At 45.4% G+C, this 124,466-nt stretch overlaps 1 protein-coding gene across 1 annotated transcript; it reads right to left on the reverse strand.

Moving 5' to 3' along the window:
* Positions 1 to 2,614: 2,614 nt before the first annotated feature.
* UBE2R2 (ubiquitin conjugating enzyme E2 R2) lies at positions 2,615 to 97,687 on the reverse strand. Its single transcript, XM_061613342.1, has 5 exons — positions 97,307 to 97,687; positions 20,023 to 20,109; positions 15,085 to 15,182; positions 8,933 to 9,067; positions 2,615 to 5,959 (listed from the first exon to the last, which is right to left on the reverse strand). The coding sequence occupies exons 1-5, from the start codon at positions 97,481 to 97,483 to the stop codon at positions 5,734 to 5,736; spliced, it is 723 nt and encodes a 240-aa protein (XP_061469326.1). The 5' UTR covers positions 97,484 to 97,687; the 3' UTR covers positions 2,615 to 5,733.
* Positions 97,688 to 124,466: the final 26,779 nt, after the last annotated feature.

Consider the following 124,466-nt stretch of genomic DNA (forward strand, 5'->3'; position numbering starts at 1 on the left):
AACTTTTGTTTAGAATTTTAACCCATTAGTGCATATGACCCCTGTAGTTAATTCCCTAAGGTGCAGCCATTCATCCTTGCAACCTATCTCAATTTTACCCTACAAGTATCTTCATACCATATGAACGTTTGGATGCATTTGATATCCTTATCCCCATCTCTGCCTCACTTCTTCAAAATGTAGGGTGGCAATGTTTTATTTCTATTATGTTTTCAATTCAAGTAATAATTTATGGACTGATCAGCTTGAATTTAACATAACCAAAATGAGCATTCTAAATGTCATCCTACTGGGCCCTGCATTGGAACTCCCCTTGGAGAGGTACTTTACCTAATGCAATGCCAACCTGCAACTAAATCCCTCTTATGGAAGATGATCATCTTATGCTCAGTCATCTTCCAGCTACATTTTATTCCATAATTCCAGTTTACAAAAGGATTGCTGTGGAGATATTCTCTAGCAAAACTCATGAGGATCTCCATAAGATGAGATTTAATACATCTCATGATGCAAGCTTGGCTTTACAAAAGTTTATGCCATAATACATTAGTCTTCACAGGTGCCATGTTAAGATTCATGCAGTTTATCCTGCATAATTTTCCACTATCTTTAATCAACTGTAAGTTTAAGTGATTAAGTAAAACATTTGTTTCAAAGTGAACAAAAAAACCTGTTAAGACCAATATCCCTCTCTGACACCACAGAGAAAGCAAGTTTCTTGGGCAAAATCAGAACGTCATCTCAGGCATTGAGAAAGGTAGTGGGACCAGAATGTTCAGTAATGATGTATTCTCAGCAACGGGTGTTGGAGTATTATATTATGAACCATGGTTTCAACAGCATGATGTGTGCATTATTGGCCCAATATTGAGGTTACAAAATCATAAGATTATCCGAGCAGCTAAATGCTGCATTTCTTTTAAGCATGCTATGCATATGGGGAAGCTCCAACTGATCCTTAGTCTCCTTCACTACTCAAGGGACCACAACAGAGGCCTACAGCCAGCCACGTGACCATAAGAATTTGCAAGGGGTTTACTATATGAAAAAGGAAGTTCTATTCTATGAGTCTTGGTCCATTTGCTCTTTCATAGAGGGCATTTCAATGCTGGTAAGTATGGGTTGGCACTGTAGGATTCAGCAAAAGCTACACTGCAGCTACTTGAAATGTTACCCTGCTTGTAGTAAAGGCCAGTTTAGGATCGTGTGGGCACAAGACACTGAAGCTTGAAGACATTTTTAAGAGACCATTGAAGAAACCTGAGAAACACCCAGATCTATTGCCAGAGACCAATTTAATTTTAGAAAAATACCTGAAGTAGGTAATGCTTCCTACTTTTTGTGTGTGTGGCAAAGGCATTTTCCTTTTTGCAACTCTTATCAAAACAAGGTGTTAGCAAAGAGACTGCTCCATCTGAAATGGAGACATTTAAGAGTTACTTTGGTGTGAATTCTCTCCCAGGATACCACTACAGCCTTCATGGCACTGCAGTGCTCCTTCCTATGGAGGAACTGGCACTAGACGGCCACCTCTGCCTGTTTTCCCTGTTGTGGTTTGGTGCGGATTTATGTTTTCTGGTTTTTGTAGAGAGGAGTCACTCTGTTGTGGCGGTAGTTTTAATACTTTAATTTCCACACCAGTTTCACTAGGTGGCAAAGCCTTGCCCACTACCCATGTAACCCCTTTTACATTTACAGAGGGTTTTTATGTATGATGTACATTAGGGGGCTGGCTGTCCAGCACAGATTGGGTGCATATACCCTTGTAAAAACTAATACCGCTCTATGGCTATCCAGTGCAGGATAAGTGGACTGTTTTCTCAGGGAGACACTCCCCTCCCCCCCCCAAAAAAAACCTTTGAAGAGTAATGTATTATGGCATGAGCTACACCCACACAGCTACCACCTCACTTAGCATCACCTACATCAACATGCACACTTTAGTTGTGCAGGGGAAGTTTAAAGAATGTGACATCCATGGGAGGGGGACAAGCAGGAAAGGGATTAAAGGAGAGGGGTTTGGTGCATATACCGCAGTGTGGGCAGGAGCAGAGGGACACTTCAGAGACACTTATATTTTAGAAAAGGATGCAGGGAAACCAACCAGCACATGGCTGAACATGCAAGAGAAACAAGTGTGTGGTGACAACAGGAACATAAGAACATAAGAAGAGCCTGCTGGATCAGGCCAGTGGCCCATCTAGTCCAGCATCCTGTTCTCACAGTGGCCAACCAGGGGCCTGGGGGAAGCCCGCAAGCAGGACCCGAGTGCAAGAACACTCTCCCCTCCTGAGGCTTCCGGCAACTGGTTTTCAGAAGCATGCTGCCTCTGACTAGGGTGGCAGAGCACAGCCATCACGGCTAGTAGCCATTGGCTACTAACAGGAGGACCATCAGTGTTTGTGTTACAGGAAAGGCCACTCTCTGAGTGGGTCCAGGTGATCACTTTTGCAATACACTTAGAGAAGCAAAGACAGGCAGGGTGGAAAGATCCTACCAAGTGGTTGCATCAGCAGTTACCTCACAGGGCATTAAGAGAGCCAATCTTCTACAACGTTTAAACCTCTGATAACTAATAAAAGGTGGATTTTGAACAGGGAACTAACAAGAGAGGTATACTTTATTTCACATTTTATTAGTAGACAGATGTGCAGAAAAACCGAAACTAAATTGCCAAAGGAGAGGGAGACAACACAAAAGAAAATATGCATTAGTTAATCTGGTCTGATAAGTTGCATCAACCAAAGGGGGAGGGGTAGGAGGAAGAGAAACATCCAGGATTTTAGCACTGAAAAAGAAAATACCGATAGGATGCTAGTGCTCCCTGCTGGTTTCAGAATGATTCAAGAACTGCATCTGAATTAGTTTCTGAGTTGGAAATGTAAACGCAGACATGGGTGGGATAAGAGAGAACCAGGCGATAGCTGGCTCAAGTAAACATTTGTCCACAATCTCTTTAAGTAGCTTGATAGTTGCATTTCAGGAGGTTGGTTGGATCTCGAGGAGAAGGAAACCAGCAAGGCAACCGGCAGTGGCATTGTGGTGGGTAAGAAGAGCCCGCCTGGCCAAGTGGAGAGAGAACAACTTCTCTGAATAAGTGTTTCCCACTTACCCCCCAAAAAATGTTATGGCGAGGGGAGGACAGAGGTGTTACAATGCATCTCACATCACCAAGCTTGAGAATAAACGTCACTGGAGCCTATATAGTGGAAACGGTCAAAGAACAAGAGGCAAACAGCTGAAAGACACAGTATCCTCATTTCAGGTTGCGCCAAGAGCATCGACCCACTCCTCACTTCAATTGCCCAGTTCAGCACATGCAGCCTCCCCTCCACCCACAAGCTTGAATTAAGAAAAGGGTAGCCTTCGTTTGTTGCCCTCTTGCGAGAACTGATGGTTGTACTTACAGTGGCCCTCTTGACACCCCCCACACATAATAACACAAGTCCTTCTACAAAATTTGCTGCCTCACACATGTTGGATTGTAAACAGGCATGGCAAGTTGGAAGGGCTGTGAATTTCAGTTAGATTTTATACTCCAGTCTCACATCATCTCCCACATTTGCTATCTCCCTGAAGTTGCCACGTACAAATTCTCTAGCAGCACTAGTTGCTGAAGTAGCCTACCAGACAGCCATTCTACTAAGGGGCACCACAGTTGAAATTGAAAGTATAGATGCTTATTTTAGATGGCACAAGACAACGTATAGAGGAACTAACAAGTAGCTCCCCACAAAAAGCACACAAGTGGGGCTCTACTTGGTCTATAGGCCTTCAGCATGCACAGCTATAGACCAGACTCATTCCCTTAGGGTTGGGACATGGTTAACATCCAGGCCAACTGTTAAAGACAGGATAGGCTTGCACACTTTCTGAATGACACAGCTTCACTACCTGAACATTCACGGCTCTGATCTGGAGAAAAAAGGTAGCTGAGCTGGCATGGAGGCAGAGCAAACTGTCCTGAGTGACCACATGACTTCTGCTTCACCTCTTGCTGCCATCCACCACAGCCTTTCCTTGGTAAATTCAACATGCAGATATCTGTCACAGGAGCCCTGTGTAAACTACCACATAGTTGACGCTCATCTATTGAACCCATCACTGTTGCAGGAAGTGGTAATGAAGCTGTCCTCACCCCTGAGGGTGCAAGTAGTTCACTTTTTCCACAGGAACTTTGTCTGTGTTTACACTGCTCACAAAAGCAGACTATGATGATGGCTGTTCTTTGGGGTAAGCATCAAAATGTGGTAGGTGGGGGTTGACTGCTCCTAAAATACAGGAATCTGAGAAGGTGGGCATAGATCCCACAGTATTCTCCATGGTAATATTATCTGTCCACTGCAAATAGACATGCAGCAAAGGCCATGCTATTCAAAGACCAGTTCTGTGTGCCTAACTCATACAGGCTCATCCAAACATTTAAGACAATGTGTGTCCATGGCCTTCTGTCTCCGATCAAGGAAAAGCAATCTGAATATGCCCCGAGGATCTGATCCCAGAGCCTCAACAAGTCCTCTACCAGCACTGGCACGATCCAAGCCACCCCCCTTGCCAAGGTCCAGTATCCATTGCCTGGCAAGAAGGCTTTCCACTAGACAAGACTGCAGGGCAACCAGCTGCCTGCACGGCCTTGAGAATGCTACCTTCTGTCCATGGGTCCTCTGGCGTTCAGTCCCCGGGAACGATGTGCCACAGCTGGGGTGCAGACAGCAGTCGCCAGAGCAGCAACTCCTGCAGGAAAGCAGCATGCTGGAGAATCTCAACCACCCTTGCCAAGAACTGTTGGGGTTTGCTACGCGTTCAGAGGCATCAAGGAATTCACGAGCAGTTGCTGTGTTTAGATCAGCAACTAGAAGGGTTCAGTGGGACAAGAATACGCAGAGAGTTTTGAAGTGTTTATTGGAAGGTCATATCACAAGACAACCACCCTCTCCCAGCCCCAAATCTCTGGGGGGCTAGAGCCCTCAGGCCCAGAATCATTCCCACCCTCTCCCTGCACGCACTTAGCAGAACTGAAATGGAATACTGGACCTTTCAGCACCATCATATCTTCTCAAGTTCAGTACAATGGAGCTGATGCTCTCTGCCCAACGCCTTAGGAAGGGGGGAAAGCGAGAGAGAGAAAGAAAACCACCACCACAAGGCTAAACAAGTGCGCACACAGTCATTGTCAACGGAGCAGCAAAACCTCAGGCTCTGCGGCAGATTTGCTTTTGTACTTGTCCCTGTATAAGTGCAGCTCGTGGGGAGCTCCCCGCCCCAGTCTCCAGCGTTAAATACATTAAACATCTTGATGAAAGACTGTGTTTAATTCAAGAATCTAAACACAGAGCAAACCGGTTGGGTTGGGTTATGAATGCTCCCGAAAAGGGGGAGGGAGGGGGGGGCAGAAAGGGAAGGCGAGTGAAGGGGGGGAACAGCATCTTTCCTTTTTTAAAAAAAAAGAAAAAAAATCAGAACACCGTGATGGGACAGGGAAGAATGCAAAAGTTCATGTGGCCTTCTGCAGAGGACTTTCTTCCTAAGAGGCCCAAAGATGAGGACAGGGTGGTGGGAAAGATCGAGATCCATACAACAGGAGAAAGCAGGAGACGCAGGTTCGGTTGGTATTCCCCTCCCCCACGCGCGTGTGTGTACATATATATATTTTTTGCTGAACTGTCACTAGGTTACCACTGCTCCGCCCCTCTGGCAAAACAGGTGGAGCCACGCGGAGCTGGAGGGGGCACGTCACGACTCCTCGTTGCCAGAATCATCATCGTCATAGCAATCGGCGTCCTCCTCTTCCTCCTCCTCCTCCTCATCCTCAATGTCATCGTCGTACAAGTCGTCATAAAGCAAATCTGAGCTGTTGTCACTGGAAGGCACTTTAGTTTTGATGCAATACTCCGCCAGCGTGGTGGGAACCTTCACGCCGTCCTTTTCTGCTTCTGCCTTGGTTGCCTGGACTTGTTTCCTGGGAGGCAGAGGAAGAGGAGGGTGTGAGGAGGGAGTGGGCCTGGCCACCCAAGCCAGCCCCGCCAAACGGCAACACCCCACCCGCCTTTGTCTCCCAGAGGCCCACTGAGCCTCTGCCTTCCCCTCCTCCATGTCTTGGGTGGGTTGTCTTTTGTTGTTCTGAGGCCTGGGCAGGCAAATGGGGAAAGATCCAGCCATACGGATGAAAGCAGAGCGAGGTTGTTAACGGTTAACTTTCGTCCTATTATAGCTGCCTTTAATTGCACGTGCTGGCTTAAGGTCAGGCGTGGGGAACCACAGGACCGAGGACCGAACGTGCCCTCTCCAGTCCCCCCAGGCCACGCCCTCCCTGGTCAACAACATCTTTATTTGCGGTCAAAGACCCGGAACAGAACATAAAATACAAGAATAGTAAAAATAGTAAAATAAATATTAAAAAACAAATAAGTATAAAAGACTAAACAGTCTATAGCTGTCAGATAGGACATCAGGGCACAAAGTTAGCGCGTTTGAGTTGAGCTACATGGATAAATTTGGCCACCGATAGAGTGAGATACCTATTTGAGCCATTCAGGAGTTGTTCCAACAGCCATTCAAGGGGACTGTTAGGAAACCGTTTAGTAAAGGGATGAAGGAATTTGGTTCTCTCCATAAGATATATTGGGCAAGCAAATAAAACGTGGGACAATGTTTCTATCTCCCCCAGTTTACAAGGGCAAATCCGTTGGGCTTGTGGGATGCCTCAGTATCTTCCATCCAGGACTGCTGAGTTGAGACAGTTAAATCTTGCCTTAGTAAAGGCGTGTCGAAATTTGGGAATAATTAAAAATTCCAAGTAACGAGCGTGAGAATCTGTAACAAAGCTCAGATTGTGGTAAAGCGGAGAGCAGACTTTGGTGGCTGCTGCATTTGCGGTTTGCCTATCTATATCCCTGAGTCTGGTTCCAATTATATGTTTTGCCATTGCTGGTTCTATTTGGGATATGTATGCCAACGAGTACCCTAATTTTGGCAGTTTGGAATGAAATGCATTCGTCCAGCTAGATATAAATGAATCATTCCAGATTACATTTAAAAAACCACTTACTGGGCCATAAGACAGCTTACACCAAAAGTTGAATGCGTAGGACCACGCCAGACATTCAATTGAGGCTACGCCGGTTTCGAGTCTGAGGGCTGCATTTGGCACACACCTTGGTAAGCCTAAGAGCTGTCTTACAAAAACAGATAGTACCGCCTCTACGGAAGCATTGAAATCAACAATCCATATTGGGACACCATATAACAGTTGTGAGATTATCTTTGATCTAAAAACCTGTATGGCAGCTGGAATAAACTTCCCTCCTTTGACACCCTCCCTGGTCTTGCTCCGTGGATCCTTGAGTGCTTTTTGCCTGACTGGAGCACGTCCTTGAACAGTGATCATACCTGCTGGTTGACTGGATGGAGAGGCAGTTAGACAGGCCTATGTATGTCTGTGCGCAGATTAGGTACCTCTGACTTGTGTGTGGCTGGAGTGTAGCCTATCACACACAAGTTAAAAGTTGCTCCACCCACTTTTTAGCCTCTGGCCCCACCCACCGTCATATGTAGCCCCCAGAAGGTTGTCCACAAGGAACGTGGCCCTCTGACTGGAAACAAATTTTGACCCCTACCTCAGATGGACCTTTTCCATAGTTCCAAAACTTTGAATTAAATTATGGTGGAATCAGTTTTGAAATTGGGAAGAGTAAGGCAATGTTTGGAAGAGTCTTTCTACCCATATGCCCCGTAAGAGCCCACAGGTAGGCATGGAGAATCCCAAGCTCAAGGGCTGACCCCACACTTCCTCCTCTTGCTAGCTGCAACTCCCTCTCCTCAGTTAGTTCAGCTTGGGCCCAAATCTCATTTCCACAAACAGCATCGTTTGGAAGCAGTCACCGAGGTGAAACTGGTTCAAGGAGTTGGGGACCCAACAGGCTGGAGTTTATTATCTTCCTATTGCTGTGGCTAAGAGACAGTGGCTTAGCCAAGGCCAGTTGTGGCTGAGGAGAGTTTTGAAATCTGAGCTTGCATGCTCAGGGGAGGCGAGTGAGGGGGCTGGCAACGACTGGCCACCGAATAAAGCAATGGCATGGGGGCAAGCAAAGGCAGACGGGAGATGGACTAGGTAACTGTCTAGAGTGCCAAAATTCCATGGGCCATGTAAATGTCCTGGAGACATAAAAAGACCACGGCTACACTCTGGGGCTGGATGAAATTCCCCGCTCCCTTGTAGTCCAGGGAGCAAGATCAGGAATACTGGTTGCCTAGGGCATAAACAAAATTGGCAAAGGGGCAGGACACAAGTAAGAATTGACTGTTATTCTATATATTATGGTCCACTTTTGATCATTTATTGGGCGACTGTTATGCTACCCAGCATCCCATGAGACACAAAAGGGGGAAGAGTGCAAGATTCTCATGTGCCTACGGCAGCAAAACCCCACCGGCTTGCCTGGACGTACAAGCAAGACAACGAGGTGCCCTGCAACTCACCCAAGCCCCACTGTCTACCATGCACCTCCATTTTGGCAAACAGGCAGAGGTGTCATGAGGCTTCTAAAGGTTTCTGTGAAGGGCCAGATAGCAGGAGGGCCACACTGGGAGCTGTCTCAGAGGGGGGTGCAAGGCAACAAACACCCCACAGGAATGTCAGGCTCCCAGCCCAGGCAGTGCATGCTGGAAGAGGGAGCACGGCTTGGGGGGCAGAGGAACAGGCCAAGCCTTCCAGTTCAGGCTCTGCAGCAGTAGAGCTGGGAAAGATCTCTGAGCTCTCGGGAGACCCACTGGGAGTGGGCAGGCAGAGTGTTCCAAGATGTGTCTTTGTTCCTCACACACACTTTCCATGTTTGGCCCGCAGGCAACTGTGAAGAGGGCCCCAGAAAGCAGAGCCACCAGCCCACGCAGGTTTACCCCATATGAAGGAAGAGATGAGCCCTCCTTGGCTTACCGAATTATTTCAGCATATTCTTTGTCTTTCCCTTTGCTGTCCCTCCATTTCCTGAACATGACCGAAGCATCTACGTTCGCCGGAGAGAAGGTGTTGGGTTCATTAAGTAAAGAGATTACGCTCAGTAGGATAGTCCTGGAGGAAAGCAAGAGCAGGAGGGGAGGAGAGATTTAGGACCATAGAAACAGCAACGTTTGTACCTACGTGATAAACAGCTGCTCATGGCTTTGATGTGGGCCAAGCTACGTTTGAGGGGAATCGCTCAGTGGCTGGGATCAAATGATTTAGTCTACCATTTAAAGCAGGGGTGGGGAACCTTTGCCCCTCCAAATGCTGCTGAATGACAACTCCCATCATCATCATCCTTCATCATTAAAAATGTTTATATACTGCTTAAAATGCAAATTCCCTAAGTGGTTTACGTAAAATACCATAATGTCATAAAAAAGAATATACATACAACATTACACAAAGAAATATGTCAGTAAAAACAGAGAATCCATCAACAAAACATTGTTAAATATCAATAAATAATAAAACAGCAGTGTGCCCTAGCAAGTATGGGCAATGCCCAAGGATGATGGGAGTGGCGGCGACATCTGGAGAGCTAAAGGCCTGATTTCAAGGGTGGGGAACCTGTGGCCCTTCAGGTGTTGCTGGACCAGAGTTCCGATTGCCCCTGGCCATGTTAGCTGGGCTTGATGGGGGTTGAGGGCTCAATCCTGATTTAAAGCTGGCAGCCCTACCACGCTTTCACAAGTTCAGGACAGGCAAAGAAGTCTTCCATGAACATTAATCCCAAACGTCGAGGGGAGGGGAAGGGAGTATAAGGCAAGGAGGCTGAGATGCACCAGGGTCACAGATGCCCAAGGATCTGCTGTTTTATTTTTCTGCTGGTGCAGTGTCCCACCACCTCTCTCAAAAGCCTCACAATAGCATGATTAAAAAACCCAAGACACACTGAGCCCTCCTGCTGGGAAGACGTTCTTTCTGCACCATTTGTGGGCCATGCAGCGTTTGTTAAAAATGCTGGATGGACCAAAGTGGCAAACTAGTTTCAACTAATGTTTTAGTGCCAAATCAGACAGACACAGCAGCCTGCCTGCATGCATGCAAGGGAGGGGGACACAAGGAAACCTTGATCACAACGCCCTTTGAATCTAGAGATGTGAAGACCCAGGAAAAAACTGGAAAATTTCAGGGGGAAACAGGGAAAAAAGTCATCATCCCCCACCTTCATATCTCTATTTGCACCCCTGGCAGGAATCCTTTCTGGGACAGCGAACATTATCACTTGGGAGGCATGGCAGAAACCCAGCACTCTCGCTTAAAAGGCTTCATGTGTAGGACAAACGTCATCTAGGGCCAGCTAGCCAACCTGCCCACCTCAGACTGCAGTTGCCATGTCTCATAAAAATCCTGTTAAGCTATTTGTTTTGTTTTTGCCATTCATGTTTGTGGGATGTCATGTTTGCATGAGCAGAGCACATCCAAAGACACACAACACTCATGGCTTTTCCCACAAACAAGGCAGAGGAGAAAGATTTCCCAACCACCCCCATTTGCAAGTATTTGGAATAAATACTTTGATGGAACTAGTTGAGGTCAGATGTTCCCACTCACTGTTGAATGTCCAGTGCCTACTTAAAAGACTTTTTATACAGCCAACCGAGTGGCTGTATACTATAGCCAGCGTGGATTTTTCACATTCTGCCATGTTAAATTGAAAATACCACCCATGCCATTCTGATGCTTCCCATAAGCTCATTTCAAAACAACATTTTACAAAACATATAGTCCTGAACTCAGAACCACTTGCTTAACAACCCTCTTAAGTTTTCATGGCGATACACAAAACAGTCAGAGAAAATCAAGAGTTCAAAGTGTAAAACAAGAGAAAAATCCTGTTGGACTTTTTTCTGTCAGTGGTCTCATAATCTGTTGAAATTAATTAAAAATCAGCCATGTGCACAGAATACCTGTAATCCTATTACTGACCTTGCCCCATAATCTGATCTTCATCTTCTACAGTTTAAACGTTTTTAAAATTGCCTGGCTGATATTTAATTAATTAAGAAATTTAACATTGGACTCTATGATAGCATAGGCATGCCCAGTAAGAACCAACTGTCAGTGTTCTAAAAGCCAGACTAACAGCAGTTTGGCTTGGCTAATCAGGGGACCACACCCAGGCCAGTCATGTATTCCACTTTAAACAGTCCTGGCTTCCCCCAAAGAATCCTGGGAAGTGTAGTTTGTGAAGGGTGCTGAGAATTGTTAAGGGACTCCTATTCCTCTGACAGAGCTCCAGTGGCCAGAGTGGATGAACAATCAGCCCCTCTTCTGCTGATTGTACACTACACTTCCCAGGATTCTTTGGGGGCAACCATGACTAAAGTGGAATAAATGTCTGGTGTGGATGAGACCGGTGACAGCTTTGGTTTAAATTTGGGTGGGAGACTACATGTGTCTGCTGTAGAATAAAAAGGTGGGGGAAACCGCCAAAAATGATACCGTTCACTGTGTTTTCCTTTTGGAAAGGAAAGGGCCAGTGCCCTTCTGCCCAGTGCCCACCCACCCAATCTCCCCCAACTCAAACTCAAACTCCTCCCCTCCCTCCCCCAGGTCAGTTTCACCGATCCTAAAAGCATGACTGCACAGGAGTAAATCCCACTGAACTCAATAATCATTCAGCTGATCAAACCTACCCTACCCTCCTCCCTCCTGCCCCTTCCTTCCCCCCTCCTGCCCCTCCCTTCCTCTTCACCTCTCCCCCACGGTTAGTTTCACCTATGCTAAGCATGATTGCATGGGAGTAAATTCCACTGAACTCAATAAGTATGAAATGATCAGACCTGCCTTTCTCCTCTCTTCTCCCTCTCTCCTGCCCCTCTTCCTTCTTCCTCCTTCCCTGCCCATTCTAGCCCACCCTCCCCTTTTTGTTCCTCTTCCATGGTCAGTTTCACCTATCCTAAGCATGATTGCACTGGAGTGAATCCCACTGAACTCAATAAACATGGAAATGATCAAACCTGTCCTCCCCTCACCCTCTCTCCTGCTCCCATCCCCCTACTCCACCGTGGTCAGTTTTACCTACCCTAAGCATGACTGCAGGGGACTAAATCCCATTAAACTCAGTAAGTATGAAATGATCAATCCATTCTCAATAAGCTTGCACAGGATCCCATTTCTTACCTCCCAGATTAAAAAGCAGAGAAATTAACCAATAGGCAAAAATTCTTGTGGTTTAAGAAGGTACCTTTAGCCAACAGATATTTCTATCAAACTTTAAAAAGCAGGAAAATTGGGCAGCTATAGTGAATGCACCAAGGGAGCAGAAGACCTGACCTCCTCTCTGAGATATTGTACTGCCCTACAAATTTGTAAAAATGAACACACAATTTGGGTTGGTCTTTCACAGTCCAATCCACCTCCTGAGTAGTTTGGAAGAATGTGGTAACATGTGCCTCTGAGCATATGGTGAGTGGTGAAACAAGACGTGCTGTGCTGATCTTGTTTTAGCTGGGATGAAGCAACAATATTAAGACAGTTGATACAGTTCAGATAATCACTTTAAATATGTTTGATTTACTTTGCAATTTTAGTGACGTTTCCTATAGTAAATTATTTTCTTTTGCTTTTGTTTCTGTAAATATGTGAAGTACAGCAACACTAAAAAAACTCAAACAATTGTGGAATAATGGCACTGACTGTTCTGCAGAATAGTTTATTTGATCATGTTTAGTTTGAGGTCTCTCAATATTCTTGGTATTTTTCTTATGAATTTCACATTATTTTACGTAAACTGCTTGGACGGTTTATTTAAATTAATCCAGTCTCCACCAAACTGGTGCCCTCCAGAGTTTTGGATTACAACTCCCATCAGTGCTGGCTGAGATTGATGAGGAGTTACAATCCAAGAATCTGGCAGGCACCAGGTTGGCAAAGGCTGGTATAGAAATCTTGAGATACTTTTTAAAAAATTAAAATTTATATCCCGCCCTTCCTCCCATATTCACATGCAATGCCACTGGTATCGAGAACAATTAGAAACCCCAAGAAAGGGTTGAGTTGCAAGTGTACGTGCACATCAGCATAGGGCAGATGTTGAAGGGATACAGGCACTGTGGTGTTTCCTGCAGACGAGGCTCATAGTCGACACTCCACAGGGTAGAAAAGGATAGTGGGAATGCAGTGTGAGTGTGAGAGAGATAGAGATTGTTGCATAGACAAAGGGATGCTAAGGGACTCCAAGATGGTCTTTTTGAAGGAGGGAGGAGGCCAGCAAGAAACAGAAAGGGCCCTTAGGAGAAGGCAAAGAGCTTTGAATGTGAAGACTTGAAGCTAGGCTGCACAGGGAGCCAGAAAAGGGGAAAAAAGCAGGCAGACTCGTGAAGGAAGGGAAAATGCCATGGGACTTAGGAAAAACAAACTGTTGGACACAGCACTCGCTAGGGAAGGAAGAAGAGGCAGGCTTGATGAAGGCAAGTGTCTAGGCAGGGTAACATCCCTGGGGACACTGTGTGGGCAGATCCCACCCTGGAGGGGGTGCAAGCCCTCCTGGTGCTAGATAGCGCCATCTTGCTTCTGCTCGGACTCTGCCTCTTCCACTAAGCAGTTCAGGAAAGAATTCTCAGCCTCCCCTAGAAAAAGAGTAGGCACGTGACCCTAAAACCAGGCTGAACTGCAAACCTCTCCTAAAAGGTAAGGGCAATGAACATGTATAACAACTCTGCTACCACTTTTGCAAAATAGTATTTTGCCCTTCTAGCTTAGAATTCTGTTCTGGCTTCATCCACCACCACAGGGTGGTATTCACCTAACCCATCCTGTCAGCGCAAGGATTACTGCTAGTGCAGTGGGACTCCCCCCCTCTTTTCCCCATGACCATGGCCCGCACCTTCCCCCCATTTACTCTGGAGGACTGGGGGGACCCCTAGAACAGGCCGAGTTGTGCGGAAAGGGAGAAGTTCTAGTGCGCAAGCAGAAGTCCTTGTGCCAAAGAATGAACGCCTTAGGCCTACACTGAATGCAACCCACCACTGCTATCTGCTTAGACCTGTGCCGTTCACTGTTATTCTCTCTTCCTTGTTCAACAAGCCTTCTAATTTGAGACCTTCTCCCAGTCTGCATGTGTTGGAATTGCTTTTTAAGATGTTTTTAAACCTTTTTTTAAAAAGTTTTTAACCTTTTTAAAAAATATATTTTGAAGCTTTTTAAAGAAATATTTTTAAAGATGTTTTGTTTCAATTTATTTATTTATTTTATTGCATTTATTTACCGCCCCATAGCCAAAGCTCTCTGGGTGGTTTACAACCATTAAAAACATTAAAAACAAATATGCAAATTTAAAAACACATTTTTAAAAAGCAATTTAAAAACACATGCTAAAATGCCTGGGAGAAGAGGAAGATCTTGACCTGGTGCCGAAAAGATAACTGTGTTGGCACCAGGCGCACCTCATCACAGGCATCATTCCATAATTTGGGGGCCACCACTGAGAAGTCCCTCTCCCTTGTTGCCATCCTCCAAGCTTCCCCCGGAGGAGGCACCTGGAGGAAGGCCTTTGGTGTTGAGCGTAGTGTACGGGTGGCTTCGTGTTGGGAGTCTGTTTTTATGACTTTTTAAGTGTTTTTAGTGCTTTTGTTTGCCGTCCTGGGCTCCTGCTGGGAGAAAGGGTGGGATATAAATCAAATAATAAAAATAAATTTAAAAATTTTAATGACCCTTTTTGAAATTTTATGAAGCCTGTATGGACCACTATGAGATTTTCTTTCTTCATCCTGGCCTTCATGTCAACAGTCCTCATGGAGGAATTTGAACTTCTGCTATCACCCTGAGCTTAAAAAGTGTCTACTGCAGAGCTGGGATTGAAGCAGGGCAGCCAGCATGGTGCCTTCCAGGTGCTCCTGATCTCCAGCTCCCATCAGCCCCAGCAAGCACAGCCAATGGTAAGGGATGATGGGAGTTGAAGTCCAAACGTCTGAAGGGCACCACATTGACTATCCCAGTTTTAAAGCATACAAAATTTGCTGACACTTGTCACTTCTTACTTGCAGGTCGGAAAACACAGAAAATACAAGGAGAGGAAAGGCTCCTTCTGATTCCATACACCCCCGCACAGCAAGCTTCCTACCTCTGCAGGGCCTTACCTGACGTTCTGTGTTGGGTTCCACCTTTCAGATGGCAGCTCTCCACTTTGAGGGTCATCTACAGGTGGGTGAAGGATTGAAATACATACATCTCCGTTCTGCCAAGAGAGGAGAGACACACAGACACAAGGGTCAAGCTGTGCAGCAAGCAAGCACCCCTTCAGGCACTGGCCTCCCTCTCGGAGAACAAATAGTGGTCCACGAGAATACAGAATTCCCCACCACCACCACCCTTATTTGATTGCAGTCTGAACTGAACTTTCATCCGAAGGGAAGGATGCATTTACAAACAGGAGCCACCAAGAAAATACACACTTCCAACCTTGCAAACCTCAAGTACACAAACTATTGTCTACCACGTAGGCATCTTAAGGGAGAATAAAGCAATAAATGGCTACTGGCCACCAGAGCTATGGAGTCTGTACGTCAAACCTTTGACTCTGACTCCTCTATTTTTCTACGGTCCAACTCCGACTCCACCCAAAATTGCTTCTGACTCCACGACTCCAACTCCACAGCCCTGGAAAGTGCTGTAAATGTCTTCTTAATCTTTGACATTGTGAATTTATATTTTAAAAAATTTGTCAATCAAAATTTATTCTGAAGCCGGAGTCGGAACATTTCTTCCGACTCCACCCAAAATTGCTTCTGACTCCGACTCCACGATTCCGACTCCACAGCCCTGCTGGCCACAATGACTAAGCTCTGCCTCCACAGATGGAGGCAGGATGCTTCCGAATACCAGTTTCTGAAAACCAGGCAGAGTTCTTTTGCATGCATGTCCTTTTGAAGGCAGGACCAAGGAAGAGGGCACTTGGGGAGGAGGCTCAGCAGAAGGTGGGTCTGTGCAAAGGAAAAGAAAACAAGGCCTAAGGCACTGAGCTCAAGGGGTAACAAAGAGCTGGAATGAGCCGTAAATGCATGGACTAAAACCTTCAAATGAGACTCCAAAGGAGTAACCAGGAGTCACAGAACCACAGACTTGGAAGGCGCCGCAGAACGTCATCTCGTTCAACTACAAGGGCTATGTTCTGCCTCCACTGTCAAAGGCAACATATGTCTCAGGATTCCCAGCAAGTGGTATTCAACGTAGAGAGAGTGCTCTTGCACTCATGACCTGCTGGCAGGCTTCCCATTATGGACCACTGAGAGAACAGAGTGCTAGACATGCTGGGCAGCCTTTGGCCTGATCCAGCACAGTTCCTCTTATGTTTTTCACTCTCCTTAAAGTGCTTCCTTGTAAAATACACCTTTATTTTGTTGGGTGGCATGCCAAACCCACAGTGGTCCAGCAGGGGGTGCCAGAGGTCTCAGAAAAAGGAATAAAACTGCCCTGGCACTTACTTGCTTATGCGTTTTCCATCGTAACATGGAAAAAACCCACCTTTTGCTCAGATGCAAGATTCAAGGGGGACAATTTACACTGGAGACTGCTCTGGCATAAAAGTAAGATTTAGTTATGCCAGATCAGGGGAAGAGAAGCGGATGACCAAGGCCAAAAGGTTTGCTAACAGGCCTTGCCCAGCTTGTAGCTGGAGGCTGATGGATGTCCACTGGGGAAGCGAGAGCTATGACAGGCCCCATCCTGCTCCTCCCCTTCAAGCCTGTTGCTATCTAGGACATGTTCTTCTCTCCCCCTGGAAGCGCACTTAAAAACACAGGGAAGCTGCCATATACCGAGAGTCAGCCACGCTTGTCCTACTGGAGCTCAGTATTCGCACCGACTGGCAGATGCTCTCCAGGATTTCAGGTGGGACTTTTCCCCTGCCCTAGCAGGAAATGTGTGGGGGAATGAACCTGGGACCTTTTGCATGCAAGCAGCTACTCTGCCACTACAGCCCTGCCCCACACATTTTTCTGGGGGGCTCCTAAAGGCGGAACAGTCATCCTTCTAGCAACGACAGGGTAGTCTGGGTAACACTGGCCCCTGGCACTCGAGGCTCCCCTGTGCCCATGCAGTCCAATCTCTGGGACAGCAGTGTGCTTCCTGAGAAACTGGGGTGCAGTCTCTATGAAGGAATCCAGCACACACTCGCTCTCCTCTCTCTATGAAGGAATCCAGCACACACTCGCTCTCCTCTCTCTATGAAGGAATCCAGCACACACTCGCTCTCCTCTCTCTATGAAGGAATCCAGCACACACTCGCTCTCCTCTCTCTATGAAGGAATCCAGCACACACTCGCTCTCCTCTCTCTATGAAGGAATCCAGCACACACTCGCTCTCCTCTCTCTATGAAGGAATCCAGCACACACTCGCTCTCCTCTCTCTATGAAGGAATCCAGCACACACTCGCTCTCCTCTCTCTATGAAGGAATCCAGCACACACTCGCTCTCCTCTCTCTATGAAGGAATCCAGCACACACTCTCCTCTCTCTATGAAGGAATCCAGCACACACTCGCTCTCCTCTCTCTATGAAGGAATCCAGCACACACTCGCTCTCCTCTCTCTATGAAGGAATCCAGCACACACTCGCTCTCCTCTCTCTATGAAGGAATCCAGCACACACTCGCTCTCCTCTCTCTATGAAGGAATCCAGCACACACTCGCTCTCCTCTCTCTATGAAGGAATCCAGCACACACTCACTCTCCTCTCTCTATGAAGGAATCCAGCACACACTCGCTGTCCTCCCCTGGGACCAGGTCACTGCCCGCCCCATTTTCAGCTAAAACTGGAAGTAAGTAAGTAAGTAAGTAAGTGCTGCAGGAGCCTCCAACACAAAGGCTGAAGTGCAAACCTTCGTGCAGGGGTCCCCACACTGTGGTCTGCGCTTTGCCTGAAGAACACTTACAGTTGGATTCTACGGAATTCACGTTGTAATGCAATAAAATATAGAAGAAATAAAAAGCAATGAAGATAAAATTAAAAACCACACAGCATCGAGCACAACACGTTACAACTGCCACAACAGGCAGAGAAATCATTAAGTGGTCCGTCAAGACCCTCAGCAATTGTCGTGGGGAGGAAACAGTTTGGGACCCCTGTCCGAGTGCACCCCAAACACTCCGTTTGGGAAATCCTGGTTCTACAGAATCCATGACGTGCGCTAGAGGATAAACTGGGCTCGCCATGCGGGAACCAATGATCCGGATTACTGGAGCACCCAGCATACGTGAACTTATGGCAGAGCAGGGTTTCCTTCCTCTGAGCCACTGGGAGGCCTTCTGTTCAGGAGTCTTCACTCTGGTTCTGCAGGTTCTCCAAAGCAGCTCTTTTTCTCAGCTGCTCTGCAAATCTACACCTCATCTCAGGAGTGGCCGTTATCCTGGCCAGCAAACACAAATGACTACCTGTTGCCCGCTGCTGGGGCTACAATATCACGGTGCTCTGCCAAATCTTGTCAGCTGGTGGGAACAGCAACAGGAAACCTGGAGACTGGAGAGATGCAGAGCAAATAGGCGGCTGCCCTCCCTCCAGAGGTGGGAGACTGGGTTAAATATGCAAGCCCACTAGTAGAGAGCGTTTGACCTCTCTGACCTTAAGGCCAAGTCCACACTTTCAACACATAATGCAGGTCCTTCTTATGGACACCCCAGGATAGCAGTACGGCTAAAAGGGGGAGGGAACCTGATCCTGCTTTTACAGGAAGGAAAAGAGGAAGCTTCTACAACAGTATCAAGAGTTGCAGCTATGTTTGTTATCAAGGAGCACCACACCAGGCAAGGCTCCCATTTGATCTTCAGTCTCTTTCTTCTTAGATATTAAGTGCTCTAGACATTCTGATTTACCTAAAAACTTGGTGATGCTGATGACACGCAGCTCTACTTCTCCTTTACATCTTCTTCAGGTGAGGCAGTCGACGTGCTGAACCGTTCCCTGGCTGCGACAATGGACTGGATGAGAACTAACAAACTGAGACTCAATCCTGACAAGACTGAGATGCTGTTGGTGGGTGGTTTCTCTGATCGGATGGTGGATATATACCCTGTCCTGGATGGGGTTACACTCCCCCTAAAGGAACAGGTTCGTAGTCTGGGAGTCATCTTAGACTCTTCCCTCACGCTTGAGGCTCATGTAGCCTCGGTGGCCCGGAATGCGTTCTACCAACTTCGGTTGGTAGCCCAGCTACGTCCCTATCTGAGTAAGGAGGACCTTTCATCAGTGGTACATGCTATGGTAACCTCGCGTCTGGACTACTGCAATGCGCTTTACGTAGGGCTACCTTTGAAGACGATTCGGAAGCCACAGCTAGTGCAAAATGCGGTGGCCAGACTGCTAACAAGAACTAAGCGGTCTGAGCATATAACACCTGTGCTAGCCCGTTTGCACTGGCTTCCAATATGCTTCCGGGCCAGATTCAAAGTGTTGGTACTTACCTATAAAGCCTTATACGGCGCGGGACCACGATATCTGTCGGAACGCCTCTCCCGATACGAACCGGCCCGTACACTACGGTCTACTACGAAGGCCCTCCTCCGGGTTCCGACTCATAGGGAAGCCCGGAGAGTGGTGACAAGATCTAGGGCCTTCTCAGTGGTGGCCCCCGAACTATGGAATGGTCTCCCTGAGGAGGTGCGCCTGGCGCTGACACTATCATCTTTTCGGCGCCAGGTTAAAACCTTTCTTTTCTCTGAGGCATTTTAATTCCTGTTAATTCTAAATTATTATATTTTGATTTTAGACTGTACAGTTTTGTGTACAGTTTTGTGTTATTTTTATTGTATTTTTAATGTTCACCGCCCAGAGAGCTGTTGCTAGTCGGGCGGTATATAAGCTTAAATAAATAAATAAATAAATAAATAAATTGGAATCACATTCCAGGCTTCATGATGGTGAAGAAAGATGAAATTGGGGGGGGAGGGGGGAGTGTGGAGAGAAAACAACAGGGGGAGAGAGAATATAATGAGATTATGCTATACAGGTCACATTAGGGCACACAGTGGTCAGTATTCTGACAAAATAAAAGATGTGTCATGGACAGACAGGCACACACCTACCTCATAAATGTTGGGATGCCACATTTTGGTCAGGAATCTGAAGGTAGGTGGTGAATATGGGTAGTCCATAGGAAATTTAATGTGAGCCTGAAACAGAGGAGGGAAAAACACATTTAAACACTTGTTTAGCCCAACAAAGTAGCAGCAAAAACTCACCCTCCCATGCTGTCCTGCTACCTCAGGGATAGGGAATGTTCTGGCCCATGGGCTAATTTTAGCCCGCAAGACCACCTCCCCAAACCACACCCCCATGTGAATCAGCGATGTCACTCCGCAGGCGGGTAGGGCCCGATTTTGCCCCCCCCAGCCATCAACTCGTGAGTAGCGAGGGGGGTTCAAATCCTGCTCAGTTTGGCTGTGCACGCCTCTGCCCTGCTGTGAACAGGCAACGTACAGCCAAAGCAAGCAGTCCCATTTTTCACAGGCACCAGCTGCAAGAGGGATTTCTCCCATGCCCACCTCGTGCTTGCGGGAGGCAGACATCTTCCTCCCTTCCCCATCACCTGGTGAGAGCGGGGAAAGGACCGCTCTGCCAGCCCCATGGCTCTGGCCAAGCACAGGACACGCAGTGCCCCTCCCGCCCTGCAAGGGATTCTGACAGGTGGGCAGGACAACCCACCTGCCACTCATGAGATGCCATTAATGATGTCATGCAGCTGACAGGTGGGTGTCCTGCTCCCTGTCAAGGTGGCCAGTGGGAGCCACAAAAGGTTCCTCACTCCTGTACTAGTTCCACATTTTGCACCCCTGAGCTTGAAGATGGGCAGACCAAGTGTAAGGGGACGGCAATCTATGTTGGAATATGGAGCTTCACAAAAAAGAAAAAAGCGGCAACTGAAGACCTGACAGAACTGGAATTTGGGAAGTAAGAGTCAAGTGTACATGTATTAGCAGCATTATTAGGAAAAGGTCTGAAGTTAGGAGCAAAAAAAAAGCCACTGGAGGGAAGAGCTCAGTGGAAGGTGGGTCTGTGCAAAGGAAAAGAAAACAAGGCCTAAGGCACTGAGCTCAAGGGGTAACAAAGAGCTGGAATGAGCCGTAAATGCATGGACTAAAACCTTCAAATGAGACTCCAAAGGAGTAACCAGGAGTCACAGAACCACAGGCTTGGAAGGCGCCGCAGAAGGTCACCTCTATGTTCTGCCTCCACTGTCAAAGGCAACGTACGTCTCAGGATTCCCAGAAAGTGGTATTCAACGTAGGGAGAGTGCTCTTGCACCCATGACCTGCTGGCAGGCTTCCCATAATGGGCACTGAGTTGGCTACTGAGAACAGAATGCCGGACTAGATGGGCCCCCTTGGCCTAGTCCTGCAGGCTCTCCTAAACCTTCTGTCAATACAGGAAACACTCTTACAGCATCTTTTAAAAAGGTGGAAAACCAGCTCCCATAGAAAAATCTTTAACAAAGAAGAGAACAGAGTCTCAAGCAGAGGGCAACCAAATCCTAACAGAATTTTACCAGTTAAATGGTGGAAACCTGGGTACAGCCCCTACTCAGCCATAAAGCTCACTGGTTGGGCTTAGGCTGAAATGACTGTGGCCCACCTCACAGGGTTGTTCAAGGATAAAATGAGGAAGAACCATGTATGCCGTCATGAGCTCCTTGGAGGAAATGTGGAATACAAAAGTGTGATAAACTGTAAACTGCCCAGAGAGCTTCGGCTATGGGGCGGTATATAAGTACAGTAAAATAAACCAACAGCAATTTTCTGGACAAGGCCTGGGAAACTGTATGCTTTGTGGGAGTCTAGATGTATATGTGGCAAATGACATTCTGTAACTTTTAAAACTTGTAATATTTAAAGGCTACTGTGGACCGATGCAGACAGTTTTGGAGATGCCAGAAGTATATTGGTAATCTGGGAACCTAGTGTGACTTCTTATGTGGATGCCAGCTTTGTGCACCCCCTAACGTGAAAAAGATACCTGTAGGCTTCCGTATGTGCCTCTGATGCTCTCCTAAAACACTAAGGCAAGGGGTTGCTCTAACACATGTGTGTGTGGTAACAGAGCCACTGTCATGTTCTGCATCTCAGGTGCTGGCTCTCACATAGAGAGGCATGTGCACATGGAGCAAGAGATAAAGCTATGCGAGGCACATGGAAGAGCCATCGCTATATGCAAAAAGACATGATTCCTGTCAGAGGAGCCAGAGGTTAGGACTAGGAATGCCAAGAAGTTACTAAGGACAGACAGCAAAGCCTTCTGAACAAAGTGTGGTAACTGCTCCAGAGCTACAGCCACCACATCATGCTTTTATAGAACACTTTTTTCCCAAGCCAGAAAGGGCACACGCTTCATGCAACACTGCCCCAATGAAGAATAAACAAAACTATGCAGGTAAGAAGCCAGCAGGGGTGTGGGGGCTTTCCAGTGTTTTGCACCGCCTGCAGCATGTACGACTATCCGCCTGTTGGACAGAAGTCGTGGGTGTGATCTCGGTGCAATGAGCTCCTGGCTCTCCGGGAACGACTTCATTTCCTTGAGGCCAAGGTGGCGGACCTGGAAAAGTGGAGAGAGGCAGAGAGGTGTGTGGAGGAGGCCTTCAGGGACGTTATAGCTGTGTCCCACTCCAACGATGATAGCTCTCCTGCTATCATGGAGAACGATGGTCTCGGGGAAGGACAGCATCGAGCTGAGGAAGAGGGAAACGATCCCTTAGAAGGGACCCATTCCTTGGGGGATGAGCAGCTATCCTCTCGTGCCGAGGATATATCTCCAGGGGGTGGAGGGATCCTTGTAGTGGGTGATTCGATCATTAGGAACATAGACAGTGGGGTGTGTGATGGGCGTGTAGACCGCAAGGTGTTTTGCCTGCCTGGTGTGAAGGTTGCGGATATCGCCCGTCGTTTAGATAGTTTGGTAGACAGTGCTGGGGAGGAGTCAGTGGTCGTGGTGCACGTTGGCACCAACGACATGGGGAAATGCAGCCGTGAGGTCCTGGAAGCAAAATTTAGGTTGCTAGGTAGGATGCTGAAAGCCAGGACCTCCAAGGTGGCTTTCTCTGAAATGCTACTGGTTCCACGCACAGGACCAGCCAGACAGGCCCAGCTTTGCAGTCTCAATGCGTGGATGAGACGATGGTGTCGGGTGGAAGGGTTCGGATTTGTTAGGCACTGGGGAACATTTTGGGACAAGCCGGGCCTGTACAAAAGGGACGGGCTCCACTTGAACCAGAATGGAACCAGACTGCTGGCACTTAAAATTAAAAAGGTGGCAGAGCAGCTTTTAAACTGACTGAGGGGGGAAACCCGACAGGAGCTGAGAAAGGTCCGGTTCGGAATAAACCTCCCCCCTGGGATAAAAACCAAAGAAATGATGACATTTTAAAAGGGGTAGGCCTAGAAGTAGGCATTGTGAGAGCAGGGGCACAGCATATAAATTCAGAAGAGCAAAATTACCACAGGCCAAACCACAAGTGCCAAAGACACTTGAAGAGAGACACTGCTTACAAGTGCCTGTACGCTAATGCTAGGAGCCTGCGAACCAAGATGGGAGAACTGGAGTGCTTGGTCTTAGAGGAGAGCATTGATATAGTGAGCATAACGGAGACCTGGTGGAATGGAGAAAACCAGTGGGATACGGTTATCCCTGGATATAAACTATATCGGAAGGACAGGGAAGGACGTATTGGTGGCGGAGTCGCTCTATACGTGAAAGAAGGCATTAAATCCAACAAGCTCGAAACCCCAAAAGAGGCGGACTCCTCCACAGAATCGTTGTGGGTGGTGATACCATGCCCCAGGAGGGACTTAATACTGGGAACGATCTATCGTCCTCCTGATCAAAATGTTCAGGGAGACCTTGAAATGAGATATGAAATTGAGGAAGCATCCAAACTAGGAAATGTGGTAGTAATGGGTGACTTCAACTTCCTGGACATAGACTGGCCGCATATGTGTTCCAGTCATGACAAAGAAGCAAAGTTTCTAGATATTCTAAATGACTATTCCCTAGACCAGTTGGTCATGGAACCGACCAGAGGGACGGCAACCCTGGACTTAATCCTCAGTGGGGACCGGGACCTGGTGCGAGATTTAAGTGTTGTTGAACCGATTGGGAGCAGTGACCACAGTGCTATTAAATTAAACATACATGTAACTGGCCAATTGCCAAGAAAATCCAACACGGTCACATTTGACTTCAAAAGAGGAAACTTCACAAAAATGAGGGGATTGGTAAAAAGAAAGCTGAAAAACAAAGTCCAGAGGGTCACATCACTCGAAAATGCTTGGAAGTTGTTTAAAAAAACCATATTAGAAGTTCAACTGGAGTGCATACCGCAGATCAGAAAAGGTACCGCCAGGGCCAAGAAGATGCCAGCATGGTTAACGAGCAAAGTCAAGGAAGCTCTTAGAGGAAAAAAGTCTTCCTTCAGAAAATGGAAGTCTTGTCCAAATGAAGAAAATAAAAAAGAACACAAACTCTGGCAAAAGAAATGCAAGAAGACAATAAGAGATGCTAAAAAAGAATTTGAGGAGCACATTGCTAAGAACATAAAAACCAACAACAAAAAATGCTATAAATACATTCAAAGCAGGAGACCATCTACGGAGGCGATTGGACCCTTGGATGATAAGGGAGTCAAAGGTGTACTAAAGAACGATCAGGAGATTGCAGAGAAGCTAAATGAATTCTTTGCATCTGTCTTCACAGTGGAAGATATAGGGCAGATCCCTGAACCTGAGCTAACATTTGCAGGAAGGGATTCTGAGGAACTGAGACAAATAGTGGTAACGAGAGAGGAAGTTCTAGGCTTAATGGACAATATAAAAACTGACAAATCACCGGGCCCGGATGGCATCCACCCGAGAGTTCTCAAAGAACTCAAATGTGAAACTGCTGATCTGCTAACTAAAATATGTAACTTGTCCCTTGGGTCCTCCTCCGTGCCTGAGGACTGGAAAGTGGCAAATGTAACGCCAATCTTCAAAAAGAGATCCAGAGGGGATCCCGGAAATTACAGGCCAGTTAGCTTAACTTCTGTCCCTGGAAAACTGGTAGAAAGTATTATTAAAGCTGGAAGAACAAGCCTTGGTGAAGCAGAGCCAGCATGGCTTCTGCAAGGGAAAGTCCTGTCTCAGTAACCTATTAGAATTCTTTAAGAGTGTCAACAAGCATATAGATAGAGGTGATCCAGTGGACATAGTGTACTTAGACTTTCAAAAAGTGTTTGACAAGGTACCTCACCAAAGGCTTCTGAGGAAGCTTAGCAGTCATGGAATAAGAGGAGAGGTCCTCTTGTGGATAAGAAATTGGTTAAGAAGCAGAAAGCAGAGAGTAGGAATAAACGGACAGTTCTCCCAATGGAGGGCTGTAGAAAACGGAGTCCCTCAAGGATCGGTATTGGGACCTGTACTTTTCAACTTGTTCATTAATGACCTAGAATTAGGAGTGAGCAGTGAAGTGGCCAAGTTTGCTGACGACACTAAATTGTTCAGGGCTGTTAAAACAAAAAGGGATTGCGAAGAGCTCCAAAAAGACCTCTCCAAACTGAGTGAATGGGCAGAAAAATGGCAAATGCAATTCAATATAAACAAGTGTAAAATTATGCATATTGGAGCAAAAAATCTGAATTTCACATATACGCTCATGGGGTCTGAACTGGCGGTGACCGACCAGGAGAGAGACCTCGGGGTTGTAGTGGACAGCACAATGAAAATGTCGACCCAGTGTGCGGCAGCTGTGAAAAAGGCAAATTCCATGCTAGCGATAATTAGGAAAGGTATTGAAAATAAAACAGCCGATATCATAATGCCGTTGTATAAATCTATGGTGCGGCCGCATTTGGAATACTGTGTACAGTTCTGGTCGCCTCATCTCAAAAAGGATATTATAGAGCTGGAAAAGGTTCAGAAGAGGGCAAGTTTTTCTTTCGCAGACACAGCATAGGGCCTTCTCAGTGGCTGCCCCTAGATTATGGAACTCTCTCCCCAATGAGGTTCGTACGGCTCCCTCGTTATGGTCTTTTCGTACCCAGTTGAAGACTGTTTTGTTTAGACGGGCTTTTAATTAATAATGTTTATCTATTTTTAATCTATTTTGGATTTAATGTACTTTTAACTGTTTAATTGTATTCTTATTTGATTTTAATTGTGTTTTTTTTAATCTAATTATGTTTTAATTGTAAGCCGCCCTGAGTCTTTGGAGAAAGGGCGGGGTATAAATATTTTAAATAAATAAAATAAATAAATAAACAAAAACCAGAATGATCAAGGGGATGGAGCGACTCCCTTACGAGGAAAGGTTGCAGCATTTGGGGCTTTTTAGTTTAGAGAAAAGGCGGGTCAGAGGAGACATGATAGAAGTGTATAAAATTATGCATGGCACTGAGAAAGTGGATAGAGAAAAGTTCTTCTCCCTCTCTCATAATACTAGAACTCGTGGACATTCAAAGAAGCTGAATGTTGGAAGATTCAGGACAGACAAAAGGAAGTACTTCTTTACTCAGCGCATAGTTAAACTACGGAATTTGCTCCCACAAGATGCAGTAATGGCCGCCAGCTTGGATGGCTTTAAAAGAAGATTAGACAAATTCATGGAGAACAGGGCTATCAATGGCTACTAGCCGTGATGGCTGTGCTGTGCCACCCTAGTCAGAGGCAGCATGCTTCTGAAAACCAGTTGCCGGAAGCCTCAGGAGGGGAGAGTGTTCTTGCACTCGGGTCCTGCTTGCGGGCTTCCCCCAGGCACCTCGTTGGCCACTGTGAGAACAGGATGCTGGACTAGATGGACCACTGGCCTGATCCAGCAGGCTCTTCTTATGTTCTTAATACTCAACGGCTGCCGTTTCAAAGTGGCACCGCGTACTACAACCAAATCCAGTGAGATCAATTCCAGTATTTTATTTATTTAGTTTAATTTATATACCGCCCTAAGCCCGAAGGCTCTCTGGGCGGTGTACAAAAGATAAAAACAAGCACAATATATAAATACAATAAATACAATAAATTAAAAAAACAAAACAAACAAACAATAACGAACCAAACAACATCCAAAATACGGAAATGCTGTTTAAAATACACTTTAAAATGCCTGGGAGTATAAAAAGGTTTTCACCTGGCGCCGAAAAGATAGTAGCATCGGCGCCAGGCGCACCTCATCAGGCAGACTGTTCCACAGTTCGGGGGCCACTACTGAAAAGGCCCTGGTTCTAGTCATCACCCTCCGAGCCTCTCGATGGGATGGTACTCGGAGGAGGGCCTTAGATGTTGAGCGTAGTGTACGGGCAGGTTCATATTGGGAGAGGCGTTCCACCAGGTATATAGTACTGACCTCTCTGCCATATCCAGGTTAGGCAAATCTAAAATAGTATTAATGACTTCTGGAAATTCCATCCACTACACAAACTCATCCTTCAGCAACTGCCCCAGCTGAATTACTGCACTTCCTATGCAGTAGCTTTTAACAAAACACTATGGACACAAAAGGGCTATATTCAACTAAGTTCTACTCAGAGTAGACCTGCTGAAATTCATGAACCTAACTTAGCTGTGTCTTATTAAATTCAGTGGGTCTACTCTGAGTACGACTAGCATGGAAAACCACCTTACTGGGAAAACGTCTAAACAAGGAGGCAGAATCCACTGGAAAAGCCCAATACAAAAATGTTTAAAAGGGGTAGCGGAGAAGCAATGCAACCGATTCTTTGAGACTCAGACTGCCTGGCTCTAGGGCTTTTGCCTCAAGTGGGTTTGCAAGAGAGGAGAGCAGCTCATCTCCCAGGAACATGCCAGGGGTTCCAGCAGGCAAGAAATATCCTCTAGCAGATTTCAATAACAGCAAGAAAGTATGAGGTTGCCTGAAGTTCATGGATTTAAAGGGGGGGGGAAGAGTACACATGAACATGACATTACTGTTTATAACTGGACACCTTTGCAAACCAAAAAGCAAATTCTCATATTCAAGGGAGAACTGAAGATTTCATTCCCGTACATGTATTTGGGAACAGGCATGACAAGTGGACCCTTTCGGAGCAGGACAGTTTAAGAACACAGGGCACTGCCTTATGCAGTCAGATAACCGCTCACTCTGTTGCAGCATCACCTACACTAGCCAGCAGCGCCTGGCTCCCAAGTCCCCCCCCCATGTGACATCTTTTTAACAGACGATGCCAGGGAATTAAGCTCTGGAAATTGGCCATGCACTCTATACCTGATCTATGGGCCCCTCTGAAGCTCCAGAAACACACAGGCACTCAGCCAGCAGCTTGCATATGTGAAAAACTCAAAGAATCACCAGCAAAACTTTTTAGTGGAGGCAGGTCAGAGCGACTTGCAAGTAAATGAGCAACAGAAGGGTGATGTACTGGATGGGGTGGGTGAAGTCATCAGACCCTATATAGCTAAAGGCTATTTGGAAGAGAAGAATCCCAAGCAAGCATCTCTCTGTGCAAGCAAGGGTTTCTTCATCCACTTCACTGTCTGGGACATCCGTGCCTACCTTTCCCACCCATGGTGCTCTCAGGGGGCTGCTGCTCACACATTGGAGGAACATGCTTGCACATCAGAGTTCCCACTAAGCTTTGGACCAAGGTGTGGGCTGTTGCAGAAATCCTCAGATTCCTAGAACACCACAACAGCAGCCAAAAGCCAATGGTGCATTTGCAGTCTCTTAAACCAACCTTGAGAGTGCTGAACAGAGCACCACCTTGGGAACGCAACTTCAATCACATCAGCTGTGGGATTCCCCCTGAACTTGAAGCAGCTGGACCCACTGGCTGAGAGCTGCTTGGCTTTAACAAGCATCTGAATTTGAGAGTTTCATTTCCTTTACCAGGGAAAATTCCCCATTAATAATAATAATAATAATAATAATAATAAAAGAGGACATTCCTAGATTGTTTCCATGGCAACAGCTAAAAGCAATAAGTTTCTATTCTGGTTCTAAGAGATGTACAGGAATGTCTCACAATGAACAAATTCCTCCTCTTTTCCACCTAAGGCAATAGTTGATGCAAGTTTCTGAAACCAGGGATTTGTCTCGGAGGAAGGAAAAAGGGAAACTACTCCAGGGAGAAATGTTAAGAGGATTGGTGAAGCAACTCCTAGGTTCCTGTGCAGCCTGATGGTGTCTTGTTTTTATCACAAATAAGGCCTGAGCCTACAAATGCACTTGACCTACGGAGGGAACTCACAGGTCTCCTGCCATTCACATTGGCTGTTTCTGGACACGTACCTTCTCCTGGCACATTCATGCAGCGGCTTTAGAGCAGCCAGGCAGTTCTCACTCTCTGTCAAATCAAGTCTCTCAAGTGAAATATGGCTTAATAAGCCTCCGCAAGTTGGAAGCCAGACAAATTGAAATAACCAGCAAACCAAATGAAAAAAACCCCACTATGGAGCTTTGGTGCAAACCCACCCTGGACAGCTCCAAGCATCGTCCCGCTACAGCAAGCTGCAAATCTCTGATTAAGGGGACTCTCTCCTGACCCATGCTGGAGATATTTGTACCTCTCATCACACAGTCCTCCTCACAACTGCTTAAGTCTCTAGTGTGAGAGGCTGGATCCAATTTTGATAATTTTTTAAGATGTTTTTAACGCCGTTTTGTTTTAATGTATTTTAAGATCTGTTTTTATGATGTTTAAAAGTGTTTTTAGCGCTTTGTTTGCCACCCTGGGCTCCTGCTGGGAGGAAGGGTGGGATACAAATTAAATAATAAAATAAAATAAACAACAGCCAAGTTGTGGCCCCCAACGAGGAGGGCAAGGTGTAGATGATGGGCAAATCTAAACTAGCTTGGCACACTTGCCCTACCAGCTATTCAGGAGTGCCAGCTCCCTCATGTCTCAAGGCCCAACGTGGACACTGTTTGAACTTTGTCAGTACTACTTCCACACGAACAACGCTGGCAGTGCTTCATAAAGCATCTATTAGGATTTTTCACATAAAGGCCATGCTAGGAGATCAGACTTCGGTATGGCCACCCTACAACTAAGGACCCCATTTGCTCTTCTGTTCCATACCATATCCAAGTCTACATGACACTGGAGAAGGAGGGCCACATCTTTTCTGAAAGCCTCCCTGGATGCTCTGATCTCTGCCTCCAGGATGAATTTCAGCTGTCAAGTGATCCTGACCAGTAAAAGCTGCTTTGCAGCACGCACGCCCACTCCATCCCCACCCACAAGCGTCAAGGATCTCATTTTAAAAACTAGGTTCCTTATCAAATCAGAGCTCAGTTGCAATTCAGCCACCTAACAGCAACAAGAAGCCAACAGCACCTCTCTAGTGAAAGGGTAAAAGCCAGACTTGGAATGAATGGTGCCCAGTGCCACAGACGGCAAATGCCCCGGCTCATGCACAGCTATCATTCCCTGTCTCTGATTGGGCAGGACTTGGCAGCCAGAAGCATAGCCTTGTAGCTCAGCTTGTGATGGGGCCGTTTTTTAAAATGGCAGATACGTGATGAAGCAGAGTACAGCTCCCCCCTTGGCAACAGGCAGAGGCTGCGTGTTCTGAAGCAACCCTTTCCCTCACCAGGCAGGTTTTGCTTTCCACTGCTTTGTCAGCACAGGCTGCCAGCGTGTCTGCAGCGCCTGAGCACCACAGGACAGGGTGGGGAGGGGAAAGAATGACTGCCCCGGCAATGTGCAACACAACGCTGCTGAAATTCATCTGGCTCAGTCCGGAGCTGGACTTGGGGATGCCTTCATGAGCTGCACCACACTCAGAAGCGAAGCAGTGCTGGGATTTTCAGAAGGAAAGAGCAAAAGAAATAGAGATAGACAGTGAGGAAATGATAGGACAGTTAAAGGAAGAATCTGCAGCTCAGGATCTGACTTGGCAGTAAACCTGGACAGCCTACCTAGGACAGAGCTAGGGAGATTCTCAGCTTGAGGGCCACATTACTTTGTGGGAAACCTTCCAGGGGCCAAATACCAATGGTGGGCGGGGCCAGAGGCAAAAGAGGGTGGAGCAATGGATGTGAATCTTTACACACCCGAAGTCAGAGGTTTCTACACACAAACATCCCTCCATCCATGCAAGGAAGATGCATTATCCAAGTCCAAGGATGCATCCTGGCCAGGCAAAAGTACTCAAGGAGGGGAGGTCTGGGGAGAGTTCCGAGGGCTGCATTCACCCCGTGGGCCTGGGAGGTTCACCACCCCTGCTTTGGAAAATCCTGCCCACATAATTCTTTGCCAAATGCTGTACTTAGGTTTGCAAAAGCAGGTAGGGGAAGATGGGTGGAGAAAGCAACTGATGGAGATCACAGAGGCAGGAAGAATGAAGAGTCCCCCACTTCTCTCTCTCATGCACACACGGAATCGTAGCAACTCTCCGAAATTCTCAATAGATGTAGAGCTCTCACCCTGCCCACCTTGAAGGGAAAAAAACCTTACATACTTTACACTGGGAGAGAGATAGAAAGAATGGAGAAGAAGCTCAATTTTAGACCGGAAGCATCAATAAAGACTGTGCTGCAAGATTGTTCTCCTTTGATAACAGTGATCTCTCCAGCTCTGTAGCCAGAGCGGGGCTGCGCTTTGTCACCACCACAACCGGCCATTTTTGGGGGGAAATTTGTCTTTTTAATTTGTGACATGACAGACAGTGATAGACTCCATTTAAAGAACGACAGTTTGTTTTAAGAGCAGGGGTAATTTAAGAATAGGACCCTCTGAAAAACTCAGTGAATAGGGTGACTGCACCACAAAAGCCTCATCTGGAAGAGCAGTCAAAGTCTACACGCTCAAGACTTTCCCTGACTGAGGGTGGATTTTTCATGATTACAATCACTCTATAATTACTTAGGCGATCCTGGAAAAAAAACCAGCCTGTATAGTAATATGACCCTTGTTGCTATGTGCCTTCAAGTCGATTACGACTTATGGCGACCCTATGAATTAGTGACCTCCAATAGCATCTGTCATGAACTACCCTGTTCAGATCTTATAAGTTCAGGTCTGTGCTTCCTTGATGGAATCAATCCATCTCTTGTTTGGCCTTCCTCTTTTTCTACTCCCTTCTGTTTTTCCCAGCATTGTCTTTTCTAGTAAATCATGTCTTCTCATGATGTGTCCATGATAACATCAGTTTCAGCATTTTAGCTTTTAATAACAGTTCTGGTTTAATTTGTTCTAACACCCCCCTTTAGGATGCACACCTTAATGTGGTGAGGGGGTTTGAGAGTGTTGAAGAAGCTGAGACCAATACCGTCAGGAGTCTAGACCAAGAGGCTAGACTCCTAGCAGGGGCACCCATGGCGGAATGGTCAAAGCTGAGACACCAGACTAAGATGCATCCAAACTCAGAGGAAGGCAATGGTAAACCACCTCTGAATACCTCTTACCACAAAAACCCTATGAATATGACCCTTGAAGAGTTAAATATTAGAACTTTATATTATGAGCTAGAATTAGACTCCACCCCTTGGACTTGAATCATAGAATCATAGAGTTGGAAGGGGCCTTGTAGGCCATCGAGTCCAACCCCCTGCTCACAGCAGGAAATCCACAGGTAGAGCATCTCCCGCAGATCGCTGTCCAGCCTCTGCTTGAAGACATCCAGCGAAGGGGATCCCACCACCTCCCTAGGCAGTTGGTTCCATTGCCGAACTGCCCTTACTGTCAAGAAGTTCCTTCTAATGTCCAATCTGAATCTACGCTCCTGCAACTTAAAACCATTAGACCTAGTCCTCCCCTCTGGGGCAGCAGAGAACAAATCTGTACCCTCCTCTATGTGACAGCCCTTCAGGTACTTAAAGAGTGCAATCATGTCACCCCTCAGCCTTCTCTTCACCAGACTGAACATGCCAAGTTCCTTCAACCTTTCCTCATAAGACTTGTTCTCCATACCGGCTATCATCCTTGTCGCCCTCTTCTGAACCTGCTCTAACTTGTCTATATCTATAGACTTGTCTACAGAGAGAGGGCCTTTTCAGTGGCGGCCCCCACCCTCTGGAACTCCCTCCCACAAGATCTTCGGCACGCCTCTTCCCTGAATATGTTCTGCAAGGCCTTAAAGACCTGGCTTTTTCAACAGGCTTTTGGGACTTCTGGGGAGGCTTAATGTTCTTATGATCGAAATGCCTCCTACCCTGTATTGTTGTTATCATAATTTATAATTTATATTGTTATATTGTATTTTATTGTATTGTATTTTGCTGTATTTTACTATATGTACGTCGCCTAGAGTGGCCATTGGCCAGATAGGCAACACATAAATTAAATTTTATTATTATTATCTTTCTTAAAATGAGGTGCCCAGAACTGAACGCAGTATTCCAGATGAGGCCTGACTAATGCAGAATATAGTGGGACTATTACTTCCCTCGACCTGGAAACTATAGCTCTGTTTATGCAGCCCAAAACTGCGTTTGCCCTTTTTGCCGCAGCATCACACTGCTGGGTCATGTTCAACTTGCGATCCACTACAATTCCAAGGTCCTTCTCACACGCACTACTACTAAGCCGGGTATTTCCCATCCTGTACCCGTGCATTTTGTTTTTGTGGCCTAAATGCAGAATCCTGCATTTGTCTTTATTGAATGTCATTTTATTAATTTCAGCCCAATTTTCTAGTCTATCCAGGTCCCTTTGGATTTTATTCCTGTCTTCCATTGTGTTAGCTATCCCTCCCAGTTTCGTATCATCCACAAACTTCATAAGGCTTCCCTCCACCCCATCATCTAAGTCATTGATAAAAATGTTGAAGAGTATCGGCCCCAGGACAGAACCCTGTGGCACTCCACTCGAAACCTCCTTCCAGTGCGAAGCAGAGCCACCGACGACCACTCTTTGAGTATGGTTTTCCAACCAGTTGTGAATCCACCTGACAGTATTTCCATCTAGTCCGCATTTGACGAGTTTGCTAATCAAAAGGTCGTGGGGGACTTTGTCAAACACTTTGCTGAAATCTAGATAGATGACATCTACAGCATTTCCACCATCTACTAGGCTAGTGATGTAGTAGACTTTGCTCTGCGTTTCAGTTTCAGTTGTGTTCTCTGCCTGGCCAGCAATAAAGCATGTTTGTTTGCCTGTGGTAAGAAGTAAGAGTATGTTTATCGTGCAGTTGTTTTAATGAATCGAGCAGGATTGGGTGCTTATTGCTAAAGGATGAAATAAAGAAATAAAGTGATCTGAAAAAATATCTACTCTAAGTTACCCTTTACTCTTTTAAAGCAATCACTATACTCACAATCATAATGGCTATTTTTGTTTCTTTTTTTTTTGAGAATTTGATGGCAAAGGATGAAAAAAGCCCCAGAGGAATAGAAACACTGCTGTGCACACTACAGTTAGCAGGTCAACTACCTAGGTTGTAACTGAAGCCTAATTTCTTATTTTCCCAATGTGTGCAGCTCAGCATGAGGCCTCCTCAGGGTTTCTGGGCAGGAAAAGCACCCAGCAACCAGTAAAAAAATCCAGTTGCTTTCCACAATTAGTTTCCAATAGCTTAGTTAGTCCTTTATATAGCAAAAAGTTTTCCCTTGTTTGTACAACAGGAAGGAAAGTCTAAAGGTCAGGAAAAGGACTAGATGGAGGGACCTTCAAGGAGGAGTTAACACATCCTAAAGTATTTATCTTCTCTCTACCCTTCCCTAAACATGTAGTATAGAGGAGGTTTTCTTGCAGGTGGAATCTAAAATGAGGTATGTAATCCAGCATCAAAGCCAAGCCCAGGAGCTCACTGTCCTTACTAAAGTAGTTCTGTTCATGAAGAACCAGAACACGGAGAGACCACAGGTAAAAGAGGACTGTAGCTATAGGCAAAATCAAGCTTCTGAGTCTGTTATTCATGGGGATCTCTCAAGAAAGGCTGAGACAATTCAACAGATTAAACTTAATTCATGTAAAGTCAACACTCTCTCTCCATGGAGGAGTGAGTGGGAAGGCCACTGCCTTTTCCCTCCCCTGGCCCTCGTATTGTCTTCACCAGTGAGTAGGGTGGGGGATTGGCTGATGCTTTGAGGTCCTCCAAAATGCTTCCCCAAAATATGTCTGCCCCACCTAACAAGGAAGGTTGGCTGCCCTGCCTTGGGAATTTAAAAGAAACAGGCAGGTCACTGAATTGCAACCTAGAAACAGACTACACATCCTGCATATATTAGCAAAGTGGATTATACTCCACACCATGAAACCATAGCTATCATTATGTAAACCAAGGCTGCAGAATTACTCAGGGAAATGGATAAAAAGTGCTCTTTTGTGATGCTTTTGCGCTAGGGAATATTCCTTCATCACTTTCACACCTCTTTTGATAAGAATTGAAGCATGCTAAATAGTTGTTAAAGCCAGTTTGCTCACACTGATCAAGTATTTACTGGGACCCAGGAAAGACACCTTCTATGTGCAATTGTCAGTGTCTGCTTTTGTTGCCCCTAATCTATAAAATGGGAATAAGGATTACCCTCACATCTTGCAAAAAGGTAAAGACTGCAAACACACACAAAAAAGGAGAAAGTGCCAAACGCTATAGAAGTTAACAGGGACAATTCTCATATTACTCAGAGACAAAAGCATGTAAAAAAGGAATTGCTTGGCACAGAGACAAGTAATGTGAAACCTCAGTGCATACTTAAACTGTGGAATTTGCTCCCACTGCAGAGATGACCACCAACTTGGACAGCTTTAGAAAGTTAGACAAGTTCATGGAGATGAGACTAACTAACCAACCCTAATGGCTAACTAACCGTGACAGCTATGTTCTACCTCCACTGTCAGAGACAGTGTGCCTCTCAATATCTGTTGCTGGACTGGCAGGAGAGCGTTCTTGCATTCAAGTCCTACTTGCAGGCTTCCCATAGGCATACGATTGGCCAGTGAGAACAGGATGCTGACAAGATGGGCAACCAGCTTGATACAGCAGGCTCTTATGTTCACATTAGCTCCCAGCCAGCCAGCCAGCCGCATCAGCACCACACATGAATATGGCCACTATCAGTTAACACAAAGTATGAATCTGTGCATAAATACTAGCAGAAGATTTGGCCCTTGGTTTTCCACCACTTCTCCCAAAATGAGGGCAATCACTTAGCTCCCCTTCTGCTGTGCTGTCAGACCACACAGGGGGAGGGGTATGCATCCTACCCCCCTCTGAAGCAGAGGGTTTCTCCACCTCCAGCTTGAAGGATGCCGCCCACCGGCAGCAAAATAAGCACCCCACCCCTGCACCTGGCCTCAGATGGCCCCAAAGGGAGGAAGGGAGCAGGCATACTTCAGCCAATGCCCAACATAGGGGCTTAGAGCCCATACCCAATCCCCATTCCCACTCAGGGGCAGGGAGAATCAGGGTGGGCGCTTGCTGGCTTGGTCCCATGTGGTCAAGGTGCATCTTGGGCCTCAGTCACACAGCTGTCCAGCCACCTCCAGCTCCCTCCTCACCTTGGAGGAGGGCAGGGAGAGACTTGCCGGGTGCTCCCCACCCACCAGTGAGACGCATACAAGCATTTCCAATCCTTGCACATGGAGGACAGCGATTACAAGACCGCCGTAGCATTATAAAAGTGCAACATGACAATTGACAGCTGCTGAGCATGTCCATGAAAGGAAAAACAGGGAGACACAAGCCGGAGACATGGCCAAGCCGCAGGATGTTCTTCCAGTGAGGCCACGCCCACCCATATGCTTACCTACCAAGCAAGAGGACCTTGTCAGACATCCCTTCCCCACCTTCCGTCATTAGCAAGGTTCGCATGACTCCTCAGGGTCCTGCTGTCCAGCCCAACTTTTATGCTACAGCTGAACAGGAGATCACATGCTTACTTTAACACTGGATCTCATTTCACCTACATATTGAATTAGCAGATCTCAAGGTTCAGACATCACCTTATGAGTGTGAACCAAATAGGTGAGGCAGCATGTAAGCCTAAGGACCACTTGCTCTGTGTGCACACAGGAGGAAGAAAAAACATGTATAGATCAATGTGCGGAGTTATAGCAGCCAAAAAGATGCTTCTTAACAGAACTCTTTCTTTAAATAAAGCTACTGAAGCATGAGAAATATTTCAGGCACAGCCCTCCATTGTAAGGGGGTAAGTACACGTGGAAAACTGGCAAGTCGCACAGAAGCAGGATTCCTGAGCTGGTGCTGGAATCCGCTTGGCGAAATGGAAGTGCAGATGTCCATAGAAGACCCACTTGCCCAACTAGCTAGAAATCCTGCAAGATGCTCTCTTGTATCAGTTGAAGGTTCTGAGACACAACTTCCCCACCCCTGGTCACACACAGCAGTAGAAACCTGCCCTAGAACAAAGCTGAGATCACAGCACGTGGCAAGATGCATGAATTTATGGAATGACAGTGGCCCTGCGGAAAATGGCCAAAAGTAGTCAGGGTGATGATCGATGGTCTAGATGATTACCTGTGAACATATGAACTCACACTCTTAGCATGGAGTTGTTCTCCAGCTCACTGCATAATAAAAGCCCACCAGCACACATGTTTAAAGGCTCAAGTCCCAATGAATCCCAGTGGAACTCTTTTCAGTTGTACGTAGTCAAGACTAACTCGCCTACTGCCATTTAGGTGAAACAAAGACACATGGTGAGAAAAGGGAAACGTGAGAACTACGTCTCCATCGAGCACGAATCCTGGAGGTTGGGATTTAGGGAAGGGCTGTGGCTTGCTAGCAGAGCATCTGCTTTGATGCAGAAGGCCCCAAGCTCAACTCCCAAGGGCATCCCAGGTAGGACTCCTGCTTGAAACCCTGGAGAGTTGCTGCTAGTCAGCGTTCACAATACTGAGCTGGACAGGCCAAGGTGGGTCTGACTCCGTCTAAAGCAGCTTGCGAGGTTCCTGTGAGTTCTGTCTCAGGATCGCCAAGGGGAGATTCCTTCACTCAGTGACGATCTCAGGGGGAGGGGGGTTGCCACATTTTCTAAGAGCAATCTACAGAGATTCTGAGATGGTTGCAAATGGGACCAGGATACAACTGTAAACATGCTCTGAGCCCTTCGGATTATGTGCAAACAGGAATTAGGTGACGGGCCAGCCGCTGAATGTTCATTTGGGTCTAACAAGAGGCAGCAGGCAAGAGCACCTGCCAACCAACAGCAAAGAAGTGACTCAGCATGTTGAGAAGTGTTCCAATCTGGAGCAATTAGCAAGAGCCAGGCTGCACCAGATGGAACTGAAGGGTAAGCAACCCCTCCTTGCTTCATCCAATAAAAAAAATCAGCACAACACATCTTGCTGCTTAGGAATTGGCCACAGCAAGCTGGCAGTTATGTGACTATTTTTACGAGAGGAACCACTCAAGACTTAAGCAGGCCAGAGTATCAACACACTGTCAAAACTGGGTGCCGTCAGCGCCAACAACAACCAAAAGACAAAAACAAAACCTAAACGCCCTGTGGCCCACATTCAAAATGGTACCTGAAGATCAGCCCTCGCTGTGCTTTTTGGCCCTTGGTGCCACCTTCGGGCTGCCGGGTGACCATGCAGAAGCCAAAGCTATCAGGTTGTCCATGCCGGGAGTCTAGATCACGGGTTGCCAATGCAGTTCCCTCTAAAGGTTGCTGGATTCCCATTCCCATCATCCCCTAGCATCACCTGGGTTGGTCAGGGCTGATGGGAGTTGTAGTTACAACAACTCTGGAGGGCGCCATTGGTGGTCTTGATCCTGACTTATGCTTCCCAGTCACCAGGCCTCCAAAACCTCCTTCCCAGAAGTACCCACTCCCAGCCCTGCTCTCTTTAGTCCCATAGTTCCGCCCCCACATTTCTGGCCCCTTCCTCAGTTTACTTGAAGGATCACCTTACTCCATACATGTCTACTAGACCACCTCCATCTGTGAAAATGACATTCTTAGAAAAAGCACATAATGCTCATTCTACACTTGCAAGCGTGGCAGCACCTAAACTTTGGAATTCCCTGCCCAATGGCATCAGGCAGGTCCCTTCGCTGTACTGTTTTTAGTGCCTGCTTACCCAGACGTGCAAACTTGGCATGCATTTTCATACATAATTTTATTTTACAATGTGTATTTTTAAAACTGATTTTATTTTGGGGAAAAAATGGCTAATTTTTTTTGAAATCTTATTTTATTGGAGACTTTACTGTATATTTTATGTAAACCACTTAAAATGTTTTGATGATTAAATAATATACATTTCCTGTTAAATACATAGATAGATAAAATAGTATAGAGCCCCTCCTGACCTTAAGTGTGCAGCAGTTTTAGAGTGTCCTTTCCCATTTGTCTCAACCCCATTAATAATAATAATTTAATTTTTAGGCCGCCTATCTGGCCGAAGCCACTCTAGGCGGTGTACATATTAAATTCAATAAAATACAAAATACAGTAAATACAATAAATACAATAAAATACAAATAATCATCAGTGACAGAATAGCAGCAATTGTAATACATAGCAGTGGGGATTGAGTATATAATTAGCCCATCACGATAGTCTCAAAGGCCTGACCAAACAGCCAAGTTTTTAATGCTCGGTGGAAGGTATGCAGGGAAGGGGCATGTCGAAGATCGAACGGGAGGGAATTCCAGAGAGTGGGGGCCACCACTGAAAAAGCCCTCTCTCTAGTCCCCACCAACCTAACTACTTTTGTTGGTGGGATTGAGAGAAGGCCCTGCGTGGCGGATCTTGTCGGGCGGCATAGTTGGTGACGCTGGAGGTGCTCCTTCAGATAAACCGGGCCGAAACCATATAGGGATTTAAAGGTTAACACCAACACCTTGAATTGGGCCCGGAAAACTACTGGAAGCCAGTGTAGATTAAATAATACTGGTGTAATATGATCACGGCGACGGCTGTTTGTAAGTAAACGAGCCGTCGCATTCTGTACCAGTTGAAGTTTCCGGACCGTTTTCAAGGGTAACCCCACGAAGAGCACATTGCAGTAGTCTAATCAAGAGGTGACCAGGGCATGTACTACCAGTGGGAGCTGATGAACAGGGAGGTAGGGTTGCAGCCTGCGTATGAGGTGTAGTTGGTACCAGGCTGCCCGGCTCACTGCCGAAATCTGAGCCTCCATGGACAGCCTGGAATCAAGAACAACCCCCAGACTGCGGACCTGGTCCTTCAGGGGCAATTGTACCCCATTAAACCTCAGGTCAACAGAACCCAGCCTACCCCTGTCTCCCACAAGCAGTACCTCGGTCTTGTCAGGATTTAGCTTCAGCCTGTTCCTTCCCATCCATCCACTCACGGATTCCAGGCACTTGGACATGGTCTCCACAGCCAACTCTGGTGAAGACTTAAACGAGAGAGAGAGCTGTGTGTCATCCGCATATTGGTGACACCGCAGCCCAAATCTCCTGATGATAGATCCCAACGGCTTCATGTAGATGTTAAATAGCATGGGAGAGAGGATAGAACCCTGTGGCACTCCACAAGTGAGGGGCCAAGGGTCTGAAACCTCATCTCCCAATGCTATCTGTTGGTGCCTGTCAGAGAGAAAGGAACGGAACCACTGTAAAACAGTGCCTCCATTCTTGCTAGGAGCATGTTGTCGGAAGGCAGAGCTGGGGTCCCAATCCCGGGGAGCTGGATCCCGGAGAGTTGGGAGAAGAGTATTCGGATGGATGGCAGAGGGAAGGGGGAGGAACTTCCCCCCTTTGGAGCGAAGACGAAACAGAGGAACTGCCAGTGATAAGGTCGCTTAGCAACGGGGAGCCTGAGCCCTCCCTGGACATTCTCACGCCTCCCCCTCTTTCAGGCTCAGAGGAAGAGGGGAAAGAAGGAGGGCTGCTCACAGCCGAAAAGTGGGGAGGCAGTTTACCATCAGCCCCTCCCCTATCCCCCATCCTGGAATCGGAAACTTCAGACGAGGAAGGGGTGATACTTCCCCCCTCACCGCGCACACGCAGACAGCTGAAAAGACAGGAGAGAAGGGGGGGAAGGCAGGCAGTACCTGAGGGGCAGTTAAGGAGGAGCAAAAGATTGCGCGCCCGTTTGGCCCCTTCTTAAAGAACAGGCGGGAAGAAGTCCCTTGCTCTGTCAACTTTCTTCCAATGCCGCAGGACCTGTATCCCTGTATTGATTCATGAGAAAACGCAGTCTTTGTTTGGACATTACCCTAATAAAACACAAATTAACTACAATCGTTGGTCTGGTTCCTGAGTCACATCCTGGGCCTGACAGCTTGACAGAGCCACCTAAATCACCCTCAATGCTCTCTTTACTTGACTGGGACAAGATGTCAAAGGGAGCAGCGGGAGGGACGAACCCCACTTCTGAGACGGAAGAAGTGGAACTCTTGAGGACTAAGGTAGCTGATTCGCAGACGGATGTTCAAGCCCTGCTAGCAGCAGTCAAGGCGCTGAAGACGGATAATCAAACCTTGAAGGCCACGATAGACCAGATGCGAACAGCCCCTCCAGCTGCCGTAGTAAAGGTTCCCATTGGATTGCCCCCAAAATACGCGGGACAAAGTGATCAGTTGGCAACCTTCGTGGCTCAATGTGAGTTATATCTGGATGTCAGGCACACGGAATTTCCAGACGATGGGGCTAAAGTAGCTTTCGTGATTAGCCTCCTGGAGGGAGAAGCTGCAAAATGGGTGACTCCGTATCTCGTGAGAAAGGATACTGTCTTAGGAAGGTACAGAGGATTTATACAGGAGATGACCGAGATGTTTCAAGACCCGCAAAGGGCTGAAACAGTAGCGCGGCAACTAGGCGCTCTGAAGCAAGCTAAAGGGACTGTTTCCGAGTACACTAACGCTTTTAAAATTCTGTCCCAGGAAACTGGTTACAATGACGCCGCCCTGATGTTTATGTACCGGAGTGGATTAAATGCTGAAATCCTGGATGAGTTGGCCAGGACCTCCCCCCCCCCCGCTGACCTACCAGGGCTCATCCGGCTATGCCTACAGATAGATCACCGGATGGAAGGAAGGCGCCTGGAAAGGAAGCAGGAGGTCCCGAGATACTCAGCCTCAGCATCCCGCAACAAGACCCTTCCCACTACAGGGATGGCAGGTAATGCAACTGAGGGACAGGGAGGGGCTAGGCCAAGACTGTCGGAAGAAGAAAAGGAAAGACGACGCCAGGAACGTTTATGCTTTTATTGTTCAAAGCCGGGCCATGTGGCCAGAGACTGTGGACTGAAAGGGGGGAAAGCCGAGCCGTCGGGAAACTAGAACACCCAGTCCACGTGCAGGCCGGTGGACTGGGGGCAGCGTTGTATAAAGGCCCCCCAACGATCCAACCTCCCTCAAAGGGGGTGTTGGTCTTGCCTATTCGGATTACAACTTCCAGAGGAGTGGTGTTTAATTCCACTGCCTTAATTGACAGTGGAGCCTCCACAAATTTTATTGATGCAAAGTTAGTCAAGCGTCATGGAATTTCCTGGTGGAAACTGGACGCTCCCCTAGCTGTGGAGACTATCGATGGGAGACCCCTGAAGTCAGGAGGGGTGACACAAGCCACGGAGGAAGTGAAACTTCAAATCCCTGGGCACGAAGAGTTCATTTCGCTATACGTGTCAGATCTCTCGAGCTTTGAGGTGATTCTGGGAATGCCCTGGCTAGCAAAGCATGAACCCAAAATAAGTTGGAAGGAGGCGGTGGTGTGGTTCACCTCACAGTATTGCCAGGAGAACTGTCAACCTGAAGGAATCAAGAACACCCTAGCGGGGGCAGTGCAAGAGATCGAGCAAGTGACCCTGCCGCCAAAGTATGAAGAATTCAAAGATGTGTTTGATGAAAAAGAGGCAGAGACTTTACCCCCCACCACCACCCTTACGACTGTGCGATTGATCTAGTGCCAGGAGCCAGCATCCCATCAGGGAGAATCTACTCTCTCACAGAGAATGAGAGGGAGGCCCTGAAGGAATTCCTGGATAAAAACCTGAGGCGAGGATTCATACGCCCCTCACAATCCCCTGCTGGAGCGCCACTATTATTTGCGAAAAAGAAGGGGGGGAACTCAGACCTTGTAACGACTATCGCGCATTGAACCAGATCACCATCCCCAACAGCTACCCGCTGCCCCTGATCTCAGAGTTGCTGGACCGACTGCGCTCTGCAAAAATCTTCACGAAGTTGGATTTGAGAGGAGCGTACAATCTGATCAGAATGAAGGAGGGAGATGAATGGAAAACAGGATTCTTGACCGCTTACGGACAGTATGAATACCTGGTCATGCCGTTCGGGCTTTGTGGAAGTCCAGGAATTTTTCAAAAATTCATGAACGACGTGTTTAGAGACTTGTTGGACACGTATGTAATCTGTTACTTAGATGATATCCTGGTGTTCTCAAATAACCAGGAAGACCACGACCAGCATGTGAAGACGGTGTTGAAGAGACTGAGAGAAAATCACCTGTATGCTAAATTAGAGAAATGTGGATTTGACCTCAAGTCTCTAGACTTCCTTGGATATCGAATCTCAGCGGAAGGCGTGGAGATGGACCCAGGGAAAGTAAGCTGCATATTGGACTGGGGCCAACCTGTCACCAAAGAGGATGTACAACGGTTTTTGGGGTTTGCCAATTATTACAGAAAGTTCATTCCAGGGTTTTCCAAATTAACAGCTCCTCTGACTGACTGTTTAAGGGGGAAGAAGAAGTTTCAATGGACAGAGAACGCCACCGAGCCCTTTGAGGAGCTGAAGAGAAGGTTTGCTACTGAGCCCATTCTGCGCTTTGCTGATCCGAACCGCCCTTTCGTAGTGGAAGCAGATGCTTCAGATTTTGCCATCGGGGGGGTCCTGCTACAATTAGACCAAGAAGGGAAGGAGCTGCACCCCTGTGCGTACTTCTCTCGGAAGTTAAAGCCTGCAGAGAAGAACTACACAGTTTGGGAGAAGGAGCTGCTGGCCATCAAGGACTCTTTTGAAAACTGGAGACAATACCTAGAGGGGACCTCTCATCGAATTGAAGTGCGCTCCGACCACAAGAATCTTGAAAGCCTCCAAACAGCCAGAAAGCTGAACCAGAGACAGATAACATGGTCCCAGTTCTTCACGAGGTTTAACTTCCAGATTACTTACCATGCCCAAGCCAAAAACCAGAGAGCGGATGCCTTATCCAGACAGCTACAATACAAAGAAAGTGAATCCGAGGACCAGCCTCAGTACGTAATCCTGCCAGAGCAATTAACGTTGGGAGTATGCCAGCCTTCATGGGAAGAGGAACTCAAAAAGGCACAACAAGAAGATGCAGACATGCTAAAATATCAGCAGGAGACGGGACAAGGTCAAGACTCAGAAGTAACCTTTCACTGGAGAAATGGACTGTTATGGTTCAAAACCGCCGGATATGTGCCAGAAGGGGAATTAAGGCTCAGAATCCTACGCCAGTGTCATGATTCCATCACAGCGGGACACTTTGGGATTTACAAGACCATTCAGAATGTGGCCAAGGACTTCTGGTGGCCTAAAATGCGTCGGGATATTGAGAGTTATGTAAAGTCCTGCTCTGTCTGCGGACAAAAACACAAACAGGGACACCAGCAGGACTGTTACAACCGTTGCCTGTCCCACACGAACCCTGGAAGGACCTCTCCATGGATTTTATAACTGATCTACCCAAGTCCCAAGGAATGACAGCCATCTTAGTAGTGGTGGATCTACCTACCAAAATGGCACACTTTCTTCCTTGTGCAGGGGCCTTAGAGGCTAAAGAAACGGCCAAGTTATTCATAAAAGAAGTCTACCGGCTGCATGGATTGCCAAACAGCGTAGTCTCAGACCGAGGAACTCAGTTCACAGCCAAATTTTGGAGAGCAATGTGGAAACAGTTGCAGACGGAATTAAAACTCTCCTCCGCCCATCACCCCCAGACAGATGGGCAGACGGAACGCTTGAACGCCGTTTTGGAAAGATATTTACGAAGTTATGTGTCCTATCAACAGACTGACTGGGTATCATATTTGCATTTTGCAGAGTTCACCTACAACAATTCTCTGCACTCCAGCACTCAACAAACCCCGTTCTTCGCTAATTATGGATTCCATCCTAAAGTCTTTCCAAGCAGCTCAGAAGGAATGCTGGTACTGGCAGCTGAGAACTTCCTTAAGGAATTGCAAGCGGCGCAACAGACACTGAAACAGCAGTTAAACGAAGCCAAAACGGAGTACAAGCGAGTTGCTGACCTGCACAAGAAGGAGGGCCCCCCCCTTCAACCGGGAGACCAGGTATGGCTGTCCACCCGCTTCCTCCAGATGCCGGGCAAATGTAGAAAATTACAAGACAAGAGGGTGGGTCCTTTCGAAATAGAAACTCAAATCAATCCCGTGGCGTACCGACTGAAGCTGCCTGACACGTTTAAAATACATCCTGTGTTCCATCGATCCCTCTTAATGAAAGCCGCCCCTCCCAGTGAGTTACGGCCGGAGGAACCTCCCGGAGCTCCACTCCTGGTAAATGAGCAGCTTGAGTTTGAAGTTGAGGAGATCTTAGATTCCAGGATCAGACGCCACAAACTGCAGTACTTGATTCACTGGAAAGGCTATGGGGTGGCTGACAGATCATGGGAAGATGCAGCTGATGTGCATGCTCCAGAATTGGTAAAACTTTTCCATCAACGTTTTCCCCACCGTCCCAAGCCAGACAAGGGGAGGGGGGCACAGCCTGGGAGGGGGGATGGTGTCGGAAGGCAGAGCTGGGGTCCCAATCCCGGGGAGCTGGATCCCGGAGAGTTGGGAGAAGAGTATTCGGATGGATGGCAGAGGGAAGGGGGAGGAACTTCCCCCCCTTTGGAGCGAAGACGAAACAGAGGAACTGCCAGTGATAAGGTCGCTTAGCCACGGGGAGCCTGAGCCCTCCCTGGACATTCTCACGCCTCCCCCTCTTTCAGGCTCAGAGCAAGAGGGGGAAGAGGGAGGGCTGCTCACAGCCGAAAAGCGGGGAGGCAGTTTACCATCAGCCCCTCCCCTATCCCCCATCCTGGAATCGGAAACTTCAGACGAGGAGGGGCCGATGCTTCCCCCCTCACCGCGCACACGCAGACAGCTGAAAAGACAGGAAAGAAGGGGGGGAAGGCGGGCAGTACCTGAGGGGCAGTTAAGGAGGAGCGAAAGATTGCGCGCCCGTTTGGCCCCTTCTTAAAGAACAGGCAGGAAGGAGTCCCTTGCTCTGTCAACTTTCTCCCAATGCCGCAGGACCTGTATCCCTGTATTGCTTCATGAGAAAACGCAGTCTTTGTTTGGACATTGCCCTAATAAAACACGAATTAACTACAATCGTTGGTCTGGTTCCTGAGTCACATCCTGGGCCTGACACATGTCTACATATGACATTTATGCACCATTATGCTGGACTATCCAGATGAGAGCCAGTGTGGTGCACAGAGTGTTGGACTCCTAGGAGACCAGGGTTCAAATCCCCACTAAACCACAAAGCTCACTGGAAGCAACCTTGGACCAGCTACTGCCTCTCAGCCTAAACTACCTTGCAGGGTAGTTGTGAGGATAAAATGGGGAGGGGGAGAACCATGTGCATCACATTTTGAGCTCCTTGAAGGAAAGATGCGATGTAAATGTAATAAATGAAGATATGTGTGGCACATTCTATCTATGCAGACAGGCACGCTTGTGTCCTGGGGATGGGAGCAGGGGTAGAAGACAGAGAGTGGCACACAGCCTGTGAGCAACAGGACGCCTTAAGAAAACGGTTGCACCAGAGTCACACATGAATAAGCAAGCAGCAGGGAGAGGTGCTGTGGAGGCAACGTTCTTTGTTTACTGGATGTATTTTTAAACAACCTTTCAGAGGTATTCCCAGGACAGTTTACAAGAACGAACACAAATTAAAATTTATATATAAACAAACCTTAAACTAAAAGGCCACAAAGTAACAAATGGATCTCAAACATGCTGAAAAGGATGGGTTAGCTGAATAACAAGAACTCTCGCCCTTTTCAGCACCTTGAGATACATTTCTCTTTTTCAGTTTCCATCACTGGATGCTTCCTGTTTTTTGTGCCTTTCCACAAGATAACCAAAACCAGCATCAGCCAGCCACAAAGATTAAAATCACATCAAAAAAGCTTGGGAAAATAAAAAGGTCTTTGCCTGTCACCCAAAAATAAGGTAAGCACCAGGCAAACCTCTTCAGGAAGAGTGTTCCACCAGTGAATGTCATTACCAAGAAGGCAGGAACACCCACAGGAGGCTGGTAGCAGAGCCATGGGGTTCAGGACACCTGCCAGCTTGCTGAAGTATTCCCCAATGTAGGCTGATGTGTACAACACGTACAAGAATCTCGCTCAAAATGTTGCAGAGCTCTGGAGGAGTTTGGCCATAACCTGCTTCATGTGTATGTGGGGGGGATGGAACTACCTCAGCATTTGGCAAACAGAGAGAAGAACTGCATGAAGAAATAATCACTTTCGATCAACGCTTCCTCTTGTTCGTCTTAAATATTTTAGGCAGCAGTTTTAAAGTGGAACGCCAGCAATATCTTCAAGCCAACCGAGCGCTCATGAGTCACTGGCTGACAGATCCACCTTGATTCAGTGCCTCCCCCTGTGCAGTTCAGTCTGTACCAGCTCAGTTCTCCCACCCCACCCCACCCCTCCCTCCCACTTCTCTCTTCCCTCCACCCCCAGGCAGTCACATGTTTTGTTAAAAACACAAGGCAGTCACCTCTATCACAAGGAGCCATCGCCCCGCTGGAAGCAGCAAGGCGATGGGAATTATTTATAGACTGGGGAAATGTAAACTAAGGCATTGCTGCAATGTTACACAACTCTCTACCTTCCTGCCATCCTTCCAGGCAGCTATCCTCCCCAAGAGGACCCATCCCAGACCCTGCCACCATCCCAGAATCGCAGCACCCCATTCCATTAGCTGAAAGGCCAGCTTCTATACAGGAGGAAACCCATTTTCTGAAGTCCATGTTCATGCAAATGCACTGAAATAAAATTCCTCTGCCTTCTGCCACCCCCAACAAAATGTAGGTCTATTTCTCACTGAGCCACTGCAGACTGCAAATAAAAATTCACACGATTGGGGGCAGAGGGAAGGGTGAGAAGAGTTTCTTCCACACAGAAAACTAGGATGTCGGGAAGGAGGATATCCTAGCCTCTTCCCCATATTGACTTTCTGTGTGGAGTAAACTTTTTTCAAATGGAAGAACATCATGCTAGCTCCCCCCACACACAATGTACATTAGCTATTATAGGTAAGAAGTGGGAGCTGTAAGCCAAGAGACCTCCAAACTTAAGTCTCACTTTTACCATGACACCAGCACCAGATCTCAAGCAAGCCTTTATTCTCTCCCGTCTTTCCTTATTTGCAAGAGAAAGCCAACATCACTGACTTCCTAAGTGTAGCTATTACTATTATCATGGATTTTACATGCTGGAAACACAGAGGCAGTATGGTGTAGTGGTTAAGGTGTTGGACTATCACCTTGGAGACCAGGGTTCGAATCCCCACACAGCCATTAAACTCGCCGGGTTGCTTTGGGCCAGTCACTGCCTCTTAGCCTCAGTGAAAGGCAATGGTAAACCCCCTCTGAATACCGCTTACCATGAAAACCCTATTCGTAGGGTCGCCATACGTCAAAATCGACTTCAAGGCAGTCTAGTTCCATTTTCAAGCACTTATTTTATTTCAAGAGATTTATAAACCACTTCATCATTCACATTTCTTAGTGGTGTACATAAAAACAAGCCATGCATAAAGTGAAAGAATAAAATCACCATAAAACCTTAAAATGCCTGCTGGAACAAGAAAGTCTTAGTCACACACCTAAAGTTCCACAAAGAAGGTACCCATCTAATCTCAGGTGGGAGGGAGTTCCACAGGCTTGGGCCCACTACAATGAATGCATGGCTCCTAGTCATTACAAGCTATGGCATCTGAGCCATAGGAGACCACCAAAGATCTCAGTAATCAGGCCGCATAGAAGGGACCAGGAGGTCCTTAAAATATCCTGGACCCAAGAAGGGCCTTATAAATTTAAACAAGAACCTTGAACCTGGCCTGGTAACATATGGGCAACTAGCACAAGCTTTTTAAGCACTGGAGTTATGTGCTGGCAGTAGTCTGTCCACATTCTGATAGTGTTATCAGTGGCAGTTTCCCCCCCCCCCAAACTCCCCTAGCAGTCATGGGGATCAGAATCTGCTCTGGCTCCAAGTGCAACCTTTCTTCAACGGGGAATTGCTCCATCTCCTTGATCATTTCGGTACCCTTTTCTGAACCTTTTCCAAACCTACAATATCCTTTTCAAATGCGGACACACCATAGATTTGTATAACAACATTATGACAGCGGGGTTTTATTTTCAGTTCCTTTCCTTATGATTGCTAGCATAGAACTTGCCTTCATCACAGCTGCCACACACTAGGTCTTCAAGACAACCCGAAATGAGACAGACTGAAAGCTCTGTTTCACAACCACCTGTAAAAAATCCCTGGAAATGGGACAGTGACACATACCTGCACAAGAAGCGCCTGACCCCTGCTAGCACAGCTCCCAGAATGGCTCCTTAAGTCTACAGGACTGAACGGAAATGAGTCTTACTAAACTGCAGAAACTAAAAGGGAACAGAAAATCTTGTGGCACCTTTAAGTGTAACAAAATTATTATGGCATAAACATTTGTGGGCTTCAGTCCAGTTCAGTTGCATGGCACGTTACCCTTAGTTAGAGATAACCGATATGGAGAAATTGTAAACAGTGAAGTCAGCAGAGGTGTAGTCATCTAGGGTCTCAAGGGGTCTTAAACCCTTTACTTTTTGAAGAACCAGGTCTCAGAAGGGTCCCTATGTCTCTAGCATCCTATGAGCCAATCAGAGTCTTCTAACTTTCTTCCCTGTTGTTTTTTTGCTGATTGGAGCCAAAGGACTTATTAGTTCTTACTTCAAAAAGCTAAGTTGTGAAGAGTGACAATTTTGTAACACAGAACAGACAGCGAATCTTGATGATAGCATCCGATCTACATCATCAAGCAGTCTGGAGCAGCAGGAGATAAATATGTAGACAATGAATGCAGTAATTCAAGTAATTCACTGTCAATGGTGACAGTGACAGAGAAGCAAAAAGTGGTATTCAAGCTTGGCCAGATTATTCTATAATCTTGGTTGTATAATCTTAGAAGAAGCATGGCTATGACTATCATGAAGGGACCCTGCATTTCTGAATTTGCCACTACACTACTGGAAGTCAGAAGGAAGGGAAATGCAGAAAACATCAGAAGGCGACATTGCGTTTTTAACAATGTCCGTCACCAAAAAAATACCAATGGTAAACCAATTAACACAAATAGTGTCCTAAAAATTGTGGGTTGTAGCCAACTAAGTCCTACTCAGGGTAGACCTGGTAAAGTTAGTGGATCTAAGTTAGTCATGTTCATTGAGTTTGATATGTACTCTCCAAGTGTGACCAATGCTGGACACAGCCCCCTTTGTCTGAATTCAACCCGCAAGTGACAGCACTAAACCTCTCGATGAATAATGCCGTAGTTTCCTGTTGCAGTCTCCCTGTGAATGTCAACTGCAGAGTTTGCTTGGAGGCTGGATACTTCCTCCACTGGTGTTAGGACATTCTGGTGTCAGATTTGACTGAATCCCTTATATTGTGGGTGACAATTGTAATAGTGCTGCTGAAGAAGCCACAGTGACACAGCTGACATCTGGGTCTGCCTCAGGAGCAGGTCCCTGTTTTGTAGTCTGCTTGTTACTTGTGAGTAGCTGTTTTAGGCTGGATAACCATCTGTAAGACAGTACAGGCCTTCCACCCAAGGCCTCAGAAAGGGGAGTATCACTGTACAGGATGCACTGAAGACGTAGCAAGCAGTTTCAGCTGGGAACTAGAAGTGACAAAAAGTGGGGATCTGTTGTCTTCTCTACGAGGTATGCCCTATAGTAAATTATTTCTAGTCTACTAAAGGGCAAGCCTGTAAGAGAAAAGCTTATGCCATAATAAATATATCAAGTCCTTAAGATGCCTGTGATGCGTCCTTCCCTGGCTCTCCCTGTCAGGTTCCTACCTGCTCGTGGTTACTGCCTGTCTCTAGGCACCACCAGGGACTCTACCAGTCCGGACCGCACTCTCTTATGGTTTACCTATCCGCTCTAGCACAGATCTCAACAGATCCCCCTGCTAGGCAACCACCAGTAACGTCCCAATACTAGTATTCCCAGAGACTCTGAATACTGGTATTGTTATTCTCTTCACCGCTGCCACCATTTGTTACAGTTCCCCTTCAGCCTTGGTCATTACCTTACCCTCCCTTCTGGTCTGTGAAACTCCAGCCAAGGATCAGGCCTTTGGTAAACCAAATTAAGTATTTATTAAAGATAACAAAGCTAACAAGATTAACAAGATTTCTTCTTAAGGCACATAAGCATATGGTTTTACTCAATACTAATCCGAACTCCACCTCCCTCCTGGTAAACAACTCTCTAAACCCCACCAAGCAACCCACTCAGTTCTCTTCTCCCCCCTATTCCACTCTCACTCTTCCTTTTATACATTCAGCCATTTTAAACACTCAGCCAATCATCTCGCATTCTACTGCCTATTCACTCCCCCTCTTTCACTCCACTTACCATGTATCTTCTAAAACAACAACACTTACCATATATACATTAATATAGGAACATCACAATGCCACAATACATTGTTGTTTTTGCTGCGACCTCTCTGTAAAACTATAGCAGAACACATCCTCAAACTTCCTATTACCAGTGCAATTAAGTTGACAGATATCACTCATGCGCTGGCTGGGAAGGAAGCCAGATTCAGATTCCACATTTTTGGCATTCAAAAGCAACGCTTTTGGGCTAGTGAAGCTGGTTCTTCCTGAGCAAGATTGGGAAATGGAAGTACCAGTAGCCTGTCTGTGCACAGATCATGGAACTGTTACAGCAGCTTGTTTACCACAACCATTGTGGGTGTTTTATTTAAGAGCTTCTCAGTTGGCCTGGCAAACTGTTTCTCCACTCTGCATGTCAAGACCCAAAATAGCTTTACAGCCAGAAACTGCAGCTAGTTAAGAACTGAGTTGATGCACAGAATGAGACAGAAGAGTCAAGAAATCACAATGTAGGGAAAACTTCTGTCTGTGTAGTATGTAAGAACATGGAAGTGACCTGTTCAAGAAGGACACAGACAAACTGGAACAGGTTCAGAGGAGGGCAACAAGGATGATCAGGGGGGTGGAAACAAAGCCCTATGAGGAGAGACTGAAAGAACTGGGCATGTATAGCCTGGAGAAGAGAAGACTGAGGGGAGATATGATAGCACTTTTCAAGTACATGAAAGGTTGTCACACAGAGGAGGGCCAGGATCTCTTCTCGATTGACCCAGAGTGCAGGACACGGAATAATGGGCTCAAGTTACAGGAAGCCAGATTTCAACTGAACATCAGGAAAAACTTCCTAACTGTCAGAGCGATACTACAATGGAACTAATTACCTAGAGAGGTAGTAGGCTCTCCAACACTGGAGGCCTTCAAGAGGCAGCTGGACAGCCATCTGTCTGGAATGCTTCGATTTGGATTCCTGCATTGAGCAGGGGGTTGGGCTTGATGGCCTTATAGGCCCCTTCCAACTCTACTATTCTATGATTCTATGAAATCAATCTAAAACAACCTTCCCCATCTTGACATGCACCAGATGCCCATCAGCCCAGCCAGCACAGAGCTGTAGTCCCAAACATCTGGGTGTGTGTGTGTGTGCCGGTTTGGTGAAGGCTGGTCTAAAGATAAACAGCTTCACACAGCAGCTCTTTGACAGTGTGTGTTTGTGTTATCAAGACAACCCAGTCATGACCTCTTGCCATTGTGTCTCAGGCTTCAAAAAGGCTTGCTCTGATCTACTTCTAAAGAACTCCCTACTCCAGAACGACTCCTTCAACTAGAAGCCAGAGGGAAAGAGGGAGGGAGAAAGGGGGAGCCACTCAATTAAATAGCTCATTTATTACCTTCAAGCATGGCATACTGCATTTACGGCTTCCAAAAATAAAAAAAATCAAACAGCCACTCCCTTCTTATTCACAGCAACTGAGCGGGAAGTACTTAAGAAGGAGTGACTGTTAGGAATGGAAGCTGGCTGGAGACCCAAGTTAAGAAACATCTTTCAAAACTGAAATCCTAAAAAGCCAGCATATCTGAAGTAGTTAGCAGCTTTTAAGATGTATGTGTGATCAGATGTATTAAGGCTTTTCAACGCTGAGCTACGAGGCATGAGTTCAAGTCCTAGCTCTGCAGGCTGCACCTGCAAGAAACAGGATAGTGGCTTACCTCCACACTTAATGCCAATAAGGTTACAAAACAGCACTCTGAACACAGGAAGAAAGGTGTCCCGGGCTGAGTTCTCCTGCTCCACACTTTGAAAGGGCAACGCTGCACTCCCTCTTCTCCTCAGGCCAACTTTCGAGAGGTCTCTACTAACATCCGATCCTCCTAGCAGAAGAAAGTTGACCGTGTTCCTCTCCATTCCATGTCTGACAATGCACAAAGTGTCATCAATGAAGAGATGATGGGGGTATCTGCCATGCACAGAGGGCTGGCACTTGTGCGCAGAACACAGCACCACCACTAGGGGGACCAGACCTTGTTACTGGCAAGCAGCCGCACAGTCCTCCTCTGTACTGAAAAGCTGCGTTCCCCATTCCTGCTGCCCCAGCAACTTTTAACTCAAGCAATTGCAAAAGCTGCGTGCCGGCAATGAAGTGCTGTATTAATACACAACTGGACACTAGTCAACTTAGTAGGGGAATAGGAAAGGTTCAAAGTGAAAAAGTTAGGAAATGAGAGTATATGGCTATACTAAAATTATTTCCTCTCACTGACGCAACTGCTTCTGAGATGCATTTATGTTGTGGTGAAAACACTTCACCCTCCTGAGGTGAGCTGCCATCTGGTAGGGTGGAGGGCTCCTAGAAGGCTTTTCACTGCCCTGCCAAAAGATAACAAAATGCTAACTGGTGGTTCACCAGCAGACTGCGAGCTGGCTTGCATGCAGCACTAAGCCACAATTGAGTGCTACGAGAATAAGCCTTGCCTTCCTTTGGGTATGCATGCTCCCCACTTCTGCATGGGGGCAAGGAGACATTTGCAAGGTTTCACTTACATTTTTCATTAACTGAAGCTTGCCATGTCATCTGTACCTGAACAACTGTAATTTATCTTAACTACGGTAGGTGGGAACAAGCCAATTTCAGAAGCTATGACTTGGGAGCTGGCTCGTTTCCACCAATGATAAGATAAAACCACAATTTAAGGTTCAGATGACATGCTAAACTGCAGTTAATCTAAAACAAACAGAAATTTCTGGTTTATTTGCAGAGAGAGCAGCATGCAAGCTTGGGAGAAGCTAGTCTTGTTCCTGTAATGCTGAACCAGGCCTTTATGTAGCCAGAAAGCAGTTTTACCTAGAACACAGCGACTGTACCAGAATTGAAGTCAATATATGGTAAAACATTCAGACAGCAGTTTTGCCCACGAGACATTTTTCAGCCTGCAAGTCAGATACTGTACAGCTGTAATATGCATTCACATGTGTTGTATATGAACCCACTATTATGTAATTCCATGTCCACATACACGCTCCATAAAGAGGAAGCATCAAGTGACAATCTGACAACTTTATTTCAGACCCTGACCTCTTGTGAGGGGACTCAGTCATGCAACAAAACATGTTTTGTACCCTCCGACCACTGTATCCCAGCCCAAGAAGAGAGAATAGGATCTGGGAAGTTTGCAGGTCAAGCATTATGCAGTAGAAACTTTTAAAATTAGTGTGAACCCAGTACCCCCAATGGCTTGGATCCAGACAACTGTAAGAGGAGAAGAAAACTTAATTGTGATGTAACACACCTGTACTATTCACTGAACTTTGGGCAAACACTAATGGAATACGGCGTACAATCCAGCTTCACAACTGGTTATAATTCTCCTCCATAATATGAGAAACTGGGTGAATAAAATACAGATTACAGCATATAAACTAGAAAAGTGCAAGAGTAGTGCCTGTCAAATATTTGTCCCCAACATGAGTGGCCTTTCAGAGGGCCAAAATACTCCTTCAGGCGCCTTTTAACTGTACCTTTACCTGCTGCACATGTTCTCTCTCTCTACATACACAGCAGCTACTGAAGCCCCATTTCTCCTCTTCCAAGAGATCCTAGCCAATCAGTGACCATGTAGTGAATATGACATGATGCTACACAGGCAGACTTAGCTACATGACAATGTCACAAATCCAATTCCTGCCCTCATTCCAAATTGGTTTTCAGACTTGCTCATGGCTGTTCATCAGTGGGGCTCCACTTTTGCAGCTGATGAAAGCTTTGGCAAGAACACCCTCCCTCTTGCAGCTCAGAACTATTCAAGACAACCATTGAAAATGAATGTATTGGCCATACTCAGAAGGCTGCCGAACAGAAGCCTGACCTGCCTGTTTAACGGGGGGGAAGAGATACTAGAAAGAATTGGTGCCTGGGGGAAAAAAATAGACATTTCAGAAGGTCTCCAGGGGCTGGTTTGAAATATAGCTAGGGCTTATGCGGTCAAGGGCACAGCTAGATCACTGCTTGTGGACAAGTTCCAAGCTGCTCTGGTTTGGCTCACCCATGTCTTTCGAGCCATGATTTAGCCATGAGATGGGTTTAGAATTCCAGCCAGGAAAACAAGGTTTCGTTCTCTATCTCTAGGGCTGATGGCTTATTCAACACATGCTATTTTCACACATTGTTCTACCGTGAGGGCTAGAAAGGCTGATATACGCAGACTTTCTAAAACAGCATTTTGGGTCCATGCTGCCTAATGCCTCAAAATTCACTCACACTTGTTTTGAAGAAAGCAACAGAAGGGCACCTTTTTAGCCCCTGCTGATTACTTCTAGCATTTAAAGGCTTACAGGATTAATAGATCACCCACCTTTGGGCTTGAGAAAAGCCTCCCTGACCCCCTCCAAACTCAAGGCATTTTAGACTGACAAGTTATGGAGTAGACACGCCTTCCCATCCTCTACTGAGGTAGCTATGTTGTAGAACTCACCCCTTACAAAGTCCCACATTGTACCCCTAGCCTTGCCTATGCAGCAACAGAGTTGCTCCCCTCCACCGTCGCTACTTCCCCACAACTGCTGCAATATGAGCCTGCCCTTAAAGTTGGGGCAGGCAGCTGGGACAGCTGTTCTGCCATGTTCCCTCTAGGGCAGCCTTCCCCAACCAGTGTGCCTCCAGATGTTGTTGGACCACAAGCCCCTTCTTTCCTGACCATTGGCAATGCTGGCTGCGGCTGATGGAAGTTGTGGTCCAACAACATCTGGAGGCACACTCGTCAGGAAAGGCTGCTCTAGGAGATCCAAACAGCAACAGTGTGGGGCACTTTCTCACTCCAGTCCTTAAAAGGGCTCAAGACGCAAAACGAGGAGAACCATGCTGCAGCTGAATATGAACATGAGCCCTGTCCTGCCTATTTCCCCCTCAAACTGGCTTATCCACAGCTTATCCTCTCTCCTGGTTCAGGTTCAGAAGACGGCAGCCAGAATGATCAAGGGGATGGAGCAACTCCCATATGAAGAAAGGTTGCAGCATTTGGGGCTGTTTGGTTTAGAGAAAAGGCAAGTCAGAGGCAACAGGACAGAGGTGCACAACATTATGCACGGCAGGGAGAAAGTGGACAGAGAAAAATTTTCCTCACTCTCTAATAACGCTGAATGTTGTAAGATTCAGGACAAACAAAATAAAGGACTTCTTCACCCAGCATATAGTTAAACTGTGGAATTTGCTCCCACAAGAGGCAGTGATGGCCACCAACTTGGATGGCTTTAAAAGCAGCAGCATTCCAAGTTCCTACTCCATCTTTTTCCAAAAGAAAATTAGACAAATTCATGGAGGATAAGGCTATCAATGACAGCCATGATGGCTGTGCTCTGCCACCATAGTCAGATGCAGTATGTTTCTGAAAACCAGTTGCCGGTGGCTGCAGGAGGGGAGAGTGCTCTTGCACTCAGGGCCCGCTTGTCGGCTTCCCGTGGGCATCTGGTTGGCCACTGTGAGAACAGGATGCTGGATTAGATGGGCCACTGGCCTGACCCAGCAGGCTCTTCTGATGTTTTTATGTCCAGTGTTGTTTCACAAGCTGCTGTTACTGCTATTATTATTATCATCATCATCATTTCCCACTCTAAAAAAAGCTTTAAAGAAATCTTTAAAAGCAATTTCAACACAGATGTTTAAGTTTAAGGTCTCTACTTAAACGGCTTGTTGAAAGAGGAAGGTCTTCAGTAGGTGCCAAAAAGATAATAGAGATGGTGCTTGTCTAATATTTAAGGGGAGGGAATTCCAAAGGGTAGGTGACACGACACTAAAAGTCCACTTCCTATATTGTGTGGAATGGACGCCCTGATAAGATGGTATCTGCAGGAGGCCCTCACCTGCAGAGTGCAGTGAGCGACTGGATATATAAGGGGTAAGACGATCTTCCAGGTATCCTGGTCCCAAGTTATATAAGGCTTTGTACACTAAAGCTAGAACCTTGAACTTATCCCCGTAAGTTAACGGGCAGCACAGTGACATGCTGACAATACCCTGCCCCAGTGAGCAGTTACGCTGCCACATTTTGCACCAGTTGCAGCTTCCGGACCAATCTCAAGGGCAGCCCCCATATAGAGCACATTACAGTAATCCAACTTGGAGGTTATCAGTGCATGGACAACTGTGGTTAGGCTATTCTAGTCCAGAAATGACTGCATATGTCTTACCAGCCAAAGCTGGTAAAAGGCACCCTTAGCCATGGAGGTCACCTGGGCCTCTAGTGACAAAGAGGGATGCAGGAGCACCCCCAGACTATGGACCTGCTCTTTCAGAGGGAGTACGGCCCCATCCAAAGCAGGCAACTGAAAAATTATCTGAACTTGGGAACCAACAACCCACAGCACCTCTGTCTTGCTAGGATTCAGACTTGGTTTATTGGCCCTCATCCAGCCCACCACCGAGTCCAAGCAGTGGTCTAGGGCTTGTACGGCCTCTCCTGATTCAGATGTTACAGAGAAACAGAGCTGGGTATCATCAGCGTACTGCTAACACCTCACCCCAAATCTCCTGATGACTGCTCCCAAGGGCTTCATGTAGTCCAAAGCATCGGGGGGGGGGGGTGGCACTGAAGTGGGAAGGCTGTCTTTTGGAACGAAAAATGATCTCAGCCCTTCAGAACCAACGCTGGCAAGCTCTAGACCAGGGTTTCCTGAACTGTGGTTTGTGAACTTCATTCATGTGGTCTGCAGCTTGCCTGGAAAAATACAATTTAAAATCAGACAGCATCTAGGACAGCACATTACTATTGCTACAACAGGCACAAAAATTATCAAGTGGTCCACCAAGACCCTCAGCAATTTTCAAGTGGTCTGCTGGGGGAAAGGTTTGGGAACCACAGCTGCAGACACTTGCTCCATCAAAGCACAATACCCCACCTAACTGAAGTACAAGGCAGAATGTGCTGCAGAAGCTTCCAGTCATGCCAGCTTTGCAAGGAGAGAAAGTCCAAAGGATCCCTAGAATCCCCACCCAATGCCTCATTTTCTAGGTCTTCACCAGGAAAACTACAATTCTTAGAATTTTCTTTTATCATAAGGACTATAACTTTTCATAGTCTTTTTTAAAACAACTTGCTTCTGCCATGTCTCATACTCCATGCAACCGCAAAGGTTTCCCCAAGATAGCCTGTAACCTATATCTATCATTCATTCCATCTTCAAAGCAGATAATAAACAGCATTAATAGCTGTTTTTGGCACCAGTGGTATCCATTAGGTCAGCATAAATCAAGTTTTTACTGGCACGTTAAGAAGATGCTGTTGCACACTCTGGCACAACAGATTTTTAGGAAAGCCGCTACTGGAGAGTGTTTAAAAATCAGCACTTTTCAATTTAGGATTACTAAGGTCAGAATTATTTTAATTCCAATCGCTGCTGAATATTGGCATGCTCAATCTTGGGCTTACATGCCCTATTTTTATTATTTATTTCAACAATTTCTATACTGTTTAACACTGGAGTCTCTAAGCAGTGAAAAATAAGATTACAAAAGATACAAAGGACAGTAAAAACTGGCCTCTAACGGTGTGTTTATTAAATTGCAAGTTCACACCCTGAAACTGTCTCCTTCCTTCTAAATCTTGAAGAAGGAACCTCTGATGTTTTGCAGTATGTAAATTTGGATTCAACTGATTAGCTGGGTAAAAGCCAGCTTAATTAAAAGAACACTCATTCATATCAATTCTGCTTTCATTTCTAATCAACCTATTTTTCTTTATAGTCTCTTGAGGCCCACCTTACCTTTTGCAAACTACACTTTCAATATTTAGGATTTATATAGCATGTATGTTCAAGTCACTTATTCTTCAGCTACTTTGGCAGCCTTTTTTAGGGCCAAAGAGCAGCATCTTTTAAACACAACAAAAGAGGGGCAGGACTAGGGTACGTCTATGACATGGGGTAGGCAGACTTCAGGCTTGTCAGATCTACACTGTATTTTTCTTGAATCCCAAAGTCTACCAACTAGAGTCAGGTGCAAAAACACAGTCAAAATTAAAGAACAGGAACATTCTGAGGCTTGGAATTTATTTCCAGTAACAGAACGAAACTGAGCTCACATCTTTCACATAAAAGTCCATTCCTGATTTAGATTTCATCTCAGCAGCTTTCTTTAGGTGGGTGTAGTGCTGTTGTTGATATTGTTAAACAAATGGAAGTCAGAAACCCTTGCTAATCTACCACAAACCAAGCAAGAGATCTACTAGTAGAACGAGATCTGCTTCCTTTCTACCCTGCTTAAGACTACCCAGGAAATAGAGATTTCAGCACAAGTGTGAATTAGAGACTTCAGAGCTCAAATCTCACACATACAGACCACTATACCAGTCCTCCTAAGCACTGTATATGCAAGATGCACCATAATAATGAACACATTTTTTGTTTCATGTTAATAAATTTTAACTTTGGTAGAGATGGGGTTTTTATGCAGCCTTTACTCCAAGGAACCATTAAGAGATTAAAAAATGGAAATGGACTGCCTTCAAGTCAATTCCGACATATAGCGACCCTATGAATAGGGTTTTCATGGTAAGCGGTATTCAGAGGTGGTTTACCATTTATTTATTTATTTATTTAAAACATGTATAACCCGCTCTATCTCCGGAGACTCAGAGCGGCGAACAAAAAACAAAGAGCAGAGAACAATCCCATATAAAAATTAAAATTAGCATGATAAAAACAATATTAACTAAGCATATCAGCAGCAACAGCCTGTCAAGCAATAAAAACATCCTATATATCGCTCAAATTAAATGCTTGATGAAAAAGAAACGTCTTGACCTGGCGACGAAATATAACAAGAGAAGGACATGACCACACCTCTATCGGTAAAGAATTCCAAAGTCTGGGGGCAATAACAGAAAAGGCTTTATTTCTGGTTCCCGTTAGATGTACTTGAGAAGTTGGGGGAATCACAAGAGGAGGATCAGCAGAGGACCTCAAGGGCCGGGAGGGTTCACAGCAAGATATACGCCCAGACAAATAGAGAGGGCCCAAGCCATGTAGGGCTTTAAAGGTTAAAACCAGCACTTTGAATTGGGCTCGGAAGCAGATTGGCAGCCAGTGTAGTTGTTGTAAAAGGGGATTTGTATAGGCCCGTAGGCCAGCTCCAGCTGCCGCTCTCTGCACTAATTTAAGCTTCCGAGCTGTTTTCAGAGGCAGCCCCACGTAGAGCGCGTTGCAGTAGTCTAATCGCGATGTAACTAAGGCATGTGTTACCTTCGTCAAGTCGGATATCTCCAGAAACGGGCGCAGTTGGCGGACCAGTCTTAACTGGGCAAAAGCGTTCCTGGAAACTGCCGAGACCTGAGCCTCCAAGTTCAAAGCCGAATCCAGAAGCACACCCAAACTGCGAACCTGGGTCTTCCGGGGGAGTGCATCCCCGTCCAACATAGGTAAATGCCCAATGTCCAGATCAGTCCTACGACTAACAAGGAGCACTTCTGTTTTGTCTGGATTTAGTTTCAGCTTATTCGCCTTCATCCAGTCCATCACTGAAGTCAGGCATTGGTTCAAAGGGCGGTTTTGGTTCATTGCCTCCCTCTGAGGCTGAGAGACAGTGACTGGCCCAAGGTCACCCGGTGAGCTTCATGGCTGTGTGGGGATTCGAACCCTGGTCCCCCAGGTTGTAGTCCAACACCTTAACCACTACACCACACTGGCTCCCCATTGAGAGATATTGGTATACTAATGTAGAGTCTGCCTTGATTTTGTATTGAAGAACAGACATACAAATCCACTATGTGGAAAAGATCCTGGTTTGATTCAGGACTGTGTGCAAAGATGAAGAACATCTTTTACTTCCTATGTCAGCCTTTCCCCTTCCGTGCTGGCTGGGGTTAAAAGGAGTGATGATCCAAAACACCTCCAACAGATTGGCAATTTTTTTTGGCCTATATTTTAAGTTCCAGGTGAGAGTGGTGGGCAAGATTTGCCAGTACTTTGTTTAATATATTTTTCCTGGCTGCAATACTGTATTAAGCTTTTAGGGTGGCAGCACCTATTCTCTGGAACTCCCTGCCTATCAATATGAGGCAGGTGCATTTGTTGCACTGTTTTGACGCCTGCTAAAAAAAAACACCCTTTCATTTAGGCAAGCCTATCCAGACTTGCAATTTTATTATGCATGTTCTTTTTAAAAAATCACCTATATTTTGATAACTTGTTATGTTTTTATTGCTATCCTAATGAATGTTTTATGTCATTTTATGTAAACAGCTTTGTTGTTTGTTATTATATGCCTTCAAGTCGATCACAACTTATGGCGACCCCATGAATCAGTGACCTCCAAGAGCATCTGTCATGAACCACCCTGTTCAGATCTTGTAAGTTCAGGTCTGTGGCTTCCTTTATGGAATCAATAATAATAATAATAATAATAATAATAATAATAATTTGATTTTTGTGTCGCCTATCTGGCCAAGGCCACTCTAGGCGACATACACAATTAAATTCCAGTAAAATACAATTTAAAATACGATTTAAAATACATAGCAATACAATACAGTCGACAATAAAGGATTAAATTACAGCATAAAACAGTATGTAAACAACGGGCGTTCAGTAATAGTGATAAAAGCTTAGCCCACCCCGGAGGTCCCGAAGGCCTGTCCAAAGAGCCAGGTTTTTAATGCTCGGCGGAATGCATCCAGGGAAGGGGCATGTCGAAGATCGAACGGGAGGGAGTTCCAGAGAGTGGGGGCCGCCACTGAAAATGCCCTCTCCCTAGTTCCCACCAACCTAGCTGTTTTCGTTGGTGGTACTGAGAGAAGGCCCTGCGTGGCTGATCTAGTCAGGCGGCTAAGTTGGTGGTACTGGAGGTGCTCCTTCAGGTAAACTGGGCCGAGACCGTATAGGGCTTTAAAGGTTAATACCAACACCTTGAATTGGGCCCGGAAAGCAACTGGAAGCCAGTGTAGATGAACTAACACCGGCGTAATGTGATCACGGCGGCGGCTATTTGTAAGTAAACGGGCCGCCGCATTTTGTACCAGCTGTAGTTTCCGGGTCGTTTTCAAGGGTAGCCCCACATAGAGCGCATTGCAGTAGTCCAGTCGAGAGGTGACCAGTGCATGCACTACCAGTGGGAGCTGATGAGCAGGGAGGTAGGGTTGCAGCGTCCGTATCAGGTGTAACTGATACCAAGCTGCCCGGCTCACTGCCGAAATCTGAGCCTCCATGGACAGCTTGGAGTCAAGAATAACCCCAAGGCTGTGGACCTGATCCTTCAGGGGCAATCTTACCCCATTGAGTTCCAGGTCAACAATACCCAACTTTCACCTGTCACCCACAAGCAGTACCTCGGTTTTATCAGGATTGAGCTTCAGCCTGTTTCTTCCCATCCATCCACTCACGGATTCCAGGCACTTGGACAAGGTCTCTACAGCCAACTCTGGTGAAGATTTAAACGAGAGATAGAGCGGCGTGTCATCAGCATATTGGTGACACCGCAGCCCAAATCTCCTGATGATACCACCCAGCGGTTTTAAATAGATGTTAAATAGCATGGGAGAGAGAATAGAACCCTGTGGCACTCCACAAGTGAGAGGCCAAGGGTCTGAAATCTCATCCCCCAATGCTACCTGTTGATGCCTGTCAGAGAGAAAGGAACGGAACCACTGTAAAACAGTGCCTCCTATTCCCAACCCTCCCAGGAGATCTAACAGGATACCGTGGTCAACGGTATCAAAAGCCGCTGAGAGATCCAGGAGGACAAGGAAGGTGAATTCTCCCCTATCCATAGCCCTCCTCATATCATCAACCAAAGCGACCAAGGCTGTTTCAGGACCATGTCCAGTCCTGAAACCTGATTGGTATGGATCCAAATAATCCGCTTCCTCCAAGTGTGCTGACAGCTGATTTGCCACCACTCGCTCAATGATCTTGCCCAAGAATGGTAAATTCGAAATAGGGTGAAAGTTGTTCAAAACTTGGGGATCCAAGGAGGACTTTTTCAAGATAGGTCTTACAATTGCCTCCTTGAGGGCCGGTAGCATTACACCCTCCTTCAAGGATGCATTTACCACCGCCCTAATCCCTTCGCCCAATCTTTCTTTACAGTTCACAAGGAACCATGATGGGCCAGGATCAGTCAGACAGGTGGTAGGCTTTACAGTTGAAAGTACCTTGTCCACATCCTCAGAAAGAAGAGGCCGAAACAGATCCCATGAAACCGGATTGCAGCTGGCCAACTCAGGATCATCTACCGCATCCACGGCGTATGGAATCGAGTTCTTTAGATGTTTGACTTTATCCGCAAAGTGCTTTGCCAATTTGTCACAGGAAGCCTTAGAATGTTCCAGGGGTTCCTGAGCGACTGGACCGACCAGGCTTCGGACCACCTGGAACAGCTTCCTGGGACAGCACTCTGCGGATGCAATAGAGGCAGCAAAGAAATCCTTCTTTGTTGCCTTTATTGCCACCTGGTAGGCAGCTATTGCTGCTCTAACCTGTGTTCGGACATCTTCAGAACGGGATTTCCACCACCGGCGTTCTAGTCGTCTCACCTCCTGTCTCAGACTATGCAACCAGGGTGTGTACCACGGTGCTGTCTCAGTTCTATTCAGGGGGAGAGGACGTTTCGGAGCCACCTGGTCTAATGCACTGGTGATTCCCTCATTCCATTCCGTCACCAGTGTTTCGACCAGGCGACCTTCAGCAGGTTCCCATTCCCCAAGGGCAGTCAGGAATCCATCAGGATCCATCAGGCGCCTGGGGCGGACCATTTTAATAGGTCCTTTGCCCCTGCGGAGGGTGTGTGGCATTGAGAGAACAAAGTTCACCAGACAGTGGTCTGACCATGACATGGGGGTCGAAGAAATAGCCCCCAACTTCAGACCACTCCCCTCCACTCCCAGGACAAATACAAGGTCGAGAGCATGACCGGCTACATGTGTGGGCTCAGTATTACTAAGGCACAGTTCCCAAGAAGCCATGGTTTCTAGGAAATCCCGAGGGGCTCCAATGAGAGTGGTGTCGGCATGCATGTTGAAGTCTCCCAATACTAACAATTCTGGGGACAGCGTTCGTACATCCGAGACCACCTCAAGCACCTCGGTCAGGGAGTCTGCCGTGCAGCGGGGTGGGCGGTACACAAGCAGGATCCCTAAACTGCCCTTCGGGCCCAACCTCCAGTACATGCAGTCAACAAACTTGGTCCTTGGGAGCGGAGGCCTGGTGAAGACCAGAGACTCCCGGTAGATGACTGCCACACCACCTCCCCGCCTTCCGACCCTCGGTTGCTGCGCATAATGGAAACCTAGTGGACACATGGCCCCAAGAATGGGTGCTGAGGCCTCGTCCAACCAGGTTTCCGTAATACACACCAGGTCTGCACACTCATCCAGAATCATATCATGGATGATAGATGTTTTTTGCGTTACAGACCTGGCATTACACAGCAGCAGTCGAAGGTCGGTAGGAATCCTGCGTCTCCCAGTTGACTTCTGGGTTTGGGCAGACCCGGAACAGGGGATGGATATTACACATCTATCACTTGTTCCTCTAACCTGACGTGGTCTGCCCCTAGCATCAATCCAGTGCCTGCCGCCCAACCTTGGTATGACTTGGTCCCCATCCTTCTCTGACACCTCCCCCCTTGGTTTACACATGCCCCTATCCCTGTTGCCTGGAGGACAGGCCTACCCTACTAATAACAGAAAACAAAATCCACCCCAAACCCCCGGAGACTGCTCGCTGCTCTATTAAGAATGCAGCACTAAAAATTCAAATCCCAAAATTCTCCACATCCATACATTCCAGTATTTAAATGTGAATCAAAATTATTCACTCATACAATCAACCTAATGTATTACTACAGAATCATACATCAATCACCCAGCACACTATTTAATTTTATGGCTCTACTAATAACAGATGGTATCAGTGCCATGCAGATAGCCATCGTGATGATAAAACCCCAATAATGCCAATGCGAGATGGTATATGCATCCAAAGCCAGCCAGCAAAACAGACAGCAACGGCCAGCAGGGGGCAATAACAGCAACAATGGCTGTGTCGGTGATGTAAGGTCGTGATGAAGATGATCTGGACGACGACACGACCCACAGGATGGGGCAGTGGCGACGACAGTGACGGGATGACGATAAGGCCCCGGCGTCTCGAACAGCGGCAGAGCCAGCCCATAGATAGTACAAAGTCACAGCGATGGCACCCAGCAGTGACACAGTCCGTAGTAACAGCTGCAGCGTCTGCAGCTCACATAAACAAGTGGGCGGCGACGACGACAGCACACCCGGCGAAGGGGTGGAGTCCTAGGTAGCGACGAAGCACACCAGCAGCCAGATGGCACAGCGGCAGCCCAAGGCCGCACAACAGTCCCCCGCAAGCGGCCTCAAGCACAGCAACACCCGCGGCGGCAACAACGACACAGCCTACAATGGCGACCGCGGCAACAAGCAGCACCCGCACGCAAGCAGCGATGCCCACAGGCAACACTCACACGCAAGCGGCAGGCGGTGGCTGCAGCGGCAGCACGAGGCCGCAGTGATGATGATCCTCCGGGTAGCGGCACAGCCCACAACGGCGGCTGCGGAGCCGGGCAATGCCCGCACGCAAGTGGCAGGCGGCAAGAAGCAGCGCCAGCAACGTAGGGCCGCAACAACACCCCAGCAGTAACGCGGCAGCAGGGTCACGACGGCACCAGGTAACAGCAATAACCGCAATTAGATGATAATAAATAATTAAATAGATGATAATAAAAGGCGGTGGCATAAAGTTGTTTAGGTCTTTTCTGCTTTCTTTCTTAGAATTGCGGAGCTCCCAACTGAGCGTCCGTCTCAGCCGCCATTTTCTCCTCCAGGAAGCAATACACTGAGGAATTCTGCGCGGCCATAAAGGAGAGATCCATGGTGCTGCTGGATCTGGAGCTGCAGGTGTTACTACTGATGCTCCTCACCAAGCTGGCGCTGAAGCTGGTGGTGAGAACGCTGTTGCCCCCCGGCGTGGACGCGTCTCTGGGGGGCTGGGGAGGGGCCTCCCCCAGCAGCAGCTTGGGGCGCGTTACCAGTTCCAGCTCGAGCCCGCGCAGCTAACTGCCTGGCTGTTCCCAGCTTCCTCCTCTTGTTTCTCTTGCATCTCTTGTTTGCTTTTTTTATTGTTGTTGTCTTTTCTAGTGAATCGTGCCTTCTCATTATATGCCCAAAGTATAACAACATTAGCTCCATCATTTTAATTTGTTGTATGACCCAATTATTTGTCTTTTTCGCAGTCCATGGTACGCACAGATCTCTCCTCCAGCACCACGTTTGAAATGAGTTGATTTTTCTCTTATCCGCCTTTTTCACTGTCCAACTTTCACATCCATACATAGAGATCAGGAATACCATGGTCTGAATGACGCTGACTTTAGTGTTCAGTGATACATCTTTGCATTTGAGGACCTTTTCTAGTTCTCTCATAGCTGCCCTCCCCAGTCCTAGCCTTCTTCTGATTTCTTGACTATTGTCTCCATTTTGGTTAAGGACTGTGCTAAGGTATTAATAATCCTTGACAAGTTCAATGTCCTCATTGTCAACAGCTTAGAGCTACTTTATTAAGCAGTGTATACACTTTGCTAAATAAGTATTTGAAGCAAAGCTATTTACAGCTACCTATTGGAAAGTTATCGAAAGGTGGGCTACTTAGAGCCTTCTCTGCCAGTTCCATGCTATAACCTCTGCAAGACTGTTCCCAGTCAGACCAGCTACAAAGTGCCTCTTGGGTGAGATAAAGGACTTACCCCATTGTATTTTAGGAAATAATCTAAACAAGCCAACTGTTAGGACACTGTGTGCAGATTTTCAGTCCAAGATAAGAGATCATGCTGCTGCTGAATAGGGAGGTGGAGAACTGTTTGCAGCAGGTGCGGCACCTTTGAAGACCACAGGCTATAATGATACTCCAAGTGCAAGGGGGCTGGTGCAGGCACCATCCTAACTTTAAGGTTAGTCACTGTGTTGCCTCTAATCTTCACAGTATGCACACTTGTTAACTCCTATGTGTTCTTATCAAATGCTATGTGTACTTTTCATCCTCACCCTTCAGAGGTAAACACCACTTCTAGGAAGTAGTACAGATGGGATGCTGTGCAGCCCTTAACAAGGGACTGGGTGGTGGGATCATGTGCCTCCTTAATTGTGGTTAGGGAAGTAAAATGTTGCCCATGGTTTATGCCTAATCAGCTTTAATATATCTGCAGTTGTAACCATGGGAAAAAGGGGACGGGAATGACACACACTAGCTTATACTCCAATTTCACAGAATAGCAGAGTTGGAAGAGGCCTATAAGGCCATCAAGTCCAACCCCCTGCTCAATGCAGGAATCCAAATCAAAGCATTCCTGACAGATGGCTGTCCAGCTGCCTCTTGAAGGCCTCTAGTGCTGGAGACCCCACCACCTCCCCCGGTAATTGGTTCCATTGTTGTACCACACAAACAATTAGGAAGTTTTTCCTGATGTTCAGCTGAAATCTGGCTTCCTGCAACTTGAGCTCAATATTCCGTGTCCTGAACCCTGGGACAATCGAAAAGAGATCCATTTCTTAAGCATAGTAAAGGGACTATGGCATTACACCTGCACCATGCCTTGGTGTTCAAGCAATCATACCCAAGTGCAAGTTGGTATCCTTTACAACTAACAGCTGTATCCAGAATCTTATCCTCACTCAAATTTTGTAGCAAACTATTTATAATATGTTTGTGCATTAAACCAATATAATACAAAGCTGCCCTGGGCTCCTACTGGGAGGAAGAGTGGGGGGATAATAATAAAAACAACAACAATAATACAAAGGCCCGCTTCATTAACTCTTGAGCCATGCGCTGCCTCAATGGAGGGCACACTGGCTGTCCACCAGAGATGTTATATGTATCTGAGTGTTGATGAACTCCCACTTTGGATTTTAGAAGCCAATTTAGAGATTCTTAAAAGGAGGTGTACAGAGGGCAACTTGCAGCTGGTTGGGCAACTGTTTGAATAAAGTCCACTGTGTCAGCAAATCCATCTGGAATATTCCACAACAGGCAGACATTGAACTATCTGGTTTGCAGTTTCCCAGGAAACCAGCTATAGCCACTTGCTCAGCTAGTGAACACCGAGAACAAGGCCTCCCTATTCTCTTCTCGTTGGTACCACTTTTCTAAAAGCCAGAATTAAGTTAGACTCTCATATAAGCCTCTTCCCAACCCAGTTCCCACATGAAGATTAGCATGTAGGTGACTGGTGTGAAATGAGGATACAATCTTGTTTCTGCTTTGTCAGTCAAGCAAGGTATACCCAATTTCTGGCATGTGATAGGAGTGCTTTTAAGCTTGGCTACGGTTGTATGCAGACACCACAGCCTTCAACATTTCAAAAATGGAAGCAGGAACACTTGTATAGTTGCAACATCCCAACCATATCAAGACTCGCATCTTGAGTGCGCCTGTGCACTCTGCTTCACACACTTTGCTGATGGTGCATTCCCATTCACAAAATTTATTACTGAATAGCACGCACCGCGCTGTTTTAAAAAGCGTATGTTTTATTAAACTAACACATACATACTAGAAAAAAGCTATTGTTGCCCTATATGTTAAAAGCTCAAAACAAAACTCATCTACTGGACTTCCGGGAAGGGTGACTTAGCCTGTGCCTGCTTTTGAGACGGGCTCCTGCCTCAAAAGAAGCTTATTCAGATATATCAGTCAGTTTTTTCTTTTTTTTTTGACTGATTAAACTTCTCCCGGGTAGGGAGAAACGAAGAGATTAACCTCAAAGCCTATTTTTGTTGGGACGACCAGATCTCATTAATTTATGGGACGAGGTCCAGCCGACGAAGGTGGGACGGATTTTCAACAGCAAGCTCTATCTGTTAAAGCGAACGTTCATCTTATCTTCTAAGAGAGAACGCACTAACAGGCAAGCACCCTTCTTTCTATATTTCTCTTTTACTTGACTTAAATTGTTGCTGTTTAAAAGAGATTTGCCAGATTGATCAGTTTTTGACATCTCACTGGGGAGCCATAACTTCTCTCTGCTACGCACTAATTAATAGCTTATCTCTGTTTTTGTTGCAAAAAGCTGTCCTGGATTTGCATTCTAAAGATATACACAGAAGAGGGATTTCTATTCCAGATTTTTATTTTGAAAAATATTATACTGTTTTGAGACTACTCTCTTTTTGGTCTATTTTATTTTGACGAATCTGTTTCTTGACGATTGCCATTAATTGTTTCGATCCTGGGAACTGCATTTTGTTTACTTAACTATTGGAGAGATAAGGCTGTCTGCTCTGTTTATACTGTGATGTCACCAAGTTTGGAGAATTAACCCAATTGTTGCTGAAATAAGAAGTGGTTTTCCTATATTTTTCTTTTAAAATGGCAATTAAGAAAGTGGCTGAAAATCTGGAAATAACTATGTTTCATAAAATAATGGATGAGATTGAGATAATGAAAATTGAATTGAGTAAAATGAAGCAGGAGATTAAAGATATAAGGGTCCCTGTGAGAGAGGTGACCCTGGAAGGGGTCCCTGTGAGAGAGGAGACCCCGGAGATTGGAACAGGGGTCCCTGTGAGAGAGGAGACCCTGGAGACTGGAATAGGGGTCCCTGTGAGAGAGGAGATCCCGGAGATTGGAACCAACGTGGAACAGGAACAAGATTTGGAGTTTATGGACTTTAGAAATAAAATCTATTGTTTGGAACTCAATGTTATCTCTGAAGAAATGAATGAAGATTCTAGAGATAAAGTTATCAATGGCATGGATAATCTTCTGGACTGGAATGATGTGATGGAGCCCAATATAGAGAAAATCTATGGAATTAACTGCAGCCATGTGACAATGGAAAAACTTTTAAGAGATGACCCAGTGTATTTTGAAAAAAAGAACAGAGATATGATTTTACAGCAGTATTTCAGCAACCTATTCAGAATGGATGGCAAGAAAATATTTGGGATAGAGGTAATTCCCATCAGACTCTTACTATATGACTATGGCTTTGACAGCAAGATTATTATGGAATACTGATAATGGAAGATTGGATATTGAAATTACTGGACTTAACAAGACTACTGAAGATGGAAGATGGAAAATGGAACTAATAGAGATAATAGAACAATGGCTACTGAAATTATTGAACCTAACAGATTCTGATGTGATGGATTAATTGAAATGTTTATTTTGACTATGGTTATGACAATAAGATTATCATAATTAGTAATGAGATGGATTAATCGATATGCTTATCTGGAAAAAAAAATTGATAGATATATTTCTTAAAGAATTGAAACCTCTCTTTGACTTTTTGTGGAAAGAATAAAGTAATGTTTATGAGATTTGATGATTAAGTAAGATAACTACTGGAGGAAAGTGATTTTATAATATGACTTAAGAGACAGGATTGTTATATATTATAGACTTATAACTGATTTGATCTTTGACAAATGGGAAGTCAATATTTTACTCTTTATTTTTTATTTTTGTTTTTTTTTCTTTTTTTCTTTTTGTTTAACTATTTTTGATTTTGTTTTTTGTCTTTGAATGTTTTATGATTTTGTCTTGTATGTTTTATGAAAATCTGAATAAAAATTATTGAAAAAAAAAAAAAAAACAAAACTCATCTACTACACTGGGTGAAGTGGCAGTCTATGCATAACACACATTAGTAGAATTCATGTATACCCACCGAAAAGATATAGAAGTTTCCCATTTCCTTCCTCGCACAAGCCACTTAGTTACCTCTTACTGCAGCACACAGAGGAGAGATGTTAAATTTCAGAAATCTGGTAAAGAGGGCCAACATGTAGCCTTAAAACTGCCCACCACCACCACCACCACCAGCAGTGGTGTTGCAGGCAAATAATAATCATGGAAATAAGATACTTCGATTCTCCCAGTGGGCAATGGAATCTGGACCACAGTCATTTACTGTCATACATACTAACACCTGCCAGTCTCAACCAGTTGCCAACTTCCGATAGCACCTTGCCAGGGTCCCATGTCGTTCAGTGTGCATATATCTCATACAGCTCTCATGCACCAGCTGCTACTGCTACTACTGCAGTATGCTAGTTGCTAAGGGAAACTCAGCATAGGGAGAAGGTGCATTAATAGAATGGGAAGCTGCTTTTAATTTATAGAGTTCCAGATCTTCAACCAAGGCTAAACCCCCCACTTGGAATATTTCTTTAGTGCAAGAATTTGGCTTGCCTGGGTGTTAAAAGTAGCGCAGGAATAAGCCAAGGGCCAAGTTCAGGAAGTGGCAGGCTGGTTTATTTTTGAAATGCTTCGGTTGAGGGTCAAGAATCTCTAGCAAAAAACCCAATGGTTTCCCACTGTGCCTCTTGCATCCAAAGATAAGTGAAAAGAATAGGAAGGTTGTGTCTGCTATTCACAAGTGGGTTAAGGGAGGACCTACGAGTCAAAGACAGGGAGAGATGTGGGGTGGCCAAAATGCCACAGAATCAGTGCTCCTCCAAATGGGGATTGCTACTTCATGGTAACAAGCCCATGAACAAGCGCAATTGCATAAAACAAGATCAAATAAACCAGCTTAATCAGATCAATATCTATTGAGAAACTTACAATGTTTATATTTCTGGACCTGGGAAATTTGGAAAGATTCAAAGTATCAATTAGGAACCATTTTTAAAAAAGAAAATATGTAAGAATTGCAGAATCAACAGTGAGTGATGTTTTAGCACAGCACAAAGTAAGCCTCAGGTTAGTGAACTTGCCCCCTCCACTTCGGCATAGCTGCAAAGAGGGGTATTCACTTCTGGTTTCTATTATTCACCATTTAGCCTTATCCTAATTAATATTAAATTGCTTTTTAAAATTGTGTTTTTAAATTTGTATATCTGTTTTTAATGTTTTTAATTGTTGTAAACCGCCCAAAGAGCTTCAGCTATGGGCAGTATACAAATGCAATAAATAAAATAAAGAATAAATAAATTATGGTTTGTTTAGCAAAGTCAGTATTATAACACATGGTTTTACTGTGGCTTGCTTCAAACAAACCAAAATTAAAATAAACCTTAGTTTTGACATGACAAGGTGTGGTTAATCTAAAAAGGAAACAAAGTTTCAAGCTACTCATTGAGGCCCTGCAAGCCCAGTTTACTGCACATCACTCTTTGCCCCTCTAAACCATAGTTTAGCATGATGTCTACACACAGCTAATGTATCAATCGAAGCGAACCAAAGGCAGTAGTCAGTCAGCATCTACTTATGTACACAATCCAACATGAATTTTTCCTGTGCAAGTCCCCAAAATACAGCGGATGAGAGTACGAGTTAACTAGATTTCTCTAGCACTCCAAAGGTTTCTGATGCTATTGCCATTTGATTTTTATGGTTTGAGCTTTAGTGGTCCGAGTTCGTGAAGGAGTGTATCTCAGACTGCCAACAATACATCTGCTTTAGCTGTGAAGTGTGCAAGAATGTTGCAGCAGTATGAAGAATCTTCAGTAGAAAGAGAACTTTTGTAAAACACACACTAGATTAAGTAGAGAGGTTGTTATTTTGGGAAGGGGCAAGAGGGAGGGGATAGGAGGGAGGAGAAGGGAGGGAGGGTTTGATCATTTGCATACTTTTTGAGTTCAATGGGATTTTTCTATGCAATCATGTTTGAAAATGGAAATGGACTGCCTTCAAGTCGATCCCGACTTATGGCGACCCTATGAATCGGGTTTTCATGGCAAGCGGTATTCAGAGGTGGTTTACCATTGCCTTCCTCTGAGGCTGAGAGGCAGTGACTGGCCCAAGGTCACCCAGGGAGCTCCATGGCTGTGCGGGGATTCAAACCCTGGTCTCCCAGGTCGTAGTCCAACACTGACCTGGGGGAGGGGCAGAGAGCGGAAGAGATTGGGTGGGTGGGCACTGGGCAGAGGGGAAGCCCCTTTCCTTTCCAAAAGGAAAACACTGTGAACAGTATCATTGTTTTTCAGTATTTCCCCCACCTATTTATTCTACAGCAGGCACATGTAGTCTCCCACCCAAATTTAAACCAAAGCTGTCCCTGGCCACATCCACACCAAGCCTTTATTTCACTTTGGACAGTCATGGCTTCTCTCAAAGAATCCTGGGAAGTGTAGTTAGTGAAGGGTGCTGAGAGTTGCTAGGAGATGCCCTGTTCCCCTCACAGACCTTCAATCAGAGCAGCTGACTGTTAAACCAGTCTGGCCGCTGGTGCTCTCTCAGTGGAACAGGAGTCTCCTCTCAACACCCTTCACAAACTACACTTCCCAGGATTCTCTGAGGGAAGCCATGACTGTCTCAAGTGAAATCAAAGTCTGGTGTGGGTGTGGCCCCCTGATTAGGCAAGCCCAGCAGCTGTGAGTCTGGCTTTTAGAATTCTGACAGTTGGTTCTTACTGAGCATGCCCTGTGTTATCATAGGCTGCCAGCCAAAATTTCTTAAATTAAAAATCAGCCAGGCATTTTTTTTAACTTTTAAACTGCAGAAGATGAAGGTCAGAGTATGGGGCAAGGTCAGTAATAGGATTACAGGTACTCTGTGAATATGGCTGATTTTTAATGAATTTCAACAGATTATGAGAACTCTCAGAAAAAAGTCCAAAAGGGCTCTGGGTTTTTTCCCCTCTTTTTAGACTTTGAACTCTCTATTCTCTCTGACTGTTTTGTGTATCGCCATGAAAATTGAGAGTGTTATTAAGCAAGTGTTTCTGAGTTCAGAACTGTAAGTTTTATAAGGTTTTGCTTTGAAATGAGCTTATGGGAAGCATCAGAATGGCATGGGGGTATTTTCAATTTAACATTGTGGAATGTGAAAAACCCACGCTGGCTGTAGTATACAGCCACTCTTGTGGCTGTATAATACCACATGCCTTGAAGATGACTCTACTGCCAATGCCCAGGTTCCTATGTAACCTGAACCAGCATCTGAATGGTGGCCAACATGAAAGTTGCTATGCCACACTGATGCAGCTCCAGATTCACACAATTTAAGATTCACAGAGTAATCTGGGGAATATTTAAGAGTAGGTGGCTTGTGACTGGGACCTCCATCCCTTGAGCAGAGAAAATGGAGCACGTCCACCTCAACATGTTTACATATTCAGGTCTGTCCCCAGGCTGGAAAGTTTATCTAAAGCACCAAAAGCAGAAAAACTCAGGCTGCAAGGAAAAGGAAAGGCAGCATGCACAGGCCTTTTAAGTTCACTGCCATTAACTTTGTTTTGGGACAGCCTCGCAGAGGTCTGCCAGTCACTGAGGGTTGCTGCCTTTGCAGTGTACACAACAACCCCTACCCAAGACTGACAGGATGCCAGGTTCCCAGGAGCCCTTACTTCCCTAATATAGAAAAAGCCAAGTCATCAGATGTTTGGGAAATGACCTCAGGGGTATTACAGTACAATCTGCTCAATGTTTACAGAGAGGCTGCAGGAACTTTCAGAAGAGCCAGCCTGCATCTGAATAAAGGTGTTTGCTGGTTTTCCTCTTTTCCTAGAGTAACATCAAAACTGTGTGCCCTTTGTACACCCTAAAAATGCTACAGACACTTTAAAACCCAGGACATGGACATTTTCAGATACCTATATTAACAAGCTCAAAAATCCTTTGGCACCCACTGCACTAGCTGAATTACTCTGATCTACAGATTGTGCAGTCTGGTATCATTGTGTGGCAATCAATTATGCTGGAGGAGTTGCAGCGTGTGCAACAGCCCAATGTTTTACAGATTACAACAGAAGCACACACTCCCCAGCACAGAAGGCCACATTACCATGTGTGCAAAAAATGCAGGCTATTAGGAAACAAGGGAGGTTGTTTTTAACTGGGGAGGGGGACTCAACCTGCACTGAGCAGACAAAGTTGGTGAAGAGTGCCACCCTGAAGACAGACAAACAGGTCCGAGGGTAGATTCAGACAGCACGATGCATTCATGTGGCTTCACTGAGCATGTGAGCAATGGCCACTGCTTTTAGATACTGACTATCTTAAACAAAGTGAACAAACTCACCCAGTACTCCAGATGAAACAATTTGTGCAAGGGAAATAGTTAAAAAGTTTAACTTGGATCCAGAAGGAAACCCAAGCACTGATACTCCTTTTCATTATGCATTAGCTTAAAAGGCTGTATCTTCTGCCTCTTCACTCCTAATCCTCTCCATGTTGAGCACATCCCCATTTGTGACTTCACGAAATCCAAGAAAACGTTTTTTAATAATGCACCTTAACAGCTTCTTTCTGTTCTCACTTTTATTCCCCAGTACTACTAAGAACTCTCCTGCTTTAGGTATCCCAAAATAAACCATCTTCATGACATGAATTCATAGCAATAGAATGATATTCAGTTAGGCAAAGGAGGACACAACATTTGCATTTGGGTATTTCGGATTTCATCTGACAATTCTGCAACACAGCTTCTGCTCTCTGCATGGTTTAAATTATCATTACAGGACACTTTGTTCCTAGTGGATAAGACAGAGGAAGTTTGGTATAAACCAATTTCAATTTGTCTTCACCAAAACTGAAGTATCTTTTAAAGAGTAATCCCAGGCTTAATTCCATCTAATACGTGTCCAACCAATCCTTAATGTTTTCCACATGTGATTTCATCCTTAGCATGAGATTGTTTGATTTCATTAACATTCACGCAAGAATCTTTATGAACCAGGATCCACATACAATGCTAAAACTTGTGTCACATCCCAAGTGATCACCTTATCTACCTACACAAACAGAGTTCCAGACTATTTCAGCTACAAACTCCCGCTGGCTATACAAAGGTATGTAAATCTGTCCAACCTGAGCTTCATAACAGCAAGCCAAAGGGTTCAGACAACACCCAACCCCACACACTGAAACAGATTCAAGAGGCAGCCAAGTAAGCAAGCCCCGCCTCCTTGTGCATGCACTGCATCATCGACTGATACATGAAAGGCCTCTGCACACATACTGACACATGTGTAGAGCCAGCCCATGTAAGGAGGACCCCAGCTGTGTCAGAATCATCCCTTGTGTGGAAGAGTTCTACATGTGAACATTAGTATGCTCGCAGCACCTGTTCTCATGCTGCACAGATGGCAAGCTAGCTTATGCAGTCCCAGTGCATGGAGGAGGGGGTCTTCTAATCCCCATCCCACCCATAGTACCAAAATGCTATAAAGCCAACTGAAGGCATCAGTGGCAGGTGCAGAGGATTCTAGGGTGTTTGCTGATGCATTTACAGCAACACTGCAGACAATGGAAGAAAAAATTAACTGAAAACCTGATAACGACCAATTTAATTTTTAAACGCTATTTACACAAATCACTCCCTAATTTTGGCAAAGTTAGAGCAGCTTTGAACAGATCTGAGTGAGTCACAGAAATGAGAATACCAACCATCCCTTTTGCATACAAGGAAAAAAATACTCAAAGAAAACAGGAGCCTCCATTTCTATATTTGGACTTTGAATGAAATGGACTGCCTTCAAGTCAATCCTGACTTATGGTGACCCTACGAATAAGGTTTCCATGGTAAGCGGTATTGCCTCCCTCTGAGGCTAGTCCTCCCCTGCTGGCTAGGGCCTGCTCAGCTTGCCACAGCTGCACAAGCCAGCCCCTTCCTGTGCGCAACTGCCAGCTGAGGGGCAACTGGGCTCCTTGGGACTATGCAACTTGCCCATGGCTGCACAGGTGGCAGGGCATGTAACCCCTGAGCCACTCACCGTGGGGATGTGTGATGTCCCTGTATATAGATATTACTGTAAATATGGTAAGTGCAAGTTTATGGGAGGATGACAGTTGAGAGAGGGTTGTTGTTTTGGGTTGTGAGGAGTTGAGGGAGTTGTGGGTTGGATTGCATTAGGCTGGTATTGAGGCAGATAATATATGACTAGAAACATAAAGAGTAACGCAATATATGAAACCATATGCTTGTTAAATATACCTTAAGTAATCTTGTTATTTCCTGGTGTTTATAAATATTTTCTTAGTTTACCAAAAGCCTGATCCTTGGCTGCAGAAGGGTGGGCAGGGTATTTACCAAGGTGGGGAAACAGTATCAAATGGTGGCAGCGGTGAAGAGATAGTGTAACATCATCAAGTATCCAGAGCAACCCAAGGCTGTATGCTTTATTGACACAAAGATACAGGGGGGTTGTGGCCTGCAAGTGCACCCAGACACAAAGTAACAATAAGCCAGAAGGAGACTAAGGCAAAGTCCCCAGGCTATATTGTGAAATAGGGAGTGGCTGGTGGCACTGCCTAGCAGTGGGATCATGCAAGATCTGTGCTAGAGCCGGTGAGAGAACACATAAAAACCAGGATCCTGACTGGTGGTGACCAGAGCTGGGGCGCACAAGGTGGGACTGTGGCAAGGCGGTAGCCACAGGCAGGATCCTAGCAGGTGGTGGCCTGAGGTGGGATCCTGACACGAAGGGTCCTGACAGGATGATCTTTAGCTGGCCCTACACCCAGGAGACACGAGCGGGGATTTGAAGCAGAAGTGTTTGATTTCCTGACATCACTTCTGGGATGAAAGAGAAGTGCCACCCACCACACTGGGGTGGGGAATCTCTGGCCTGAATGCCAAATTAGGCCCCGGCAGCTGATTTTGGCTGGCCACACTGACCTGTCACTTTTCTGATGCCATAGGATATTAGGTAGGGACAGGTAAAGTCATGGCCGCCACAAAACAACCAGGACCGCACTCTAAGCCATGTGCTCTTGATTGCAATGGGACTTACATTCAGTGAGAAATGCAATCCCTGTTGCCTTCCAGTGGGATCATTCATCCACCTCTCAAAAAAGGCCTGCAGAGAGTTGGCCACTTTTTGATCCAACTTTCTGGAGAAAAGTGGCTCCCCACCCCTGCACTACTCGACTCCCAGATTATTACTCTTTTAAAGACAATATGGTTTGAGTGGGGGCTCTATTCTTCCTTTCCCTAAGTGGCTACCAACACTCATTGACCACATGGTCACTACTTGTAAGCTTACAACAAATGACCATGCAAATGCAGCAGTACAAAATGGTAGTCAGTAGCCACCCTTCCTCCAGGCAAGAAGAGTGGCCTGGCCTATTTGTGTAGCCAGTTTTGAAATATTGTCCCATCTGCCCACTCTAGCCACAATGGAGTTGAGGGGTGTCTAAGGCAATGGCACTGCCTACTGAAACCACATAAAGCCTGATTGCATCATCCACACAAAACACACCAGCTCCTCATCCCCGCTAGGTTGCTAGCATGTCTCTGCTCTTCAACTTGCTATTGGTTTATTTTACTAAATTTCTGTGCCACTGAATATCTGAAGCTCTCTGCAGCTCACAAAACAGGAGGTTAAAACCATAAAACAAAACTTTAAAAAATCAACACAAATTTAAAACAGCTATAGACTAGAAGCCAACAGCAGAAGATAACAGCTATGCAAGGATCTAAAACGAACCAACACTGGTGTTCACCAGGTGCCAGCCACCCACTTCACCTCTTTTGGCAGGGGTACCCTGAGAAAAATTCCTCACATGATAACCTTAAGAGATGCTCCTTCAGTTAAGTTGGCCCCAAGCCATGTTGACCTTTAAAGGCTGATTCGAGCACTTTGACTGGGCCTGGGAATGGATTGACAGCCAGTGCAAGATGACAAAACACAGGAATAATATGGTCGTAATTGGCCAGTCCTTGTTGTCTTATTTTGGACTAACTGAAGTTGTCAGGACTGTTTTAAAAGGCAGCCCCACTTATAGCACATTGAAGTAATCAAAACAGGAGGTTATCGGAGTACAGATAACTATAACAAGGCTATCTGCATAGACCGGGGGGGGGGGGGGGTCACAGTTTGCAGTATACCAGCAAAAGCTGTTAAAAGGCATTCTAAGACAGAGGACATGTGTCTCCAGTAGAAGCACAATTTTAAAAATCAACACTAAAACATCAAATAATAAAAACACAGCAGATCAGCTTTACCACAAAACAGACTCAAGGCTCAAAACACCTTAACCGTGGCTTCTGAAAACTGGGGGGGGGGGAGAGACAAGGTTTTCACCAAGCAGCAAAGCCCTACCAATGTTGTGGCCATCCATGGCTTCAGGGAAGGAAGTTCCACAGCTAAGGCACCAGTACAGAGAAGAGCCTACTCCAGGTCTCTGCACAGCAAGCTTTGCCCACTGGCAGGACCACAAAAGCCCCTCTCCAAGCAATCTCAATGTGGGACAACTCTGAGCGTAGCAGAAATATGAAGACCAGAAATTTTAATCAGTCCAAAACAGGGCAACAAGATAAACTGGGAAGGACACTACAGGGGAAAGAAACACAAGGTAAGATTCATAAATGGGGCTTGCTCGTATTATATTGGAATGAAAAGATGCAGGAAGCGATAAATCCATATTGCTCATTGGGAAAGATATAAATTTAAATATATACGAGGTCCAGTTGTATATGAAATAGACTTGGTATTATTTTTTTTAGAATGGTGATTATTTTTATAAATTAGAAGTACTGACTGGGTGATCTTATATTGAATGATGTAGAATATTTTTGACAGCATGTATTTATTATTTATCTAACATCTGTATAGTTATAGATTAATTTAGTCTTCACATTTTTGTATATAGAAATTGCAGTAAAATTATTTATTTTAAAAAGAAACAAAAAAGGTAGTCACTTGTTTGGAACAATTCAATTTTGAAGGCAATTTGTGCATTGTGCATCATAAAAATATATCAAGCCTGGATTTCTTGAAAAGGCAGGTATACAGACAGCCTAGGCATAAGTAGCTGAAACAGGACCTTCTCGCAACGAGAGGATTCTCCTCCGACAACATCAAGCATCAATATTAGATCATTTTAAGCAGGTTATATTTTACTTCCTGGGGAGGAATTGGGCTGTGTTAAGACTAACAACGGAACACTACTAATTCACAGTTGACCTTGATCTAGAAACTCAATAGAGAGAATCGGGAGTAATCCACAGTCCAGATTATGGCTGGTTTCAAGGAAGCCGCTGACTATCACGGCACAGCTTCAGGTTATTTCACAGCTCTTCTATTTGTATTTTAAACAGTAGCATGAGCCTATATGACTCACATGATGAGCACAAAACCTGGGAGCCAGAGGGCTGAAACACACCGCACTTCTCTGTCATTAACAAAACCTGTATATTACTCAATAAATCCCGAATGAGAAAACATTGGAAAATATGCATTATTTCCAGCCCTTCAGCTAAATTTCAGCGCACTCTGCTGTCATGAGTGCTAGGACTTTTTCCCCTTGACAAACGTTACAATCCCAGGAGTCCCCTTTCAGATGTGCCTTGGTTTCGTGACGGCCAAACCTGGAATAAACCTATACCACCTTTCCCACCATTAGCGTGCTACCAAATCAAATGTTCTCCAAGTCTAAGATGGGCTTCCATTCCTCGCTGGCTGGCATTTGGAAAAGCTGTCAGTGCACAGTCCTGGAGTGTTGTGGCTGTGTGCGCCTGTCCTTGCAGAGCAGTGCATGCAGGAATCAAAGCCCGCCTGAGCACCAGCAAACAAGAACATGAAACTGAGGCATACTGCACATGAGTGCAGGGTTTGCTTAGAGCATAGGAAGCAGCGCAACAGCCCACTGGGTCTATCTAGCTCAGTATTGCCCACACCAGGGCGGGAGAACCTTTGTCAGCACAAGGGCTGCATTCCCAACTGGGCAAACCTTCCAAGGGCCCAAGCTAGTGGCGAGCAGTGGCAAAGACTCACATGGGTAGAGCAACAAATGCAAATTTACTTTTGTGCAGTAAGCCAGTTTCTATACACACTCAACACACCCCTCCCTATCCTCACAAGAGAGAGGCATTATCAGAGCTCAAAGACAAAGTCCAGCTAGGCAAAAACTCTTGAGGTGGGAAGCAGGGCCAGTGAAGGATGTGGCCTGCGAAGAGTTTCAATGGCTACACTGGGAGGCCTGGAGGGCTGCATTTGGTCCCGGGCCCAAGGTTCCCCACCTCTGGTCTACATTGACTAACAGCAACTCTCCAGGCTTTCAGTCAGGGGATTTCCCCAGTCTTGGAGATGCTGAGGGTCGAACCTGTGACCTTCTGCATGCAAAGCAGATGCTCTATCAACTAAAGTACAGCCATTCCCTAAACTAAAGCAACTGAACACATCAGTTTTGTCCCACCCTAGCCCCCCCCCACACACACACACGGTGACAGCAAGATGTGCAAGGAAGAAGGGGCTGAGGGAACTCTGACAACAAGGTGCTGATTGACAGGAAAGCTGAATGTGGCCTTGGATTCAGGCTAAGGCCCTCGGTCTCCCAGCAGCAAAGGATTTAGCAGCAGCAGGTAATCCTCTGTAGTGTGCTGCTCCTCAGGCAGGATGGAGTTGGGCTCAGCCTTGGGCTCCTTCCAGTTGAGCAGGAGAAGACAACAATTCCCAGGAGCCAGCATGGCAGATCAAGCTTCACTTCCCAGCAACTCCAACCCCTTGGATTTTGTTTCCAAGATGCCAATGTATTCAGTGCACACAATATTGCTCCTATAAGCAACTAAAAGTGCTCAGCAGGAGGCGGGGCCTCTTGCAACCAATCACAGTACAACAAACACTTTCCCTGCAGCCTGACCCCTGGCCCCTCCTAAGGTCATGTTACAGAGAGGTGAGATGCACTGTCTGAGCCCTTAGGTTCACCAGATGACTATTATTTAAAGAACTGCATTTTTATCTGTGCATTTATGCTTCTGCAACTGTGTGCTCATCAGGCAGAAGCACTTAGATTTCTACTATACTTAGTATGAGCTTGCAGCTTACTTTCCTTCTCTCGACAAGCTTGGAAAGAGGGAGTAATGCTTTGAGAGACATATGCCATATGAACCAAACCAAATACTGACAGTGCCAAGGAGGCAGCCTATTTTGCTTTCTGCTCCTCCTGGTCTGGAAAAAGGATTATGTGGTGCTGAAGTGGGCTCTGGTATATGACCTTAAAGCACACAGCAGCCTCACATAATCTGGCTTCCAGGTAAACGGCAAAGGGAAGCCTGCCAGCAGAGACAGCTGTCTTGCCCAGCCCTTAGAAAGGCTTACAAAACAAGCCTCCTTAGCAGAGGCCAATGCTCGAGTAACCCTGTTATGATCATGACACCTTGGAATACTTATTCCCTTTCCCACCCACCCCCAATGGTGATAACCGAGGGAAAGCTGCTCATGCGACAGTCCCCCAGTAAAATAATAAAAAAGATCACCGGTGTATACTCTGTACTGTAACATTTCCCCTTTACAATTAGTCTAGTCTTCTCAGCTCGAGTTTGAACAAAATTCAACACACCACATGGCAGACACAAGAAACAAACCCTACAAACAGAAAGACTGGCTGAAGTACTGGCACGGCTTAAACAGGGTGCATGTGGATGAACCACCCACTGATGCCATCAATGGGAGGAAATGGGGATCTTGTTGTCAAGTGAGTCAGACTTCTGCCTGGAACGGGTGCTATAGGGAGAGAGGGGCAACACTGGCAAGATGCAAACTGCTGTAGTTTTATAGCTTGTGCTATTCCTGCAATTAAAATGCAACTCTATGTAGCTCTGATTGCAGATAATAGTGTTTTTAAGTTCTTCTTCAGGACAGTGGCAGCAGTGGACAGCTGGGTGAAGCAATGCTGTAGGCCTAAAGGGAGGCAATCTTGGGATGGAATCAACTGATAAAAACTAACCCATATTGTGTACTGCCTTCAAGTTGATTCCGACTTATGGCGACCCTATGAATAGGGTTTTCACAGTAAATGGTATTTAGAGGGGGGTTACCATTGCCTCCCTCTGAGGCTGAGAGGCAGTGACTGGCCCAAGGTCACCCAGTGAGCTTCGTTGCTGTGTGGGGATTCGAACCCTGGTCTCCCAGGTCATAGTCCAACACCTTAACCTCTTAAGACCATGTGCACTGGGCCCCAAGTACTTGTGGAAGGAGTAAACCGAGAGAAAGCCGCAGAAGAGAATTAGGAAAAGCCTTCCATACGCCCCCCTCCATGTGATGAGAGCTGCAGAAACACAGCGCCTTGTCTGTGGTGCTTCTGCAAAAGCTGGCAAATTTGGTAATTAATTAACTCTAATCATGGCTGTCGTACCCTTCCCCCACAATTGATCAGGGGGATGCATTTCCTTCTCTGAGTGAAATGTCTCAACAGCCCCAGCTCCTCCAACCCACCCCTAACGCTGCACTACAATAACCTCAACTGCCTTGATTGGGAAGGGAAATGGTTCCCCCTCCCAGAAAAATCTCCACGTCAAGTGCATGAACAGACTCTCCTGCAAGGCACAGCAAGCTGAAAAATAGTGACGGATACAGGCAAGTCTCAGAGCTGATGTGAACCCAACCTACAAGATTAAGCTAGGTGCTTGAGGTGCAGTTCGTACTGAGCACTGCCTGCTTCTCCTCTGCCACACTTCATTTGTCCCCACAGCTTGTAACTCCAGCTACCTGCGACTGAGGTCCCTAGGATCCAGAACACTGCACAGCCCAGCCTCTGAGCTTTCCTCACTGTTCACAAGTGTTTGCAACAAAGACCTGGAAAGTCCATCTGTGAAATGTCCCCTTCCCCTTCCATTTGCTTCGGCAATTTTGTCTCTTTAAGTGCACGCTATAGCACAGTGGGGAGGAGAGCCTGGCTGGGAGTCCAGAGTCTGTGAGTTCAAATCCTCGCTCGTGTCTCCTGGGTGTCAAGGGCCAGCTAAAGATCACCCCCACAGGGAGTGGCTCAGGGGTTATGTGCCCTGCCACCTGTTCAGCAGTGGGCAAGTTGCATAGTCCCAAGGAGCCCAGTTGCCCCTCAGCTGGCAGTTGCAGACAAGGAAGGGGCTGGCTTGTGCAGCTGTGGCAAGCTGAGCAGGCCCTTGACAGCAGGGGAGGACTAGCCTCAGAGGGAGGCAATGGTAAACCCCCTCTGAATACCGCTTACCATGAAATACCTATTCATAGGGTAGCCATAAGTCGGGATCGACTTGAAGGCAGTCCATTTCCACCAGACAGTTATAGTATTCCTCATATTAGCATTTCCCTCCCCCAATTTTGTATATATAAAAATTATGTACGGTACTGCAAAAGACAGGAGCAGCTAGGAAAAAGGGATTGCCATTTACACACGCCTTCTAATTAACACTATGGTCAACAAATTGTACCATTGTAATGATGCAAAGCTAGTACCACATCAAGTTTTTCACAGATTAATATTCCCTCCTTTAATGATATACTAAGGCTGTACTTCAGTTTAATGTTTCAACACTGTCCTAACTCCTTTTAAAGTGTTCAAATAGGACCAGACTCCAGCAGAGTGGACAACGAAAGCTGTCACCCAGATGCCATACCAGACCCATTGCAATTTCCGCTTTTGATGAGGGAGAGAGAGAACTCCGGTAGGACTTGTGGGTATCAATTCAAAGAAACATACCTCCATCCATTTCTAACGTGCAGTCCTTGCAGCAATACTATTGCTATTCCAAACAGTGCCTCCCTCAGCACAGCCTGCACATCTCACCTACAAGCCCAACACTTGGGTTTGTTAGTGAAAAATATTGGAATGCTGTTGCCTTAACTTTTTGAAAGTTGCATTCTACAGACCCTCTCAGGTGTTAAGATCAGAAGAGGGGCTCTTTTGGTAGGTCCGCAGCCCTCAAACTCAAGGGATAGTGACCCAGGAGAAGGCATTCTCTGTGGCAGCCCCTAAGTTGTGGAACTCCCACCCAGCAGAGGTGCACCTGGCACCTTCACTAGAGTTTTTGGCAGATGCTGAAGATGCACCTCTTTACCCTGGCCTTTAAAACCTCAGACGTGTATTTTTAGAACCCACTCTATTTTTGTGATTGTAAGTTGTTTCAAATTTTTCTTCATGCTGTATGTTTAAATTGCTGTAACCCGTCCTAGAACCTCAGGGCGAAGGGTGGGTAATAAATCAAAACAACAACAATTTAAATTTACCTTGAAAGGCCCTGCTCCAAAGAGGCTTCCCTCTCTCCTCCAGTCCTGCCGATCCAGACAGCCTTCTCCAGCAGGGTCACTTCACTACGCTTTGCCTGCAACTGCTGGCCAGCGCCGCATTCCATCTCCTGCATCTACACTTTCCACACAGCTCCAACTCCTGTGCTACTTTTGAAAAGGAATGGCAGGTGCTCAGCATCCAGCAAGCGCCGTCGCAGCCACTGTCCTTTGCCCCACTCGCAGCATCTCTTTCTTGCCCTTAAGACTGTTCAACAAGTTGAGTAGGGGTAGTAGGGTTGCTGCAGGCCATGACAGGGACGATCCTCTGAGCCGCTGTGGCTGAGGAACGAACACAAGGGGAAGGAAGCCTTTCGTGCCCTGCTCATGGGCTTCCTGGACACAGCTGGCTGGCTATGGTGAGAAACAGACTGCTGGGACTAAATGGACTGTAAAGTCTGATACACAAAAGCTCTTCTTCTCATCAATAAGGCTCCCAGGCTGACATATTAGGATGTTTAGGAATCACTGCTACTTCCCTACATAGTTTTCAGCTTGTAAGAAACAGCCGCGCAGCCATGTGCCCAGGTGTTAAGCAGATTTGTGTTCTAGGCAGGAACTCTGCTCACCGCTTTGCAGCACTCCACACCAAGCTGTTTTCTGCCAGCATGAGGTCTAGAAACATGGTTTCTCAAGAAATGCAAGAATCAACCAACAGTGCAGCCACGAATTGACCAGATAATACATCAGACAGCTGATGGTCGGTTTTTTGTTTTGCTATTTCTGGGATTATGCTTCTGTATTTTATTGCTGGATTTTATTAGGAATTATAAGGATGTATCAATTTGTTGTATGTTTTTTATGATGTTTTTGTTAACTTATTGACCATTTGAATTTATTTCTTACAGTGAGTTGTGTAACTTTTTTTCTGTTCATGTTGTGAGCTGCCTTGTGCATAAATTGTTATGGAAAGGCAGCATACAAATAAACAGTGATGATGATGATGTTCATATTTCAGGTATTAAGAGTATCAATCATCAGCTCCAAACCAAACTGCACAACACTTGTCTGCTCAGCAGCACAATCAAAACTTGCATAGCAAGATACAGATGAAAAGCTCAAGTATTTGAAAAGGTGGTATTTATTATCATCATCATCATCATCATCATCATATCCCACCCTTCCTCCCAGCAGCAGCCCAGGGCGGCAAACAAAAATGCTAAAAACAATTTAAAACATCATAAAAACAGACCTTAAAATACATTAAAAACGAAACAAAAACAAAGGTAGCTGCCCAACACTGCAGAATGCCTGTCTGCAGTCTTCAAATGCACGCAGGGAAGGCTGCCTATCCTCCTCCTCCTCCACTCTTCACCCATGTTTCTGCTGCCAATTATCCAGGTACCCAACTTGGAGCAGAAGGGCGGGCAGATATGCCCAGCCTCCACATCTAGGTCCCCACCTCAGCACTAGGAAGCATTATTTGTTTTTATTTAAGTATTTATAAACTGCACTTTCATAAACATACAACAAGATGGGGTACATCATACAAAATTACAATAAAATCATCCATAAATACTGGCTGGTAAAAGGAAAGTCACAGTGCAAAGACCTGCCTGATTAACAGCAGGAATGATTTGTGCCCAACTTCATCTGGCAGGGAGTTCCACATGGCAGGACCTGCCGCATTAAATTGTAAGTTGTTTTAAATGGTTTTTACAGTTGTATTTTAAATTGTTGTATCCTGCTCTACGACCTCAGGGTGAATGGCAGGCGGTTATTTTTATTACCAGCAGCAGCACAGTCCATACTAAAGGCCAACCAAAACTCAGGGCCATGAGGAAGCACAAGTAGCGCCCCATCAGAATATCTCAGTGATCTAGGTGACACATAAAGGTTCAGACGATCCTTAAGGAACTTTGGGCCCAAGTTGTTTAGGGCTTTCTGAATTAACACAAGTAGGAGAGTTTTAACATGTCACCAGTAGCTTGCTCCTGTGAGCAGTCTGGTCACTGAATTCTGCATTTAGCTGCAGGTTCTGGGCCAGATATAAGGGCAGCCTCACATAAACCATATTACAGCAATAAAGTCTTGGGGTTACCAATGAATGGATCTCTGTGGTCAGGCTATTGTGAACCAGGAACAGTTGCAGCTGACATACCAGCGAGCTGATAGAAAACATTTGAAAACTCATTTGAAATGTGGTGTTGCAGGAGAGCTTTGCGGATACCATGGACCACAAAAAAGACAAATAATTGGGTGTTAGAACAAATTAAACTAGAACTATCACTAGAAGCTAAAATGATGAAACTGAGGTTATCATACTTTGGACACATAATGAGAAGACAGGATTCATTAGAAAAGATAATAATGCTGGGAAAAACAGAAGGGAGTAGAAAAAGAGGAAGGCCAAACAAAAGATGGATTTATTTATTTGTTTATTTATTTATTTATTAAATTTATTAGTCGCCCATCTGGCTGGTTGTCCAGCCACTCTGGGCGACGTACAAGATTAAAAACAAAAACAAAAACAAAAAAACAATACATTAAAACGTTAAAATTTAAAACCATAACCGTAAAAACCTAACCCACCCCAAAAGCCTGCCTGAAGAGCCAGGTCTTCAAGGCCCGGCGGAAGCTCATCATAGAAGGGGATTGATTCCATAAAGGAAGCCACAGACCTGAACTTACAAGATCATGACAGATGCTTCTGGAGGTCACTGATTCATAGTGTCGACTTGGAGGCACATAACAACAACAACGATAGAAAACATTCCAAGCTACAGTAGTCACATGGGCTTCTAGTGAAAGAGATGGATCAAGGAGTACCCCTAGTCTATGGACTTCCTCCTTCACAGGAAGTGTCCAGAACAAGGTCTTGACCTATCTCCCGGACATAGGAATCACCCACACAAGGTCTCTGCCTTTCCAGGATTCAAGCTCAGTTTGTTGACCCTCATCCAGTCCATCACTGCATCCATAACAGAAGCCATCTCTCCTGCATTCTCCTTTTTGGCTTAAATAGCCAATACCTCCAAGACTAGAAAGGTGAAAATTCATGGTCAGTTAATTTATATACCACATTTTCTACAAATGTGGAAAATGCTCATTTGTGCTCAAAGCAGTTCACAGAATATGCCATCTACAATACATAACCAAAGTTATAATATCACTGTAACACTAACAATTCAAGAATTAACAATCATCATTTAAAATGCATCAGAAAGTGAACACAAAATTTATCAATAGGTTATTAACAGTCCTTAATACTTTCTCATTTTATACCTAAACCCATCAGGCCAGAAAACCCCTCGCAGTTCTTCTGAAAGCAGCTCCCTTAGGAAGACTCTTACGGATGGAGGATGGAGCAAGAGGTGGAAACAGCTGTTTCCAATTGGCAAACAGTCATATAAAGGTATGTGCAGCCTCTATAGGTAGTAGTTTTACAGACACTGTGCTCAACACCGGACTGAAATGATTCCTTTGCCAACATTTAAGCAACTGATCGAGTGCCTTTCCTCAAGTCCCTCCACATGGAAAGAGTTGCAATCATGACCTGTATTCAACGTAGCACTAAAGCAATTGTTCCATCAGCACAATTTCTCCTTGTGCAACAGAACTATCTCCCCTCTCTTCCCCCTGCACACCCCCTAAATTTGTTTGGGGGTTCTCTGAAACCTCCTGAGCAGATTTGGGAGTGGCACACGGCAAACATGGCAGAAGCGGAGTTAGTTGGTTGAATACTGTCCCATGTCTGTAACTTGCATACACTGCTGAGTAGTTCAGTGAAACCATCAACACTTCACACAACACCCTCCACCTTGTCACTTCTGCATAGGAGATGAAGCAGTTGGGAATTGGTTCATATCTCACCTCATCTAAAAAGAAAAAAATGGCTTAAAACCAAGCAACCACCCACCAGAATCAAGAGGAGCAAAATAAAAAATGCAATAAAATCAGCACTAGTTCTTCAAAAAACCAGCTTAATGCGGTGTGCTTTTCATATGTTTTACACTAAAACAGGTATACAGCAGCATCTTCTTGAAGGTCTTGTTCTAAAACTTTAGGGCTATAATAAAAGCAGCTTGTTCCACCTCCTTGTAGATGGGACTGGAAGCAAGGCCCTTCCTCCCAATCTTAAGAGTACTGGTTCTTAACTGTGATATTTGCTAGTTATGGTTTCTATTTTAACTATTTTAAACTTGGTTTTAATGCCTTCTGTTTTAGGTGTATTGAAATTTTGCTGCTGTAAACCATCCTTGGCTCCTTTGTTAGGATTGAAAGGTGGTGTAAATGTTTACGTAATTTCCAACTTGCAGACTGCTTTCGAAATACAACTTTTGAGCCAGAAAGATTTCATCCTACTGCTAATAACCACAAAATCTGGAGTACAAGTGTTGGTCTTTAAGATGGCCCACAGGAAAGTAGCCTGTACCAATGATTAACTCTGAAAAAAATAGTGACTTGCACACTAATATTTGCTCACTCAAGACAGTTTCATGTGCAGACAATTAGCTGCACCAAAAGAGCTTTGAACGTTCTTTGACAGTACAATTACATTAATTCAGAGTTGTGTTTGTGTGAATATTATGGTGCAAGCTATTTCTTTTGATTTTACAGTGAAAATCATAGTTTATGGAGGACTTTTAGAGGCAAATGAGAGTTCAAATAGGTAGCTGTGCCATTTCTCTCTAGCTTTATAGAAAATGGATACTGCACCACCACAGTGCTTGAAGTAGATTCAGGTAGCCAGTATTTTAAATTCAGAGTCAGCCTTACACTGAGGGTTGAGGATGATACACTCATTGTAGAGAAATAAGTATTTCATTTATTATGTTTCTATCCCACCTGTCCTCTAAGGAGCTCCAAGTAGTATAGATGGGTTCTCCATTTTACCCTAACAACTCCTGTGTGATATGTTAGGCTGAGAGGTAGTTAGAAACTGGCCCAAGGTTGCTCAGTAAGGCTCATGGCCAAGTGAGGATTTAAAGCCTGGCCTCCCCAGCCCTAACTACTACACCACACTGTACATACATCTGGCTAAATAAAACCAAAAGATACTGAGATGGGCATTTTCCAAAATAGGAACAAGAACCAGATGTTTCTAAATACAACATTTGGATGACAAGGGTGTACTAAACTGACTTTTTGCACCAAGGCACATAAAAAAGCACTGCAGTTAAAGCCACAAAAGTCATTACTTCATGAACATTGCCATGCTTGTCACTTGTGGCACTCCTGCAGGAGAAGCAATTGAAACCACTTTTCCAACTGAAAAGAACTTCTCCGCTTGGAGATTATTCTAATTTACCACAGCAGTCAACGCAAGTAGTCATTTACAAACCTGTACTTGAAAGCAAGCAAGATATTCAGCAACATTTTAAGTTGGGTTCTTAAGGGATTGGGGCCTCTGCTAATTCATTGTTTTCATAGCCTGTTCAACTCTATTACACTTACCTCTTTAAGACTGCATCTACAGGTGTTTTGTCATTAAGTTGTTACGCCTTATTTTAAGTATTCCATGTGTCCAAGAAAAGCAAGACAGACTTTGATAGCAAACATATGGAAACATGTAAGGTACAGGTAAGATCCTAAATTAGATGGAGCCTTTGCAGAAAGAAGGGTTTTTTTGTCTGTGTTTGTTTTGGTTTTTGGGGAGCTGCCATTGAGAACGGTCATTCCTTCCTTCTGGGGTGTAAGCAAGTATTGAAAGGTGTTTTCCTGTGCAGTCTACAAAAGCCATTAAATTATAGCCACCAATTCACTTCAGAAGAGTTAAAGCAAATGAGGACAGAAGTGCTCCCCTCTTTTTCTGGACTGGGCCTGGAAAACATGACTTTAGGTAACTAGCTAGCTTAGGAATTTTATGGCACCACAGTTATCTAGGCATGTTGTGCCAGGCTCCAGATTACATTTCAAGTAGCCATCTCCAAGTTTCCATTCCATTCATGCATAAAACTTTGTCAGCAGTCAGCTCTCATTAATCCCCAAGACCTTAAAGGGGTCTGAAGTTCAAAACCTGAACATCAGGAGGCACAAAGGAAGAACAGCACAAAGCTAGCCTTCTTTAATTCTCCATTAACGGCCAGTTTATACAGAGGGATCAAGAGGTAAATATTTTTTCATACTTTAAACTGCAGACAAGGTGTCCCTCCCTAGCAGAGGAAACTACCTCTGCACAGAAAATGTTAGCCATATGAAGAGGACAGCCTAGCCTTCTCCCTTGGGAAACATTCAAACATGCAACTCTCATCACTAGTCTGAAGTGGTGATTGAGGAATAGCATTATCACATGCCAACTGGTACACTGACATTCCTAGCTCTGAAGTAAGAAATAAGTAATTGATTCAGGACTACCTGCCATTTATTTGTAGACTTTAGGAAAGAGTTTTAGAATGAGGCCAGCTTGTTCATTAGGAGAAATGGGATTTTTATCTAAAGGGCAAGGAGTAGGAGGTTTCTGCCATGGCAGCAATGCTTTAAATGTTGGTACTGAGAATTTGGGGGAACAGAATGGAAAAGCATATCCACACATGCTTGATCAGAGGCAACAACAAAATCAGTATGTCACATTGCCACTTGCCTGGTCTTCTGTAGCAACTAATCATTGCACCTAGGTGAGTACAAGCTTTCTCCTCTCCTATTAGTTTCATCACTACACACCGAAGGCTCTAGAGCAAGCAGTCTACCTGCCAGAGCCCCAGTTTGGCTCTTCACCTATCAAAACTGGGACTTACTGCCTGCCAAGTTTCCAGATTCATAAGAGCAGCCCTGCTGGATCAGGCTAAAGGCTCACCTCGTCTTGTTCTCAAGTGGCCAACCAGATGCCTATGGAAAGCCCACAAAGGCCCTGAATGCAACAGTGTTCTCTTCAGTTGTGATTCCCAGCAACTGGTATTTATAGGTATACTATCTGCGACAGTGGAAGAAAAACAAAACCACTGGGACTAGTCACCATTCATAGTGTTACCTTCTGTGAGTTTTTCTTCTTTTAAAGCCATAAGTACATTCAGTCATCATTTCTAGTTAAATCAGGGCTGCAGCTAGTAGGGGCTGGGAGAGATCTCTTTCCCAATGTCTTTTGACAGTTGCTGCTTTTAGAGTAAACACTGCAAGCTGAGCAAGACGGACTAATGGTCCATCTAAGCAGAAGGCAGTTTCATACATATAATCAGATCTATGCAATTTCAATTGGGTAGGAGGCAGAGTACAAGCGGTTCTACAATACAACCCACTATGGCACACTCATAAAGGTAAAAGATGCTACAGAGTCCCAAACAGATAAAAGCTCTCAAGACACAGGAAGACCAGGAAAGAGGCAAAAACAGTGAGGTAATGGGGCTGTGGGTGTGAAGCACTTGTTCGTGATAGTGGACAGTAAACTTTGGGCAAGCCAGAAGGGCCTGCTGTGCTTATGCGGAAATAAAGGGAGGAATCTTAGTTTCAAAAATCCCACCCGGCCCCTTTGTTCCAACCCAAGGGTGCAGGAGCCGGCAGGGAGGATTTGGCAATTTAATGCAACAGCCACACAAAGGCCACATTCAACCAAACAAATAGTGAGGCAATAAATAGGGACAGGGTAACAAATCCAAATGGAAAAGTCATCACAGACATCAAGGCACTAAGCAGATCAGTAATTCCTCAAACCTCCTTTAGCAGAAAGACAAAGTTTTGGAATCTGTTACTGACTGGTTTACTGTAGCATGATGTTTAACTGTAGACTCCTGCGCAGGCCCAACTCAAACAAGTCTCTAATAAAGACTTGCCTCTCTTGGCAAGCTGATCACTAGAACAAAGTCCCTTCAGCTTCTGTTGCAAATGCGACTCTATAATTCACTGTTACCATGCTATTTCCCTAACTAGTTCATAGCACATACACATCAGTTTCTTTAAGCCATGGAGAGTAGCTCTAAATCAGCACCAGAGCATAAATCAACACAGATAGTACTTGAAGTCCAGGACATCTCTTAAACCCTGTGAAGGTGAACATGCACATTTCCTAGAAGAGTCACCAATTCTAGAAGTGCTCATTAATCCTTAATTTCTACCTACTTCAGGAACTCCAGAACTATTTCCCGAAAGGCTCCTTTTGGAGACTGAAGCCATGTACAGAACTATCCCCTCCCCATACCAATTTCCCTAAGTTGGTGGCAAATGGTTAAACCCAGCCTTCCTAAGATAACATCAGCATAACTTCTGACAAAAGCAAGTCTTACCTCATTGACCTTTGAGGTAATCCAGTAAATATATATCTGTACTTTCGAAGAGCTTTTGATGAATTCACTCCTAAGAAAACTTAGCAATCATGGCTTAAGAGGGTATGCTTCTTGTTGAAGAAAGGAGTTCCTAAGACAGGCATCCTATTTCACCCATTAGGATAGTACCATAACAATTTTGAGACCAAAACACATATACAGGAATTGTGAGGGGAAAGTTGACAAGTTTCTCTCTTAAATGCCAGAAGTCTAGGTAAGAAGAATTCTATAGCAGTATATTCAAGTAAAATAGGAGGAAGTACTTCACATGGCGCATAGTTAACTTATACAATCAACATGCAAGATTATCACTGGCTTAGTTGTCTTTTTTTAAAAAGATTAAATACGTTGATAGAAGATTATTCTATCAATAGCTATCAGCATTGACAGCTAATTGGAGCCTCCAGGCAGTAGTAGTACTTTATTTAATTTATGAGTCACCTAATAAAAATATTCTATAGGCAACGCAATGTTTGAATACCAGATGCTGCAAGACAAACATGGGACAGTCATCTCCAGCATATACCATTTGCAAGCTCTCCAGATCACTTGCTTGACAAGATGGACCTTGGCTTGATCCCGCAAGGCAATTAGCCTAGGGAACTCTCAGACATTCCTACACTGCAATACAAAATTTTACCCCTAGAACCAGGTCTGTCTTCAGCATACACACGTGTGCACACACAGTAAGTTCTGTATTTGGAAGACAAGCATTAACCACTGCCTTAAAAAGCTGCTCTTCATTTCCATGCTGCCCTCTGTCTGAAGTGCTCAGTGTAGCATATGCGAGTTGTCTCCCTCTGCTATTTTTATCTTCACAAGCACCAGGGGATAACCATTTGCTTACCATTCCTCCAGGATGGCTACTTCTGCAATTGTCAAGAAGTATACTTTGGTAACAATACCGCCTCAGACTCAGATGTTAGTGGAACAACTTCTTGGGAATGTACAAAGTACAATGTTCTGGTGAAAAGTCAGGCTACAAAAGCTGCACACATTTTATCTTCAACAGCATTAGGTCCAACCCTGCTTCTTCCTAAATGCCTCCTCCTGGGTAACAGGGTGTCAGTCCGCTTGCCCCCCAAAGCAAAATGTGTTATGACTAAAAAACTGACAATTCCCTAAGCAACAGAATATTTCAATACCAGTTAACGTAGACAAAAAGGGGATGGTCACTAAGTTTGCCTTTCCAAAGCATTTGTCAACAAGCTTTAGAGTTCTCCCATGATCAGTTTATTGAAAGCCTATGTTAAGTAGCTAAGTTATACAAATATGCCACAGATGTTTCAGAAGAACACAAAATTAAAGACGACAGTTTTTAATACCCTGCTGTAGTTAGTGCAAAGCAGGGTATGACTTTTACTAAACAGGGAAGGCTTGTATGCCTAGACTCCTACACAACAGGGAGAAACAAAAACACAGGAGTGATTTCTATCAAATGACATTGATACAATTAAGGCTTCAGCCCTACACACATTCATTATGATTAAGTCCCTCTGAATTCAGCAAGACTTGCTTCTGAGTAAATATGCTTAAGATCACACTGTGAACAAACAGGTCACCAGACAGATAACAGATTTTTTTGTTTCATGAAGTTGACAAAGTTTGGCTAGTTACTTGACCAGAATCCCACCTGTTTCAAAGATATATTATGGCATGTGACAAGCAATGGTGGTAACTAATCACCCAGTGCAGTGCTGATGTGTACTTGGGACTCTTAAGAACCAATAATGTCAAGCATTTAACAGTTCTGCAGCATAAAGATATCCAAGTTAAACAAAAACCAGTATGAGCTGGGTACAATAAAAGCATCCCCAATATATAAAGCTCCTAGCTGAAGCTCAGTGTCTGTTTCCAAAGTTTGCGAAGCTCATCTTTTACCAGCTCATTCACATTCATTTTACAGTCTAACTGCAGATGCCGCATCCAACATGTTCTATCTCTACCAAGCTGAATACAAGACAAGGGGAAATCCACGTTACTACCAGATTTTAATGTACAGGCTTTAATGGTCAACCCCACCATTCAGGATGTCAGTGGAAACAACTCTCCCTTGTATTCACATTCTAATGGGAAATGACTCAAATACAGCAATTAGAACTATGTCACAACAGACAGAAGCTCAGCAAGGCCTTTCCTTCAAAACCACGTGTGCTCACTTGTGTTCCTTAAAAAGAATGTTTAAGTCTCCCTCAAAGGCAAGCTCCAGTCATACAGCATGCATGTATGCCTGATAAATGGATCATGCCACAGTTCACACAACAACTCAACTGAAGTAAGCAACTGAATTGTCTCTCTCTTCCAGAGTGCAGGGTAAACTGCTCAATAGGATCACAATGCTATGGAAATACTTGCTGGCTCAAATTCACACAATGGTAAGTTTCCTTACTCTTGATGAGACTACTTCAGATGTAGCATTTAGTGGTGAATACTGCCTCCTCAACACCACCCCCAAACTAGTAACATGGCTTTGAAAACCCTCACACAGATTTTTCCCAATTGAGATTAGTTTCTAGTCACAGGTAGGAATGCCACCATTCTATAGTTTAGAAAGACAAAAATGGAGCAATTTCTCTCTCTCTCCACTAAGGTGACCTGAACCCCCTATTGTTTCTAGCCCACTTCTTACAGAACACAAACTGAGGACAAAGCGTCCTGACTCTGGTTTAGTTTGAGCTACATCAGGAGACCGGGCCCAACAGCGTGATATGTTTATAGAGCAAACGGTGGCACATAAACAGGATATCCTACCCATGCTCAAATTTTTACAAGAAAAGACTATAGGGGAAAAGAAGGTCCACCATCTCGTGTACACCACCTGCCCTAGACGCATGCATATACTTCCAATTCCTGAACAGGAAGATAGCAGCAACTGCCAAGGAGATAAAAAGAGTGATTAAAAGAGGCAGAGTTCCAAGTGAATAGACGTAAAGCAGCACCTCTCACATTGGTTTACAAATACCAGGAAACGGAGCCCGGATGCAAATGCTGCTTTCAATGAATAGGGGCTAAGGCGTAAGCCTGTGGAAAAGCTGAAGCAGTCCTTAAGGATGTGCAAGCAAGAAAAAGAGTTGCCCTAACATGCCTGGCAACAACGGGAAGGAACATCTAGGTCCTCTCCTATAACCCACACCTTCTGAGAAAGAGTTGTGTGTATCGGTAGCAAAGGATTTAATGCATACCAGAGTCCCATCTTACATTGGTTAAGTTAAAGAGATCTGCAAGACTCTGGGAAGAGGAGGACAAGGAACACAGGGCCTGAGATGCCCAAAGAATGCTGAGGTGTTGGGTGGGGGGAGAGAGAATCCCAAAGCATCACCAAGAGATCTCTAGAAAGAAGGGAATACTTGAGCAGCAGCAAAGTGAAAAGCCAGACAGAGACAGGGTGTTTGGGAAGGGGCCATTTTTTAAATCAGGGATGGACCATGTATAGGTAGGGCAGGAAACGTTAGTTTTAAGGGAAAAGGAACTCACTACTGGTTATATAACAGGGCAGGCGCAAGGATCAGGGCAACCTCACTTTGGCTCCTACTGACCCACCACCACAGACCTGCGGCAAGGATTTTGAACGTTAAGCACTCATGCAGTAGCATGATTGGGGAGCAGGAGGAGGAGGAGGGTTTAGAAGGGAAGGCACCTCACCAAGGGGCTCCCCTCCAGACCCCCCTCCTATTAGGGGAGGGGCTCAAACGGCCACCCGCGCCCCAACCCAGCCTCCCCTTGGTGGGGAAGGGGCCGCTGCCTCTCACCTTGAAGTAGCCTCCCTCGTAGAGGGTGTTGGGCGGCCCGAAGATGGCCACCTCCCAGTTGTAGAGGTCGGACTCGTCCACCAGGGTGATGCGGAAGCCCTCGACGGGCTCCTCCTGCAGCCCCTTCAGCTCCAACATCAGCGCTTTCTGGGAGCTGCTCACCTGCTGCTGGGCCATCGCGGCAGGGGCGAGAGGCGGGCGGAGGAGGAGGAAGGGAAGAGGCGGCGGCGGCGGGAGGGCGACCCAGGCGAGCCGCGGGGGGCAATCAGGACAGGCCGGGGCAACCCCCCAGCAGCCGCCCTCCTCCTCCTCCTCCTCCTCCTCCGCCCGCCAGCCCCGGGGCCCCCGCCCGCCCCCCGGGATCCGGATCCCCCGCCCGGCCGCCGCCGCCTCCTCGGGCCTCCCTCCTCAGCAGTAGCTACTGCCGCCGCCGCTTCTCCTCCTCCTCCTCCTTCGAGAGGCTCGGCGGCGGGGCCTGGTGCGCGCTCCGGCCAGGCCCTGAGGCCTCTGAGGGGAGAGAGGTAACGAGGGAGGAAGGGGGCGGTGGGGGCGGCTCCTCCTCAGCCGCCTCCGTCTGACGCGCTACTCCGAGGCGGGGGCAAGGGAGCCGCTCAGCCTGGGCCTGCTGAGGCCTTCCTCCTCCTCTTTTTCTTCTTCCACTCAGACTCTCCCCACAGACAAACACAGCCGCCCGCAGGAGGACAAGGAGCAGCAGCCGCCGCGGCCGCCGCTTCCTTTTGTGACGGCGCCGCCGCTCGGCCAGTGACCTCAACGCGCAGGTTCCACAGCAGGCCCCGCCCTCCGCTTGCCGTCATCACTACGCGACGGCGCCGACGCCTCCACAAATAAACCTCGCCCCTTCAGCGCGGCGCTTCTCCGCCTCGGTTGCCGCCCGCCAATAAGGCCTCGGTCACTCCCACCACTACGCCCGCTCATTGGGTCCGATTTTAACCCCTCCCCTCTCTCCCCTATTGGGCACGCTGTGGACTGGTGGCACGCCCATTTCCTCCCCCGCCGAAATTCAAAGGTTCCTCCCCCCCAATCCTTTATCAGGAGCTTGTTGCAAAGCCGCGCCTCCTCCATTCTCCTATTGGATAAAGTTTACAATTGAGCCCACCCTTCTCTTCTGCTTCGCTGTTCTATTGGCCAAAGCAGTATTCTATAAGACCACGCCCCCTGGGCAGCAGTTTCTTTCTATTGGCTGCTCTTCTTAAACAGATTCTTTTTCTTATTTGCTAACTCCCGTTTCTATTCCCAGATTCAGAACCAATCTCTTTCTTTGGACCACCTTCTCTTAAAGGGGCAGAACCATTATTCCCTCCCGGGCTCCTAGCCCAAAAGCCTTCTCCCCCACCCCAAAATGTGGGCAGGTGTCCAAAATAGAAAGAAAGAAATTTATTAAGAAAGTGGAATAATAATAGGTTATGGGCAATTAAGATTTATTCAGAGCAGACCCACTTAAATGAATGGACCTTACTTAGTCATGCCCGTTCATTTTAACGGGTTTGCTCTGAATAAAATTGGCATGAATGCAACATCATCAGCATTAGGAATGGGTGAATCTGTCAGTTTTAGTTTTTCCTCCATTTCTCATTTTCCCAATATTAAGTTGACTTCTCTGCATTTCTGTTGGGAGTAAAGCACCAATGCATGTAACAAGTTACCTAAACCAGTTGGGGGGTTAAGGGGGGGGTAGACAGAAAGGCAATCTATTGTTCCCTCTGATGATTCCTCCTCTAAAGTGTTTGTTGTTTTACAGGCTTTGGTTCTCCCCTTGCCCCCTTCTCTTCCTGTCTCTGTTCTCACTTAGTTAATAATGGCTCCCTGAGCGCATGTTGCATGGCTGCGTTTCTTTATTCTTTCAACTGTCAGTGTTAACATAACACTCCGCTCATATACACATTTTTGTATGCAATTTTGGCTAATATGCAAAGTTTTGCAATCCAATGTCACCCAATATCATGCATTTTTATGTTATTTTCACTATTACATGCATTAAGGCGCACATTTTACCGTAGTATGTGCATTTTTGTACACATTACTTGGCTGGAGAATTGCATTGCAAAATTTGGAGAAGTCAAAATTGCATTTCGGTTTGCATATTGTTTCAGAAAGTGTGAATTAGGTAAGTTCACCTTTAAATGAAATGATTTTGAGAATAGAATAGATTTCTCCCCTATCCCTAATGATCTTGTACATTTTGCAGCATACACAAAAAGAAATTTGCCCCAAGAAATTTGCAGTCTACAGTTTGGCATCTAGAGAAGTGGCTCTTCTGGATCATAATATAATAATTATCAGTGGCGGCTCATGATATTTTGATGTGGTAGAGCTGCAATTTTTAACATTGCTGTTTTCCTCACAATAGGACTTGCACAGCCATTATACAAGTGCAGAGCGCCATTGTCTCCTCACTGAAAAATATCAATTATTCTCGGCGCATCTATAGACAGGGGAAGAGCTACTATGTAAGAGGGTCCAAGTATGACTTTCAGAGAATATTGACTCCATACCCTTTATTTAGAAGTTAAGCCACACTATGTGTAATACGTTTTTGAACTGATATAGTGTTTATAATATTGTTGAGCACCACCTAAATCTCCAAGCAGTGCTGCAAGTCTTCCAGGGGTTGCTGCGCTTACCGAGGATTTGGTTTCCTTGAAAAGAAGGTCAGCAGAGACTGTAGTGTCTTTATGATATATGGTTTATTTACACATATATACAACCTGAGCATAAAATGGAGTGGCTCACAGACCATTAGATCTTGTTCCCCATGCCCGTAGCTTTGGGGTTCTTTCAGACACGGAAAGCAAGCAAATCTCTCTGTCTCTTTTCAACTCTCAGCCTTTCCTCAGAGTAACTCTAACACAGACACACAAACTACTTCCTTGTTGTGGTAAGGGGAGGCTGTGATGTTCCTATATTAATGTATATATGGTAAGTGTTGGTTGTTTAGAAGATACATGGTAAGTGGAGTGAAAGATGTGAGAAGTGTATATATTGTGTTGCTTTTTCAGAATATGTTAAGGATAAATAAAATGTGTGATTTTGATTGTTAAGAATAAATGGTTAATAGGTTAATAGACTGTTTGCAGTAGATAATTCTATAGAAGCTGGAGTTAACGTAGATAGAGAAAAAGGGCTTTTTCTTAGAATAGGACATCTGTCTGAAGTTCAAACAAAGCAGCCAGAACAGACAGTTTGTGGTCAAAGTTCCACTTTAAAATAGACAGGGGATTTACACTTGACTAATTCAGCTGATGTTTTTAGCCCTTCATTGCTTTGCTTGATGTAAAGGGAGTTTTTATGCTTAGTTAATGAGGAGGGGAGGGGAGTAAAATACCATATATGGGAAATAATAAATAAGGGTATAAGGTAGCCTAAAACTGAGGAGTGGGAGATGTAAACGGGAGGAGTTTCATGTGACAGGGACAGGCGGATCTGATAGGCTGTGAACCCTGGAAGTACCTGACCAATGGGGAAAACAGGGGAGGGCATGAAGCGTCGGGCTAGGGGATAAAAGATTTGTACCAATGTCATTTGGGTGTGTCTGCCTTCTGGTAGTCACCCGTCCTTGCAAGTATGAAAATAAAAGCTTTTAAAACTGATTCACACTTGTCTCTGTCGTGGGTCTTCCACAGGAGACCATTTTTGGGGTCTCATAGGGGGTTTTTCCCTTAAGGAAAACCACGCTAAAACCACGTTTCTTACAAAGAGGAGGGGGAGTGAATGGGCAGTAGAATGCGAGATGATTGGCTGAGTGTTTAAAATGGCTGAACGTATAAAAGGAAGAGTGAGAGTGGAATCTGGGGGAGAGAAGAGAACTGAGTGGGTTGCTTGGTGGGGTTTAGAGAGTTGTTTGCCAGGAGGGACAACATAAGAACATAAGAAGAGCCTGCTGGATCAGGCCAGTGGCCCATCTAGTCCAGCATCCTGTTCTCACAGTGGCCAACCAGGTGCCTGGGGGAAGCCCGCAAGCAGGACCCAAGTGCAAGAACACTCTCCCCTCCTGAGGCTTCCGGCAACTGGTTTTCAGAAGCATGCTGCCTCTGACTAGGGTGGCACAGCACAGCCATCACGGCTAGTAGCCATTGATAGCCCTGTCCTCCATGAATTTGTCTAATCTTCTTTTAAAGCCGTCCAAGCTGGTGGCCATTACTGCATCTTGTGGGAGCAAATTCCATAGTTTAACTATGCGCTGAGTAAAGAAGTACTTCCTTTTGTCTGTCCTGAATCTTCCAACATTCAGCTTCTTTGAATGTCCACGAGTTCTAGTATTATGAGAGAGGGAGAAGAACTTTTCTCTATCCACATTCTCAATGCCATGCATAATTTTATACACTTCTATCATGTCTCCTCTGACCCACCTTTTCTCTAAACTAAAAAGCCCCAAATGCTGCAACCTTTCCTCGTAAGGGAGTCGCTCCATCCCCTTGATCATTCTGGTTGCCCTCTTCTGAACCTTTTCCAACTCTATAATATCCTTTTTGAGATGAGGCGACCAGAACCGTACACAGTATTCCAAATGCGGCCGCACCATAGATTTATACAACGGCATTATGATATCGGCTGTTTTATTTTCAATACCTTTCCTAATTATCCCTAGCATGGAATTTGCCTTTTTCACAGTTGCCGCACACTGGGTCGACATTTTCATCGTGCTGTCCACTACAACCCCGAGGTCTCTCTCCTGGTCGGTCACCGCCAGTTCAGACCCCATGAGCGTATATGTGAAATTAAGATTTTTTGCTCCAATATGCATAATTTTACACTTGTTTATATTGAATTGCATTTGCCATTTTTCTGCCCATTCACTCAGTTTGGAGAGGTCTTTTTGGAGCTCTTCGCAATCCCTTTTTGTTTTAACAACCCTGAACAATTTAGTGTCATCAGCAAACTTGGCCACTTCACTGCTCACTCCTAATTCTAGGTCATTAATGAACAAGTTGAAAAGTACAGGTCCCAATACCGATCCTTGAGGGACTCCACTTTCTACAGCCCTCCATTGGGAGAACTGTCCGTTTAGTCCTACTCTCTGCTTTCTGCTTCTTAACCAATTTCTTATCCACAAGAGGACCTCTCCTCTTATTCCATGACTGCTAAGCTTCCTCAGAAGCCTTTGGTGAGGTACCTTGTCAAACGCTTTTTGAAAGTCTAAGTACACTATGTCCACTGGATCACCTCTATCTATATGCTTGTTGACACTCTCAAAGAATTCTAATAGGTTACTGAGAGAGGACTTTCCCTTGCAGAAGCCATGCTGGCTCTGCTTCAGCAAGGCTTGTTCTTCTATGTGCTTAGTTAATCTAGCTTTAATAATACTTTCTACCAGTTTTCCAGGGACAGAAGTTAAGCTAACTGGTCTGTAATTTCCGGGATCCCCTCTGGATCCCTTTTTGAAGATTGGCGTTACATTTGCCACTTTCCAGTCCTCAGGCACGGAGGAGGACCCAAGGGACAAGTTACATATTTTAGTTAGCAGATCAGCAATTTCACCTTTGAGTTCTTTGAGAACTCTCGGGTGGATGCCATCCGGGCCCGGTGATTTGTCAGTTTTTATATTGTCCATTAAGCTTAGAACTTCCTCTCTCGTTACCACTATTTGTCTCAGTTCCTCAGAATCCCTTCCTGCAAATGTTAGTTCAGGTTCAGGGATCTGCCCTATATCTTCCACTGTGAAGACAGATGCAAAGAATTCATTTAGCTTCTCTGCAATCTCCTTATCGTTCTTTAGTACACCTTTGACTCCCTTATCATCCAAGGGTCCAATTGTCTCCCTAGATGGTCTCCTGCTTTGAATGTATTTATAGAATTTTTTGTTGTTGGTTTTTATGTTCTTAGCAATGTGCTCCTCAAATTCTTTTTTAGCATCCCTTATTCTCTTCTTGCATTTCTTTTGCCAGAGTTTGTGTTCTTTTTTATTTTCTTCATTTGGACAAGACTTCCATTTTTTGAAGGAAGACTTTTTGCCTCTAAGAGCTTTCTTGACTTTGCTCGTTAACCATGCTGGCATCTTCTTGGCCCTGGCGGTACCTTTTCTGATCTGCGGTATGCACTCCAGTTGAGCTTCTAATATAGTGCTTTTAAACAACTTCCAAGCATTTTTGAGTGATGTGACCCTCTGGACTTTGTTTTTCAGCTTTCTGGAGTTCGGATTAGTATTGAGTAAAACCATATGCTTATGTGCCTTAAGAAGAAATCTTGTTAATCTTGTTAGCTTTGTTATCTGTAATAAATACTTAATTTGGTTTACCAAAGGCCTGATCCTTGGCTGGGGTTTCACAGACCAGAAGGGAGGGTAAGGTAATGACCAAGGCTGAAGGGGAACTGTAACAAATGGTGGCAGCAGTGAAGAGAATAACAATACCAGTATTCAGAGTCTCTGGGAATACTAGTATTGGGACGTTACTGGTGGTTGCCTAGCAGGGGGGATCTGTTGAGATCTGTGCTAGAGCGGGGAGAGAAACCATAAGAGAGAGCGGTCCGGACTGGTGGAGTCCCTGGTGGTGCCTAGTGACAGGCAGTAACCACGAGCAGGTAGGAACCTGACAGGAAGAGCCAGGGAAGGGGGCCTCACATGTGGTGGCAGTAGCGGTGGGATACGAACAACAGAGAATCCAGATACAAACCAAAGAGAGTCCCAAAGACACGTGGTGACAAAGGAGACTACGTCACAGGTGTTGGCTGTAGCAGTGAGATACGAATACTAGACAATCCCTAATAGTTGTGTGGCAAACAGAAATAACAAAACAAGATTACTTGTGAGAGTGACTGGCAAAGAGTGTGTGGCAAAGAGTGAGTGAACTCTAAACACCATGGCTGAATACATAAAAATGAAAAGAGAGGAGCTGGTGGAGAAGTGCATAACATTCAATTTACCTCACGAGGGTAAAGGGGTAGATGAATTGAGGGTAGCACTTATAGGATTTGCTACTGCCCAGCAAAAGCAACCGGTCAGGGAAGAGACCCCAGAAGGATATTTAAGCAATCCCGCTTATATAGAGTACTTGAGAGAGAAGTTGAAGATGGAAACTGAGAGATTGAGGATGGAAGGTGCAGAGAAGGAAAAACAGAGAGTTGGAAGCTGAGAGATTGAGGATGGAGGCTGAGGAAAAAGACAAGCAGAGGGAGTTGGAAACTGAGAGATTGAGGATGGAAACTGAGAGAATGAGAGTGGATGCAGAGATACAAGGGGAAAGATTAAAATTGGAAAGAGAGAAGTTTCATTCTGATGAAACAAGAAAGGACAGAGATGGAGCAAAAATAAAAATTACTCCAAAGGACTTTGCTGTCTATGAGCCTGGTCAAGATCCTCAAATTTACCTCAGCACCTTTGAAAAAGCAGCTCAGTTGTGGGGGCTACCTGAAGATAAATACATGCAGTATTTATCAAACCTGATTAAAGGGGAATTGGCTGAGGTATACCAATATTTCCCCTCAGACAGGCCCATCACCTATGCTGAATTCAAAGAAGCAGTGTTTAAAAGATTCAGACTGGGGCCTGATTATTTTAGAAAGCTTTTCAGAAACTGCCAGATACAGACAGGGAGGTCTTTTGTGGAGCTGGGGGCAAAACTGATGGACATATTTGGGAAATGGCTGACAAGTGAAAAAGCTCAGTCTGTGGAGGAGGTGAAAAACCTCATGATATTGGATCAATTATACCATCAGTTACCACCAGAAATAAGCCTCCTGGTCAAAGACCGTTCCCCTACATCGGTGCAGGAGGCTGCAGAGATGGCGGATCACTTCGCCTCCAATAGAACTGGCTGGGTGGGGAAAACATCAAGAGATTTTAAACCCAGACCATATAGTGGTGGCAGAAGGGATGTGGTACCACAGAGAGTGAGTCCTCCACTAAAATCTGAAGGGCACAGGACACCCCAGAGTGGATCTGTGTACCCTAAAAGTGAGGAGAAATTATGCTACAAATGTGGTAGACCGGGGCACCTACGTTTTCAATGTGAGGTTGCCAACCCCATTAGTAATCCTGCTCAGACAAGGGCAGTGAAAACAGAGCCCAAGGCTTTAGAAACAGCGAAAAAGGTTCAGTTTTGCCAGATAAACTGGACAGAAGTAACAGGCCTTGATTCAAGTCTGAGAGAGGAAGTGAGTGTACAAGGGGCAAATTATTGGGCATTGCTTGACACTGGTGCCGCTCAGACGTTACTGAGGCCAGATTTAATAAAATCTGAAGAAATATTACCTCAGGAAACAGTGACTATCGAAGGAGTGAGGGGTCAACCAGAGAGTTTGCCTGTGGCCCTAGTGAAAATGGAATGGAGAGGCCGAAAGGGCCAATATAAAGTTGGTATTAATGCCCAGCAACAAGAACCAGTAATACTGGGAAGAGATGTTATGGGGGCACAGGGGAAAATATATGTAGTGACCAGACAGCAAATTGGCAGAGAAAAAGAAGCCATATTAAGGGGGGCTGAAACAAACAGGGTGGAATCTGTTAACCAGACTCAGGTCACCATAGCAACCACTAGCAGGCCTGCTGAAGGAGACAAACTGTATCAAGTGGTCTCTGGGGAAGAAGCAGATCAATTCAGGGAAGAGCTGCATAAAGATATAAGTCTGAAGCAGATAAAGGAACAAGCGCTGACCCAACAGATTCCTTTCACTGACAAACTGAGGAATCAAGTTGTGTGTGAGAATGGGATTTTATATAGACTGTGGATGCCTGCTGAGAGAAAGGATGAATGTGAACCAGTGAAGCAATTGATAGTACCTAGCAAATACAGAACCAGATTGCTAGAGGTAGCCCACGATGTCCCATGTGCAGGACATCTGGGAATAAAAAAGACCAAGAGGAGATTGGCTGCACATTATTATTGGCCAAATATCTCCAAGGATGTAAAACAACATTGTCTATCTTGTGGAATATGCGAAAAGGTGGGAAAGAGTGGAGTAAAGACCAAGGCACCCTTAAAGCCCCTTCCTATAATTGGACAACCCTTTTATAGAGTGAGAATAGATTTGGTGGGCCCTTTTTCCAAACCCACAAGGCATGGCAAGAAATATCTAGTGGTGGTGGTGGATTTTGCCACCAGGTACCCAGACGCAGAAGCACTAAGATCCGTGGAAGCCCCTGTAGTGGCAGAGGCTTTATTAAAAATCTTTATGAGGCTGGGTTTCCCTCATGAAGTGCTGACGGATCAAGGCAGTGTATTCATGGGAGAAGTGATGCAATGTATGTGGAAATGTTGTGGTCTAAAACATCTAAAGACCACTACTTACCATCCGCCACTAATGGGTTAACAGAGAGATTCAATGGCGTTTTGAAGGGCATGATCAGAAGCTATGTTCAAGATCACCCACAAGACTGGGATGAACGGTTGGGATGCTTCTTATTTGCATACAGAGAAGTCCCTCAGGAGTCAACAGGCTTCTCACCCTTTGAACTCATGTTCACTAGAAAAGTGAGGGGACCTTTGGAACTATTAAAAAATTCATGGGAAGGAACCCTGGGAGAGTACAAAACATCTGTAGTAGATTTTGTATTGGAATTCCACAATAAATTAACATCAATGATGGAGATGGTGAAAAAGAATTTGAGTCAAGCACAGGAGAAGCAATGTTACTGGTATGACAGAACAGCCAGGGAACGTGTGTATGATGTGGGAGATATGGTTATGGCGTTCATACCCAGGAAACATGACAAATTACAGGCTAACTGGGAAGGACCATATACCATCAGAGAAAGGCTTGACACAGTGACGTATGTAATTACCACAGACCAATTAAACAAAAGCAAAGTGGTTCATGTAAATATGTTGAAGCCTTACCATACCAGGGATGCACAGGTGTTGCAAGTTACCTTATTCCCTGAGGGAAGTGGGCCTGAACTTCCAGATTTGGTACAGGAAAGCAAAGACAAAGGAGGGGTAGATCAAGTGGAATGGTCAGAGGAGGTGAAGGAGGAAGTAAAAGAGGAGATTCTGAGAGTTTTGAAAACCTATAGGAATCTCTTTAGCAACAAACCTGGCCGAACCAGTATAGTTATACATTCCATTGATACTGGAGATCATGCCCCAATCAGATCTGTTCCGTAACGTGTGAATGGGAAAGTTTTGAATGAGATCAAAAAGGAGGTGGAAGATATGCTGGAATTAGGAGTGATCAGGGAATCCATCAGTCCCTGGGCCTCAAGTATTGTCCTGGTTCCGAAAAAAGATGGAACGACAAGGTTTTGCATTGATTATCGGCTAATCAATAAAATTACTGTCCCAGATGCGTATCCTATGCCTAGGGTAGAAGCAATGTTAGAGTTATTGGGGGCAGCAACCATTATCTCTACACTAGATCTCTGTAAAGGATTTTGGCAAATGGAACTAGACGAGCAATCCAGAGCCAAAACTGCCTTCAGTACACCAGATGGGTTATGTGAGTTTGTGACCTTACCCATGGGACTAAGGAACTCACCAAGTTCATTTCAGAGGCTAATCAATACTGTGTTGCGAGGCATGTCAGATTTTGCAGTGGCCTATATTGATGACGTGGCCATTTTTAGCAAGTCGGTGCCTGAGCATGTCCAACACCTGACAACAGTATTGGAGGCCTTAAGAAAAGCAGGCCTCACAATAAAAGCTAAGAAATGGGCTAAAGGAAGTAATCTATTTAGGACATAAGGTGGGGAGTGGGAAAATCACCCCCTTATGGAGCAAGGTGGAGGCAATACAAGCGTGGCCGATCCCCTTAACCAAAAAACAAGTAAGGGCATTTCTGGGTGTGGTTGGATTTTATAGGAAGTTTGTGAGAAATTTTGGGGAAATAGCAACCCCCTTGCATGAATTAACAAAGAAGAAGTGTTCTGAGCGTGTGGTATGGACGGATGAATGTCAGAAGGCTTTTGATCTACTGAAGCAAGCCTTGTGCCAAGGACCCATATTAATAGCACCAGACTATGAGAAACCATTCATCGTGGCTACAGATGCGTCGGACCTGGCGCTGGGAGTCGTCTTGCTACAGGAGAGAGAAGGCACCAGACATCCAGTGGCGTATCTGAGTCGCAAGCTGACGCCGAGGGAGTAAAACTATTTGTCGGTCCAGAAGGAGTGCCTAGCGGTCGTGTGGGGACTGAACAAGTTGCGCCCATACGTGTGGGGACGAAGATTCACAGTGACTACGGATCATCGGGCCTTGTTATGGTTGCAGACTATGAAAAACCATAACACTATGCTGCAGAGGTGGTCCTGGGCCCTACAGGACTATCAAGTGGACTTCCAGTTCATCAAAGGCAAGGACAATGTACTGGCTGATGGACTTTCCAGGCAAGTGGCTGGGACTGCAGTGACGTGACCAGACGGAGGAACAAAGAAAGACATTTTCCCCATAGAGACTTTTATTTGTTAACGCGACGTATAAATCCTGGAACAGGAATAATACTCTGCTGTTGTTTAAGGGGTGGGAAATGTGATGTTCCTATATTAATGTATATATGGTAAGTGTTGGTTGTTTAGAAGATACATGGTAAGTGGAGTGAAAGAGGGGGAGTGAATAGGCAGTAGAATTCGAGATGATTGGCTGAGTGTTTAAAATGGCTGAATGTATAAAAGGAAGAGTGAGAGTGGAATCTGGGGGGGAGAAGAGAACTGAGTGGGTTGCTTGGTGGGGTTTGAGAGAGTTGTTTGCCAGGAGGGAGGTGGAGTTCGGATTAGTATTGAGTAAAACCATATGCTTATGTGCCTTAAGAAGAAATCTTGTTAATCTTGTTAGCTTTGTTATCTGTAATAAATACTTAATTTGGTTTACCAAAGGCCTGATCCTTGGCTGGGGTTTCACAGACCAGAAGGGAGGGTAAGGTAATGACCAAGGCTGAAGGGGAACTGTAACAAATGGTGGCAGCGGTGAAGAGAATAACAATACCAGTATTCAGAGTCTCTGGGAATACTAGTATTGGGACGTTACTGGTGGTTGCCTAGCAGGGGGGATCTGTTGAGATCTGTGCTAGAGCGGGGAGAGAAACCATAAGAGAGAGCGGTCCGGACTGGTGGAGTCCCTGGTGGTGCCTAGTGACAGGCAGTAACCACAAGCAGGTAGGAACCTGACAGGGAGAGCCAGGGAAGGGGGCCTCACAGAGGCCTCTCTCCTGAGAACAGAAATAATTCTTAATGGCCCATATTGCTTCTGTTAACCTGACAGCCTTGGCTGAATCCATTAACTTGTGAATGAAACTGGTCAGTAGAACAGGTTTCTTCCTTGCATATCCCAGCTGCCAGGTACAAGATTATAGGCTTGAAAGAAATAATCTATCTCAACCCCCAATCCCATAACAATGTATTATGTAGAAGCAGATATGTTAAAAAGACTTGCAGAGCCATTAACATACAGTATGTAACTCTTGTGTAAATTAAGCTGCATCCTAACTGCTTCTTGCAAGGGAGCACAGGAAGGGTTGTAGAGGTCGTGCAGTGTAAACCTTCATTTTCTGCTCTTCCATTGACTTCTATGAGGTGAATTGAATTACACATTTTTTGTGTCATAAGTTACACAAAGCTCTGTGTGCGGAACCAGCGAATTACTGGAGATAGGATACTTCATAATCTTGTTTTTCCCTGTCCCTGTCCCCTACATGTCCATTCCCCATCCTAATATGCCCCTCTTTTAGTCCTTGTACTGATCATGTCACATCTGCACCATACATTTAGAGCACATGGCTTCGTGCAAAGAATCCTGGGAACTGTAGTTTGTTAAGGGATTGCTGTTCTGTGAGACCTGTGTAGACTACAGTTCCCAGGATTCTTTGCAGGAAGACATGTGCTTTAAATATGCGTTAAATATATGGCGTGGATGTAAGCAGCAAAGTTTCCCTCAGCCAGTGTAACTAGATAACGCCAGGGTAAGTCATATATCCCAGTTTAGGACCCTCTCAGCTGGGGTGTGGGTTGGAGAGGCGCCACATCTTGAGCACTCCCAGATGGTCTATCTGGGGCTTGGGATTTATAGTTCCAATATAAAGTTTGAACATAAATAATTTATTACATCAGATCAGGCCAAGCATCTAGGGCGGGATTCTTCAACTTTGGGTCCCCAGATGTTGTTGGACTACAAGTTCCATTATCTCAAGACAATAGTCAGGAATGATGAGAGTTGTAGCCCCAAAAATATTTGGGGACTCAAAGCTGAAGGCTCCATGGTGCCTCCAGTCAGGAATTGACATCCAAACTGGTCATTCAGGTATCACAAGTGGATCATTGGGAACAGCGTTTTTTTTTAAAAAAAAACAACAGATTTCCCATGGAATGGGTAAATCCAGATTAAAGGGCGGGAACGGGCTGGCCTTTTGACCCCAATGACATTGGGTGGACACTGCAAAAACTTGCACGCATAGGTCAGCAGCACCAAAACCACAATAGGCCCCCACCTGGAAGCATTTATGCTTTTTGTATGTTTTGATGGTTTTGCAATTGTTTTGAAATGTTTTTAATTGGTTTTAAATTGCTTTGAAGTGCTCTTTTTATTTTAATTTGTATTGTTTTAACTTTTTGATGTGTGCCACCCTAGGCTCCTTTGGGAAGAAGGCAGGATAGAAAGTTAATAACAAATGAATAAAATTCTGTCTCCCAGTGGACCATAATAGGAAGTATGTACCTCAATTTGAGTCTGGGCTGGAGAGAGGCTTGGAAGTGACAGACAGTATAGGTCAAAAGACAAAGGAATTCTTTAATGAGTAACCAAGCCTCTTTTAAAGAGTGACCGATGAGGTGCCCCCAGCAGCTTTCACAGACTGAGGGGAACTATTCCTCATCAAAGGAACAGACAAAAGTTTTTCCCACAGCTGTTTTTGAGTTTGCTGTTTCGAGTACATTGCAGAGATGTGAAGAAAGAAAACTGGAAAAACGGGGGGGGGATGTTTTTTCTCCACTTTAGTATGTTGTTGCATGTTTTTAATTATATTTCTTACATGTATTGGGAAAGCCATCCTGAGATTTTGTTTTAAGGACAGTTAAGAAATCGCCACGATCAATTAATTAACAAATAAAAGAGGGTGAGGTTTTTTTTGTTACTTTTGAGGAAACAACAGGCAAGGATCAGCCTACCTCTGCCAGTTTCTAGACAACTGTTTCCCCTGTTCCTTTATCGACCAAGGGTCAAATTCCAGAGAGGTTGCTGTGTTCCTCTGCTACAGCAATAACCACAAAGAGCCTTAAGGACCAACAGATATATTCTGGCAAAAGCCTTATACCACAGTAGTCTTCAAGGGACCAGGAGACTCTTTAGGGCACAATCCAACTTGTATTTGCGCTGGGCTGGGGGGAGTTGGATATGGTGCACCCCCGGCTGAGCCAGCAGGCTCCCAGTGCCACCGGGCTCCGCCGGCAGAAAGCCCTCATCTCAGCTGAGCTGCAGTGTTGCCAGGACCCTGCTGGCTCAGCTGGGGGTCTGCCAGCCTAGCAGACAGAGAGCCGGCGGAAGGCCCGAAAAAGTGGCATTCCGGGGCCATGGTGGAGGAGCTGAGGGGGACTTCTGTGGCATCCTCCTTGCATTTGGAATGCTGCCACGGTTCGCAAACCAGGTAATATTTCCACCAGGAGTGAAATTATTTTCATGCTGGTCAATGGGAAGCACTCCCCGGTAGGGGTATTCGCAGGAGCCGGATTCTTCTGTTCCGCCCCCCACGTGTGGCTCCCGACTAAGGTGGCATTCAGCTGGCCTGGTAGCTCTTGAATGGGGAGTGGCTACCACGGAGCTTTCCAAAGTCTCCTTCTCCTCCGGCTTCCCACGATTTGGATTGCTCTGTTGTTGCGTTTTCATTCAGACTGCAAAATGTGTTGTGAATAAAAACTCCTCTTTATTCATTCAGTCAATCAATCAGTCAAGCATTTATTATGGTCAAAGACCAGCACTATAAAATATTAAAACATATCAATATTATACAGAGAAAGAAAGAAACAGCTGTAACATACGATAATACGGCGCTAATGGTGTTGGATAAATACACCAATTGGCAAAAAGCCCCCAAAAGGTTAGCTGTTATTATTATTTTCCGTCATTACTCTTCTATAGGTAACAGCTGATGCACAAAATCTTGCCACAGTAACTGTGACCTGCGGGTTCCTATCTGAGAGTAAATATTCTAAATAAAATGCATCAGACCTCCCTGGGATTTTTTTGGGGTGATGAGATCAAATCAGGAGTCTCGATAGAAAGGACGATACAGCAGCACATGAGCAACAATTTCCACATCTCCTTTTCGTTTATTGTGCTTAGAGATGGGCGAATCTGTCCATTCCTGTTTTTCTCACTTTCTCATTTTTCCAGTCTTAAGTTTAGCTTTTAAGTTCTCATGAAAATTCATCAGCATTTTACTATAAGTTTCTTTTAACATGTACATTTTTGTATGGAATTTTGCTCAATAGGCAGGGAGTTCCAAAGCACAGGTGATGCCACACTAACAGAGCAACTCCTTGCAAATGCTGAAAGGACAGCATGTGGCACTTTTAAAAGTGCAAGTTCCTCAGATCAAAGTGATTGAATAGGCATGTATGGGCAAGGGGAGCCCAGGACGGCAGATAGTTGGATTGTTGCAATGCATTATATGTGGAGCTGTCCTTGAAGATGACGCAGAAGCATCAGCTGATGCAGAATACAGTGGCGAGACCAGGCTTATGCACATCACACCTCATAGAATCATAGACTAGTAGAGTTGGAAGGGGCCTATAAGGCCATCAAGTCCAACCCCCTGCTCAATGAAGGAATCCAGATCAAAGCATTCCCAACAGATGGCTCTCCAGCTGCCTCTTGAACGCCTCCAGTGTTGGAGAGCTCACTACCTCTCTAGGTAATTGGTTCCGTTGTTGTATGGTTCTAACCGTTAGGAAGTTTTTCCTGATGTTCAGTTGAATCTGGCATCCTGCAACTTGAGCCCATTATTCCGTGTCCTGCACTCTGGGATGATCGAGAAGAGATCCTGGCCTTCCTCTGTGTGACAACCTTCCATGTACTTGAAGAGCACTATCATATCTCCCCTCAGTCTTCTCTTCTCAAGGCTAAACATGCCTAGTTCTTTCAGTCCTCATAAGGCTTTGTTTCCAGTCCCCTGATCATCCTTGTTGGCCTCCTCTGAACCTGTTCCAGTTTGTCTGCATCCTTCTTGAAGTGTGGAGACCAGAACTGGATGCAGTAGTCAAGATGAGACCTAACCAGTGCTGAATAGAGGGGAACTAATACTTCACATGATTTGGAAACTATACTTCTGTTAACGCAGCCTAAAATAGCATTTGCCTTTTTTGCAGCCACACCACACTGTTGGCTCATATTCATACCTAAAATAACTTCATTCCCTGTCTGCCCGCTTTGAGCTCAATTCAAGGTGCAGGTGTGGTGTAGGTCCCAAAACACTGAAAGAAATGCCTGTAACTATACTAACCTGCCCATTCTTTAAGATCTTCTGCTGGGCTCTTCTCCAAGTATTTATTTGTTTGTTCATTTTATTTATTTATTTATTTATTTAATAAAATTTATACACCGCTTGATTGTAAAAAACTTCTAAGCAGATTACAATTTTAAAGAAATATTAATAAATAATTAAAAACAAGTAATAAAACTTTTAAAAAACCAATTAAAACAGTAACTAAATAAAAAGATCAAAACACATCAACATCTCTGTGTCTGGATAGTCTTGCCTAAACAAAAAAGTTTTAAGCAGGCACCCAAAGTACAGTGAATTGTGCCTGCCTGATGTCAATAGTTCGTTTGTTTCACAGTTTATATACCACTGTACATTCAGAGAGTACCTGAGTGGTATACAGAAATAGATTATAAAATGTAATACAGATCATTTATTTATTTATTTATTTATTTTCATTTCTAAACCGCCCATAGCTAATAGCTCTCTGGGCAGTGTACAAATACTGTCATAAAACAGTATCAAAGTGTTTAAAAGTACAAGAATTAAAAACTGCAGAAATAAAATCAATTAATTTGGAAAGGCTTAGGAGAAATAAAAAGCTTTCAATAAATGTTGAAAACATCACAATGTTGGGCTTGCTTCTAAAGGAAGATAATTCCAGAGATCTTGTGGCACGATAAAAGCATGTGCGCTGAAGCACCTTGGACAGCTCCTTGAAACTTTGGACTAAGGCCCGGAGCGGATTCCACTGCCCCGCTGACATGGAGCCACTAGCTGCAACTGGTGCGGGGGAGTGTGGGACCATAGATCTTCATCCACAGATGACTTGATGCAACAGCAATGAAACCTTGAATCTAGCTCAGGAGCAAACCGGTAGACAGTGCAACACTTTCTACTGAGGTGTAACGTTGTTTTAAATGGTTTTATTTATTTATTTTTGTAAACGGATAGGTACATTTGTAACTAACCCCTCCAACAACAAGTAAAAAGAAAATAGAAAGGGGAAAGGAGAAGAGCAATCAACGACTACCCTGACAAGGAAACATGCTGTTTCCATAAGTTGAAACTTTTTCAGTTTTGTTCTGAGAGCAATTGTGCAAACGACATTTTGCACTAGTATATTTTTTTAACTCTTTCCCGCCTATCTTTCCAAAGAGACTCAAGGTGGCTAACATACACAGAATGCAAAGAAACATAATAAAAACCAAGGGAAAGCCCAATATACACTCAATAAGTTAACAATATCCTTAACTAATAATTCTGCCTTATCCAAAGCTAATGACTCGGAACAAACAACTACGTCCTAAAAGCCGACCTTGCAGGTTTTAATTTATTTTCCTGCTTCTATCAGGTTAATGAAGGACAGCATCACTTGATCTATGTGCATGTTTCGCTTTATAGAGCTCAAGCTAAAAGAGAGTCAATATAATTGATAAGCTTTGAAGTCCCATCCCCCCCCCCGTGTTTCAGTTGTGTTCTTTTTACTAACATCCTCTTGAAGGAAGTCCATTTCCATTTTCAGCTAAAAAGATTTCCTCTGGTCTGTCTGTGCTGGAGGATGGATTTTTTCCCCTACAGCTGAAACCATACTTGGAATATTGCTGTTCTCCACTTACTTCAAAGTTTTTTGTTTGTTTGTTTTTCAAGTTCAGAAGCAACTGACCAGGTTGCTTCATGAAAAGATGTGCATCTGGACACATTCTGGTTAAGTTTCTGCACCATTCTACCATTGTGTCCTGTTCTCAGCAGGCACCTTAAGGAAGTGAGAGACTCCCCAGAAGAAACACAGGTAAGGGCAGTATCCAGTGTCAGTCCAAAGTCAGAGTCCAGAGTCTACCACAAAACCAAGGGGTTCGGGCAAGAATCAGGGTCAGAGCAGTCTGGGGTTAGAAGCCAAGCAGTCTGTAAGCAATGCAGGTAAGGGACAAGGCAGTACACAGGTCTGGGATCCACAGGGAATCTTTATATGGGTCAGGTACACAGATGATGCATAGATGTTGTTCCAGTAGCCCTTACAGCCTATGCCTGGGGTTTCTATGGCAGAGTTGCTGGAACCACACCCCAAACCTCAGCTGACTCCTATTGATCACCTGCAGCTAGATCTTTACTTCCGAGTAGTCCAGGGCTGTAGTCGGGCACTTCTCTGGATGGGCCAGGTGTCCATCTGGCGTCAGAGGTGACGCCTCTCTCTTGGGCTCTGGGGCTGTTCAGCCTCGATGACAGAGGCCAAACTTGCCCCAGGTGCAGATGGCCTCTCCTGGACCTCATCATGGGACCCTGGCCTTGCACCTTCAGTTGAAGCCTGAGCCAGGGCTGGATCCAAGACCAGAGCCTCCTGGTCTTCCTCTGATGAGGACTCCCCTGGCTAGAACCTGACCAGAGCTTGGAAGATTACTTTTAAAAAAGAAAAAAATTACTGTTACATGGCCCCAAAAAGGAATAAATTACCATTACAATTACAATTGTTCTGAAAGAAATGTATTACTTTACTGTTACTCAGAAGGAGTCACTACATTTACAGTTGTTATTTTAAAAAAACCTACAGTGCCTACAAGGTGCTGACTTTGGCTGCTGCACACCTAAGTAGCCTAAAACAACATTAAAAATAAACACAAACAGAGAGTAGTGGAATACATTTTTAATCCATAAAACAACAGTGGTGATCTCTCCTTTGGTAAGGGAGGTGGGGAGGGAGGCAGAGGCCACTGCTTTGAGTTTCGCACACCAAACCAAGTGCAAACACACACACTCAGCCAGCAAGTGTTGTTTCCCTCACTCAACCACCTTCCAGACCCTGTCCTGCTACCAACTAAGGCACACCCGCCCAAGCAAACATTTTCCCCTGGAATGCAAAAAAGTAAAAACACTGCAAATGCAGCAAAGTAGCCAGGAAGGGTGCCGGAGACCACTTCGTGCACCAAGTGCTAACACAGTATTAATACACACACACATCTCTCACCTCCATAGTTCTTTACCTCCATTCCGCTGCTGCCTTCTTCATCCATCCACATCCTTGCCCTCCAGCTCCTTTCTCCTTCCACTCCATTCTTCTCCACCACCATCCGTTTTGTAAACTTTCTTTTCTCTGCTCCACACCTGTTTCACTCTCCACCTCCTCCCTTGTCGCCTCCTAAACTCCCACAGAACACGGGAGAAGAGTGACGCTGTGCAGAGGTCTAGTCTGAGGCACATTATTTTCATCCACTAATAAGAGGAGCAGAATACTTCCCTCCCAGGAGGGAGTAATGCCCAAAGGTAACGCTGGAAACATTACAATTACTCCTCCAAAGTAGTAAGATTACTTCTTGTTCTGTTGCAATCAACATGTAAAGAAATCACCCACTCGTTCCTCAAAAAAGTAATAATTTACAAGTAATTCCTTTTTCCTAATTACTTCCGAGCTCTTGACCTAACACATTGTGTTTATTTCCTGAAGCCCAGGATGATCTATCTGGAGAAGCTGCTGTGATGTTTCAGGAAAAGTCATTTTGATTGCACCAACATTCTGAGGTCTCTGTGATTTTCCATAGTGAGAACTGAAATCCCACACTATGTTCAGGATCATTCCATCATTAAAAAAAACCCCAAGCACGATATTATTTGAATATGCAAAGGGTCTTCCTAAATTATGAATAACCTTTCAGCCAAAGGGACCGGTAGCATTTTTCCTACACCCATTTCAGGACGCACCATCTTCCTGCAGCAGACCATGTAATCATGGGATAATGAAAGCATGCTCTCAAGATTATGCTGAAGAACTGTTACTGCACATGTAACAGTTGTGAACACAGAATAGAGTTTCCCAGGTATACCAGGTGGTAGACTGCTTACAGAAATGCATGGTTTCTTCTGTCTTCCTTGTTTGTCCCTGAATATAATGAGTGAAATATTTTCCTAAAAAAGGAACTTCTGGTTTGAAAAGTGAGCCATTGCTGGTGATGATTTCTGTCCTTCTACCTCTAAGGGGAAAAAAATGCAAATGACATAGTCACATCTGTACCATTCATTTAGAGCACATGACTTCCCCCAAAGAATAATGGGAACTGTAGTTTGTTATTTATTAATTTATTGTATTTGTATACCGCCCCATAGCCGAAGCTCTCTGGGCGGTTTACAGTAACTAAAAACATTAAAAACAAATATACAAATTTAAAACATGTCTTTTAAAAACAATTTAAAACACAATTTAAAACAATTGAAAACAATTTAAAAACACATGCTAAAATGCCTGGGAGAAGAGGAAAGTCTCGACCTGGTGCCGAAAAGATGACAGTGATGGCGCCAGGCACACCTCATCAGGAAGATCGTTCCATAATTTGGGGGCCACCACTGAGAAGGTGCTAGGGATTGTAGCTCTGTGAGTTCCCAGGATTCTTTGGGGGAAGCCATAGTGGCACCCCAATTATGGAGTACCCTTCCCTGCAAAGATGCTCTCCTGGCACCTATGTTGCAATATTTTTGGCACCAGGGAAAACCTGCTTTTAATTCACCCAGGCATTTTTAATGTTTATTTTATTTCTTGTGATTTCTGGTTCTACTCCTGGAACTTCTCACTGTTCGGTGAAGTGGGAAGCACACAACATTACTTTGTCTGGAGTCCCAAAGAAAACCCTAAGAGCGGGGCTGGCTGATGCAAGAGGTTCAGCTGCTGAGGCTCCCAGAAGAAGGGATATGACATGTACCGACCGCACTGAAGACAGTTAATTGGACGGAGGCAATTTCAGAGCAAGAAAGAGAAAGAGAGGCTGAGCTGCATGATATTGTGCTGAGTGGAGCAGGCCATTAAGCCTACAGGCTGTACAGAAAGCAAGTTATAACTTACATAACTCAGGGAGACATGACATTGACATAAGAGCAAGCGCTGACACAAGCCCCTGTATTTCATACAGTATATGAATAAAAGAGCTTCTGATTTCCCCTTTCCCTCCCATCTTTGCGTCCTTTGTCTCATGGCCTTCGGGCAGAGCTCATCTCCTCAAGAGCATGCAGCTGCTCCCTTATCAGAACACAGAAGCCTTGTTCTTCTGGCCTGGAGGGCCGCAGCTGAATGCACATCGCCGGAGGAGATTTGCTGATTGCTCCTTTTACATCAGGACCTCTGCTCCTTACCCTGGGCCCTAGCGCCCAGCACGGGGCTCAGATATTGAGGGGCAGGGATGCCCCTTCCCAGCTATCAGACTGTAGGGATATCATCAGCTTCAACCCCACACACATTTTGCCTTCTCCAAGCTGTGCTCCCCTGTGGTCTTTTTACAGGTTAGCCAGTACATTCCCCTCCTTGGATCTTCTTCTTTTCCCCTCTCTGTACAACCAGTTCCTGGAGCGTGCCCTCAGAAAGATTTGCCCTCATATGAAAATCTTAAAGATAAATATTCAGTCAAAACCAGAATTTTTTTTATTGGGTTTTATGGATAAACAAAAGGAAAAGAAATATGGAAGAATAATATTATATATGATCACGGCAGCAAGATTACTATATGCACAAAAGTGGAAAATGGAATCGATACCAACAATGGAAGAATGGCTATTGAAATTAATGCACTTAGTAGAGATGGACAAATTGACATGTCTTATTAGAGACAAAACGACAGATACATTTCTTAAGGAATGGAAGCCTCTCTTAGACTTTTTGTTGAAAGAAAAAAATGAAATGATGATAATGGGATTTGATGATTAATTAAGATAGACTTTGGAAAAAAGTGAATTTCGTATGTTTTAGGAGACAGGTTTGATATATATTATATACTTATAGCTGATCTGTAACAAATCGGAAGTCAAGTTTTTCTTTTTTTTATTTTTTGTTGTATTGTTTTTGTTGTATTTGTATTTGTTTTTATAAAAATTTGAATAATAAAAAAATTATTATAAAAAAAAAGAGAAAGATTTGCCCTCTTTGCTCAGGGTGCTTCTAGATGAGGGTTGATTGTGGGATCGGGGTGTGGCTGAGTGTCTTTAGCCCTCCATTGTGTCCAAGCGGAGAGGTCACCTCATTCCCACCAAGTTCCCCTCACGCAGGCTGAGGAGGACAGATGGCTGTCTTGACAGCCCCATCTCCCAATTTCCCAGGGGCCATCCTGTGATTGGCTGGGCTCTGCAACCTGTCACTCAGGGCAGGGGGGCTAGCGTGCACTGGGACTGGTAGGGCGGAGGGCAGGGGGACCAGCAGTCAGTGGAACCCAGGGCCAACAGCAGGCGCAGTCACTCCCTGACTGGTTGTAAGTAGCAAGGCAGGCCAGTGGGGGCTGGCTGAGTGCAGACTGAGGTTGGTGGGTCAGTGCTCCATTTGTCCTCCTGGACCAGCCTCCACTGCTGTCACTCAAAGCCAGCTGGGCACCCAGAGACCATAAATATCCTATTGGGTCCCTGGGGTCCCTCTTCACCCCCTCCCACTGCAACTAACAGCAGAAATTGCCGACACCAGAGGGGACCATTTGGAGCGGTCTTTGCTACGTTCGCTTTTCTGGTTTCTGCACTTCAAGAAGGATGCAAACAAACTGGAACAGGTTCAGAGGAGGGCAACAAGGATGTTCAGGGGACTGGAAACAAAGCCCTATGAGTAGAGACTGAAAGAACTGGGCATGTTTGGCCTGGAGAAGAGAAGACTGAGGGGAGATATACAGCACTCTTCAAGTACATGAAAGGTTGTCACACAGAGGAGGGCCGGGATCTCTTCTCGATCGTCCCAGAGTGCAGGACACGGAATAATGGGCTCAAGTTGCAGGAAGCCAGATTTTGACTGGAGCTAGAAAAGGTGCCCTAAGTCTGCCTCATCTCTCTCCCTGACTGGATTCCCGCATCCAGTGGGGTCACCACTTAGCGGTCGCAAAAGACAATTGAACTTTGGAACATGGAATATACAGACATTGCTGGACAATACAGATAGTGAACGTCCTGGATGCAGGACTGCCGTCATTGCGAGGGAGTTGAGACATTTTAATACGAGCACAGCAGCACTCCAAGAAACTCAAAGAGCAGGAGAAGGTCAATTGAAGGAATGAACCAACATTAGATGCTGATGAAGACATCAAGGAAAATTTTTATGACCAGCTGGACACCATCTTATCAGAGATACCTAAGAAGGATAAAATTATCCTCTTGGGCTATTTCAGTGCAAGACTTGGGCATGATTTTGATTTATGACCAGAAACCATTGGGAATGAAGGAGTTGGCAATAGCAACCTGAATGGCATTCTACTTCTGACTAAATGTGCAGAGCATAATCTTGTTATTACAAACACACTCTTTCACCAGAAAGATAAATTTAAAACATCATGGAAGCACCCTCAGTCAAAACACTGGCATCTCCTGGATTACGTAATTGTCCATGCCAGAGATCGTCGTGATGTACTCCTCACTAGGTCCATGACGACTGCTGATGACTGCATGACGGATCACCGATTAATTGATCCACTAGGGCCATTAATACTGTTCCTCAACGTAGGCTCCAAGGAATAAAACCAAGGCGTAAAATGAACATCCATGCCCTTCAAGATCCTATTAAATGAGCCTGCTTTCAAACAACTCTCAAGAAATAGCTATAGATGAAACTCCCTGAAAATGTCGAGGAACACTGGATTAAACTGAAGACATCCATTATTACAGCATGTGAACAAACTATTGGATACCAAACTAAGAAAATCAGGATTGGTTTGATGAGAATGATAGTGAGATTAAACATATCATTGACAAGAAAAGGAAAGCCTTCCAGATTTGGCAGAAAGACATTAACTGTGCTGCTAAGAAAAAAATCTATGCCAGTGCAAAGGCTGAGGTCCAAAGAAGACCTAGAGAACTTAAGAACGCCTGGTGGATAAAGAAAGCTCAAGAAATCCAGCACTTTGCAGATGCTCACTATGCACGGGGTTTTTTTAATGCCACAAAGGCCATCTATGGACCAACAAATTACGGTACATATCCCTTACATTCAATGGATGGTAGCAAACTTCTTAAGGATAAAGAATCTACTGCACTGCGCTGGAAAGAGCATTACCACGACCTCTTTAATTGTAACTCTATTGTGGCAGGTGAGGTCTTCTCACAAATTCCACAACAACAAACTAGAGACGAGCTTGCAGTATCCCCTAATTTGGATGAAGTCAGTAAAGCCATCAATCAAATAAAGAACAACAAAGCTAGTGGACCTGATGGGATTCCTGCTGAAGTCTTTAAAGAAGGTGGGCCTGAATTTACACAACAACTTCATAAGCTCATCAAAAAAATCTGGATGAGGGAGGAGATCCTGGAAGACTTTAGGGACACCCTAATTATCACCCTTTTTAAGAGGGGTGATAGAACAGATTGTGGGAACTATCGAGGTATCTCTCTTCTTGCTACCGCAGGTAAAATCCTTGCAAGGATCCTCATAAATCGCCTCCTACTTATCTCAGAGGATGTCCTTCCCAAATCTCAAAATGGTTTCCGCCCTTCTGGGGGACAGTGGACATGATCTTCACTGCACAATAGCTTCAAGAAAAATGCCGGGAGCAGAATTGATCTTTATATATGGCATTTATTGACCTGACTAAGGCCTTTGATACTGTGAATCAAACTGCTCTCTGGACCATCCTTCTGAAAACTGGATGCCCTGATAAATTTGTGAATATTTTGAAACTCCTTCATGACAACATGACAGCGACAATTTTGGATAACAATGGCTTTCAGAGCGATCCATTCAGAGTCGGATCAGGCGTAAAACAGGGATGTGTAATTGCTCCTGCCTTATTTGCTATCTTTATTGCTATGATTCTACACCTTATTGAGGGGAAGCTTCCTACTGGTGTGGAAATCATATATCGAACAGATGGAAAGCTTTTTAATCTCAGTAGGCTGAAAGCAAAAAGTAAAGTAATGTCAACCTCTGTCATTGAACTACAGTATGCCAATGATAATGTATTCTCCACACATTCAGAGAAAGATCTTCAAACTATCCTAAATGTCTTCGCAGAAGCATATGGAAAGCTTGGGCTCTCACTTAATATTAAAAATAACAAAGTACTTCATCAACAGGTGCGAACTAGTCCCTCTGTAGCATCATTGGTCCAGATTAATGGTGTGATGCTGGAGAACGTTGATAACTTCCCCTATCTTGGCAGCCATCTCTCTGTTAAAGCTGACATCGATCCTGAAATTCAACATCATCTGAGCTCTGCGAGTGCCGCATTCTCCGGAATGAAGCGTAGAGTGTTCGAGGATCGGGATATTCTCAGGGAGACCAAAATGCTTATTTACAAAGTCATTGTACTACCGACCTTACTATATGCCTGTGAAATATGGACCATTTATAAATGCCACTCCCAACTTCTTGAAAGATTCCATCAACGCTGCCTCCGGAAAATTCTGCAAATTACTTGGGAAGACAGACGGACTAATGTTAGCGTTTTGGAAGAAGCAAAGACCACCAGTGTTGAAACAATGATCCTTCAACATCAACTTTGCTGGATTGGCCATGTTGTTTGAATGCCTAATCACCGTCTTCCAAAGCAGCTACTTTACTCCCAACTTAAGGATGGAAAATGGAATATCAGTGGACAGCAAAAGAGGTTTAAAGATGTTCTTAAAGCGAATCTAAAAAAATGTAACATGAGCATCGAGAACTGGGAAGTCTTGGCCCATGAATGTCCCAGTTGGAGGTCAGCCATTATCAAAGGTGTTATGGACACAGCAAAAAAAGTGGGGAGGGGGCATGGCTGTGATTAACATGAAGGGACCCTGCGCTTCTGAATTTGCCTCTACACTTCTGCAGTCAACTTGGCTCTCATGAGGTCTGACACGGCAGGGCAAACCACCACACATTGTTGGGGATCCCATTGTGCCTCCAGCTGTTTTATTGGACTACAACCCCCATCACTCCTGACTGCTGGCCCTGCTTGCTGGGGCTGATGGGAACTGTAGTCCAGCGTCACTGGGAGGGTCACTGTTTCCCCCAACCGGGTGTCAAACTCTCAGAGCTGTCCCCTGGTTGGATCACGGGCTGGAACCAATCAAAGGTTAGGGTTAGGGTTAGCTATAGAAACACCTCTGTCACCATAACAACCACCAGCCGTAAAGCACCTCTCCCACTTCTAATGTGCTGAACCAGTGCCTGGCTGCGACAATGGACTGGATGAGGGATAATAAACTGAGGCTCAATCCAGACAAGACTAAGATGCTGCTAGTGGGTGGTTCTTCTGACCAGATGGTGGATGTCCAACCTGTCCTGGATGGGGTTGCACTCCCCCTGAAAGAGCAGGTTCGTAGCTTGGGGGTTCTCCTAGAACCATCTCTGTCACTTGAGGCTCAGGTAGCCTTGGTGGCACGGAGTGCCTTCTACCAACTTTGGTTGGTGGCCCAGCTGCACCCCTATCTAGACAGGGATAACCTGGCTTCAGTTGTCCATGCTCTGGTAACCTCCAAGTTAGATTACTGTAATGCACTCTCCGTGGGGCTGCCTTTGAAGACGGTTCGGAAACTGCAGCTTGTGCAAAATACAGCAGCCAGATTGGTAACAGGGACCAGACGGTCCGAACATATAAAACCAATTCTGAGCTCAATTCAAGGTGCTGGTTTTAACCCATAAAGCCTTCCATGGCTTGGGACCACAATACCTGATGGAACTCCTCTCCCGATACGAACCCACCCATACACTACGCTCAACATCTAAGGGCCTCCTCCGGGTGCCTACTCCGAGGGAAGCTCGGAGGGTGGCAACAAGGGAGAGGGCCTTCTCAGTGGTGGCCCCCAAATTACAGAATGATCTTTACGATGAGGTGCGCCTGGCACCAACACTGTTATCTTTTCGACGCCAGGTCAAGACTTCCTCTTCTC

This window comes from Rhineura floridana, chromosome 1, assembly GCF_030035675.1.
Source record: "Rhineura floridana isolate rRhiFlo1 chromosome 1, rRhiFlo1.hap2, whole genome shotgun sequence".
NCBI classification, from domain to species: domain Eukaryota; kingdom Metazoa; phylum Chordata; class Lepidosauria; order Squamata; family Rhineuridae; genus Rhineura; species Rhineura floridana.

Coding starts and splice junctions, on each gene's coding strand:
- UBE2R2 (XM_061613342.1), bottom strand. CDS start 97,483: ATGGCCCAGCAGCAGGTGAGCAGCTCCCAGAAAGCGCTGATGTTGGAG. Junction 15,183..20,022: donor GGCATCCCAACATTTATGAG/GTAGGTGTGTGC, acceptor CTCTCTTGGCAG/AACGGAGATGTATGTATTTC. Junction 9,068..15,084: donor AACCCAACACAGAACGTCAG/GTAAGGCCCTGC, acceptor GCTTTCCTCCAG/GACTATCCTACTGAGCGTAA.